Source organism: Rattus norvegicus, chromosome 10, assembly GCF_036323735.1.
Source record: "Rattus norvegicus strain BN/NHsdMcwi chromosome 10, GRCr8, whole genome shotgun sequence".
Lineage (NCBI taxonomy): Eukaryota > Metazoa > Chordata > Mammalia > Rodentia > Muridae > Rattus > Rattus norvegicus.
This window is the reverse complement of record NC_086028.1, coordinates 44,065,375-44,187,270: the sequence shown is the minus strand read 5'-3', so window position 1 is coordinate 44,187,270 and position 121,896 is coordinate 44,065,375. Positions and strand designations below refer to the sequence as shown.

General features: G+C 43.8%; 5 protein-coding genes, 1 long non-coding RNA gene and 1 pseudogene across 10 annotated transcripts; 1 reads left to right on the top strand and 6 right to left on the bottom strand.

Annotated features, from left to right (window-relative positions):
* Positions 1-7,938: 7,938 nt before the first annotated feature.
* Positions 7,939-31,240, top strand: Zfp39 (zinc finger protein 39). Its single transcript, NM_001107004.3, is given in 5 exon segments — positions 7,939-7,993; positions 9,262-9,426; positions 12,413-12,539; positions 25,997-26,089; positions 27,668-31,240. Coding segments are annotated over 5 exon segments (2,154 nt in total). The 5' UTR covers positions 7,939-7,990; the 3' UTR covers positions 29,434-31,240.
* LOC134480798 (uncharacterized) lies at positions 18,462-26,131 on the bottom strand. Of its 2 annotated transcripts, XR_010055625.1 has the most exons (3): positions 24,100-25,986; positions 20,476-23,684; positions 18,462-20,358 (listed from the first exon to the last, which is right to left on the bottom strand). It is a non-coding gene; the product is annotated as an uncharacterized LOC134480798 (long non-coding RNA). The 2 variants fall into 2 exon arrangements; XR_010055624.1 differs by having other exon boundaries at positions 18,462-23,684; positions 24,100-26,131.
* Positions 31,241-38,416: 7,176 nt separating the features above from the next.
* On the bottom strand, positions 38,417-65,884 carry LOC134480797 (zinc finger protein 717-like). 4 transcript variants are annotated; one of them, XM_063270103.1, is made up of 5 exons: positions 57,524-65,884; positions 55,781-55,996; positions 46,004-46,096; positions 44,838-44,905; positions 38,417-38,586 (listed from the first exon to the last, which is right to left on the bottom strand). In XM_063270103.1, the coding sequence occupies exons 1-5, from the start codon at positions 57,753-57,755 to the stop codon at positions 38,539-38,541; spliced, it is 657 nt and encodes a 218-aa protein (XP_063126173.1). In that variant the 5' UTR covers positions 57,756-65,884; the 3' UTR covers positions 38,417-38,538. The 4 variants fall into 4 exon arrangements, with proteins under 4 accessions (XP_063126173.1, XP_063126170.1, XP_063126171.1 ...); XM_063270100.1 differs by lacking the exon at positions 38,417-38,586 and having other exon boundaries at positions 40,547-44,905; positions 57,524-65,522; XM_063270101.1 differs by lacking the exons at positions 38,417-38,586; positions 57,524-65,884 and adding an exon at positions 49,577-49,703 and having other exon boundaries at positions 40,547-44,905; positions 55,781-55,997.
* Positions 65,885-66,139: 255 nt separating this feature from the next.
* Zfpl (Zinc finger protein like) lies at positions 66,140-82,388 on the bottom strand. The gene is made up of 5 exons (XM_006246531.4): positions 82,086-82,388; positions 80,643-80,699; positions 75,309-75,435; positions 71,908-72,000; positions 66,140-69,926 (listed from the first exon to the last, which is right to left on the bottom strand). Exons 1-5 carry the CDS (start codon positions 82,386-82,388, stop codon positions 68,278-68,280), a joined length of 2,229 nt encoding a protein of 742 aa, XP_006246593.3. The 3' UTR covers positions 66,140-68,277.
* Positions 82,389-91,334: 8,946 nt separating this feature from the next.
* Or9e1b (olfactory receptor family 9 subfamily E member 1B) lies at positions 91,335-92,261 on the bottom strand. The gene has a single exon (NM_001000022.1). The coding sequence runs from the start codon at positions 92,259-92,261 to the stop codon at positions 91,335-91,337; it is 927 nt and encodes a 308-aa protein (NP_001000022.1).
* Positions 92,262-96,479: 4,218 nt separating this feature from the next.
* Positions 96,480-96,994, bottom strand: Cfl2-ps1 (cofilin-2, pseudogene 1; annotated as a pseudogene).
* Positions 96,995-108,958: 11,964 nt separating this feature from the next.
* Positions 108,959-109,885, bottom strand: Or9e1 (olfactory receptor family 9 subfamily E member 1). The gene has a single exon (NM_001000769.1). The coding sequence runs from the start codon at positions 109,883-109,885 to the stop codon at positions 108,959-108,961; it is 927 nt and encodes a 308-aa protein (NP_001000769.1).
* Positions 109,886-121,896: the final 12,011 nt, after the last annotated feature.

Below are 121,896 nucleotides of genomic sequence, written 5' to 3'. Positions count from 1 at the left end.
GTGTTGCTGGCCTAGATTCTTAGGGGATGCTCACAGGAGTGGCTGAATCACACCTTCTGCTTTCAGTTTTGTGAGGAATCACCACAGGCATTTCCACAGTAGTTGTGCTAATTCACATTCTCACCAACTGCATCTAGCAGTGGGTCCCTTATTGATCTCCCTCACATTTGCGTTCTTGACAGTAGCCATTCTGTGCGGGGTGAGAGGAAATCCCAACATAGTTTGGATTTGTGTTTTTCTGAGGACTAAGGTTTTGTTTTGCTTTGTTTTGTTTTGTCACATATTTGTACTTCTTTTAAATATGGTTGGGCTTGAGTGTTAAAAGTCAAGTTCTTCATACATTGTGGATATTAATTCCCGGTTGACTCCATAGCTGGTGAGTGTTGTCTCTCATGCTGCACTGCTCACTCCGTTGGCTGTCTCTTGTGCTATTAGTAGCTGCTTAATACCATGCATCTGCCCGAGTCAGTGCTTACTATAAATTTCCTGGGCTCCACAGCTCCCTGCTCCCAAACCCCGTGGGAGAGAGAGCTCATTGTCCAGACATGTGGGCATTCCTGAGACTGCAGGGCAGGAGAGACTTCCAGTACTGCCCACCCTTGCCCACATCCCTGGCCCAAGAGGAAACTGTATAGGGCCTCTGGGAACAGGAAGATAGGGGCACTCAAGCTGCACTCTGCCCTGTGGTCTAGACTGCGCCTGGATGTGAAGGGACCGGGTCAAAGAGCTCCCTGCACCCAAATCCAGTGGGAGGGAGAGCTAGACCTTCAGAGGGGCAGACACACTTGGGAAACCAGAGGAGACTACTCTCTGCCCACATTTCTGACTCTAGAGGAAAATGCCTAGGGCCATCTGGGCCCCCTGTGCACAGGGACCCCAGAGAAGGAGGGGCAGGCCCTTCTGGTTACTGCCCTCAGGGAGAGCTGGAACCCAGCCCTGAGTAGCGACTTCTGGCCTGAGACCAGAGGTAAGACCAACTTTTCTGCTCCAAGTGACCTGCCTGGTGGACTCAGGACACATGCCCACAGGAACAGCTGAAAACCAGTAGACAGGAACGACTACAAACCTGAAAGCAGAACACTCTGTTCCCATAACTGGCTGAAAGAAAACAGGAAAACAGGTCTACAGCACTCCTGACACACAGGCCTATAGGACGGTCTAGCCACTGTCAGAAATAGCAGAACAAGGTAACACCAGAGACAACCTAATGGCGAGAGGCAAGCGCAGGAACCCAAGCATCAGAAACCAAGACTACATGGCATCATCGGAGCCCAATTCTCCCACCAAAGCAAACACTGAATATCCAAACACACCAGAAAAGCAAGATCTAGATTTAAAATCGCATTTGATCATGATGATGGAGGACTTCGAGAAAGACATAAAGAACTCCCTTAGAGAAATGCAGGAAAACACAAATAAACAAGTAGAAGTCTATAGAAAGGAAACAAAAAAATCCCTGAAAGAATCACAGGAAAACACAATCAAACAGGTAAAGGAATTAAAAATGGAAATAGAAGCAATAAAGAAAGCACAAAGGGAGACAACCCTGGATATAGAAAACCAAAGGAAGAGACAAGGAGCCGTAGATACAAGCATCACCAACAGAATACAAGAGATAGAAGAGAGAATCTCAGGAGCAGAAGATTCCATAGAAATCATCGACACAACTGTCAAAGATAATATAAAATGGGAAAAGCTACTGGTCCAAAACATACAGGAAATCTAGGACACAATGAGAAGATCAAACTTAAGGATAATAGGTATAGAAGAGAGTGAAGACTCCCAACTCAAAGGACCAGTAAATATCTTCAACAAAATCATAGCAGAAAACTTCCCTAACCTAAAGAAAGAAATGCCCATAAACATACAAGAAGCCTACAGAACTCCAAATAGATTGGACCAGAAAAGAAACTCCTCCCGTCACATAATAGTCAAAACACCAAATGCACAAAACAATTAAAAATATTAAAAGCAGTAAGAGAAAAAGGTCAAATAACATATAAAGGCAGACCTATCAAAATTACACCAGACTTCTCACCAGAGACTATGAAAGTCAGAAGATCCTGGACAGATGTCATACAGACCCTAAGAGAACACAAATGCCAGCCCAGGTTACTGTATCCAGCAAAACTCTCAATTAACATAGATGGAGAAACTAAGATATTCCATGACAAAACCAAATTTACACAATATCTTTCTAAAAATCGAGCCCTACAAAGGATAATAAATGGTAAAACCCAACACAAGGAGGCAAGCTACACCCTAGAAAAAGCAAGAAACTAATCATTTTGCAACAAAACAAAGAGAAGACAAGCACACAAACATAATCTCGAAGGTAACAAGAAGCAACAATCACTATTCCTTAATATCTCTCAACATCAATGGACTCAATTCCCCAATAAAAAGACACAGATTAACAAACTGGATACACAATGAGGACACAGCATTTTGTTGCCTACAGGAAACACACCTCAGAGACAAAGACAGACACTACCTCAGAGTGAAAGGCTGGAAAACAACTTTCCAAGCAAATGGTCTGAAGAAGCAAGCTGGAGTAGCCATTCTAATATCAAATAAAATTGATTTTCAACCAAAAGTCATCAAAAAAGATAAGGAAGGACACTTCATCAAAGGAAAAATCCACCAAGATGAACTCTCAATCCTAAATATCTATGCTCCAAATACAAGGGAACCTACATACATAAAAGAAACCTTACTAAAGCTCAAAACACACATTGCACCTCACACAATAATAGTAGGAGATTTCAATACTCCACTCTCATCACTGGACAGATCATGGAAACAGAAATTAAACAGAGACATAGACAGACTAAGAGAAGTCATGAGCCAAATGGACTTAACAGATATTTATAGAACATTCTATCCTAAAGCAAAAGGATTTACCTTCTTCTCAGCACCTCATAGTACTTTCTCCAAAATTGACCATATAATCAGTCATAACAGGCCTCAACAGATACAGAAAGATAGAAATAATCCCATGCGTGCTATCAGACCACCACGGGCTAAAACTGGTCTTCAATAACAATAAGGGAAGAATGCCCACATATCCGTGGAAATTGAACAATGCTCTACTCAATGATAACCTGGTCAAGGAAGAAATAAAGAAAGAAATTAAGGACTTCTTAGAATTTAATAAAAATGAAGGTACAACATACCCAAACTTATGGGACACAATGAAAGCTGTGCTAAGAGGAAAACTCATAGTGCTGAGTGCCTGCAGAAAGAAACAGGAAAGAGCATATATCAGCAGCTTGACAGCACACCTAAAAGCTCTAGAACAAAAAGAAGCAAATACACCCAGGAGGAGCAGAAGGCAGGAAATAATCAAACTCAGAGCTGAAATCAACCAAGTAGAAAAAAAAAAAAGAACTATACAAAGAATCAACAGAACCAAAAGTTGGTTCTTTGAGAAAATCAATAAGATAGATAAACCCTTAGCCAGACTAACCAGAGGACACAGAGAGTGTGTTCAAATTAACAAAATCAGAAATGAAAAGGGAGACATAACAACAGAATCAGAGGAAATTCAAAAAATCATCAGATCCTACTACAAAAGCGTATATTCAACAAAACTTGAAAATCTGGAGGAAATGGACAATTTCCTAGACAGATACCAGGTACCGAAGTTAAATCAGGAACAGATAAACCAGTTAAACAACCCCATAACTCCTAAAGAAATAGAAGCACACATTAAAGGTCTCCCAACCAAAAAGAGCCCAGGTCCAGACGGGTTTAGTGCAGAATTCTATCAGACCTTCATAGAAGACCTCATACCAATATTATCCAAACTATTCCACAAAATTGAAACAGATGGAGCACTACCGAATTCCTTCTATGAAGCCACAATTACTCTTATAACTAAACCACACAAAGACCCAACAAAGAAAGAGAACTTCAGACCAATTTCCCTTATGAATATCGATGCAAAAATACTCAATAAAATTCTTGCAAACCGAATCCAAGAGCACATCAAAACAATCATCCATCATGATCAAGTAGGCTTCATCCCAGGTATGTAGGGATTTTTTTTTCTATTCTTTTTTTTTTTTTTCGGAGCTGGGGACCGAACCCAGGGCCTTGCGCTTGCTAGGCAAGCGCTCTACCACTGAGCCAAATCCCCAACCCTGAGATGGTTTAATATATGGAAAACCGTCAACGTAATCCATTATATAAACAAACTGAAAGATAAAAACCACGTGATCATTTCATTAGATGCTGAGAAAGCATTTGACAAAATTCAACACCTCTTTATGATAAAAGTCCTGGAAAGAACAGGAATTCAAGTAAAATAGTAAAAGCCATATACAGCAAACCAGTAGCTAACATTAAACTAAATGGAGAGAAACTTGAAGCAATCCCACTAAAATCAGGGACTAGACAAGGCTGCCCACTCTCTCCCTATTTTTTCAATATAGTTCTCCAAGTCCTAGCCAGAGCAATCAGACAACAAAAGGAGATCAAAGGGAAACGGATTGGAAAGGAAGAAGTCAAAATATCACTATTTGCAGATGATATGATAGTATATTTAAGTGATCCCAAAAGTTCCACCAGGGAACTACTAAACCTGATAAACACCTTCAGCAAAGTGGCTGAGTATAAAATAAACTCAAATCAGTAGCCTTCCTCTACACAAAAGAGAAACAAGCCGAGAAAGAAATTAGGGAAACGACACCCTTCATAATAGTCCCAAATAATATAAAGTACCTTGGTGTGACTTTAACCAAGAAAGTGAAAGATCTGTACAATGAGAACTTCAAACCTCTGAAGAAAGAAATTGAAGAAGACCTCAGAAGATGGAAAGATCTCCCATGCTCATGGATTGGCAGGATTAATATAGTAAAAATGGCCATTTTACCAAAAGCGATCTACAGAGTCAATGCAATCCCTATCAAAATTGCAATCCAATTCTTCATAGAGTTAGACAGGGCAATTTGAAAATTCATCTAGAATAACAACCCAGGATAGCCAAAACTATCCTCAACAATAAAAGGACTTCTGGGGGAATCACTATCCCTGAACTCAAGAAGTATTACAGAGCAATAGTGATAAAAACTGTATGGTATTGGTACAGAGACAGGCAGATAGACCAGTGGAATAGAATTGAAGACCCAGAAATGAACTCACACACCTATGGGCACTTGATTTTTGACAAAGGAGCCAAAACCTTCCAAAGGAAAAAAGATAGCATTTTCAGCAAATGGTGCTGGTTCAACTGGAGGTCAGCATGTAGAAGAATGCAGATCGATCCATTCTTATCACCCTGTACAAAGCTTAAGTCCAAGTGGATCAAGGATTTCCACATCAAACCAGATACACTCAAACTAATAGAAGAAAAAGTGGGGAAGAATCTCGAACACATGGGCACTGGAAAACACCAATGGCTTATGCTCTAAGATCAAGAATCGACAAATGGGATCTCATAAAACTACAAAGTTTCTGTAAGGCAAAGGACACTGTTGTTAGGACAAAACAGCAACCAACAGGTTGGGAAAAGATCTTTACCAATCCTACAACTGATAGAGGGCTTATATCCAAAATATACAAAGAACTCAAGAAGTTAGACCGCAGGGAGACAAATAACCCTATTAAAAAATGGGATTCAGAGCTAAACAAACAATTCACAGCTGAGGAATGCCGAATGGCTGAGAAACACCTAAAGAAATGTTCAACATCTTTAGTCATAAGGGAAATGCAAATCAAAACAACCCTGAGATTCCACCTCACAACAGTCAGAGTGGCTAAGATCAAAAACTCTGGCGACAGCAGATGCTGGTGAGGATGTGGAAAAAGAGGAACACTCCTCCATTGTTGGTGGGATTGCAGACTGGTACAACCATTCTGGAAATCAATCTGGAGGTTCCTCAGAAAATTGGATATCACACTACCTGAGGATCCAGCTATACCTCTCTTGGGCATATACCCAAAAGATGCTCCAACAAATAATAAAGACACATGCTCCACTATGTTCATAGCAGCCTTATTTATAATAGCCAGAAACTGGAAAGAACCCAGATGCTCTTCAACAGAGGAATGGATACAGAAAATGTGTTACATCTACACAATGGAATACTTCTCAGCTATCAAAAACAATGACTTTATGAAATTCATACGCAAATGGATGGAACTGGAAAATATCATCCTGAGTGAGGTTACCAAATCACAGAAAAACACACATGGTATGCACTCATTGATAAGTGGATATTAGCCCAAATGCTCGAATTACCCAAGATGCACAGAACACATGAAACTCAAGGATGACCAAAATGCGAATGTTTCACTCCTTCTTTAAAAGGGGAACAAGAATACCCTTGGGGAGAGGGGGGAGGGAAAAAAAAGAAAAAAAAAGAATACCCTTGGGAGGGAATAGGGAGGCAAAATTTAGACCTGAGGCTGAAGGAACGCCCATTCAGAGCCTGCCCCACATATGGCCCATACATATACAGCCACCAAACTAGATAAGATGGATGAAGCAAAGAAGTACAGGCTGACAGGAACTGGATGTAGATCTCTCCTGAGAGACACAGGCAGAATATGGCAAATACAGAGGCGAATGCCAGCAGCAAACCACTGAACTGAGAATGGGATACCTGTTGAAGGAATCAGAAAAAGGACTGAAAGAGCTTGAAGGGGCTTGAGACCCTATATGAACAACAATGCCAACCAACCAGAGCTTCCAGGGACTACATGGACTGACCCTGGGCTCCAACTGCATAGGTAGCAATGAATAGCCTAGTAAGAGCACCAGTGGAAGGGGAAGCCCTTGGTCCTGCCAATGCTGGACCCCAAGTGAACGGGATTCTTGGGGATAGGTCAGTAATGGGGGGAGGATGGGGAGGGTAACACCCATATAGAAGGGGAGGTTCAGTGGTTACGGGGATGTTGGCCTGGAAACCGGGAAAGGGAATAACATTTGAAATGTAAATAAGAAATACCCAATTTAATAAAGATGGGGAAAAAATTCCTGGGCTCTAGGACTTTCCAGAAAGTCCTTAAAGTCAGCAGAGCCATGTATCTCCAAGATAGTATGGATTGCCAGTAACACAAAGGCACAGCTTTTACCTCAAAGGGGAAAAATAGTTTATTCTGGAGCCAAATATCAGTGGTCATGGGTCTAGAAATAGGGATTCAGGTTACTCCAAACTCTATATTCTGGTACTGTAATGGTTTTATAAAATTTTGGTAATAACAGAGCAACAATAATCAAATGATGAAACAAGGTTTTTCCAACCTCATTGAGCAGCACGAAGTCTTTCTGTAGCTAAGAGTGTCGGGGGATGTCTCTGCTGTGGGCTGAAGCTACACTAGTTCCTAATTGTTGTTGTAATTTATAAAAAATAAAAAAGGGTATCTTTCATCCCCACTAGATCTGTCACTGCATTGCCCCAAGATATCTGCTAGATGTCTTAGGTCTCAGTCAGCAAATCCTCTCATCCGCTTTGCTCCATCCCATATCATTTGTAAATAACATTCCTATATATAATTCATAAGTCATATGACATAATTCACATGATGAACAGGACTAAACCCTAACCTCGTCACCCACTTGGAGTGAGCTTTACCTTCAGACAGCTGCAGACAAGGGGAGCATTGTGGTCAACTCATGTAATCTTAGCGCTTTGGAGCCGAGGCAGTATTGCCATGAGTTCGAGGCCAGCGTGGGTTACACAGCAAGACCTTGTCTTGAAAAACAAACTACAAAACAAAAAACATATCGCAACAGCCACTATTTGGGGTAGTCTGCCTTATTTAAGTCATGGGTTGGTGCCATCTGCGGTCACTCCAGGCACGATGGGGCGGGGACTGAGGTGCGACCCAATCAGGCACGCACCCTGGGCACAGGGGCGGGCCTTCGCGGGTTCGCTAGTTCGCGGGTCTTTGTCTCACGCCATCTTTACATTTGATCCGTCAGCTGAGCCTGGCAGTCCGGGCGTCTCAGGCCTGTCAGCTGCCGGAGGCGGACTGGGGCGCCATGGTGAGTGCTGCCCGCAGGAACCCTCAGGGTTCCGGTTTCCTCCGCTTTGCCGCGTGCAGATGGTTTGACTCCGGGAGGCCTGTTCAGGGCTGAGCTCACAGCCTCTGTCGCCCTGGGTCTTGACTTGGCTGAGCCTTCTCACTCCCTGACTCTACCGGGACACTTGTCCTCAGCCGCACCCTTCTCTTGGTCCAGACTCATGTGCCACAGCTGCTGTGTCTGGTGTCCCACTGTCTATCAGTGACAGCCCTGGATGCTGGAGCAGCCTGAGGTGTGGCGCGAGCCTGGGATCGGACATCTCTTGGCCTCCCCATTATCAGCAAGGCTCTTACTGTGTTGGCTTGTGTGGAGAGTGTAGTGAGAGGGCACATGCAGCGTCTCTGTCTCTTCCACATTCTTCCACACTGAATTCAGGTCCTTTGCTGTAATTATGTATCTGCTCCCGATGTACCTGCACGATGGCTCTGTGTGCACCTCTCGCATCTTCATAACTTTGTGAAGTGTGTGTAATCGACCGTCAGCTCTATGGGGCTGACTGCTGCCTACATTAAGAAACACGCCTCTGGCTGTGCGAGGGTCTTTCCAGAGGTGACATTCCAATGGCTCTGGCCTCGTGAGTAGGTTAATCCCTTCATGAATTCACAGTATGATGTGCATTGCTGGTGGGGCAGAGTTGTAGGAAGTTAGTCACAGGTATGGTCATGGGTATCAAAAGAATCTGTGCCCATCTTTGCAATGGTTAGAAAAATTTCAACCTCCCCTTTAAAATCCTCATTCCCCCCAACTTTGTAACATCTCAAATAGAACTTAAAACAGCTAGTAGAACGAGTGAGAATTCCTGCATCTTTGACTTGTCTGTAACTATAATTTACATTACACACCACAGAACTTGTAAGTTTTAAGTGGGTACTATTGAAAGTGTCATGTGTAGGGAAGAAACTTAAGCTTTTATGAATACTATAAAAATACCACAGTGAAGCTTGTATCCGTACTTGGTGTGTTGCTGTGATATTGTCTAACAAGTTGGCAGTTACTTTGAGGCATTTCCCAGCATTTGCTTTTTATGATAATTTTAGCAGAAAGTTTGAATTGTGTACTCAGGGCACTGCATGTGCCAAGCACACAGGAAAGTAGCGTGAGTACTTTGCCGGAGACTGGGGGTCGCTCTGTTGGATTTTCCTTCAGTTCATGTGTTGCTGCATTGTGTCCAGCACACACATGGCTCTAAGTCACTCACATGGCATCTTCAACGTTGCATGCGTTTGTAGAGGAACTTGCAGCATAACAGGGCGGAGAACTCCACGAGTCAACGCCCCAGTCGACGTCCTGAAACTGGAAAGCAGAAGAGAAGCTACAAGAAGAAGCCAGTCACTTACAGTCACTGGAGATGGTCCCAGCGGAATGGAGCAAGACGACACAAGGCGCCAGCAAAGGTAAGTCAGAAGCTATAGGTCGTGTGCGTGCATGCTGTCTTCCTTATTCCCTTACCTCATCTAGAAACAGTGGCATGAAATTATACGTGTGCAACACACTCTCTATTCAAGCACAATTTAGTGTAATACACCACAGCAGTCAACAATTGAAATCCACAAGAGCGCCATCGAGATGGGTCTGTGGGCACAGTACTCAGCCCTGATGACCCAAGTTGGATCTCCAGGTCCCATATGGTGAAAGGAAAAGACCAGACCCCACAAGCTGTCCTTAGACCACCATATGTGCTCTGTGGCACCGGCGTGTGTGCATGCATCCAATGAAATACAATTTGAAAGGTCCACATGACCATTTTAGGAGATACAGAAAACTTAAGAAAATCCATCTTTTGTGATGGAGAGATACCACAGCGTGGGAACATACGGTTACATTGTACTTAGGGTGAATAATTCCAGCAATGGATACCAAAAGCAAAATGTTTAAGATATCCTTTAAAAAAGGATGTGAAGTCTTGATCGTTGAAAGCTAGACCATGTGGTTTGTTTTGGGGTTGTCAGATGTGGCCTCTTCAGCTCCTCCCTGCGCTCAGGGGGGCCTCTACTCTAGTAGGAGGAGGTAGGGATGGTGTTTATGTCCTTTACGACATTGCAGATTTGCTTAGGATGAGGCCTACACGCTCAAATGTGTGTTACTGTCTCCATTGCTATAGATAGAAGAAGGAAGTCCGCAGAGAGGGGCGTCCTGCAGTGGAGCAGCCGGTGAGAGTCCTCTCACCCTACCCTGCCCGTTGTCTTTATCTCAGGGACCCCCTATGCTGTACCAATGGGTATTTACAGAGAGGAATCTGGGGTCCAGGGATCTGAGGAAGGAGGCTAGGAATTCCATAGTGTGAGGGAAGGTGGTTGTGAGGAGTTGTATCTGATGTTGTCCTCTGGCTTCCATGCACATGCTGTTTGGTTAGCCGAGCTAAGCGGGAGATTATAACCTTTATTTGGATTGACTACAAGAAGGTATTTGATTTTTCATCAGAGTTAGGAATGACATATGCTGTGGACGAATTTACATGGCGCGGCTAACCACTAATTCCAAATGCCACCATACCTGAGGTAGGGCTCGAGGAAGGTAACTGTGGTTAAAAAGGCCCTTGTCCCTAATCTCACGGGACTAATGGCCTTTAAAAGAGGGAGGGAGAGCTCCCTCACTGCACTGTGAGGATGTCAAGGATTTATACGCTTGGAGGAGCCTCAGAAGGAACCGAATCAGCTGCTGTCTTGATGCTGCAGAACAGGAAATGTAGCATATGTAATGGAAGCCCAACCGAAGCAGGGAGGGACCGGGACTTGGGAAACAGAACAGGAACTAATCACACCCTTTTCTGCTTCTTCAGTTCTCCATAAAAACCCTGAAATCCCCTTTTCCATTGGACTACTGTTAACTTAGTTTATTGACCTCCAGAGAGTCAGTGTCTTCATGATATAAAGTTCTACTCCGAGATTATGATACTCTCTTTACTTGCTTTTTTTTTTAAAGAATGTCCGACACCTTTCATGAATATTTTCACATGTAGAGTTTAATGTTGTATAGTTTTAATTTATTGAATTTTCTATTTGAAATCCTTTACTGGAGATTCTCAGGTGTTTTTACTTCTAAATGATAAGGACATGAGAATCCTCATTTTCTTCTTGTCATTTAACTTGGTTAAGTGACATCTTATATGGGCTGGAGCTCAGAGATGTGGCTCTCTAGGATGATTCTGAGTTTTGGAGATAGGGCCTTGCTCTGGCTGGCCTCAAACTTGAATCCTCCTGCTTCTGCCTCTCAAGAACTGGGATTACAGCCTAGCAAACCTGGGCTGGGAAGACGGGCATCCTTATTCCTTCTTCCCCTCAGCTGCCTTCCTGCCTTTTAGAGACCTACATTTTTTTTTCTTTTCTTTTTTTTCGGAGCTAGGGACCGAACCCAGGGCCTTGCGCTTGCTAGGCAAGCTCTCTACCACTGAGCTAAATCCCCAACCCGAGACCTACATTTTTATCATGAGAAGAAATCTTTAAAAAACAATTGGCTCAGTGGTTAAGAGCACTGACTGCTCTTTCAGAGGACCTGAGTTCAAATCCCAGCACCCACATGACAGCTCATAACCATCTGTAACTCCAGTTCTAGGGTGTGGAAGGCCTTCTGGTCTCCAGAAACACTGCACACATATGATACACATACATACATGCAGGCAAAATAGCCATATGCATAAAATAAATAATGAAAATGCCTTTTCTGTGCCTTTGAGGATCACCCCTCACCTCCCACCAGTGGAACAGAGAAATACATCAATGTGCTTTTTAACATTGAATTTCTCCTTATTCCTAGAAAAAGTATCTAAGATTATATACAGTTCACTCTGTCCTTCACCGATACATGTCTTTAACATTATTTCAAGGATTTATGTATGACTAGATTACCAGGGCATTTATAGACAGGGCTTCTTTTCTTTCTCTTTCTTTTTTAATGTGTAAGTGTGTGTGTGTGTGTGTGTGTGTGTGTGTGTGCGCGCGCATGCATGTGTATGTCTCTGCATGTGTGTTTGTGTGTATTTCTGCCTGTATATGTTTGTAAGTATGTGTGCATGCGTGCTTGTGTATGTATGTGTGTGTGCATGTGTGTGTATGCACGTGTGCATGTATATGTCTGTGCATGTATGTTTGTGTATGTGTGTGTGCTTGCATGTGTGTTTGCATATGTGTTTCTGAAGATTGAACCTAGGGCCTTGTGCATGTTTCACTGCATTTAATTTTATCCATTTTTGCTAGGAATGGAAAAATCTGTAGGCGTAGTCTTTTGAGTTACTAAATAGAACAATATTTTAGTGTTCCCCCTCCCATGATAAAGATAGAAAGATGCAGCGTGTGGGAAGCACACTCACGAAGGGTCCACTCCCACACTCCCGTCTCCTGGTAGGCTCAAAAGCTTCAGTTGAGGAGAAATGTCTCATTACAGGGCTTGGTGTCATTTGAGGATGTGTCTGTGGACTTCACCTGGGATGAGTGGCAGGACCTGGATGACGCTCAGAGGAAGCTCTACAGGGACGTGATGCTGGAGACCTACAGAAGCCTGGAGTCCTTGGGTGAGTGAGAGACCCCAGCAGTATTAAAAACACTTCCTTTGTTAGTAAGAACAGTAATCACGTCTGGAGTTTGTTTAGACAGACAGACAGGCAGACAGACAGACACACACACAGTATGTACGTACGTATGTATGTATGCATGTATATGTGTGTGTATGTATGTATGTATATGTGTATGTATGTACATATGTACGTATGTATGATAAACCCACCTCCAGAAATTGGCAAGTCTATGCAGATTTGTATTGGGAACATTTAAGTTCTCTATTAGTCATCTTGGGGCACTGAATCATTTTAACCACAGTCATGCTTCTGTGCTATGTAAAACTGAGGTTATACAGGCTACCTGGCTGCACCCCTGCGTGTATTAACCAGCTTCTCTATCCCTCCCTCCCTCACACACCTAATAGGCTTTGTCACCAACTCTGCTTCTATTTCTGTGAGTGCCAGTTTGTTTTCCACATATAAACAAGGATGTGCAATGTGTGTCCCTTGTGCCTCACTTACTTGGCAAAAACATCCTTCAGTTCCAACCCAAGATAAGTATTGGGTTTGTTAGTGAGTAATATTCCCTTATGCATACATACATTTTTTTCAAAAAAGATTTATTCATGTATTTTATGTACATGGGTACTTTGTCTGCATGTATACCAGAAGACAGCACCAGACAGTTGTGGCTGCTGGGAACTGAACGCAGGTCCTTTGACTCAGTGAGTGCTCTTAACACTGAGCCATCCCTCCAGCCCATAAACCTTTTCTTTTAAAGACAAGATCTCATGTAGCCCAATATTACCTTGAACTCATGATCTTTCAAAATGCTGACTTCATTTTCTTTTAATATATTCAGTAATAGCTGTACCATAAAGCTGGTTCTATTTCTAGTTTTATTTTTTATTTATTTATTTATTTATTTATTTATTTATTTATTTATTTATATTTATTTATTTATTTAATGTATATGAGTACACTGTCTTCAGATACACCAGAAGAGGGCATCAGATCCCATTACAGATGGTTGTGAGCCACCATGTGGTTGCTGGGAATTGAACTCAGGACCTCTTGAGTTAGTGCTCTTAACCACTGAGCCACCTCTCCAGCCCCTATTTCTAGTTTTTAAAGGAAAGTGGATACGTTTTTTTCATAGTAGTGATTTTACACTCCCAGCAACGGTGAAGGATAACATGTCTTTCTCTGTGTCCTCATTAGTGTTTGCTGTTGATGGTTTTGGGGATATTCCAGCTGCAAGTCTAGTGGCACTTGGTTGTGGTTTTGATTTGCATTTTCCAATGTTTACAGGCACTGGCCATTTATTGGCGGGTCTCTCTGTTATTTATGTGCCTTTGGAAAAATACTCAAGTCATTTGCTCAACTTCTAATGAACTGATTTTTTTTTTCTGCTGTCAACTTCCTCTTATGGTCCAGGAACCTGCCCCTTGTATAGCTGCAGGCATTTTCGTTGGTTCTGTAGTTGACTTTCACTCCAGCCTTGGCTTTTTTTTAGAGAGGGTTTTGTTTATGAAACCCCAGTTGTCAGTTCTTGTAGATGACTGGGATTTGAGGTCATGTCATCTTTGTCCTGAGTCTGATGGTGCATTTCCAGCACCCTGGAAATTGAGGAGGAAGCATTACTTGTGCCTAGGACTTCCAGACCCATCTGGCAACATAGAGACACCAATCTCAAAAAGGGGGGGAAATCTTTGAATCAATATTCAGCTCCCCTGTGTTTTACCTCAGTAGTTTCAGTCTTGCATTTATGTCTTCGATATATTTTAATTAGATTTCTGAGTACGGTAGGATATAGGTCTAATACCTTTCTGTGTACAAGAGGGTCTGGAGTTTGCACCACTTATTTCCCACCTCTGGTGAAAACCAGACGACTGTAAGGAATGGACTTGTTTCTGTTGTCCCTTTGGCAGTTTGTCTACTTTTATGCCAGTTCTGCGCTGTCTTAGCTAGTTCCTGTGTGCTTTGACTGCCTGGGGGCTTTTGTGTTTCTCTATGGAGATTAGGACTGGCTTTTTCCTAGTTCTGTGAAAATGCTCTTGGTACTTAGATGAGGATTCCATGGCATTGGTAAGTCAGCGTGAGTAGTGTACGTGCGTGCGTGCGTGCGTGCTTGTGTGCATGTGTGTGGTGTGTATGTGTGTCTGTTTGTGTGTGTGTGCGTGCGTGCGTGTGTCTTGTGGGAGGACAGGCAGAAAAGGTTCTGTACTTCTTGAAGCCGGTGTTTTGATCAGCTTCTCCAACCTCCTCTTGGCCCTGGCATGTATCTTCGCATCCTTCCTGATGAACTTTTGTGTCCTTGGAGGCACTGCCGATCTGATGGGGCAGAAAACTCTACAGTCCCACAAAAAAGGTGGTGTGCTTCGTGAGACATTAGCACCACCAGCCATGACTCTGCTTGTTCATGTTCTTCCTCCCCTTGTGGCCTGAGATGAGGCCAACGGACACGGCATAGCCTGGAGCCATGGCTGCTGCTCTGCAGTGGCGGCTACAACCAGAAACTCTTCATTTCTGTCGTAATGGACTTTTATGCACTTTTTTTTGCTTGTTTTCTGTAAAATGTGAATAGTATGACTGTCTTTTCTTTTTAAAAAGGATTCATTAACTTTATGTGTTGAATGCTCCATGTGTATGTATGCATGCTCGCCAGAAGAGGGCAGCAGATTCCACTGTTGGTTGTGAGCCATGTGGTTGCTGGGAATTGAACTCAGGACCTCTGGAAGAGCAGTCAGTGCCCTTAACCACTGAGCCATCTCTTCAGCCTCCCAATTAATTTTTAAATTTGCATTTTACTTTCTTTCATACTCATAAGTCATTCAGCAATTTAATTTTCAACTTTATGTGTCTCATGGTGACCAAAGAGAACATTATGAATTCAGAGTTTTTGTTTGTTTATTTCTAAATCTGCAGAGCAGTAATGTGCACCCCATGAGCCGTGACATAGTGGTGCTCTCAGCAGTAGCTGACAGCCTGTCAGTGTCTCTTAGGCTTTTGTTCTACTGTGGGCTTTGATACCAGTGTTGCTCTGTAAATTTCCTGTCACAGTGAACTGCCCCTCGGTGGCGGTGGCTGCTGTAGTCCTCAGATACTATTGTACCACAGCCCACCTCGTCTGTGTGATCCAGTGACATGCGCTCTACAATCTCGGGGTTCAGCACGTGTGTGTCTCATTACACATTACATACTCTTTGCATTGGTCCCTCTTCCTCCTCTTCCTCCTCCTCTTCCTCTTCCTCCTCTCCCTCCTTTTTGACAGGTTTTGATTCTGTGCGAACGGGTTGATTTGGGTCCGATTTGCATGTTAGGGCCATCCCTTGGTGTTCAGTTCGCACGCATCTGCGTCTTTCCTAATAAATGTTTTTCTCCCCTGCAGCATGCCACTGAATCTGTTATTTTCATCTATTCAGTTTATATATTTACTGGGAAGTGCTTCTGTTTACATTTAAGAATGTTTTTGATAAATGAGGACACATTCCTGACATCTTTGGGTGGCTACATTCTGTATTCTTTTTTCCTCTGTGTTAATTTTTTGTTTAATAGTTTTCTGTATCGATACACTTTCTTCTTTTTTGTGTGTATCCTGCTGTATTGTTTAGTTTTATATGTTCATGTGTTTCAGTAATGGTAGTCATGATTCGTTCACTTACTGTGTGCCATCACTTAAACCTGTGTACTAGGTAAGGTTCTTTTTTTTTTTTTTTTTTGTTCTTTTTTTCGGAGCTGGGGGGCTGGGGACCGAACCCAGAGCCTTGTGCTTCCTAGGCAAGCGCTCTACCACTGAGCTAAATCCCCAACCCCCTAGGTAAGGTTCTTTAGAGCAGTGGTTCTCAACCTATGGGTCACAGCCACTCTGGGGGTCAGATGACTCTTTTACATGAGGTCACCAAAGACCACTGGAAAACACAGGTATTTGCATCATAATTCCTAAAAGTAGCAAAATTATAGTTATGAAGTAGCAACAAAAATAATTTTATGGTCAGGGATCACTACGACATGAATTACATTAAAGGGTTGAAATCCTGGAGACCCTGAGGACTCAGTACTTCTCAGTCCACAAGGCCAGACACCTCAGCTGTCTCAGTCTAGTGTTTAAGGCCTGAAAGAATCCTGGAGACTCGCTGGTCTTCCGTCCACTTTGGAGACTGATGAAGCTAGAGTCCGATATCAGGAAAGAATGTCACTGGCAGCAGAGATGAGCACACTCACCAGCAAGGAGAACAGGTAGGCAGCATCCTCCCTCCCCATTTACCCTGACAGAAGATGCTGTTCCCCGGGGAGCATCTTCTCCCCTCGGCCAATCCTTCCTGGGGGAACCCACAGAGAGCCCTTCAGAGACTTGTCCTTTATGGATTCCAGACCCTATTAAATTGGCAAGATTAATCACCACAGGCTGATCTCGTGTTGAAGAATTCCTTCAGTTTTTATTTTAGAAAGTCCAATTCTCAGGTTTTGCAGTTAACCTCTCTAGATAGTGTCCTCGGTTAGCAGTGGTTTTGGCTTTGAGTCATTCAGCCTCTTAAGCCCTCACCTGTTTGAGTTCTCGTGCACTCTGGGATTCTTCTGAAGCATGTTTTTGTCTTCTTATACATCAGAACCTTTTTGGGAAAATCTAGATATTCTTATATTTGGGATCTAGATATTCATTTATTTCTCTTTTTTGGGGGGGGGTTCTTTTTTTTTCTTTTTTTTCGGAGCTGGGGACTGAACCCAGGGCCTTGCGCTTCCTAGGCAAGTGCTCTACCACTGAGCTAAATCCCCAACCCCCATTTATTTCTCTTGAATTTGGATTTTATTTATCATTTACTTCACTGTATAATTTATTTATTTGGATTTTTAAAAAAATTGGAATATGTGTGTGGTGTATGTGCTTGTGTGCATGACTGTCTGCAAGTTCATACACATGTGCATGAATATTTGGAGGCCAGAGGAAAGGATGATGTTATGGGTACTCCCCTCCGCGCCTCCCTCCCCTTTCCCTCCCCCTCTCCCTCCTCTTTTCCCTCTCTCCCCCCCTCACCCTCTCCTTATTCCTTGTATCTTAGTTCCAAAAGCCACTTGAGGAAAACATTTGGCTTACAAGTCAGAGTTCATCAGTAGGGGAAGCCAAAGCAGGAACTGAAGCAGAGGCCATGGAGGGGTACTGCTTACTGGTTTGCTCCTCATGGCTTGTTCAGCCTGCTTTCTTTACAGCCCAGCACCACCTGCCCAAGTGGGGCACAGCCCACAGTGGGGTGGGCCTCTCACATCAATAACTAACCAAGTAAATTGTCCCCAAGCTTGCCTACAGGTCAGTTTGATGGAAACATTCTTTCAACTGAGGTTTCTGTTCCCAGATAACAAGCTTTTGCAAGATGACAAAAACAAAAACCCCAAGCTAACACCTTGAGACAAGGTCTCTCACTGAACCTGAAATTTCCTGTTTGGGCAGGCTGCTGGCTGGCAAACTCCTGGATCCCCTTGTCTCTGCCTCCCACTGTTTGTTTCTTTGAAATAGGATTTTCCTATGTAGTTCCAGTGCACTCAGAATTTGCTAGTAGTCCAGGCTGACCTTTGACTCCTGAGTTTCTTGTTTGAGCCACCTGAATGCTGAGAATGGCAGGTGTGGTCCACCATGTCTGGCTGAGTGTTCTGTTCTGGTTTGGTTTTTATGTCCAATCTATATTCTCTTTGGAACACCAGTCACACAGATGCTTAAATGTCTGGGAGGGGGCTGGAGAGATGGCTTAGCAGTTAAGAGCATTGGCTGCTTTGCCAGAAAACCTGGGTTCGAGTACACACATGGCAACTTATCAACCATCGGTAACTCTGGCCCCAGGGCCTCCAGCCGTCTCTCCTTGAATCTGAAAGACCCCCAGACTTGGGGAGACTCTTGCTCCAGTCACGGGTTGGGGTACCCCCAGGAAACACGAGAAGCCGGTCTTGATATAATCAGCAAGAGTCAGTTTTATTTAAGAGATCTCGGGCTGACACGTATCTCACACAGGAGATTGAGTCAAGCCCCGAGCCTCTCTAGGCAGGAGCTTATATAGGGAAAACCAGTAATTGGCTAGTACAAAGGGTGTACAGTTATTTTTTTTTTCTGCGAGGAATTGTATTAACAAAGCATTCTAGCATCTTGGCAATATGGGCAAGTTGTCTTATCTCGCTCAACTAAGGGATGACTCATATCAGGGAGTGAAGGAAAGGAAGGGAGGTAGCTCCAGGGGTAGCTCCAGATGGCCAGTGTCCTTGGAGCCCTATCTCAATTCTTTCAGGCATAGTCAGACTTTGTTCATGACTAACTTTTAGAAATTTTAACCCTTCATTCCCCTCTGCTCTTAGTTAAGTAGTCCTAATCCTAGGACTACATGATGAATCTAGCGTCTAGAGGCTCTTCACTCCGTATAGCCCGATACTGTTGTCTCAACATAAGGACTTGTATAGCACTAATCCGTTCCCTAATAAAAGCAAAAAGGCGGTTAATGATGCAGGGCCCAACAGTGAGCAAGAGGACGAGGATAATCAAGGGACCGGCTAAAGCTGACAACAGGGTGGTAAGCCATGGGGAACTATTGAACCAGCTTTGAAACCAGTTATCAGTGGTTTCTCGTTCTCGTCGTCTCTTGTCTAACCTTTCCCTAAGTTTAGCCATAGAATCTTTAATGGTCCCGGAGTGATCAAGGTAAAAACAACATTCTTCTCTCAAAGCAGCACATAGCCCTCTTTCTTTAAGGAATATCAGGTCTAATCTTCTCCTATTTTGAAGGACTACCTCTGAGAGGGAGGTTAGGTATTCTTGGAGGTCAGCTAAAAAGTCTTTAGGATTCTAATCTGAACACTATCTAAACCTATACACCAAGGTCATGACTATCTTAGAACTCTTAAACTTATGGTCCCTGAGGCACAGTCCTAAGAAGTGTTAGGAGTATTAACATATGTAATGTTACATCATTTGTAATAGAAATCAAGCCTATCTCTATATTTTTCTCGATGGAACCCAGGGCAAACATGAAATTCTTGTTTCTAAAGCACACTCCTCAAGTGAGCATTATAGCAACATCCCAGTCACGTCTCTGATGTATCCACTTATCTGATGTGCAAGTCTAGGGAGCTTTTTGAAGATCTGAGTGTCCCTCTAGGTCCCAGCTCTCAGCCCCAACGGCTAGTATGCGGCTGGTGAGGGCTGAGAATTGACGGCTGTCAGGGTGGTCAGCAGCACCAGGTACGGTCCTTTCCAGCGAGGCTCGAGTGTCTGGGCTCCGTGTCATTGTATGTACCTACAGTCTCCGACCTGGAACGGATGAGATGTCTCGGGGGTCCCCAGGGCATAGGCTGCTGCCAGCTGTGAGCAGATTTCTTTCTGTATCACCTGTAGGTCTTTTAGCCTGACACATAAATCATTATTACTATGACATGTTGGTTCAGTAACATCATCTAATACAGTCAGAGGATCTGAGGCCCCATATAAGATCTCAAAGGGGGTAAAGCTGAATCTGGAAGGGATATTTCTTGCTCTGAAGAGAGCGAGAGGGAAGGAGTGTCACCCAGTCTGCGCCAGTCTTCATGGTCAATTTAATTTGGTCAGGGTCTCTTTTAGAGTTTTATTTATTTACCTGTCCTGAACTTTGAGGTCTGTAAATATAATGTAATTTTCAATCAACCTCTAAATACTTGGCCACACCCTGGCTTACCTTGGCAACGAAAGTAGGGCCATTGTCTGACCAGATTACCTTGGGCATTCCAAATCGGGGGAAAGATTTCTTCCAGTATCTTCTTGATGATTGTAGAGGCCGTCTCTTAGTCCAATCCCAGTTCCCAGTGGCTGTCTCTTGTAGGCCTGTAACCAGGATAGGCTCCTGCATAGCCATTTTCTGAGCCACTTTATCTGCTTTGTTACTGTCCTATGCCACTGAATCTCTTCCTTCTGATATCCTGAGCAACGAATAGTACTCACAGTTGTTGGCTTCACCAGGGCATCCAAGAGATGGTAAAGGCATCTGCAGCGCTGATGTGCTGGGGGGTAGAAGTTCAGCCATCCCAGATGACATTGTGTTGTCCACCACGGCAGCACCCACTTATCTCTGACCTTCATGAAGAGAACTGTTCCCGTCTGTGGACAAGGTCCTCGGCTTTCAGCAGGGGTCAATCAGCCAGTCGCAGAGGTCTTTCCTCCACCCATGGGCTTCTGCCAGTGCTTGACACTTGTGCTGTGGTGGCTCCAGGTCAGGATTGGGCAGCAAGGTGACCAGATTGCCCCCAACAGGTGGAGAATCTAGTCCATGTCAACTGATCAGTGATCCCATCCTCTGGGACATTTCATTTAAAGGCAAAACATCAGCCACTCTACCACAGTTTAAGTCCTGGATTGGGTGATAATTGTCAGAGCCCAGCTGGCAGGAATGATGTATTCCAGGCAGAACGGCACTAAGCCATACACACACATCTCCCAGCATCAGGTACTGGTGCACTGAGACAGGTCTTAAGCTCCACATACGCAGTCTGTAGATATGCATACACATGGCCTCACCCAGCCATTTTAGCCCACGCAAGCCATTTTGGAGAGCAATTTTCTCATGAGCAAGGGATAGGGGCAGTCAGGGATGACCATGAACTAGTGGGTGGGTTACCCGGCCCACGCCAAGGTCCACTGTTCTTCGGGCAGTCCATAAGTATTGTTCGTTGCCAGTAGCCCCTTGCACTCAAGGTCTTTGGATATTGGCCCACTGGGGGGGGGGGCATAGGAGCACAGAGCATTGGGTCCCTGTATCCACACTTCCCTTCTATCTCTGTACATAGCCAGCACTCTAGGACCAAGAAGCTCTCCAGTGGCCCCTCTTGTTCTTTCTCGGGCAGTCCCTGACCCAGTGTCCTTTTTCTTCGTATTAGGCACACTGATCTTTAGCCAGGAATTCTCTTCTGTTGCCAGGTACTATCTTCCTAGGTTCCCTAACTACTGTGGCCAGTATATGTTCCTCTCTTGTCTCTTTTCTTCCCTAGCTTCCTGTTCTTTTTACCTTCTTTCCTCTTTCTCTTCCTCAGTCTCTCTATCTGTATCTTCTTCTACAGCTATTAGTTGCTGTCCACTTTTGTGCACTGACCCTGAACCATATATCAACCTTATTTTCTCTGCAACTTACAACAACTCTCTCAGTGACTTAGCTTAACCCTTTAAGTTTCTGTAACTTTTTCTTTATATCTTTTTCTTACTTTAGCCAAATTGGTGGGGCATTTTCTAGTCCCTCGGAGACCCACCCTTGGAGCCTGGCGGCAGACCTGGAGCACTCCCTACCTTCAGGGGTATTCAAGTCAACAGTCAGGAGTGAGGGTCTTCCATCCGTGTCTGGAACATTCTTTCTGGCCTCTAGCAGGATTCTGTCTTTCCTCGGTGGTCAAGAAGACCTGTAATAGTTACTAACAAGCATCTCAAATGGGATGGTGAGAAAACAAGAGAATCTTGAGAATAGAAGTCTACTGAAGAGGGCAAACAGCATTTAGTCACACAGCTAAACCAGGAGACTTTCTTGGACAAAAAGGCCGTTGTAGAAATAAGCACAAGCTTTGTTCCTGTGAAACAGAAAGGCAAGCAGAGAGGCAGCTGATCTGTTATCGACTATTTCTCTGGACTTAGATTTTACTTAAGAAGTACCTCCCGAAATTCAGTGCCAGCTCAGTGGCTCTGTCTCTCAATAAACCCAGCCTCTGAAGGACACTAGGCTTCTAGTAAGAACTAATAACAAAAGGATGGAGAGACATTAGAACCTGGGTGTTAGATGCCAGGTGGCTGACAAAAGAATTGTAACCAGTTCACCTGGGGCTATCAGGACTGTAGTAGTAGTCCTTTACCAAGCTGTCTCACTGGGTTAAAGGCCCATGGAAAAGAAAACATTAATCCTGACCTTGGCCACAGCCAAAACCTGAATTCTAAATTTTGACTGGCAAAACAAAGTTCTTCACAGCTTGTTGTAGATTCTTTGAAACTATTTTAGGGGCTTCTCTGCCCCCCAACCTGGGGCATTTTGACCACAGGGGCAGGAACTGGCTGCTGTGGGGATAGGATCAAAGCCACTCTCCATGTCAATGATGACTAACAGGGAAGGTTACTTAATGTTGGAGATCAACTCCTCTCTTGGAATAGGGCCAGCAGATAAGGCAGGCTCCCTTAAAGAACTTCTCTTAATGAATACTCTCCTTTTGTTAGCAAGTGTTGAAGGTCTGGCCACTGAAGGCAGCAACTGGAATTTTTTTTTTTCAGGGCCAAAATACAACCACTAACTCTACGCTATCTTTGTTGTCAAAGCGCCAACCCCAGCCAGCCTCCTTACCTTGAAACTCCTCTTGCGCTGACTTGGCCAGAGCTGCGCTGTTGCCCACGCACAGCCTGTAGCTTGCTAGTAGGCCTGCATGCTTGCCACCCTCAGCCCCTACATTTTCCTACTCTGTGTTGTCCCTTCCTTAGAAGCTGTGAATGTTTAAGCCACAGGGAGAATTTTTCTTCAGGATCTAAGGTAAAACTTTCAGGTTTTTGTTAATGCCTGCTTCAGACGGATCACTCGCTAACCTGGAGTCCTTCATACACAACGGTTAACAGCAGCTGGGCTGGACAATGGGAGTAAAGAGAGGGGCAGCTCTCCTTGGGGAGGAGGCTCAAGAGAGAAAGATAAAACTCCCCAGCAGAAAACAATTTCTCTCAAGCAAATTATTTTTAACTTTTAAGTTAAGCACCAAGAGGACCAAGTAAAACTCCTTGACAAACAAAGCAAACAGTTTCATGATTTCAAACACAGTTGTCAGTCCAAGTCCAAAAACGAAACAAAAGCCAAAAAGACACTGGACAATACCACAGAAAACAAACCAGACAAACAAGACCAAGACAAAGCATCCTATAACCAATTTCCACAGATGCCTGGTACCTTCAGTACCTGGCCCAAACTGCAGCTTAACCTTAGCTGCTTCTGGGATACCAAACACAGAAACAGAATACAGACAACAGACACTAACACATCTAAGCACACTTGTCCATGCCTATACTTAAATAGGCAGCCGAACACGACCTCCGAAGTCAAGTCACAGTCAGATCTCTTTGACTGTCACCTGCCGGGTCCTCCCGACAAAAGTCGGCTCATGGGACGTCTCCCAGAGCTGGGGCGTCCTCACTTCCGCTATCTAAAAAAAGAACAAAAAGAAAACAGCTATTTGAAGTAGAAACCCAGTACCTACTCACAGGCGTCTGTCCGGGGTGGGAAGCCCTTCCACCCAAGCACACTTAAATACGGGGTAGGAAGCCCATCTACCCAAGTGTACTCAAAAACAACGGGGTGGGAAGCCCATCCACCCGAGTGCACTCAAAAACAACGGAGTGGGAATCCCATCCACTCGAGTGCACTCAAAAACAACGGGGTGGGAAGCCCATCCACCCGAGTGCACTCAAAAACAATGCAGTGGGAAGCCTTCTTCTGCCCAGACAGTGCACCAAGACCTTAAACCGGTACTGAAAAACACAGACTACAGGACTTAATTCACACACACACTACTCTCACACTCACACAGCGGCCACTTTCCAGCACTCACACTAACGTACCTCCAAGAGGCATTCGGATCTCCGGGGGTTATGCTCCTATCCCGGACGAGCCCCCAATGAAAGACCCCCAGACTTGGGGAGACTCTCGCTCCAGTCACGGGTTGGGGTACCCCCAGGAAACACGAGAAGCCGGTCTTGATGTAATCAGCAAGAGGCAGTTTTATTTACGAGATCTCGGGCTGACACGTATCTCACACAGGAGATTGAGTCAAGCTCCGAGCCTCTCTAGGCAGGAGCTTATATAGGGAAAACCAGTAATTGGCTAGTACAAAGGGTGTACAGTTATTTTTTTTTTCTGCGAGGAATTGTATTAACAAAGCATTCTAGCATCTTGGCAATATGGGCAAGTTGTCTTATCTCGCTCAACTAAGGGATGACTCGTATCAGGGAGTGAAGGAAAGGAAGGGAGGTAGCTCCAGGGGTAGCTCCAGATGGCCAGTGTCCTTGGAGCCCTATCTCAATTCTTTCAGGCATAGTCAGACTTTGTTCATGACTAACTTTTAGAAATTTAAACCCTTCAAATCCACAGGCAGTGCATGCACGTGCTTCATAGACATACATGCTGGCAAAACATTCAGACAGATAAAGTAAAGATAAATTAATTCCTTCTTCCATTTTAAACTCTGACACACGCCTTTAATCCTATCACTCAGGAGGCAGAGGCAGGTGGATCTATGTGAGTTTGAGGCCAGCCTGGTCTACAGTGTGAGCTCCAGGACAGCCAGGGCTATGCTACATAGTGAGACCCTATGCCAAAAACAAAACAAAACAAAACAAATAAAAAACAAACAACAAAACAAAAACAAAAACCTAAAACAGTACAAAACATGGCATTATTCTAAATGTTATTTTTCTGCCTGATTAGTTCTGCTGTTGGGACACCCACCTTTTTGTTTTCCTTGAGTTTTTGTTGAGTCTTAGCTTTGAAATTCAGATTGCATGAACATTTAAAAAATGTATAGCGTGTATATTTGTATGTATGAGTGTATGTATGTGTGTATGTGTGTGTGTGTGTGTGTGTGTGTGTGTGTGTGTGTGTGTGTACACAGTCACATGCCATGACATACATCTAGGGGTCAGAGGGCTAGGGACAGAACTCAGCCGGCAAAGCCCTGTATCTGGTGCACTTACCTGCTGAGCCATCCAAAAGCTGGGTCACTTCAGTTTTCAGTCACCCCCGTCTCCTACGTATCTGAGGCTGGCTGGCTTGCTTTCTTTCTTTCTCCCTTTCTTTCTTTCTTTCTTTCTTTCTTTCTTTCTTTCTTTCTTTCTTTCTTTCTTTCTTTCTTTCCTTCTTTCTTTCTTTCTTTCTTTCTTTCTTTCTTTCTTTCTTTCTTCTTTCTTCTTTCTTTCTTTCTTTCTTTTGTTCTTTCTTTCTTTCTTTTTCTTTCTTTCCTTCCTTCCTTCCTTCTTCCTTCTTTCCTTTCTTCTGTCTTTCCATCTCTCTGTCTTTCTTTTTACTGAATTGTATTATGTCTCTAAGTTTTCTTAAAACCATTCTTAGATTTCTAATTCCTATTTATTTATTCTTAGTGCTGGGGATTAATTTAAGGCTTCATGTGTATTAGGCAAGCGCTCTGCAGCTGAGCTGTGATTCCCAACCCCCTTTTCATTTTAAGATAGGGTCTTATTAAATTGCTCAAACAGACTTTGACCTGGTCTCCCTTCTGCCTTCGCATCTGTGGCTGAGAGCACAGGCCTGTAAGAGTCCCAGCTCTGCTCTCTTCTTAAGCCATTTCACTTTCCTTACTAAAGGCAGGGCTCCAGCCCACAGGAATGTAAACTTCTCACAGGATGTTCCGACGTGTCCAGCTGTCACTCAGTTCCCAAGGGTGCAATCTTTCTGCAGCGAACCTGACTTAGCATTTGGTAGCCTTACACTATTTCCCATCAACAGGACACTGCGTGACCAAACCTGAGGTGATCTTTAAGTTGGAACAAGGAACTGGGCCATGGAGAGCAGAAGACATTCCAAAGCAGAGCCGACCAGGTCAGTGACTGTACCCTGGACACACGGACGAGGATGAGCAGACTCTCACAGACACTGGCCATGCCCAGCTCTTCTTCCTGAGGTGCCGCTCCTAGTCTTGGGAACAGCTGGTGTGGTAGCTCACATATTTCCTGTGTGCGCTCTCCAAGGAGAATGCTCACGTGACCTTTTACTCTCTTTTTTATTTTGTTGCGTATGTTTTCTTTAACTGTATAGAGCTTCATAGACAGCTTTGGTTATCTGGTTAGCTGCTGTCTCTACATTCTCAGTTGTCTGTGTTTTCTACTCGAAGCATTTTTGGCTGGGTTAGTTCTTTTATCACCTGGATTTGGTTCTCTCCTAAGCCTAGCACGTCTAAAATTAAACATGCAAATAACAATAAATAGATCTGCACACAGAGAGCTTACATTTTGTTGAAAGAAATTAAACACACATAATATTTGGTTATAAGAGTCACAAAGGATGCTTTATTATAAAATAAGAAATAGAAGTGTTCACTGTTTTATTCCAGGAAAAGTCTGAAGGTAAGAGAATTTTAAGGAGACTGTTATTTATTTAGTTAAATCTTGACACTTATTTTTTTCCAGTATTTGGTATATCTAATACATAGGTGGGCATAATATAGAGATTTGTCTTAGTCCTTATAGATATGGAAATTGGTAGCTTAATATAGATATCAGTGTCACAGATTTTCAGGCATTAACTGAAGGGTTGGTGAGGAAATCAGAGAAAGACACCCAGTATCAAGTCTCCTATCCCATGAGGTAGAATGTATGCGAGTGAGGAGTGCTCAGCATGGGAAGGGGGAAGCGAAGCTTGACAGGAAAGTGGAGTTTAAGTGGAGCTTAAGTGAAGTAAGGCTTTCCGGTTGAAAGGCTGAGGTTTCTGTGTCTGTGTAGAAGCTGTTGTCAGCAGTCTTTGAAAGTAATTTGAAGACAATAGACTTAAATAGAAGACCTCATTTATAATATAGAAGACAGCTTAATACAAAAATGGAAGGTTCCAGAAGCAGAGGGTTACAAAATAGAGCTGCATGGACCTTCATCTAAGTGAAGAATGACAGCACAGTGAATCCCAGAAACATCCGGAAAACCTTCCAACAATGGTAGGGCTTAGTATCCTGAATGAAGTCCACTAGTCCAGCAAGAGGGCAGACTGGAGCTTCCTGGCCCCATTGAGGTTCTTGGAAGCACAAAATAGATTTTGTTTAGGAATTTGGAGGGTTGGACTTTGCTGTTTTATATGGGAATAGGTCATTTGTGTCTGTAAACCAGCCCCCTCAATTTCTACTGTGGCTCTTTGTGGAGCAGTGAAAACTGAACACACAGATAGCAGCCCCTTCCTAAGTCCACACTTAGGTGAAAAAAGCCGTGCAAACCTCCATCCTCAGATGGCTAGCTGAGGAGTATCTGACCGTATGATTTTTACATTGAAAAGTCTACGTTGTGGACTACTGGGGACACATCTGCATATATCATATATCAACATTATTGTTAAATCACAATGGAATGAGAACAAGAAGGCAGTTCTTCATTTTTATGATGTAACATGAGCTTGGCTACTTCTATTTTCTTTTAGATGTCCGGAAAGTAAGGGAACTGAGTGAAACCAACCAGGACAATGAAGAGAGACACTTGTGGCACTTTGTAATTACCAACAGCAACACATCAACTCAGGAGAAAGTTAAATTAGGAAACATACTTAATGTGGGCTCAAACCGTGTTTCAAATCGGACTATAAAGAATGGAAACTCCTCAGGAATGAGGCCTGTGACACTTGGTGTATGGCAGAGCGCATCTCCCTCTAAAGAGCCCAGTGACTTGCCGACTGGAGAGGAACCTGACGGCTCTCTAACCAGCAAGCCCCCCATGCATGCAGAGCATCATGGGTTGTATAACAGAGCTCCAGGTACTGGACAGCATTTTCAATGTTGTAGGCAAGAAGCAACCTGCAGCACAAAGGCATTATGGACGAACAAGGGGTTTCACGTTGCCCATAGGTCTAGTAAGTTTTCCGAGTCCGAGAAAGCACCTGATGAGGTAGCCCTTAATGCCCAAGAGATGAGTTGGGTATGCAAAGAAACTTTTGAATGTAGTATTTGTAAGGAAACATTCTGTACAAAGTTTAAGCTCACCAAACATAAGAAAATACACAAAGGACAGAAATATTTCACGTGTAGGGATTGCGAGAAAACTTTCATTAATACATCATACCACAAAGACCAGAGGATACATGTGGGAGTCGGGTCCCATAGATATAAACAATGTGAGAATTGCTTTCATCAGAAAAACCAGCAAAGTGTGCACCAGAGTGTCCCCAAAGGATCCAAACTCTATGAAATGTATCAGTCTGAGCAAAGCTTCAGTGAGAAGCCAAATCTCAGATGCTGTCAGAAGACCCGTGCAGGTTATAAACCCTACAGATGTAACATGTGTGGGAAGTCATTTTACCGGAAGTCACACCTCAGCAGGCACCAGAGAATTCACACAGGTGAGAGACCCTATGGTTGCAAAGAATGTAAGAAAGCTTTCTTCCATAAGTCCTCCCTCACCATACATCAGAGGACTCACACAGGTGAGAAGCCCTATGAATGTAAAAAATGCAGGAAAACCTTCTACTGTAAGTCAGACCTGAATGTCCATCATAGAACTCACACAGGTGAGAAACCGTATGAGTGTGACGAGTGCAGGAAAACGTTCTACTCTAAGTCGCACCTCATTATACATAGGAAAATTCACACAGGCGACAAACCCTATGAATGTCAGGAATGTCAGAAAACCTTCAATCGTAAGTCAAACCTTACTGTACATCAGAAAACACACACTGGGGAGAAACCTTATGAATGCGATGTGTGTGGGAAAACTTTTCACCGTCAGTCACACCTCAGCATGCACCAGGGAATTCACAGCGGCGAGAAACCCTACAAATGTAAAGAGTGTGGGAAAGCCTTCTACCAGAAGTCGAGCCTCAGCAGGCATCAGAGAAACCACACAGGGGACAGACCATATGCCTGTGAAGAATGCAGGAAAACCTTCCTCCATAAGTCCTCCCTCACTGTCCACCAGAGAAGCCACACAGGCTATAAACCATACTCGTGTGAGGAGTGCAGGAAGACGTTTTACAGTAAGTCACATCTCACCGTTCATCAGAGAACCCACACAGGCGAGAAGCCCTATGAGTGCAAGCTGTGCAGGAAGGCTTTTCACCAGAAGTCATACCTGAGCAGGCATCAGATCACTCACGAACGTGAGAAACGATTTGAATGTCAGGAATGTAGGAAAAGGTTTTATCATAAGTCCTCCCTCACTGTACATCAGAGAATCCACCTGAGGGAGCACCTGTGAGTCTAACGTGGGAAGTTCCGTTAGCAGAAACCATCAGCAGGCATCAGAAAAGGCACATATACGGGGTTTCCTATAAATGTGACAGTGTGGACGATGTTTTTGCAAGAAGGGACTTCACAGGTGTTAAATTTATACAAAAAATTCTGTGTGGCACAAGTTGGCTGTCTTCTCTGGAACACAGTCTCTATTATGTGGTCTGTGTGACCATGTAACAGCCCTACACACACACACACACACACACACACACACACACACACACACACACACACACACACACACACGATCATTACTTTCATTTCAGCCAGTCCCACAGAAATACTTTTTAAGTTTTTCCTCCTCCCTAAGTTCTCATGAGCTCTGGACCTGAGATGTATGTGACCTGCAAGACAGCCTTGAGATCCATTGTCAGAAAGTCCCCGATTTAAGAGAAATAGAACTGACTGGAGATAGCTCATTTTTATCCCCAAATACTCCTTTTTTTTAAAATCCCCAATACTTTTTTTTTTTTTTTAGTTTGAGGAATACTTTCTCAAGCCATTGGGCAGATACTTTTATAAGAATGCACTAATTCACTTAATACAGTTGGAAGAACTTACATGCTCTTTAATATTTCAGAATTTGTACACAGGGGAAACTTGGGCAAATTGAGAATTCTTTATCAGAGATATTTCATTGAACAATTTGAATAAATCAAATAGAGTAAGTCAACACACGAAACTTTGAACAAAACTTCCGTGTCAGAAGTCTTTGTAATATTAATATTAACTTTCAAATGGAGGCACACACGTGTCAATAAATATGAGTGATATCATTGTCAGAGCACATTGTGTCTGGGAACATTTGTGGTTTGTAACCGGAGGTTGGAGTTGCTACTGGCATGAAGTAACAGGGGCCAGCCGTGCTGTTTAAACAGCCTGTACTACACAAAACATTCCCTCATTCATGTACAGATTTGGATACAGATATTAATGGAAAATTCCTTCGGTGGGACCTAGATTAATTATCAGAAATGTGTTCACTTTGTATACGTCTTGCTTTGTTAAACAGGGAGTGAGGCACAAGTGTAGCCCAGTGATAAAATGTATGTGTAACATTCACGAGACCCTGGGTTTCAGCCTCGATACATACATGCATAAACTAAAACCGAAAAATTTATACATCAAATACCGTTCTAGCACATGTTCATATTTTCTCAACTAGCGCACTCTCCCCACTTTGTGCAAGGGTGAATAAGTGTGTGTGGACATTGCTGTTTAACTGTCTCTTAAGTAAGCAAGACTTTCTGGTGTGCAAAGCTAATATAAAGCCTGCCAGTTGACCTAATAGAAATATTATCTGTGTAGAAATGAACAAATGAAGTCCCTGAATTGTTCGCAGCTGACGACACTTAAAGAGACACGAACAACAATTCTTTTTTTTTTTTCTTTTTCCTCTTTTTTTTTCCGGGGCTGGGGACCGAACCCAGGACCTTGCGCTTCCTAGGCAAGCGCTCTACCACTCAGCCAAATCCCCAGCCCCACGAACAACAATTCTAATGTCGGCTTCAGTGCTCTTAGTGAGCAACAATTCATTTTGCATTTATTTGTGCCGCCCCATTTCCTACACTCCGCTCTCCACATGAAACCAATGAACGGAAGTGGCTGCTCTCGTAGGTTTCTCCAGGAAATTTAATTTACCTAGCTCTCCTGGAACACCTCTGTGTCACCGACAGCACAGTTCTTTTGTCACTACACATTTTGCTCTAGCCCTCAAGATGTTTTTACCCTACACTCAACAGCCTTGAATAAAACACTTTTTGTCTAACATACAAAAGCGTTTTCTCTTATAAATCTGTAAGTCTTGGTATTTGAGACTTGTGTCTTAGGATCAGCGTGTTTGAGATGCTGACGGGAAACTGTCCCAGTTAGCTTCTCTGGTACTAAGCTGTGGTGAAACACTGACCAGGAACAACCTGGAGAGGTTTCATTTGGCTTACACTTCCGTGTTACGGGTTGTGACTGAGGTAGTCAGGGCAGGAATTGAAACAGAGACCATGAAGAAATGTTGCTCACTGGCTTGCTCCCCACGGCTGCTCAGCCTGTTAAGGCACGGTAGAGACTGGTGTTGTGAAGGATAGCTGCTGTATGTATGTATGTATGTATGTATGTATGTATGTATGTATGTATACAACATTCTGCCTGCAGGCCAGAAGAAGACATCAGATCCCATAAAGATAGTTGTGAGCCACCATGTGGGTGCTGGGAATTGAACTCAGGACCTTTGGAAGAGCAGCCAGTGCTCTTAACCGCTGAGCCATCTCTCCGGTCCCCTGTGTTTTGTTTGTTTCTTTTGTTCGTTTTTTGAGACGGTTCCTCTGTGTTGTCCTGGCTGTCCTGGGAGTCACTCTGTAAACCACGCTGGCCTTGAACTCAGAGATCCACCTGCTTCTGCCTTCCCAGTGCTGGAAATAAAGGCCCGTGTCACCACTGCCTGAGGACCAGAAGCACTCTTAGAGAGTGAACTCTTCATAATTAACTAAAGTCTTGCTCTGCTCACATTAACGTCAACAAGATGAGTACAGTTGATGTGGAGATAATGTCTTCCTTAGCACTACTTGGTCATATGTGACTAGTTGTCACATCTGTAGGGTTGACATTCTCTGTCTCTTTGGAACAGTTATCCAGTTGCAAATTCCAGGAAAGAAGTGAATGCATCATTGGCCCATCCTGTAACTCTGTCTCTAACATTTCCTCCTTCTTCCTTCAAGACCCGCTTTCCCAGGCATTGGCTCTGGTCCTCTAACTCAATTTTGAAATGACCAAAAAGCTGATCATGATTTCCTGTGGATTTACAGTAAACATCCCACGCCTAAACCCAGTTTATTGGAAGGATGCCCTTGCCCTACTGTAAAGAGGAGGAGACCTCACCTAGGTTGGGCCCACCTCCTATAACACATAGTAAAGAAACTCAGTCACACTCCCAGCATACTTTCCCGATGCATAGCTAACTTTTCTGACACAACTTTGCTCTCATAACTGAAGTTTGAAACCCTTTGTCCATTATACCATACAACAGGACCCAAGTGCCCCCTGCCCTCCCAAAAATGAAGTAAAATCATTTCCATATTTCTGGCATGGATAGGACTGCCTTTTATTTCTTTAACACTGTAACTAAATGATTTGCAGGAAGCAGTTCAAATTCAGCTAGTATTTAGAGATCTAAGGTAGGTTACACATAACCAACTTAGGAGTTATCTGTATTTTTTCATTTTCATGAAGAAACAGTGCTCAGATGTCCTCCTCTCAACCTCTACTCTTAATTTCTCATCAATCACAAAGTTATAAAATCCTTTCTCTGACAACAAATTATTTTATAGCATACCTGGAAAACGCCAACCTCCCCTGGCTCCCTCTAAATCATTTGACATCTTGAATATTTACTGAACTAAATTGGGAAGATGCTCAGAATGGAACTAAATTCAGAACTAACTCAGAAGGTCCTTCGGGTTCTGACGAGTTGTATCAATCTCTTTGGAACCCACTTGTCCACCATCGATTTGGAGTCCACACAAGTCTTCCCACTACAGATCTGAGCACTCGCTCAAGTGTTTCTGATAAGAAGCTGTTGTATGATGGCTGCTTCTACCTCAAGTCGGAGAGATGCCCTGTGAACCATGCCTGAGCAAACCCCAACCCTGCTGAAGCTGAAGGACTGAGCAAAGAGGCCTGCCAGAGTCGTCTAGACTACTGAACTGGTTTGAAAATCAGACACAACGGCAGCTTCCATGCCGTCAGTGGGCACAAACCAATACGACCCTTCACAGTTCTGAGACTAATCCATTTGCTAGAATGGCTACCAGTTCAGAAACAGCAAAACCAGCAGGCAGCCCTTAAGGTAGATTTGGGATCTGGTTTCAGACCTAGAGACCTTGGTAACCAGGCCAGAGCAGAGGCCTACCAATCCAGATGCAGCAAACCAGCTCTCCTCACAGTCTTTTCTCAACACAGGCGAATGAGATAAGTCATCCTCCTCTGACTCGTCAGTGAGGCTCCTCTTGGGGATGTACCAACATCTCCTAAACCCAGATAGGGCACGATGACAGACCGAAAAGAATTACATTACATTATGGTCCAACTTAGGGAACCAGTACGTTTATGGAGCTTGCTCACAGATTTCATGGCTGTGTTTCACTTCCATTTTGCTCTCTGCTTTGTGCTTGTGGCTGAGATGTCGTGATCTTTCAGCTTTCAGGCCAGCCCAAAACGATGGAATTCCTTTGGAATTGTAAGCTAAAGTAAACTCTACCAAGAACCCCTTCTGGTTATGGTATCTCTTCACCGTCACAGAAGAGTAACTAATGTCTAAGTTGATACAGGGGTTGGGGTGTGGCTGCAAAGAGAACCTGAACGTGTTGCCTTTTGGAAGAATGTGGAAACTCTGCATTAGAAAGGCTGTTGGATTCTGTAAGCAGAGCTTACTGGGCCATTCAAGCAGAAGCTTGGAAGACAGTAGTGCTGAGAACAATACAGAATATGGAGGCTGGAGAAATTTCAGAAGGGGACAGTATTAGAAACCTGGCCAGAGGCCATTCATGTGATATTTTAGCAAAGAATGTAGATGCCTTCTTAGAAGTCCTAAGGACTTGCTTGAGGGCAAATTAAGAAGTAATGGCGTAATTGCATCATGTTTCAACATCATGTTGAAATTGTGGCACCGCTGTTACTAATTTTTTTTTAAAAATTTATTTATTTATTTTATTTATAAGTACACAGTAGCTGTCTTCAGACACACCAGAAGAGGGCATCAGATCTTATTACAGATGGTTGTGAGCCACCATGTGGTTGCTGGGATTTGAACTCAGGACCTCTGGAAGAGCAGTCAGTGCTCTTAACTGCTGAGCCATCTCTCCAGCCTGTTACTGATATTTATGCAGTTTTTTAATGCAAAAAAACAAGTGTGACACACAAAGTGTATCATATACCATTTGGAAATAAAAAGAGCACAAAGAAGCTTAATGCTATAGCCAAGGTTTGTGCTAGAAGACTGGCTGTTGTTAAGGATATCAGCACCCTTAATGAGACCTGACCTGTATGGAATAAAGGGACGGGCTCCTCCAGGCTAAGATCCCGCCCAGTTAAGTTTCCAACGACCTAATGAGTTTAATGCTCTTGGAAAGGAACTGGATATGAAAGCTGATACTAATGTGGTTCAAGGGGTTTAGGGTCCACCCCGAGCTGACAGCAGAATTTGCCAGTATCATCACATGGTATGTTAGCTTTAGAGAGTGACGGGCTTAAGGATTCTTCCACTGTGGTTTCAGAGAGCTGCTGAGGCCTGACAGCGTGCGGCAGGGTAGTCCTTGAGTGGAGGTCCTGAGAGGGAAGGAGGCCCCGAGAGACCATGTGTAAAGCTATGGAAATGAATCCTGGGTTTTGGTGAAGAACCCAAGATGTAGGGGATGCCAGAGTCATGGGATTATCTAGCAAGGAGAGTGATATACAGGGAGTCGAACCAGCCCAAGAGAGAGACATCCACGCTGCAGGAAGCAAAACTGAAAAGGTAGAGCCACCGAAACGTTTGGAAATGGAAACTACCAGACACTGAACTACAAGGTTTGGAGTTTGCCTTGCTGGCTTTCAGTCTTCCTCTGGTCCAGTATTTCCTTGCTGTGGCCCCATCACTCTGTATGTAATTTGCTTTTTGATTTTAGAAGGAGTTACAGTTTTGAAAAGTGCAAGGAGGAAGTCTCTGAAGAGACTTCGAGACAGTGTTAAAACAGTCTATGGGTGGCTGAGTGGGACTTTTGGAGTTAGACTAAACACATTTCACATTATAATATGGCAGTGAGCCTATGGGGGCTGGGGAGTGGAATGTGAGAGTTTGAATAAGATGCCCTCCCCCCAATATGTTCAGGCATTTGAACACTTGGTTTCCAACTCATAGCACTGTTTGGGGAGGTTTAGGAGGTGTGTCCTTGCTGGGTGATGTCACTAGGGGCAGGCCTCATCCTACTTCCTGTTCACTCTCTGCTTAGTACTTGTTGAGATGTATCCCTCCTCTTCCTGCTCCCCCAGCCATGACACCCTGCTCTGATGGATGCTTCTCCCTTCGGAATTTTAAGTCAAAATAAATTCTTTCTTCTGTAAGTCCCTTTTGGCTGCAGTATCCTATTTTGTCATAGCTACACACATAACCAACACACATGCGATGTGATCTTTCACCAAGTCTTGGCTTCACTGATGGGATCAAACGACTGCCTAACAACCTCTGCTAACCCCCTTACCCCTCAGCAGTAGGACTGCAGGCATGCACCACGACTGTTGCTGGGATTTTTTTTTTACATCCCATGAAGGTCCACACAGTGAAAGCACTTCCCCGAATGAGTCACTTCTCCATCCCACCCCAGGAGTTTCCTGTGTCTGTGCTTCCTTACTCATGGACCTTAATACTGCAGACCATGGATACATTTTAATTTTGGAGAACAGGAAGACAGGAAAATGTTTGTTGATGTATTTTAATAATCTGGAGAATAGACTTTAATGCTTTACAGATTAAATCTGTTGCACATAAAAATCTGAATGACTTACTGTCTTAGTTACAGTTTTACTGGTGTGAACAGAGACCATGATCAAGGCAACTCTTTTTTTGCCCCCATTTTTATTAAATTGGGTATTTCTTATTTACATTTCAAATGTTATTCCCTTTCCTGGTTTCTTGTCCATCAGCCCCCAACCCCTCCCCCTTCCCTTCTATATGGGTGTTCCCCTCCCCACCCACCCCCATTACCGCCCCCACAACTCCCCTACTCTGGGTAGGACCAAGGGCTTTCCCTTCCATTGGTGCCCCAACAAGGCTATTCACTGCTACATATGCAGTTGGAGCCTAGGGTTAATCCATGTATAGTCTTACGGTAGTGGTTTAGTCCCTGGAGATCAAGGCAACTCTTATAGGACAACATTTAATTGGGGTTGCCTTACAGGTTCAGAGATTGAGTCCATTATCATCAAGGCAGGAGCATGGCAATGTTCAGGCAGGCAGGGTGCAGGCAGAGCTGAGAGCTCTAGCTTAAGAGTATTCATCTTAAGGCTGCTAGCAGAATACTGGCTCCCAGGCAGCTAGGACAAGGGTATCAGTCCACAGCCACAAGGCCACACCTGCTCCAACAGGGCCACACTTCCCAACAGAGCCCCTTGGCCAAGCATATACAAACCATCACATTCCACTCACTGGCATCCATAGGCTTGTTCAAACATGAGTCTAGGGGTTCCATACCTAAACATAGCATAATGAAAAATACATTCAGTCCAACTTCAAAAGCCCTATAGTCTATAGCAGTCTCAACAGTGTTAAAAGCCCAAAGTTCAAGGTCTCTTCTGAGATTCACCCAATCACTTCACTGTAGTCCCCAAGGCAAGACAGGAACCAGTTGGGCAAACTCCAATCTCTGCATCTCCGTGTCTGATGGCAAAGCAGTCTTCAGATCTTCAACTCCCTTTTCACCTTTGTTGACTGCAACAAAGTTCTTTCTCCTGAGCTGGTTCCACTCCCCGTTAGCAGCTTTCCCCAGCAGATAGCCCGTGGCTCTGGCAACTCAAACATCTTGGGGTCTCCAAGGCAGCTTCGATATTACGACTTCTTGTTCCAATGTCTGGAATCCACACATGATCTGGACTCCTCCAAAGGGCTTGGGTCACTTCTCTAGCTCTGTCCTCTGTAGCACTCTAGGCTCTGGCTCACTCCACTCCACTGCTGTTGCTGTTCTTGGTGGTCATCCCATGGTAATGGCATCTCCAATACTCTGGGGTTCCGATGCAACTAGGCTTCACCAGTAGCCTCTCAAAAGTTCTCTTCATGGTGCCAAGCCTCAACTCCTTTGCATGGCTCCTTCAATCCTGGGCCATCAACTACAACTAAGGCTGCACCTTTACCAATGGCCTTCCATGGCCTCTCACAGTGCCCAGCCTCAGTTGTTCTTCATGACCCTTTCATGCCTTCAAAACCAGTACCACCTGAGTGACTCCACATATTACAAAGTACAACCACAGCACAAGGTACAACCTTGGTTATTTCTGGAACACAGCTTCTTTGTGCTCTCAGAAAACACTTGCCAGAGGATTTCACCTCAGTGATGTTGGTCTCTTCTTAATTACCATTAATTTCTTAGCTCCAGGTAACCAGCATCAGTTGTCCCAGTCGTCCCTTTTATTCTAAAGCCAGAGCCACATGGCCGAAGCCGCTGTGTTCTGCTGCTTGCTGGGGCTGGAACATGGCCCCTCTTATTCTATTACCAGCTTTCTGTTTCCCAACTACCTCATTGCCAAAGATAGGCTGTCCTGGAACTTGGTCTGTAGATTGACCTTGAACTAAGAGATCTGCATGCTTCTGTCTTCTGGGATTAAAGGTGTATACCACCATGCTTTGATCTAGCTGGGTAGGATCTTGCCCCCAAAATCCCTTAATCTGTTATCTCCTAGAACATAGGATTCAGTTCCCCATTTCACTTCCTGGTGCCCCTTTAATACTTGAACCATATATTTTATATTTTTCCTTTCTAAGCTTGCTATACTTGTTCAAAATGTTCTTCATGGGAACAAAGTTTCTGTTGGGCTTTTTTGAGATTTCTTTTGTCAATTCAATTAATATAAATCTCTTTACCTTAGACTCAGGTAGACTCTTCAGACAAGAGCAAAAAGCAGCCACATTCTTCACACCAAAATACCACAGAAACAGTCTCTAGGACACATACTGAAATTCTTTTCCATTGAACCCTCTTGAGCCAGGTCTTCACCGTTCAAATCGATCTCAGCAACAAAGTTTTTCACATTCTTACTTGGACAGCCCATTAAGCCCTATTTAAAGCATTCCACTGCTTTCCAAATGCAAAGTCCCCAAATCCACATTCTTCCAGACAAAAGCATGGTCAGGCCTCTCATAGCAATACCCCTGCTACCAACCTGTCTCAGTTAGGGTTTTACTGCTATATGAACAGACACCATGACCAAGGTAACTCTTATGGGACAACATTTAATTGGGGCTGCCTTACAGGTTCAGAGGTTGAGTCCATTATCATCAAGGCAGGAGCACGGCAATGTTCCGGCAGGCGTGGTGCAGGCAGAGCTGAGAGTTCTACATCTTCATCTGAAGGCTGCTGGCAGAATACTGGCTCCCAGGCAGCTAGGACAAGGGTATTAAAGGCCACAGTCACAAGGCCACACCTACTCCAACAAGGCCAAACCTTCCAACAGTGCCATTCCCTGGGTCAAGCATACACAAACCACCACACTTATGACTCGCAAAGAGTAATGGAACTACAATAATGGTCTTTTAAATCTATTTCCTTCTTTGTCCAATTAACATACATGCATCGTTTGGTGCCATTATTAACCTGCTCCAAGTAATGAGCCAGGCCTGGTGGCACTTGCCTTTATTCCTAGTACTCATGGAGGCAGGCAGATCTCTATGAGTCCTATGCCAGTTTGGTCTACAAAGGGTGTTCCAAAGCATCCCAGGCAACAGAGTCTACATCTCAAAACAACAAAATAACCCTACTATAGCTAACAATGAAGGCTTCTGCAGCCACATTCTTCCCTGTGTTACTTCACATTCTGTATTGTATTCATTTATTATTCTTTGACTGTGTGTGCATATGAATGCTTGTATGGTTCCTGTGGAAGTCAAAGGATAGTCTGCGGGCAACTCCTTTTTTTCCCTTCCACTATGTGGGTCCTGGGGATTGAACTCAGGTCCTCAGGCTTGACCATAAGTGCCTCCATCTGCTAAGCCATGTCAACAGCAGACATTCTTGTTATCCCATTTTCAGTAGCTTCCTAGACTCATGCTCCAAGGAATTTTTCAAGCATCTGGAAAAATTCCCTTCAAATATTTTAAATTCTGAAATAAGATCTTTTTGTCCTTATAAGAAACTATTCTCTGGACAATTTATAATGTGACAACATTTTATATTTCCTATTGCACACAACTATTCTTTCTTTTAAATTTGTGCATGTATTTAAGACGTCTTCAGTTGTCATCTGGGAGTCAAAAGCAAGGTGTCACCAGGGATAATAGGGCTACTTCTAGGGAGGATGCAGAGGTGGGCTGACTTCTCTGTAATAACGTGGGTAGGGGAAAGCATTCAAGAGCATGTGTTTGGATAGACTGAATCCTGTACACCATATGTTGTCCTCAGACGTACAATCTTGAGTCAGCCTCCCAAATCCTGGGACTGTGCTCAGAAAGCTTGTTTTGGGCAAGTGCATGCCTGTGGCTTATTTACCAATAGAAACCTAATGCTTTCCACAAGTGTCCCAAGTCCTTCAAAAAAGCAGGTTCCTCACTGGCTATGTATTCCCCTCCATGGCAATACTCACACTGGCTGGAAAGCTTTTTAACATGACAAAGACAGAAACCGAACTTGAGGGACACAATTCTCAACCAGAAATCATGACTACAAGACCTATGTGCAGCTGACAAAAGACTTTCTCCATGTTTCCACCTGTCTTCTGGATTAGCCAAGGTGCTTTGGAATTCCGGCTCCACCCTGTCCCAGTATGCTAACAGACACTGCTAGGTCACATGCCTACCTTTAAGAAAAGTGGAAGTTTGATCTCATCTAATTATAATAAGTACAACTGAGAGAAATCTCATTGAAAAAGTATCCAGAAGAGAGACCAACACCAAATCTTTGGCAAAGCATAAGATGATGTTGTGTGGTTAAAGAACATTCTGTTGCAACCTCTACTAAATTATTGATGTGTACTTGTAAACTGTAACTCTCACTACTGTGTTGATGTTATACTGTCTACTAGTTCCAGGGAGTAATGACTGTATCTACCATAGGCATGCCATGTTGTTGGCTGAAGCAGGCTCTATGCTCTTATGCAAACAGTCTCTCTCTCTCTCTCTCTCTCCCTCTCTCTCTCTCCCTCTCTCTCTCTCACACACACACACACACACACACACACACACACACACACACACACACACTTTGGTTACACCGCATATACTCACAGCTAGGTTGGTGCCCAATTTGAAAGCATGAGAAAGAATAATGAAAAGGAACTTATTCCTAGACTATTTCTCCCAGAGGATAAAAATATCATTTCTTCACAAAAGTCTAAATCAAGTCACAAGATGGCTGTGAAAAATATCTTTATTCATGTTTTCCTACCTTAATATTTACTCTTTTAGAAATATTGGTTCACATTAAGAAATCACCATGTTAGAAAAGCACTAACATCTATAATTGGCAGATAGTTGGTTGCAAACGTCATATACAGTTAAATTTTAAAAGATTAAGAAAATACAAATAGGAGCCTTACAAGATGTAAACAGGCTAGGATAAAATTTAATGAGGAAAACCTTAATGAAAATCATTAAAGAACATTACAAAAAGTGCATTTCCGGCATGCCCCTGCATCCAGAGAACGTCTGCTAGTGTGATAAAATCGTATGTGCAAACCTTACCTGTAGCAGTCTGTTGTGCCTGGTGTGTAGCTGTACCCCCTGAATGAAAACATTCCGTCCTGGGGGAATGCCCATGAAGACTCAAAAATAAACCCCTAAGTCTCCCAAAGCCCCCCATATAAGATGCACAGCGCCCATCCCTTCCTAAGCCTATGAAACAGGAAAGGCTGCTGGGAAGGGGAGGCTCTCTGACAAGCTATATGCCTGCTGAGCTTCCTGTAAGCGTCCCACTTTTCCCAGGTCACCTCCACACCGAGGTGGGCTTTTCAGTGATGCAGCTGCTGCCATCACACTCCTGCAAGCTCAGTAAACTCACTGGACTCACCAGACGGGAGCGTGAGAGAATTGTTTCTTTGGTCTGTTGTTAGTGCCCCATCGGACTAAGTAGACACCTGTTCATGCCTCAGGACAAGGACAATCGTGTCCTCCAGGGACCTCAGCTGCAGTCCTGGTAGCCACTAGTGTTAGCTGCAGTTCTTAAACTTTGGTTGTGACAAACATCAATGTTCCTCATTCTATGGCGCATTCAACAATTGTTACTTTTTATATTTTTAAGTTGGGGTCTCATCGTGTAGCTCTGCTGGCCTAGAACTCTCTCTCTGAAGACCAGGCTGGACTCAAACTCAGATATCTGAGTGCCTCTGCCTTCTGGGTGTTGGAATTAAAGATACACCCCGCTACACCCCGCTCAGAAATAATCTTAGAACTCTTAACACTTTTTAGAGAGTGACAATGTCATTTTAATGAATAATTTCCCATATACGGATGTCAATGTTTTATGGATACACATATATTCCACACATGAAAAAAGCTTTACGATCTTTTTAATGTGATGCTGGTGCCAGGTAAGGCATTTAGAGTTTATTGAAATGTCATGGTTCTTTTTATCCACCAAATGGCTTGAAAACACATGAAAGGTTCTGTCTGAGATGCTTTTAAAATGAGTTACAATGAATTTGCTTTACGTTGCAAAAAGCTTGTGTAGAATGTTATATCACCATACAAACAGGAGATTTATAAACATACGAAGCCTTCACTCTCTCCAATAAGGCATGTCCTTAAATCAGTGCCGTTTGCTACATTTCTTATCAAAGGTAAACCTCCCTGCCTTTCAGGCCGTGAGGACAAATTCAGAGATAATGTATTGCACGCATTCGTGGTTGAGGCCAGAAAGAAAGGACTCATTACAAATGTTAAAACTCCGATAAAACTTAGGGCATGTTCTCCCCAAAGCACTACACACACATATAGGCTGCCAGGCCCCGGTAAAGGAAGAAAAGTGAATCTTAGCACAGGAGACTTGTGCATATAGGACCTCTCACAGTGACATTTTTCCATATCTGTAACACTCTAGATAGGCTTTCCCACATGTTAACAGCATCCCCTCTCTTATGGATTCTTCAATGTGGAGGTCACCTTCCTGTAAAAGGGTTGTCCATGTACATGACATTTAGGTACTTCCAGCCTGCGAGCCCTCCAGTGTTTGCACTGGGTAAGTCATGCGTGTGTATGTGTGTGCGTGTGCGTGTGTGTGTGTATATATCACTCTGGTTTCTCAGGGGTAGGGATTTCTGATGCACATTATGTCTGTTTGTTATACATACTTATGTGAGTGTATGATTACCTATTTGAGTTCTTGCACATGAAATATTTTCTACATTCTTTAAAATCTCAGGGCTTTTGTGAGTTTTGTTTTGATTGTCTTTTTGTTTTTTGGTTCAGTTTTTATATTCATGGGGTTCTGTGTTTGCGTGGTTCTCTAGTGGAGACAGATGTCTTCGCCTTACAGAATCAAGTTTTTGTACACACATTAAAGTGCTATGGCTTATCCTACCTGCCTTCTTTGGTATGCAGTAAAGGGTGCCTTTCAGCTGAAGCGTTCCTCACCTAATGACTGCTGAGATCTGACATCTAGGAAAAGGTTTCTCCACACACACACTGCACTCACCTCACACTTCTCAGCTGTGCGAGTGCCACACAGTGAGTTACCTGCTGTTGGGACTCCCCCACTCCCACCCACAGAGCTTTTCTACTTGAGGACCCCGCCACACATTTGCTGGAAATGTTTCCTCGTCCTTACTTTCCTAAGGCCTCTCAGCAGCGAGCCTTCTCTGGTGTGTACTAGGCTTGACATGTGGCAGGTGAATGCTCTGTAGACTACACTGACAAGACTCTGTGACACACAGGGAAAGGAGACAAATGCCTTGCTGCATTTGTTACATTCACAGGGCTTCTCCCCTATGGGGACTCTTCAGACTTCTGACTGAAGGGCTTCCACAGAGCTACACTCAGGGTTTCTGTCAGTACGGATTCTCCAGTCTTACTGAAGACCGACTGTTCCAGGGCTCAGTCAGAGGGGGTCTCTCGCCTGCAGAGCTTCTCCAATAGCTAACGCCTGACATCTGGCAGAAGCCTTCTGAACATGTCCCACACGGGTAGGTTTCTCGTGTTTTGAGTTCACTAATTAATGAGGAGATCTGACTTAGGACTGACGGAGTCTCTGCAATCTTTACATGCACGACGACCCACACCTCTCACCTCTCTGCGGTACCTGGAGAGGATGAACAGCTCACACTTTTTCTACATTCTCTGTTCACAGGGATTCTGACCTGGGCTTGCGCTAGGATGTCTGTGGAGGGTTGTCTTCTCACAGAAGGCTTCCCCAGAGCTCATGAGTGGGGTTTCTCACCCAAGTGAGTTTTTTGATGTATAGTGAGATAGGACTTGACGCTAAATGCTTTGCTGCAGTCTTTGCACTCAAAGGGTTTCTCACCCGTGTGAATTTTCTCATGCGTGGAGAGATTTGACTTCTGGTTGAAACGTTTCCCACAGACATTGCACTCATATGGTTTCTCGCCTGTGTGAATCCTCTGATGTACAATGAGCCCTGACTTTATACTGAACGTTTTCCTGCACTCTTTACATTCGTAGGGCTTCTCGCCTGTGTGGACTCTCTGGTGTATAGTTAGGTCACACCTTCTTTTAAAGGCGTTTCTGCATATGTTACACTCGTAGGGCTTTTCACCGGTGTGGGTTTTCTGATGTACACTGAGATTTGACTTTACGCTGAATAGTTTCTTACATTCTTTACACTCATAGGGCTTCTCCCCAGTGTGAGTTCTGTGGTGTAAGTAGAGATTTTGTGTGTGTTTAAAGGCTTTCCCACATACTTTACACTGGTAGGTTCTCCCACCTCTGTGACGTCGACGAGGCTGGTCGTTGGCTTTTACAGGTGATTCACGGGGCTTTTTACCTGGGTGTGGTCTCCGCTGTACACTCAAAGTGGAGTCTGGGCAAAATGTTTTCACACAATTACTCTCTTTACCTGAGAAGACACTCCGATCAGCCCTCAGTTTTGGCATCTGATGCACACATTTCTCGTCGCCATTACACCCCCGGGGTTTTCCCCAGGCACGCAGAGTGCGCTGAAGGCCTGCTTTTGCACGGGATGCTGGCTCACCGTTGGTACTCATGCCACGTTGGGTTTTTAGGTGTGGTTTTAGATGCTTAGTGTCAGAGAATGACTCCTTACACATGTTACAACCAAAAGTTTCTTCCCTTAGGCGAGTGCCCTCCCGGGCACTAAGAGCCAACTTATCAAAGGCATTTCTCGAGCTGTCTCCCAAAGGAAACACTGTACGTGTCCATACAGTGTTCACATCGAAGACTTCACCACGCTGAGCACGCTGGACGCGTTGTTGCCCACTTTCAACACTGAGATCCAGACTAAGGGGCACAGGAGGCCTGCACGGCACCTTAGCTGAATTAGGATGGTCAAGCTCCTTTGTAGCCTGCATCTCACCAGGGAGACACATGTTTTCCCATGTATCAAGCACCTCAGCTCTCCTTCTAGAAGAGTCCTTATTCTTAATAGCCAGGTGCAAAACATGGTTTGAACTCAGATTAAATATTTCCCCAAACCGGCCCCTCTCCTCAGCTGACGCGCTGCCGGTGATTACCAGGTGGCTCAGATGTCTCTTTCGATTGTCCCATCTGGTCTCCTTCAGGCTCTTCACAGGTTGCAGAGCTGAAATAAAAGTGGCCCCACGTGAACAATACAGAAGCCATTCTGACAGAGTCCTAATGCGAAAGTGAAGCAGAACCCCGCTAGTGATGTAACGTTACAAAATAGGGGCTGGACAGATGGCTCGGAGGCTAAGAGCTCGTCTTGCTCTTGCAGAGCTTCTATTGGGGTAAACTTTCATAGCAAATGCTGCACAAACCAGCTGACTTAAAGTAAGTTCTACAACGAAAAAGGTTGAAGGCTAATGGATATTACAATTTCCTCATCAAACAGGAGCCTTTCAACAGAGCCCTGTTCATTTGGCTTCCATGCTTGAGAACACCTGGACGTCTTGCCAAACCTTGGTCTACCCTATTCAAGAGTCTTTGCAGGTGTTCCTTGAATTTCATGGATTCTGGTATCTTGATTATGTTGGAATTCTGCAGGTGAGTGTCTGAAACCTATCTTTTCAATAATGACTTAGAAATACTGTTAACTTGGAACTGCTAATGAAACCCCAACCACTCTGAAGGTTAGAACTCCCATTGGCCTATGAATTATGTACCAAGTTTGTAAGTCTCAAAATTAATCTGAAATTAACTTTAAAACAATTTCTTCAAAACTCTTTGGCCTTAGAACCGCCCTATATTTTTCCATTCATTTGTCCGGCTAAGGAAACCTATTTTTGTGGTTATTAAGCTCTTTACACAAGGCAAATTTGTCAGATCACCACTATTGGTCCCACATAGCACACCAAAGTCTCTGAGGACTCAACTAAAAGTGACGAATGCATTAATGACCCCATGAGCAAGTGCTTGAAGTGAAGGATTACGTAAAAACCGAGGGGAAAAGGACGACGGGATTTAGAATAACTGCTTAAGGAAATGCCTAGGGAGAGTGAGCAGAATTTTCTGAGTCTGTGGGATACACAGCGAACACAGGAACACAGGAAAGGAGGGTCCATTTGCCCCTGAGAGCTTCCCTTGGCCATGACACAACGAGCATCTGGTTACGAAGTTGGTGTCAAGACTGGAGATGTCAGAACTGAATACGAAGAACTTCACCCACCCACCGTCTGATGAGAACTCAGGATGGGCCGTAGCCCAGGGTGCACTCACTGACCTTCGAGGCTCGGGTCTGCGGCACCGTCTTCCTTCCATGGTTCAGCTCCTTGCTCCAACTTCAGGATCAGCTCAGGTTTGGCATCACATTGATCTATTAATAGGAAATATTCTGTCTCAGTTACAAAATACTGAGTTTCAGACTCTCAGCAAAGAAAGGGCCAACATGATTACTACATGAGAACATGGTGTTTATAATCAATGCAGACATTAAAATAAAAGAAATACACAGAGGATAAAAGCATTATTCTGACTGGCCACCTGGATCAAGAAAAAAAAAAAGCAAGTGAAAAATTTAAAAATACATTGAATTAACAAAAATCTAAACTTCCTCAGCCGTAGGAGTTGGCAAGATCAGCAGAAGGGAAGCAGTGCGCTCTGAACCACCCTTCCTCCCAACGCCCCCCAAAAGAACCTTATACCAGGAAGCAGAAGAAAGTGAGAGCTAAGGAGTAAACAATGGATAACGATTTATTACAAACAAGATAGCAAGAGAGCAATAATAAGAGTTCTTTTTCTTTTACGCTGAAACTCTTTTGGTTTCTTGGATTCAGTTCCAGTCTCAGCTACTCTATTCTTGGTATTACCAGATCACCTTATGCCACTAAAACTAGGTAAGAAGAGATGACTGGAGAGAAGCCTTCTCTTGGAACAACACCAGGGACACAGCACAGAAGGGAATCTCTTAGCCAGCTCTCCAAGTGAGCAGACCTGGCGGCTTGGTATATAAGCAGGAAGCCATGTTGAGAATGAAGTAATGTCTGTGACAGTCAAAGCACCTGTCAGGCCACAAGGAAGTGCTCCCCTTCTGTTCCCTAGGAGAGCATGACTGCAGAGTCACCTAGAAGTCACTGAAGCCCATGAGAGCAAAAGTCAGAAGCTTTGCAACTGTGCTGGCAGGGACTGCACCATCAGGGGAGACAGCCAACAGCTGGAGTGTCCTCCAAGTGCCCTGGGAATGTTTAGAGCAGCTGGTAGTGCCTTAAGAGGAGTTAGAGCTGCTGTCAACTGGGGGTCCTTTTACTCAAGGCAACCAGGGCAGCAAGTCAGACTATGTAATTCATGGTCTTTGCTTTTTTTTTTTTTTTTTTTCTTTTTTCTTTTTTTCGGAGCTGGGGACCGAACCCAGGGCCTTTCGCTTGCTAGGCAAGCGCTCTACCACTGAGCTAAATCCCCAGCCCACGGTCTTTGCTTCTTATAGGACACACACACACACACACACACACACACACACACACACACACACACACACACACGATGTTGGAAGGAGGTTACCATTAACATAAGAGTCCTTAACAGAGATTTTTCCACCTTTGTAACACTTAACAACCTAATATCTGCCCAGTTTAACAAGGAAAGTCTGGTTCCCCACATCTGTGTCAACACTACAGAAAGGGACTGTTCAAAGTAATCAATTCCAGTGATATCTGGAATAGCTGCAAATTTTAATTAAAAGAATAAAGGGCTGGGTGTGGTGGTACATGCCTTTAATCCTAGCACATTGGAGGCAGAGGAAGGTGGATTTCTGGGTTTAAGACCAGCCTGTTCTACAGAGCAAATTCTAAGACAGCTGAACTACATAGAGAAACCCTGTCTTGAAAACAAAACCAAAAACTAACCAAACAACTAACCAACCAACCAAACAAAAAAGAACAGACAAGCAAAACCTAACTTCAAAATATACTTGGAAGAGACAGGTACCAAAGCACTTTGCACAGGAAGTGCAGCTTGCACAGGCAGAAAGAGAATGCAGAGATCACCACAGCATAACAGAGGGACCAACAGCAAATGCACGGGTTCCAGCCAGCCGAACCTCACAGGAGGCAAGAAGAACAAACGTTTAGAAGGAAGATGTCAACATCTGTGAAGCTAGGCGGAAACTGGGTAGCCTTGTGATGGAGAGAGGTGGTAGCCTGCCCCTTACCATCTATGGAGTGATGGAGAGAGGTGGTAAGCCGGCCCCTTACCATATATAGAAGCCAAGTAAAAATCCCAGGGTAGACTTTGAAATTATAAAAGCAACACTAGAAAACACAGGGGGAACACAAAAGGATATGCATGTAGGTAAAGGTCAACTTTTAAAGCCTGACACCAGAAGCACACTTAACACAAGCAAGCACTGAAACCAGGATTATATAATATAAAAATTTTGAACTTTAGTTCAGAAAAGCTAGCAGCTCAGAGAGTTATAAGGAAAGCACACAAAAGGAGGAAGTGTTTACAAATTCCGCCCTGATGATGGACTGCCTTCCAGTGTATATAATGTGCTGGCATCAAAGGGGACAAGCTGATGGATTCTGGGCAAACGACCACAACTGATACGTCTCCGAAGACACAAGGATGTGAACGTCCCTAACCATCGCAGAATTTCAAGTCTCTCATCGGGCTCTCACAGTACCATGACTACAATGACTATCGAACACACTTTAACATCACTGACGCTAGAGAAGACACCGAGAAGGAAAGGTCTGTTGTTGGAAATGCCATTAACAGGTACTGAAAAGCAGCATGGTGCTTCCTAAAGTCCTGGAAAGTGAACTGCACACAGCACAGCAGAAACCTTGGAACACATGGTGTCGGAATACAACCCTGGAGACCTCCAAGCGCTCTGGAGAGAACCCCGTGCAGTTACTGCAGCATCGCGAACAGAGGGCGTGACACCGATCTACCTTAGAGTCGTCTACCCTCAGAAGACCCGATAAGAAAATGTGCTAAACACGGAGAGGGTGAACTCGTCCAGTTATGGAAAAGGCCCCGAATTTTCTCCCAGAGGACCACTGAAAGGCACGCATTGAGTGAGGGAGATCAAAACAGAAGCAGCAAACACCACGTGGTCACAGTCGGTGGTTAGAAGCTGATGTTAGCTCGAAACATAAAGAAAGAACATCCAGCTCTGGGAGCCTAGGCACGGTGTGAGGGAAGGAGGGAGCATGGCTGACAGATGCAGGGGCTCGGCTGGATGGAAACACAAGTCCCACTGCCCCACAGCACACAAATCTAACTACACTTGACGACAACTACTTGAAAGTAAGAGGGAGAGTTTTAGGGGCTTGAGAGGTAGCTCAGTGGGTAAGAGCACTTGTTCTTCTTGCAAAGAACTTGGATCTGGTTCCCAGTACATACATGGCAGGCTACAACTGTCCTTAACTCCAGTTCCAGAGGATCTGACGCCATCTTCTGATCTCTTTGGGAACCAGGCACAGAACACACGCATACGATAAGGCAAAATACTCATGTACGTTAAATAAGTAAGTTCAAAGAGAGTAAGAGGGAAGGTTTTAAATGTTCCCAACAGATGGAAATGGCCTATCTAAGTTCATAGACTTCTAAGACACACATCATCATGTATATTGCACAAACATTGACACGACGACTTTCATTATAAATATGGAGTTACTAGGCGTCAGTGAAAGCTTGGAGGTAGAGTGCTTGCTTAGTATGCACAAGGTTCTGGGTTTGGGTGCTAGCACAGAGAGAAAACAAAACCAACAACCACCGCCCACTGATGGAAGGGGCTCCTGTATTCACCAAAAAGGGACAAGCTTCGAATAGCATGACTGGGACTGTCACTCACTCAAGGACAGCAGGCTGCTGTAGGTCTCCAGCATCACCTCCCTGTAGAGCTTCCTCTGAGCGTCATCCAGGTCCTGCCACTCGTCCCAGGTGAAGTCCACAGACACATCCTCAAATGACACCAAGCCCTGTAATGAGAAGACTTTCCTCAACCCAAGCCCTCAGCCTCAGGTCTGAGACAGGAATATGTGAGGCCCTCCCTTTCACAGGCTCTTCTTACATGAAATTCTCTATTCAGGAAGGACCCACCCCCCCAAAAAACACCAAACCAAAACCCCAAAACTACAAGATGCTCTGTATACTCCCTAGCTTGGTGACGAGGGACTCAGGTAGTAAATACACATTATTATTATTCCTTTGGTTTTCTATTTAAACACAGGCCTCAACTCCAAAACTGTTATTCACGATCTACTTCCAAATTCACGTTCATAGGTAGCCTTATACATCCTTCCTAAAACCGGAAGGGTTGCTAGTATCCGAAAGGAAATACGCGTCACGGTGTCCTATAATGGAGGGTAAGTTGGCCGAGTGTGCTGATGTACACCTTTAATCCACGCATGTGAGAGGCGGAGGTGGGGATCTCTGAGTCTGAGGCAAGCTTGGTCTATGTAGGGAGTAAACTGAAACCAGGTAGAATGACAATCGCTGCGGTGGGCAGGAGTTACGATGATCTTCGGCATGCTTGTTTCTGGCATCAAATGTGCAGATGCCTAAGGGGCAACTGGACAAACAGGAGCTTACAACAAGCTGCTAGTTACAGAGAACATAAAGAATGAGAAATTTCAGAAGCAGCTAACGTCATCAAACTGAGTTTAAACGGCTTTAAAGCAACTTAGGACACTAAAACAAAACAAACGAACGAACAAACAAAACAACAAAGGACGGAGAATATACTCGTATTCGGTGACTGAGGGAAAGATGCAGAGGTTGAAAACTGCACAAGATTTTAAAATATATTCTGGGGAAACAAGAAAGTTCAATATTAGATAATTTATTAGTATCCTTCAAGGTGAATTCAGGCATGGCAGCTCTTATCTGTGACCCTAGCACTTGGAAAGTGGAGGCAGGATGATTTCCAGTTCAAGATCATCCCAGGACACATGAGAGACTTTGTTTCAAAACGGAAACATGAACACAAATGAACACACACGAACGAACACACACACACACACACACATGATCCATGAGAGACTTTGTCTCAAACAGGAACATGAACACATGTACATACACACAGAACTTACATATAGATGTGTGTACAAATATATTTCAGAATAAGCATATATCTGTGGAAAAACTACATGGCCAATCCTTGAGCATAGGAATTCTTTCAATCTTACATGTTCTTACTCAGTGTCTTTAATATTGAGGATAGACTTTAGCCTCACAATTCAGTTATTACATTATTAGGACTATTGAATTTATATTATAAACATGACTGATTCCTTTTTCTGTACAACTGTTACTAGTTTATGGGACATCCTGTGAGTTTTTGGTGCTGGTTTTCTATTCTTGACGTTCTGTTCAAAGTGCTATCAGATGTGAGAATTTCCTGGTGGGGTGTTGAGGGTGACAGGTCTATGACCACACCTCCTGCAAACGAAGAGGATTCATTCCTGCCTTTTCTATCAGTATCCCTTGTATTTCTTTCTCTTGTCCTATTGCATGGGCAGAGACTTCAACCACTACCCAGTGTGAATAGCCTTGTCGTGTCAATGAGTTTAAAGGGAACGTTTCAGCATTTCCCATTTAGTACAACAGTGGCTGGGAGTTTGTCAAAAGCATAGGCATAGGAAGCATAGGCAGAATTGTTTGGAAAGGACTTTAAAAGCGCTGGAATCTGTTACAAGAGTTGACAAATCAGAGAGTATGGAATTAAAAATATTTTGCACAGCAAAGAGAAAATCAGTGAGCCTACAGAATGGGACAAAGTCATTGCCAGTGACGTATTTACCAGGAACAATGCCTACAGAACTCACCAACAGTAAGCAACGCAACTACTAAACGGGCAAGCCAAATGAGCAGATAGTCCTCGAACGACGATGTAGGTATGCCCAACAGGTCCACGAAAAAACGTTCTGTGTCACCAGCTCCCAAGAAAATGCAAACAGATGCTACAGTGGCATCGCAGTTTCACCCATTAAAGCAGTTACCAATTAAAAGTTAATTGTTGTTGAGGATTCCAGAAATTCTTATACATCACTTACACATCTAAATGAATGCAGCCACCGTAGAACCAATATGAAAGTTCCTCAAAATATAAATACCATATGATTCAGATATTCTACTCCTGGGAATGTTCTCAGAGGAGTCTGAGCCAGCCTCTTACAGGGACGCATGCCCCATCATCTGTGACTATTGTGGTGATATTCACTCTAGTCAAAAATGGAAGCAGCCGGAGCGTCCCACAACAGATGAAGAAAATATGATAGATATACACGATGGCATTTTATTCAGTCACCAAGAATGAAACATCTGTTAGGAAAACGGGCGGAACTGGAAGTAGTTAGTAAATTGAAATAAGCCAGAATCAGAAAGACAATCGTCACATTTTCTGTCATATGTGGAATCTGGACCTAGATACATACCACACATACATCTGTATGGGGACAGGAAAGTATACTGGGGACTGAGGGGGAGTGGAGGGAGACAGACGGGAGTGGGTAATGAACACAGGTGACACTAGAGAAGAGAGCCACTGGAGGGGGAAGGAGACCAGGAGGAGGTGGGGCTAGGGAGACCAGGAGGAGGTGGGGCTAGGGAGACAAAGGCGGTCACATGGTAAAACAAGAAGGAAATATAATGTCATGGGCACAGGGGTCACATACTCGTGACCACGTAACTCCAAAGCTGGGGCTGTTGCTTACCAAAACAGCACCACATCTTACATCCTAAGAAATGCAGAAAGCAGACTCCAGTCAAAGGATGGTTCTGCTCTACAGAAGGTACCACAAATCCCGAGGCTGGACCGGTGAGCATCGACGACACACGGTAAGTGGTAACTCCATACACGTATGGAGTGATATTAAATCCATATACAGAGTGGGTAAGCATTGAGGAGTTACAAGCTAGAATTATTTTTTTTTTGTAAGAAAAAAGGCCTTTAAAAGGTGTTTCTTATAAAATGGCTGGACTCAGCATCCGGGAAGCAAAGGATGACACACAGCCCTCGCTCTTCACAGTCACTGCCCTTTACAACCATGCACTCAAACACCACAAACTGAAATTCTCACTGAAAGTGGTTGTCTGGCCAGGGCAGAGGCAGACAACCTCTTCCTCTGTTGGGTAAGAATGATTTACACAGCATTTACAATGCATTGAGCACTGAAGAGAATTTAGAAATGTACGCAGTAAGGAGCTCTCTCTGGGAGCATGAATCTTTCCTCTCCTTTGGGCCTTGTGGATAGTTTCTTATGGTGGCAGGCACTTGTGGGGACAGGCTAGGACCAGGCACTACCAGCTCGAACTGATACTTGCTAAGAGGAGATGAAGAGCAGTCAAGGCTGGTCAATAACATCTATGTGATTGAACCTCAAGAAAGACTAAAAGAGTATTGGGTAGGAGAATCATTGCTTGCTAACTTGTTGTGGCCATTGTTGGGTACCGTTGTCTGACAAAGAGCTCAAAACACAGGCCACTGACAGGAGACAGCGGGAGTTTCTGCAAGCTGACACTTGGACCTCACTGATTACAGTGAAACCTTCCCTAGGCATAAATTCTAACCATGAGCACATTTCTGAATTCTCTAATTTTTTTCTAGGCACTATAACACCTGCAGATGAGTTGGGGAATCTCAAAACTTGTAGGTAATGACCAACACTTTTCTTGGGTGAAAGCTGAGCATTTTAAACCAGGAAGCAACAGTGGAGGCCTACGGCACGGCCATTAGTGGGCGAAAGGAAACAAACAACATGTTCACTCGCTCACAGTCGCTGCAGCCACCGAGGCTGCGACTCATTTGGTTCTGTGTCTTTGTTTTGTTTATTTAGCAACTTTTCCTGAAAATGTCTCAAAAGTGGTGTGAGGGAGATGGCTCCGTGGACATATGAACGGTCTGTCAAGCCAAGCCTGTCAGGTGGAAAAATTGACTCTCGCAAGCTGCTTTCTGATCTATACATATTCTCATTCTCTCTCTCTCTCTCTCTCTCTCTCTCTCTCTCTCTCTCTCTCTCTCTCTCTCTCTCCCTCTCTCTCCTGAACTTACCTCAGGTCAAAAGGAACAACACTGTCTAGGCTGAAGTCAGACCCACAGGCTCAACAGAACCTGAACTGTGGCTGTTGGAACAAGACTGCCCTTCTGCAGCTAAGACATCCAGGCCAGGAGACCTCGAGGTCACTTGGAAAGAAACCAAAGTGTCCCCAATCCCAGGGCTCCATGTACATCTTTACTCGGTCCAGGATTTACAGTGGTATGCCAACATTCCTGTTCCTTAGACACCTCGGGCCTCAATCTTCCAACCATGCTCCTTCCAGGCTGCCGGCCACGAACCCAAACCACTGTGTAGGTTGGTATGGGGACGAGTGTGTGGAATGCTCCTCATTTTTACCTGCTGATTCCCACACGCTGGCTTCTGCCTCTGAGGAAAATATCTGTCACTGTACTGACCCCAATTCCATGCACATACAGCTGTGTGGAGAGCTCTGCTCCTACCCTGTGGGGATAGCAATCTAGCCGGCTCTGCATCTTGTGTCTTTACCGGGCCAACACCCATATTCTATATCAGGGTAGAAGCTTCAGGAAGGTAGAGACCAGGGCAAAACCTGTGAATTCAAGAGTCTGGGCCCAAGCCATGCTTGCTGTCTGTTAGCAGTGTGGCTGACCAGCACTCAGGCATCACCACTGAGTGAGACCCTTCCAGGCTGGCGGGGATAGAGTTCCACTGTCGCTGGCTCAAGGATGAATATCAAACAAAGCCAGAAGGATTGCAGCTCATAACGTTAGACCTCAGGGAGCAAAGGACAGCGAGGGAAGAAGAAAGCCCAGAAAAAATAAATCCTTCTCGTGTAGGGTAAAAGCCATCTGGTTTGCTGTTATGAATACCAGGTACAGGGAAAGAATGGAGGATGAGATTTCATTTGACAAGGGGAGCTTGGGATGCTTTTGCATATCAACATGGGAGTCCAACTTATGCTCTGAAAGCCGGACAAAAGAGACAAGCGTCATGGAGATAGTTAAGGACATCAAACCACAGAGGCCTGAAGCACAAAAGTCTGAAGGGACAGAAAGCAGAACCCAAGGATGGTCATATGTTGAGTATTAGCGGGGTCATGACAGAAACTGAAAGGGCCCTTGAGGATAAAATGCATGCTTTGTAAGACCAGAGTCCTGACCCCCAGAACCCACATTAAAGCCAGGCAGGTATAGTGGCAGCCTATAACCCCAATACCTGGGAGGCAGAGACTAAGGATCCTCAGGGTAAGCCGGCAGGCTAGACCAGCCAGAACTGTGAGACCCTGCCACATACAGAAAGTAATCAAGGAGGACAGCTAGCATCCTATTAGGCTTCTACATGCACATTTGCCCACGTCTATAAATACTCTCTCTCTCACACACACACACACACACACACACACACACACACACACACGCGCGCGCGCGCGCGCGCGCGCGCGCACATACACACACTACACACACGGCACACGCACAGACACACACCACACACATGCACACACACAAACACACACCATACAGACACAGACACAGACACACACAGGCACACACACACGGACATGTACATGCACATGCACACAGAAGTACTTAGGAAAAAAAAAATGAAATGGCAAAATTTCCCCAGATAGTAGTTTCAAATGTGGAAGGAGTTTCAAGTAAGGCAGCTAGAGAATTGTGTTACCATTTAACTATAATTTAACATTCTGTGAAAACACACGTGTCTGAGTACCAGCGAATCGTGACAAGTGTGAACGCTGTGCTCACCGTGGGTTGGGAGTGAAGCACTGCATACCTCAACATGCATGCATGTGTTCATGAAGCCTGCTTAGGTGCCGCAGCCCACGAGAACCGGGCATATTCCCTTCCCGGGGTCAGTTCAAATGACTCTAAAGCCCACATGGTAGGTATATCAACATTATAACCTTACTATGCCTGTGTGTGTTTCTCTTCTGTTCATTTTCCATTCCGATTTCAGTGATCTCGCCAAGCTCTTAAACCGCAATGCAAAACAAAGCCAAGAGCAAAGACACTACTTACCATGACTGTGTCCATCCTCGCTCTCTAAGGCACACGGAGTGCCTTGCAATCGCAGCCGGCAGGGAAAGACGGGCAACAGAAGTGAACAGGCCCTTGCTGGGCCTTGTTGGTGGATTCCAGTATCTCTACATAGTTGCTGAGCCAAAAGCCAGAACACGACAAAGACGCCTCCGGTGAGGGAGCAGTGTCTTACAGGTGAGAGCCACCACCGCGGATCTAATGGGAAGAACGCAATTAATTAGAAATTAAACCTCCAGTTTACCCAGAGGTTAGTCAAAGTAGTTGCTGCTTGCTTAGTAACTGTTACCATGAAGACACACTGCGGTGTTTTAGGAATGGATTTTAATGAACAAGATGTTACTCATGAACAGTATGCAGCCACAGAAATTTCAGAGAACAGGAGTTCCTATTTTCCCGTCAGTGCAGGGGTACTGCACAGGACTCCACCCTCATCACTTGGTTCACATATGTAAGTTTCACGGACAAAATGCCTAGTGCAACCTAAGCCTTTGGCCCAGGGGTGTACCTGTAAGTGAATGTGACCCCTATTTATAGCAGTGCCTTGGAAGTACTGTTTAACGAGAGCCTGCCTGTGGTGTCCACAGACTGTGGAGCTCCCTCCCACAATGCCCCTCCTCTCTGCCTTTTCTTTTCTTTCTTTTCTTTTCTTTTTTTTTTTTTTTTTTTTTTTGGTTCTTTTTTTCGGAGCTGGGGACCGAACCCAGGGCCTTGTGCTTCCTAGGCAAGAGTTCTACCACTGAGCTAAATCCCCAACCCCCACGCTCTGCCTTTTCAAATGAGGTTTCCCATGCTAGCGGGCTATGTGCTACCAGTTCTGTGTCACCAGACCCTGGCCATACATCTAAATTTACTACAGGATCCAGGAATCACAGGAAGTTTGCATGTTGCCACAAGTAATGAAATCACATTGTGCAAAAAAGCACGCTCCATAGCTCGCCATTGTACTATGGTTTTAACTCTGGGCACAACATCATTGCCCATCTCCATCTCGGGGCAGAGCCTGACCAGAAATCCGTAACGATGAAGTAAAACAGTTCTACCCTAGCCGCAGTGGAGCTGTTACATCCTAAAGTAGGAGAGGAGGGGAGTTGAGGAGACCCTATCTGGGATTCCAACCATTACCGCCCATAGCTTGTGAGCTAGAATATGCATGCAGGAAATTAAAAGTTTACTGAATGTGGGGCTCCATGAGGTCACCGTCTATACTGGGATGGGACTTGGTGGTCTGGGGGATGGGGGGTGTCATCCATCCTCTCTGGTTCGCCAGGCTGGACCGTGGCGGAGTCCTTACTTTGGTAATTCCTAAGTGCCCACCTGAGGCGAACGGACATTTGTTCTTCCTGCAGTAAAAAGTCTGTGCTATTACCGAGCACTCTCCACAGAAGCCAAGACACATAAGAGCCTTCCAGATAAGGGAGAGAGGCCAGGAGATGCCCCAGCACAGGTTCACCCCACACGTCAGGCTGCTCTAGGATCTAGGACTGTCACTGCCAGACAACGGGACACTAGACACAGTAGTTGTGGTACCAGGGTCAGGACTAGGAGGAGACAAGATACGACTGAAGACAAGTCTCCTTGCTGCATCAAGGAGGATCGGCTCAGCCACATCGGGACCGAGGGCGACAGAGGCTGTGAACTCAGCCCCGCACAGAGCGCCCTGGATCGCACCATCTGCACACCGCACAGCGACCGCCCCTGCAGGCAGAAACCGGCTGTACTCACCAGAAGGCAGCTGTCTGACTACACATAGATGTCCCGACAGGCTGGCGTAGGGCTGAGAACACAATCCAACCCCCTCGGAAACCGGAAGCAAGATGGCGACGCCGGAAATAGACAGGAAGTTCCTGGGAGCCGTCCCGATCTGGATCTCAGAGCCAGTGAAACCGTCTTGGGGTCTTACGTGGTTTAGGGCATCCCAGTCACTAGGTAGTGACATCGTTGCAATGGAATACATCAAAGCTCTAAAGTGAATGCTTTGTGAAGTTAAACCCAGAAACAACTTCTGTATGCCAAAAGAAAAAAAAGTTTTTAGCTGGGTGGGCGTGTCGGCGCACACCTTTTAATCCCAGCACTGAGATGGAGTTCCAGGCAGAGACCCTGTTTCAAGGGGTGGGGCGGGGGGAGGAGAAAGAGAGGAGAGAAAGGGACGGGGGACGGGGGGTGTCGGAGAATAAAAGTAAGTAAGTAAGTAAATAAATAAATAATAAATTCTTGTATGGCTGGAGACATGGCTCAGTGATTAAGGGCACTATTCTTGTAGAACATCCAGGGTTTGATTTCCAGCACTTACATGGCAGCTCACAACCAGCATCCCCTTGGGACTCTATGGGCATTACACATATGTGCACGACCTACAGGCAGGCAAAACACTCACACATAAACACTCACTCATACCTACTTATTAGGTAGCTAGCTAGCTAGATGGGCGTTATCAGGTCTTTTGTGGATTTGCACACGCTAAGTTAAAGAAAACCAAGTACCACAACTACCCTTAGAATTGCAACCACCACATGAAAATAGCACAGACGCAATCGCCCCTCTTCAGAATCTAAAATTCCATGTGAAAGGAAGAAAAAATGGAGGGAATGGTCGCTTGCTGAGGTTCGTTAAGGGAAGGCTGTTTCCTATATCATAACTTTCTTCAAGTTTTCTCACCTTTTTTTTTTTTTAATTCAGAAGAAGAGGACCCGAGCCATACCTTTGGCTCTGGGTAGAAGTATAATATTTTAAACGGCCTCAAAGATTACAAAAGCAAAGACATAGGCTGGGTGATGGTTCACATCTTTAGTTCCAGAACCGAGGAGGTAGAGGCAAGCAGATCTGTGAGTTCCAGGCCAGCCGGGTCTACATTAAAAAAAAAAAATCAGGACAACCAAGTCTCAATAGTAAATAAATAAAACACCAAAGTCATACAATTACCCCATTCTTACAAGTTAATCCAAACGAGCTTTTCGACTTCCTTAATAGAAAACTCTTGTGGGGTTGCCCCAGAAACCTCAGTATGATCTTTTTAATGGGATCTCGCTCACTCTCACCCTCAGCAATTCTCCTCCTTATTCTGCAAGTTATCTCCACACAGTGCTTTATTTGATCTCACTAGAGGAGAACAATGCCTGGGGGAGCTGAGGGAGAACCAGAGTGACTGCCTAGGAATACGTTCTGGGTCAAAACCTGTCCTGACTGAATCCAGTTCCACAAATGCCCTGCCATGTGAGGGATGCTGTTCTAACTGTGGGCCTGGTGAGCATCATGATATTGGGACAGTGCAAGGAAACGTTCTGCCATTAGAAAAATGTAGGGTTGGGGGTGGAGTTATGTGCCATTGGTAAAGGCACACAGCTGACAGCAGAGACCCCAAATTCTGATTCTAGCACCCACACCAGGGAGCTCACCACCCCTGCAACTCACGTCCCAGTGGACCCAACACCCTCTTCTGGACTCTGTGGACACCTTCAGTCACACTTATACACCCCCCCCCCCAACACACACATAAGTTTTAAAAATTAAATGGGAGCTTACCACTTTACAAAACTGTGCTAACTACTGGCGAGTCTATAGGTTGCCCAAGGCTTAGGATTTGGAGACGACGATTACCATCCTTCTGATGACAGGGCAGGTAAGCAGCAAGAAAATACTAAATTCTTTCACTATTCTGAGAAACTGTCATGGGATTTTATTTTGAGACAAGATATGACATTGAAGTTTTCATTAACATGTAGCATGCAAACAAAATAACTGTGCTTTCCATCCATGAAAAGCTCAGTGAATTATTGCATACTGAACACATTTGTGTAATAGTGAAAAACAAAATAGCCTCTCTCATGCTCTCAGTAACTATGGCCTTACCTATTCTAAAAGGTATCCAAGACCTTTTGTTGTTCTTGTTTTTAAGACATATTTTATGTGCACGAGTGTTTTGCCTGTCTGTCTGTAATTGTACCATATGCAAGCCTGGTGCCAGAGGAGGTCAGAAGAAGGTGACAAATGCCCTAGAACTGTAGTAAAACACACTTATAGAAATAGTCACGTGGGTGCTGGGAACTGAACCCCAGTCCTCTTCAAAAGCAACAAGCGTTCTGAACCACTGAGCCACCCCTCCAGTCCCCATTGTTAATAGAAAACACTGTCAACAGGTAGATAGGAAATCCAGAGCTTCTCAAATCCTTGAACAGCGCTCTAACGTTTGGCTACTCACCTGGCCCAGTAATGAGGTTCTTAGGAGCTAACACTGTCAACCTCGTCTGTCTGAGACATTTCACACAGCCCAGAATGGTCTCAAACTCAGTATGTAACTGAAGATAACATTGAAGGTAACATCGAACTGGTCTTCCAGCTCCACAGGGCTAATAGACTTGTGCCATGTTCTGGGATTATAGGCATTTACTGCCACACTTGGCTTTACTTTGCTTTGTATAAAATGTATGTGTATTTTACACAGGCATGTATATTTCATTACAGAAAAGTATAAAAACAAAACTAAGCAATAGATTTCACAGCTTCAACAAGTTCTTACTAAGCATCTTTAAACTTTATTGCTCTAGTCCACTCCCTACCCTCTCTACCTATCCATGTTTGTTTTTAATTCCCCTGTTTGTTTAGTCAGATATGCATACACTGAATGCTAGGGTATGTGCATATGCACAGTGGTACCCAAAGAGGCTGGAGGAGTCTATTTGAGTCTTCCCCTGCCCTCAGAGCTGAAGTTATAGGTTGTCAGCAACTCAATGTGGGTACTGGGAATTGAACTCAGATCCTCGTTGGAAGAGCAGCAGTGCTCTCAACTGATGAGCCACCTCTCCAGCCTCAAACTTACTTTCTTTTTCTTTCCTTTAAATTCATGTGTATGTATGCCTGCTCGTCTCTATGCGCACCACTTGCGTCCAGTACCCGCAAAGGCATTAGATCCCTTAGAACTTGACTTACAGGCAATTTTGAGCCATTAAATACAGGTGCTGGGAACCAAACCCGAGTCCTCTGAAAGAGCACTTAGCCACTGAGCCATTTCTCTAGTCTCAAAGCTACAAATCTTTTTTTTTTTTTTTTGGTTTTGTTTTGTTTTGAGATTGAACTTCTCTATTATTTAGTTCTGTTTCCCCCGCAGACCTCTTGGGGAAGAGGACCAGGGACCAGGGGTAAAGGGAAGATTGACAGGTGCTGGACAGGCAAGATGGGAACCTTTTTTTTTTTTTTTTTTTTTTTTAAGATTTATTTAATATATATGAGTGCTCTGGCTCCTGCACGACAGAAGAGGGCAGCAGATTCCCTTGTAGATGATTGCGAGCCACTATGTGGTTGCTGGGAGTTGAACTCAGGAACTCTGGAAGAGCAGCAACTGCTCTTAACTGATTTTATCAGCCATTTCTCCAGTCCTATCTCCCCCTCTTTTTAAAAAGCAGCGTGTAGACCAGGATGATCTCAAGATCACTGTGTAACTGAGGTAACCTTGGACTACTAACCGTTCCGCCTCCACCTCCCAGTGCTGTGGCAGCCGATAGGCTAGTTCACCACACCCAGTTTATGAGTTGCGGGTGATGCAGCTCAGGGCTTCCCACGTTCCAGGTCAGCCCTCTACCCACTTATCCCCGTGTCTGGTGTTGGTCTGGAATTTTTACCCCCCACCCCAGCATTGAGAGTACTTGGGAGTCCAGGCACAGTGTTGGCTGGGAGGGAGTGGCCGATGGCACAAACCGCCGGCTTCCCTGGCTATCACTCAGGCTTCCAGAAATAGAGCGGAATGCGCACACATGTAGATACGGAGGTTTATTTTAAGACCTGACCTCCCACAGGATCCTGTGGGCTCTCAGCCCAAAATTAGCAGAACCTGCCAGCACTCTTGAAATAAAGAAAGTGCACGAAGCTTCAGAGGAACTTCAAAGACAGGGGCGGAGGATGAGGGGGGACTTCCCTCTGGACCCACAGTGGAGGGGGGGGGGGAGGGGAAGGCGAGGGAACGAGACTTGTCTCTTCTGGACCCAGCTTTTCTCTTCCTTTTTTCAGGTGATAAGTTGAGTTTGGCAACAAAAAGTAAAAGGATATCTGGGCACGAGTGGGGATTCCGTGAGAATCCCCCAGTGAGGGGCTGGGAGTGTGGATAGGGGTGGAACCCTACCTAGAATCCTCCAATGAGGGGTCCGGGCGCTAGGGTTGAGCCCGGCCTTCTCAGGGAGGCTAGGGGCATGGTCAGGGTTGGAGCCTCGCCTAGAATCCTTAGAGAGGGACTGGGGGCGTGTTTGGTGTTGAAGTACGGTCCTAGCTTCCAGGAGTGGTCAGCTTACACCCTTAGCTCTGGCAATGAAAGCACGAGGGAACTGGGAAATTCTCTCCAGTTATCACTGAAGTTGGCTTAGGAATCACGGTGATGGGACACTGTCTTGTAGGGAAAGATGAGCCTCACTCTGGACAAAGGTAGAAAGTGGTAACCATGACGCACGGAGGAGGGTCCTGTGTAGAAATTCCCTAGTGTTCTTATCGGACATCAAGTCCAATAAGAACACTAACAGGACTGGACCGCCGTCTGAAGGGCGTGAGGAAATAGGTCGGAGATAAAGAAGGGTCACACTTGGCACTCCATCATCGTCATCGCAGCAGCAGGCTAGGCGGCTGCTGTTCAAGGGTTGGGTCTTAGGCTGTAGTTTAGCGGAGAGTATTTGCTCGAGTTCATTTTCATAGCCGAGCAGGAAATAAAGAAAGGGAGTGCAAGGTCATTCTGGCCTACAGAAGAGTATCTCAACAACCATAACAAACCAAAGCAGAAGGGACATGGTGGGGGTGCACGCTTTTATCCCAGCACTCAGGAGGCAGAGCGGATCTCCGTGAGTTTAAGGCCAACTTTCAGGGCTACACAGAGAGCTCCTCTCAAAATAATAATAAAAGGTATAAAAGATAACAAAATCAAACCTAGAAGCCAACAATAGAGAAATCCAGGAAGAGTCAGTACAGACTTCTGGAAAGGATAACCTCGGCTCAGGCGCAGGCTATCCACCTGCCTCTGCCTCAAGAGCTCCGTGTAACATGTGCGTGTCACCAAGCCTGGTAAGTGCTGTTTCTTGACGTGCTTACATCACACCAACCACAGTCTTCTAACACACCATTTAGTTTTAGAACGAGGGCTCACTGAGTTGCCCAGGCTGGCCTGGAATTTACTTGGTAGCTCAGCCTGGCTTCTTACTCCTGATCCTTTCTTTTTGGGCTGGCAAGTGCTAGAATGAGGGGTGTGAAGCATCTCTCCTAGATTCACTCCCACATAATGCAGGAGGAGGAAAGCAGCCATCCAAAGCAGCTTGCCTCACCTAAAGGTCTTGCAGGGAGGGACCTTTGGTATGAGAAAGATTGGAATGGCCTGAGAAGGAAATCAATTTGGCTCCTAGCTCTCTGTAGAGTTCTGGGAAGGTCAGAGAGTAACTTTGTTTTGCACTCTTAATTGTGAGCCTCCGAGCTACAGGGTCCAATCTGACTGATGATTTAATAATCAATTAACTTATTTATAGCAGGGTCTTCTCATATAGCCCTGGTTAGCTTGAAACTTGCTCTCTAGCCCAGAGATCCCTGCCTCTGCCTACTGACTGGGACCAATGGTGTGGGTGACCACACTTGGCTATTTTTCGTTTACAAGGCTTTTAAGAAAAATGTGTATAAGTATTTTACTTGAATGTATGTTTATGCACCACATATTTAATTGATGCATGCCGAGGTCAGAAGAGGGCATTGGAACCCTGGGAATTCAGTTAGAGATGGTTGTGGGCCACCATGGGTAGAGTGCCAGGGCTGGAAATTGAATCCAGGTTCTCTAAAAGAGCACTAGTCTTAGCTACTGAGCCATCTCTCTAGCCCATTTTGTGTTTTTGTTTTTTTGTTTTTGTTGTTAGAAATGATTGCACTCTGTAGCTCAAGTGGGCTTTGAGTCACAATCCCTTGCCTTAGCTTCCCAAGAGCTTGGATTGTAGGTCATAGACTTTTGTCTATGTTTTGTTAGTGTGAAACTGCACAGAAAGTTGGAAAATGTCTTCAAAAAGAAGCTGGGCATGGTGGTGTGCACCTTTAATCCCAGCACTTGGGATTAAGGCAGGTGGACCTTGGTAAATTCGAGGTCAGATTGGTCGACAGACTGAGTTCCAGGACAGCCAAGGCTACCCTGTCTCAAAAAAACCCCAAATACAAAGGTAAATAAACAATAAGTAAGCAGATAAGACAGACATGTGAAAAGAGAAATAGAAAAATGAAAGAAAAGATTTAAAAAGGAAAAAAAAAGAAAAAACCGGAAAAACAGAAAAAGAAAAGGGATGAGAATGGAAGAAAAAAAAAAAAAAAAAAAAAAAAGCAAAGCAAAGCAAAGCAAAGCGAGCCTGCACAGTTGGGATTTGAACTTGCCCCGCCTGGTGTCTCTGATTTCCTCTGCAGGGTTTCCCTGTCCCTGCTTCCAGCTGGCGGCATCTGATGGGAACCTCTTAAGGCAGCCATTATGAGGCAGTATTGGAGTTTGCTCTGGTTGCCCAGGATTGGGATTCCACATATTCAATATCTGCTCAATGCTTCTATTTAAGAATTGCATTCTACCTAAGAAACAGTCTCAACTGTGCACTCTCTTCTCAATGTCTCCTCTAGTTCTACTCTTCTAAATACAGAACGCTAGTTCCGAGCTTGCCCCTTAGCATTTTCCTTTCTATACTAAGAAATGTTAAATACATATTTAGAGATGTTGTATTAGTGATGGTTTAAATATTCTGTAAGTACTTATTCTGTTTTCAATCTAAAATACCATTGTGAACTGTAATTCACTGTTCTCTGGAACAATAATTTATTTGACAATGTTGTTTCCCCTATGTGCCTCGCCGTTTCCCTTTTAAATCTGCACATACAATAGTATTTATGTGACTGTCCAGTAGGTCTACTACTGGGGAGGCTGGCAGGTGTGGTGGCAGAGGTGCTCAGTCAAACCGATGAGTCATAGGTACAAGTCTGTGAGTGTGTGCACATGTACACACACACACACACACACACACACACACACACACACACGTTGGGAGCGATGCCCTTGAAGCCCTCCATTGTTGATGTTATTATTATGATTAGAATTAAGTATGACTGGGTTCATGGAAAATCCCCAGCCAGCTGCAGAAGACTAATACAAATCTGGTGGTCAAAATTAATAATAATAATAATAATAATAATAATAATAATAATAATAATATATATATGTTAAGATACCCAATGTGATGACCTGTAACCTTTCTGAAAAACCAACATCCTGCTGACTAATAGATATGACAAACCTGTGACTTTTCTGACATCCTGTCAACATCAGCCTACTCTCTGACCACATGAATATTGTGCTCTTGGCCTGCATAAATGTTTCTTACTTCTCCCCTCTGTTACCCATGTTGTGGTATAAATTCAGCCTTGGGGAAAAATAAAATTGTCGCCTTGATCAGACTCTTGTCTTGGCGTCCTTCTTCGAGTCCCTTGTTCCCTATTCTCTTCCAGGTACCTCCCACATCCTTCACACACACACACACACACACACACACACACACACACACACACACACACACACAGTACGGGTTAGGAGTGACACCTTACATAGTTATCAAACTCAACGCTGCATTCCCTCCCAAGTGCTAGAATTTTGTGCAAGCATCACAGTTCCAAGAATTCCTATGTTGCTTTGTAACTTGGCGATGATTTCTTATGGCCCAAGAGAAACGCAATTCTGTAAGTGACTGCCCCATCCCCACAATCCCCCCTCCCCGCCAGATCTCATATCAGCTATTCCAGTGGCTCTACACAACACTATTGAAGTGGGTTTTGATAGTTTTGTCTACTGACCACTTATGGGATCTGCTAATAAAGGATTATTTGGAAGCTGAATCTCTGCCTCCACAGGTCAGTGTACAACTGAAGGCCTCCACTTGTCTTTCTAGTACATTCTAAGATAGGCCATGGGACTCTCAGCATTCTGTTGTAGCCTCCTATCAACCTGTAAGACACTTGTAAATTAATTCACTGTAATGCTTATAGGACCTAGCTTTCTTACAGTCCACATTACACGCAAGTATTTTATCTAATCTCAGCACATCATACTGAGACAGATCTATTTTTTTTAATGGCAATTAAATAAGTCTCAGGTACAGAGCATTTGGTGCAAATTCTCACACCTATGCTGATGCCGTTTCAAGGTGTGAGGAAGGGGAAATTTCCCCTGAGAGTAGAAGGGAATGAGCAGCACAGTTCACAACAGTCTAAAATCATCTCACAAGCTGGCTGTGAACAAAGGTCCTTTCGATGTGTGAGCTCTTCACCGTAAGACTTCCCCTGTCAGATGCAGAGGCCCACTCTGAGATGTCATGTTAGAGAAACGATATCTTTATTTACTTGAGCCAGCACACATCTAGATGTGCTAAGGAAGTATCTAACACAATGTGAGGCCAGGAGGAAGTAAACAGGCCGGGATGGCACCAAATGCAGGAAATACCGATGTACACTGCAACACGCAGAACTTGAAACCATGGAGATTCCCTTCTGCTGAGTTTCATCATGGAACATGATTGATATGACATGAACCATACATACATGAGTATATTATCCGACATACTGTGGACTGTTCCGCTATATCCCTGTATGTGCCATCGGCCTCTCCGGAACTCTTACACCACAAATGTCCCCAGAGACCAACGCCCACTGATAGGCAGTCCCACCTCTCCTGGAGTGCACATTTTGAAAAATGATGAGATTAAACATTTCTCTCCAAAATATTAATATACAGATTCCATACTGATAACTTCCTCAGATCAAGGATCTATTTTTTTTTGAAACCCAACTGGAAATTTTGTTGAAAGGTTTCACACACAAATGGAAGGGGCACTCCATTTTGTTTAATGGAGAATCCCCATTGGCAACACACTCAGGATTTATGAAAGTCTTTCAAGATTTATTCTTCCACACAAAGCATCGTGAGAATGCTGGGTGGTAACAAGGTTCTCTCTCCTGAGAATTTTCCAACAAGACAATCATCTATTTGTCCCAACCACCTTTTACAGTGAACTGATGGCTGTGGGTCTAAGTATTACAAACAGATGGTGCAGATCTCTCTTTTATACACCTCCGAGATGGCAGAAATGCAGGACCACAGCTTTGGACAAAATACATTCCTAACCCATAGTGACCTTCTATACACGGCTCCCAAATATGCTAGACGTTATCTGCACTCAGGCCAACTATGGATGGCGTCTAGGTAGAGTCTGTTGTGAGATTTGGGGAGAGTGGGATAGAAATGAATACATCACACACATTTGTATTCCACTAAGGAGGTTAGCACAGATCTAACAGAAATGGACTGCAAACACAGGCCGGAGTGCAGGGAAGGAAGCACATCTTAGTAGGCACATGGCACTCTGCCTCCTAGACTTCTGGCCTTTGTGGGAATTTGTGCTGCACAATTTGTTACTCAGAAACATTTCCCACATCGTTACCTGTTTTACAGTGTCTCCTCTGTGCTAATTCAAATGTATCCTGAGTGCGTATTTATGTGGCTCTTCCAGATACACAGTGATTTCACGAGTGAAGATAAGTTTCCCATACACATTATGTGTTTCTGACAGATGTTCAGGGAGGCCTGCCCATTGAAAAAGGCATTTCCGTGTAGACTACTCTCAGGGTTCCTCAGAAGTGCCAAGTTCTTAAATGTAGAGACTTGACACCCCTCCAAGGTTCTCTGCTTACATTATACTCACCGATGTGCATATGGCTACTCACCTATGTGACTTCTTTCATGTACAGCAACAGATGGCTTATGGATGAAATATTTCCTACTGTATTTACAGTCACAGGGTCTCTCACTTTTGAGTTTTCAGGTGGACGAGGAGGTTTGTCTCGAGTGTTTTCTGAACATAAACAACATTCATGGAGCTGTCCCCATGTGTCTTCTTTGGTATGACGCAAAGAATGACCTACGGTTGAAGGATTTTCTCCATTCACAGGGTTTCTTATAGGGTATGAACTGTCTAATGACTGCAGATATAGGACATGTGGAGAAAGGCTTTTCTACATACATTACACCCAACTGTGTATTTTTACATTAACCCCAACTGTGTGTTTTTACATCACCCCCAACTGTATAGTTTTATATCACACCCAACTGTTTGTTTGGATGAATGAGTTGTATCTTAGGGTTGAGATACGCTTTACATTTATATGCCCTTAGGGTTTCTCACGCGCTTGTGAGTTCTCTGATGTATCTTTGGCTGAGATATTTTTAGTTTTTAATCATAAAGGTCTGTCACCTGTACGAATTCTCTTGACGTGTGCACCAGCTTGACATCTGCCAGGCTTTCCCACACACACGGTACTGACGGTTTCTCACTACCGAAGCCCTGGCGGGCAGATGACTGGTGGTAGAGAGTTGTTGTGGGGTTTCCCACCCGGATGAGTTCTCTGATGGACACAGGTGTGAACTCGCTTCAAGGCTCATCCACGCACACACTTCACTGATAGTGTTTCTCACCAGAGTGAGTTCTCTGGTGTCTAGTGAGGTGGAATTTCAGACTAAATGACTTTCTACATTGTTTACACTCATAGGGTTTCTCACTGGTATGGACTTTCTTATGTGTGTAGAGGCTCGGACTCTGCTTGTAACTTTTGCCACATACAATACACTCGTAGGGTTTCTCGCTTGTGTGAGTTCTCTTATGTGCATGAAGGTGGGAATTTTGCTTAAAGGATTTTCCACATATGTCACACCCATAGGGCTTCTCGCCCGAGTGAGTTCTCTGGTGCACAGTGAGGTATGACTTGAGAATGAATGACTTCCTACACTCTTTACACTCATAGGGCTTCTCACCCGTGTGGATTCTTATGTGTGTGTAGAGACTCGTCCTCTGCTTGAAGCTTTTCCCACACGTATCACACGCAAAGGGTTTCTCACCTGTGTGAATCCTCTGATGTACGACAAGAAACGACTTCAGTCTGAAGGATTTCCCACATTCTTTACAGTCATATGGCTTCTCACCTGTGTGGGTCCTCTGGTGTGCGTGTAAGTGGGCTCGCTTGTAAAAGGCTTTTCCACACACATGACACACATAGCGTTTCTCCTGCGCGTGAGCTGGCGGGTGCCCCACGAGCTTCGATTGCTGGCAGTCTTCACACTCATAGGGTTTCTCAGCCGGGTGAGCTCCCGAGTGTGAGTAGACATGTGGTGTGGGATTAAAGGCTTTGCCACACGCACTACACTCATGCACTCTCTCGTATCTGTGAGGTGTCGTCAGCTCATGGAGGTTTGACTTACTGATTGGTTTTCCAGAGAAATCATGGGATTTCTCATCCTTGCGAGGGTTCTGCTGAACGCTGAAATTTAATTTTGAGCACACGGTCTTCCCACACACAATCCTTCCATCGCCTATGATTTTCTGCTGAATGCTTTTTGCTGATTTCTGACAGATGTACTTCCCAGCCTCATCACGTGTGTAGAGCTCTTCTCCCACACCCAAGCTCTGATATGTTGGGAGCTTTGATTGTATATTGAGTATTGGCCCACAGTTATTACCTCTATAACATTTTTCTTTGTGCATTTTAAAATGCTGTGTGAGATGGGAATTTTTACAGAATAACTTCCCACACACTTGGCATTCAAAAGCTGGCAGCTGTGCCCGAGTTCCCTCTTTGGCAGGAAGAGCTAACTTCTCTAACTGTTGGCTGTTGTCCCTCAACTTACTGGAGGGATTTCTCATAGGGAATGTTTTCTGTAACCACACTGGCTTCACATGGGAAGCTTCACTGGGCCTACAGTACTGAAAATGCTGTTGTTCAAATTCAGTATTGGGATGTAGACTAAGAGCCTCAGGAAGTCTGGGGAACCCCCTGGTTACATCAGGAAGATCAAGTCCCTCTCTAGCCTGCATCTTACTGGGCTTGCTAGGGAGAAGCATACTTTCCCATACATTAAGGACCCCAGGGCTCATTCCAGAAGATGTGCCGTTCTTTATGGCCAGATCTGAAATGCAGTACGAGCTATTCAAGGCTTTTCCTGCTGGAGCCCTCTTAGCTGATGCGCTGCTCTTGGCAATTACCAGGTTGCATCTGCGTATCTTTTGGCTGTCATGGCTGACCTCATTCCGGCCATTCACATTCTTCACATCTAGAAGGAGGAAATAAAGAAATGGAAGGCTTTCTGGTGAGTACCCACATACATCAAGTATAGTATTCTCGTCTGTTATCGAAGAAAGAATTTCTTGATAAAATGACACAGACACCTCCAGTGTTTCTCAAATACTAATGATCTTGCTCTATATACAGTAATATGGATTCTTAATATTAATCTAATCTGAATTAAATATAACACATATGAAAACTGCAAACATTTGGTTCTATAAGCTAAGGTGTACCCATAATACTGGAGATGTGATATTTCTGCATAGGTGGGACATTAATGGCTGACATTTTCCCATCCATGTGACTCATGAAATCATGCTTCTCCATGTCTTTATTGTGCTTTGGAATGTTACTAAACATTCTGTATTCGAATGATTTCCACAGAGAAAAGTAGACGGCTACTGACTTAGTTCAATCTCTAAGTACACATCCTAAGTACATGGGCTATGAGCCCAGAAACAAGCAATCCGTGGTTCAACTGACCTCCAAGTCTAAGGTCTCCTGGTTGCCACACCAAGCTCCAGGTTCACCCTGTCTTTGAGGTTTGCTAGGTGCTCCTCAGGTTCACAAATTCTATCTTCATATACACGACTTCATTTCCCTACATTCTTATCAGTCCCTCAGTGGGCTGCCTAGAGAACTAAGTTTGCAGCATTAGTTTCAAACTAGTAATATCAAAATTGGGTTCTTCATGAGATAATAAGCCCTCCTGAGAGTTCGTGTCCACCTACACATTGTATATTAGATTTAGAAATCAGCGATCCAAAATTAAATTAAATCAAAAGAAAGTGAAAATCTTAAGACTGCATGTTCTTGGGTTGGGGATTTAGCTCAGTGGTAGAGCTCTTGCCTAGGAAGCGCAAGGCCCTGGGTTCGGTCCCCAGCTCCGAAAAAAAGAAAAAGAAAAAAAAAAAAAAGAGACTGCATGTTCTTTAGACTCTAACTAGTTTTCCCCCCCCCTTCTTTCATTCAGGGAAGACTTTGGGGAAGGGGTGATGATCCCTTTAACACCAACATTTCTTCTTCTCAACACGCCAGAGCTCTTTGGCCTGTTGATTCACCACTGTTTCTTCCAGAGAATCAAACAAACGTGTGAGCGGGGAAATGCACAGAACAAGCTATAAAGACGAGGAAAGGACAAATAGGCACTTCACTCAGGCAGCCCCAACCGTAAGAAAGTGCAATCCTTCCCATGGGGATGGAAGAGACCAACGAACACGCTTAAGAACAACCACAGACGGAACAGAGTTTGTGTAGCCTGAGGTAACATACAGCCAAAATTAGACATGGGAATGAATTGACACGTGAAAGTCTGAACTGCATTTGCTAAGCCTAACATAGTATATGTCAAAACCAGCCAGAGCGGTATGATGGCCGATGGGGTGTCAACTTGACTATATCCTGAATCAACTAACACCCAAGCACCTGCACATATCCTTGAGGGATCAGATCATTAGAGGTGGGAAGGTTTACCCTGAATCTCAGCCAAACTTTCAGTGGCCGAAATCAAAGGCCATGCCCGTGTGCCCTTACTCTCACTGGCGAGTGCATCTGTCCTGTTACGTCACTGGTTTTAGACTCTACTTCTACTATGGAAGATGACAGCTTTCTAGGGTCCTCCAGGATTCCAGGACCAGATTGGTGCTGCTGAGACACTGGTTTCCTGACTGAATAACTACCAGATTCTTGGCCTTTCTGTTGAGATAGGCTTTGTTGGACTATCTGGACCACAACCTATAACCCACTCTAATAAATCCCATAGTGTGTGTGTGTGTGTGTGTGTGTGTGTGTGTGTATGTGTGTATGTCCTGTTCCTTTAGGCAATCCTAATATAAGTGGCATGCATTTACATGAAGGAGCCCTCACTGCAGACTGCATACACTGACTGTTGATGACTGAGCTTAACACAGCCACCATTGGATGAGCTTCCTCAATACGGTATCTTTGTTCAGGGTGCATTCACTGACCTGGGACGCTCTGGTTTGGAGAATTGTCTTCCTTCCACGGCCCAGCTTCTTTTTCCAACTTCAGGATCAACTCAGGTTTGGGATCACACTGATCTATTTAATAGGAAATACTGCATAAGTTTTGGCCAACTGCTAAGTCACGCACACTAAATGACGACGAGGCATTGGGTTAGAGAGATGGCTTGGAGGTTAGGACACTCGTTGCTCTTGCAGAAGACTCAGGTTTAATTCCCAGCACCTAAATGGAGGTTTCCAAGGGTTTCCAAGTTCAGCATGGGACCCAATGCCCTCTTGTGCCTCCAAAGGCACTGTGCTCATGTTCACAGACATGTACATGCAGGCAAAACATCCATATACGTAAAATTAACATATATATAATTATGGGCCTTGGCCAGTAAGAACATTTTATAGGAGCTTTAAGAGTATGCACAGATTTAACTCAAAGAGATCAATCCCGATGGTGTATTACAGTCAACTATGAAACATACAAAATACGACTAGAGAGATGGCTGGGCGGTCAAGAGCGGGTGCTTCTGTTGCAGAGGACCAGAGTGCAGTTCTAAACCCTAACATCAGGCCGCTCAGGAACACTGTAAACTCCAGCTCTAGAGAATCTGCCTTCCTCTTGCACCCTACGTAAGCACTCTGCTTGCACCCACAAACCACACACACACAGATACGCATGATTAAACATGATTTAAAAAAAACCCTACAAGACAAAGACAGAACTCTAGGACAATATGAGAGCCAGCACGTGGGACGCTCTAATAATTGTAGCACGGAAGTTTGAGGGAAAGCCTGTGGAGAGAGATCTCTTCTCTTTCGGTTTCTCAAGATAAGGTTTCTCTGTGTAGCCCTGGCTGTCCTTGAATGCAGAGATCCACCTGCCTCTGCCTTTGGAGTGGTGGAACTAAAGGTGTGAGCGCCTCCACACCTGGCTGAGAGATTATATCTTTAAAGAGTAAAATTTTGCAAATTAAAAAAAAAAAACTGGGAAGAAGGCAGATGAGTCAGCTCAGCATGTGAAGGCATTTGCCTCCAAGACTGAGGGCCTGAGAAATCCCCAGGAACCACACGAACCAACTCCTGCAAGAAGCGTGTGGCAAAACGATGGCCTTTTGCCACACACGTCTGATAAGATGCGATGAGGTAAGAGTAATAGAACAGAAGCACATACACCCCGCAGCACACATATAAACACAATAAAGTGCCACAGGCAAAACAGTACGTCACGCAGACGCACAGTAAACATCTCCAAATGTAGAAAGTACGTAGGCCAAGAACTAATGGGATGACGTATAGGAAGCACCAAGGAGTATCTCTAAGCACCGATCCCACAGCCAGAACAACGTTTAAAAAGAGAAATGCAAGCTTTCAAATGTGAACAAGTGAGAACTTCCATTGCTTCAGGTGACTTGATAAGCAATGGTTACGGCCCACATTAGATGTTCCACAGAACACCGTCATGGGAACACATGAGAGGCTAAAAACTCAAGTGCAGAGCAGACGCACGCAAAGGAATTTGAAGGTTAATTCCTGTCTATATCGGAAATCACAAAATGGCCAAGATTTATCGAAAAGGAATAGAGGCTACAGAGACAAAGAGCAACGACTAAACCCCAGAATAGCATTTCCCAAGAATGTGATCTGTGACTCAAAAGATACAGGCTGGCTGAACGGTTAACAGAAACGAGACCTAATGAGGCACTATTTAAGCAAAAGTCATTGTGCCAGTGAAGATACACCTAGATGGCTAGTGAAGGGACAGAAAATGACGGCTCACACACACAGACCTCACACTGAACAGCTAACCATACTTAAGTCAGACAAAGAAACTTTAAAACCAGTATTAAAAAGAACTCACAAGGGTCATTATAATAATATATGCATATTACATAGTCACATATTTAGTATATACTTTTATATTGCACACACACACACACACACACACACACACACACACATGCTGGAGGACACTATTACACAATGCAAACTCATGAGAAGTAAATTAACAGTGCAGCTAAACTTTACTTAGAGACCAAAGGTGCTTAAAAGACATTACAGAATCATTCTGCCCAATAGCCAAGGAACACTTGTTGCCCTCGTCAACAAAGCACTCTCCAGAACAGATCAAATATTAGGAAACAAAAGAAACCTCCATGTACGACAAAACAAAACAACAAACCAAAACATCCCCTGGGTGAACAAGACCACAAGGACGAAACTAGAAACCAACAGTAAGGGCTGGCTGGACATGGTGGCTCACTATAATCTGCACACTGGCGAGCGTGTGGCCAAAGGATGGTGAGCCTTTTGCCACACACGTCTGATAAGATGCGATGAGGTAAGAGTAATAGAACAGAAGCAGTAAGTTTAAAAAACAAACAAATAAACAAACAAACAAACCTCACCAAGCACAAAAGGCTGTAACAGGAAAAGGCTGTGTGTGTGTGTGCGTGCGTGTGTGTGTGTGTGTGTGTGTGTGTGTGTGTGTTCTGTTTTAATTATTTAGAGACAGAGTCTCTATGCAGCTTTGGCTGGCCTGGACTCATCATGTAGACCAGGCTGGCCTCCAACTCACAGAAATCTACCTGCCTATGCCTATCAAAGGTGTGTATAACCATGCCGTGTATATAGGAAGGGTTTTTTAAAAGACAAACACAAAACTTTAGCTTCCATTGTTCAGTGTGACCGTGTGATGCTCTCTCTGTCCTCTGCTGCTTCTCGCCGAGTGAGCAGCTCAGGCTACCCCACTGCAGTGAGGCAGAGGAAAGGAAAGCTGCTCACTGAGCCTAATGCTCTAAGACTCAGTAGGCAGAAGATCTTCGTCAAATGCAGAACTATGATGAACTGTTAAAAACACAAACGGGGACTGGATGTGGTGGCACACACCTTTAATCCCAGCCCTTGGGAGGAAGAGGCAGTTGGATTTCTGTGAGTTCAAGTCAACACAGTAAGTTCCAGGACAGCCCAGGGATATGGAGAGATCCCACCTCAATAGACAAACAAACACCAAATCGGGCTCCGGAGAAATGGCTCAGGAATCGAGAATATCTGCTTCTGTTTGCAGAGGACCTAGGTTCAATTGTCAGCAACATGATCGCTAACAATTGTCTGTAATTCCAGTTCCAGAGGATCCAATGTCCTCTTTCTGATCTCCTTGGACACTACATGCACATGGTGCACACACATATATGGAAGCAAAATAGCCATACATATAAAAATAAAAATAAAATAAATCTTAGGAAACTGTAAACCAACGTGAGACTGAGCTCAGTGTTGGGTGCTTACTCACGAGACCCAGTACGGTCACTAGCACAGAGAAACTATCCTTAGAAGTGGCTCCTGTATTTACCAAAATGAAACAAGCTTCTAATAGCATGACTGAGACTCTCACTCACTCAAGGACATCAGGCTGCTGTAGGTCTCCAGCATCACGTCCCTGTAGAGCTTCCTCTGAGCTTCATCCAGGTCCTGCCACTCGTCCCAGGTGAAGTCCACAGACACATCCTCAAATGACACCAAGCCCTGTAATGAGAAGACTTTCCTCAACCCAAGCCCTCAGCCTCGGGTCCGAGACAGAAATACAGGAGGCCGCTCTTCTTTGCAAGCATCATTTACATACGATGGACGTAAAAGTTTTCTTATCATGGAAGGAAAATCATCTGCAGAATGCCTTATAGACATAGTAAGTTAGTAATGATGAGATACAAAAGGCAGAGGACAACTGCAAGCAATGGATAATGTTTGGGTTCCCACGTAAATGCACCTGACTCCAACACCAAGGGGTCAGTGCTGTTCAGTCAATAAGCACCTACAATGCCCACCCAAAATTTAGAAGAACTGCTGGGTCCAACAGAAATAAGTATTAGTGGCATCCTAAGGCAATACATTAACAAGCAGAAGGAAGTAAAAGATGGTTAGCTCGACAGCTTGGCATTTTGAAAGTCTCCCCATGAAAGGAGAAAGAAGAGGCTCCTAAGGCGAAGTGAGGGGAGGAATCGCTCCGCGGTTTCCAGACTGGGAAATACACTACTGCTCTAAGAATACAGAACGGAAGCCATGCAATGTGTTAAAGTTCCACAGATCCCACCTCCGGAAGACTGAGGCCTGGGGGCCGAGAGTTAGAGGCCAGCCAGTGATATGCAGGCAGACAGAAGAGGTTCAAATAAGGAACTGGGAACTCATTCCAGAAGGAAAAGAAAAGACCAGAAAATAAAAAGAAGAGGGCTTTCATTAACTTCTTTGGTCTTTTGTTAAAATGTCAGTTTGGTTCCAAGCTGTGTACATAGGCACCTGTATAGGAACTGATGCTTTAACTCTGTGACGTGAGAGAAGGGGGTGCTTGTGAGAGAAGGGGGTGCCTGCGGGAAGGAAGCAACAGATCCTTTTCTCCTGTGGTTTTGCTAACCTGTAAACAACTGTTTTCCCATCACAATTTGCTCCCTAATTTCTTTTGGAACGCAGACCCAGGACAGAATGTATACTTCCATTCCCTCCCTCACTTCCCCTGAGTCACCGCTGGTTGACACTGCCTGAGGAGATATGTGATTGTGCCACCGCTGATTGCCTTTCTGAGCTGGTGCCTAGTGGCTGCTTTAGACAAAAGGCAGCATTTGAGAGCTGTGAATGGGAAAGCGGAAGAGGGCTGCTTATTCTCTGAGCATGATACGTAAGAAAAGCTTTAATTCATTATTGCCAAAGACCAAGCTTCCTGGGAAACAGAATGAGAAGTTCCCCTCAAAGAAGAGACACGAGCTTGGAGAATGATGGCCCAGGAGCTATCCAGGTACAGAATCAGAGCCTCATTTAGGGAAGTGTCTAATGTTCAGGGTTAAGGCCATTCACCCAACCTGCCCAAGACCCCAAGACTGAAAGAAGACCTCAAGGTTTGCCCTTTCAGCTTATTACCACTGTTATACTATGTACAGTCCAGGGTAGGCTGAAACTTGTAAGTGCCAGATATCTGAAGTGAGAGCAGTCATAGTGGATATTTAATGAATTCTTGCCATTATTTTGAGACACAAAGTAGTAAGCACAATGTGCTAAAAAGACAGTACCTTGGACGTGCTGTCATACATGTGGAAGAGGATTCTAGATTACAGTGGCCGCGGTACCTAAGGAGACATCTGCAGAAGTGGCGTGCCACCTCTGACTACCTTCTGCAGCTGCCACTTGGTTTTCTGTTTTTTCCTCACTGAGCAGCAAACTCCAAGAAGGCTGCTCCGTGAAGCTATTGTGGCCACAGATGGGATAGACGCCTTGCTTATGTAACCTCCCCAAAGCTGGAGCTGTTGCTTTACCAAAACAAAACCTACACGGCGGCTTCTGATACCCATGAAGCAGAAGACTGCATCAGCCAAAGGCTTGGACCTAAGGCTGGCCCAGGGGGCGCTGCCACAGATATCGACACATGCGCACTGAACTGAGTTTCTGGCTTCCACTGGCTGGATACAAATAAGAAGGAACTGTTCTGCTTCTCATTTTCGCTGAGGGGAGACCTTTCTAAAAGGAAGTCGAGTCAATAAACACACAACTATAATACGAGTCGAGAAACTGAATTCAGATGTATCAAAATTAGGTCCCAAGACAAAGAAACAGCTCTGTCACTTTTAAAAATGTTTACTTCCTAATTATATACCTTAGAAAAATCATTAAAAAAAATTAGCACCCAAAATATTTACTTGATACGTGTGACCATACACAAGACCATTCCTGGGAAGAGATTGACCACAGTTGTATCCTCAGCCATAAGCACGCTTGTTATAAAACAGAAATAATCTACATAACTACAGTCTTCATTTCTATAACTGGTTGTATATGGTGGTGTGTGGGTGGCGTATGTATGTATGTATATATGTATGTATGTATGTACGTACGTGTTAGTTCTCGTACTAACTGTATTTCCCCAGCCTTCAGCAAATGTCTCGGCAGACCTTGTTTCTTTACGAGGAGAGCTGGCGCTCACATTCATAACTTGAACTACCTGGAGTATTGTAGTCCTGCCTGACAGGGTTGGCTTGGCTACCATAGGGCATCCTTATACTAAGAGATGCCCTCAGGGACCTCCTGTACTCTAGATGAGCTCCTCCTCCTCTTATGGTTTGAATATGGAATGTTCCCTACAGGCTCACTCTTTTGAGCATGCGATCCAAAGTGTGTGGCGCTCCTTTGAAGGCTGTGGAAGATTTGGATGGCAGGGTCTGGCTGGTGGGAGTAGACGAGAAAGGGGGTGTCTTCGAAGGTTATACCTGCCCTGGCTCCCACTTTTCTCTCAGGTTCCAGGTCTGCCACGGTGTGAACAGTGGCTTCTCTTCACACTCTCACCTCCACTGACGGAACCACTCTAACCTGCCATCACTGCCATGACGGCCATGAAGGACTGACATCTCTGAAACAACGAGCCAAAATAAATCTTTCCTCCCCTACGTGGTTTCTTTCTGGGATTTGGTCACAGCAAGACAAAGGTCATTACAGCTTCTCCCTTACCCCCACTGAAGACTAGTCCATTCTCCTCTTGGTAATCTCGATGACTCTCAGTCAATTCAGCACGGTAGCTCCTTTCCATCTACTGTCTTGGAGTCACAAGGAGCAAAGGGCTCAGGGTAGAATCAGTCCCTCCAGCTGAGCAGACTCATGGTTGTGGCTCCTCCTTAGTACAAGTCGGCTAGGTCAGTGGAGCATGTGGATGGTCATGGGGAAGGAAAACGAACAACAGCCCTAGCAGCTGGGCGTGGTGTGCACGCATGTATGCCCAGCATCTGGGAAGCAGAGGCAGGCAGTTTGTGAGTTCAAGACCAGCATGGTTTACAGTGCAAGGTCCAGGCCAACCAAAGTTACATAGTGAGGCTATGCCTTTAAAAAGGCCATACTGCTAAATACTTGACCTATAAAGTCCTCTGATGAGGTTAATAGGAGATATAAATACCTTTATCTCTTTCTACCATCCAGAGAGCATGACAACACTCCCGTTCTCAAGAATGTTTAGTCTCGATTTTTGAGTCCAGTGTTCCTTCTAAGCTACGGGCTATGAACCTGAACCACGGTGTAGGTCGGGTCAGTAGAGGCAAGAGTGCATGGTACTCTTCTCGCCTCTGCCTGCTGATTCCTGCACTCTGGCTTCTGTCTATGGGAAACATTAGGCAATCTGTTGAACTTGTAGAGAATCCTGTCCTGACCATGTAGGGACTGTAATTTAGTTGGTTCTGTTTCCTGTGTTTAAAATTACGTCCGGACACTTTCGAGCAAGGAATAGATTTTGCATGATCTACAAACTCAAGGGAAGCAGTGATGTGGAATTCATAAGGAAGGCATGCACACTGTCCACATCTGTGCTTCTGTTTTCACTCATGCTCTGGGGACCTTTCTCATGACTCTTACGCAAATGGCGTCCCACTGCCTTTTGTTCTCTCATCTCAAGGCCTCCACCACACCTTCCTGTTAGCAGCGTGGTTCATCAGCACTCGGCATCACCACCGAGGAAACAGACCCTTCCCGTCTGGCACAGATGGACCCTTCCAATGTGAGTAAGGAAGTATCCACTTGTCTTTATGCAACCACGCTTCCCCATCCGTGGTATCAGTCGCTGCCACTGACACGAGAATGAATGACAGGCAAAGCTGGCAGGATGGCAGCTCATAATGTCAGACCTCAGTGAGCAGAAGAGAGGAGTCCAGGAAAAAAAAAAGAATCCCTCCTTTCAGTGTAATCATCAAGGACACAAGGTAGGTTGGTATTCATACCACATCCAGGGAAACACTGGAGGATGTGATTTCTGTTCTGACAAGGGGAGCTTGACTTTGCATATCAATGTAGGAGTCGAACTTAGGATCTGAAAGCTGAGAGAAGGGTCCACGCTACAGAGAAATGGTTACCAAGCTCCAAGCAAATGTGCCAGGCCTCAGAAGTGCTCTGAGGTGAAATGAGTGGGGGAACTGAGCAGAGCAAAAGCATAAGCTACGATAAGGAGACAAAGAACTCAGAAAAGTGCTGAGGAAAGCAGCAGTAACATCAGGGCAGAAACCAGGAGGAAGACTTCCCGGGTGAAGGTGGCTGGCAGAACTTTGCAACATGGCGGAAGACTTAAGGAAGGCAGCTGGAGGAAAAATGTTTTCATTCAACTGTGATGAGATTTTGAGAATCTGAATCAAGAGCCCAGTGAAGTAGGAAAAAAATGTAAACGGTAAAGACAAATTACTACTAAGACATGTTTAGACATTGTTATGATCTGCATATACACACAAGCAGAGAAAAATGCAGGGGGAGAAATGAAGGACGGGCAGGACACTGTCTTCATATATTCCGGGTCTCATCCGACCTAGGCGGGATCTCCCAGAAACTGTCTGGAACTATGCAACTTTAGCCAGCAAAGAAAACGCTGCTGTACCACTGAGTTCCAGCACTAGTGAAATGACACTGTGGAATGCTGTGTTTATCTCCAGGCTGGGGATGAAGCTCCAGCCATGTCATGCACGTCCATGAAGCCTAGTTAGGTGGCACAGGGCATGAGAAGTTGGCACCTTCTCTTGTAATCAACCCAAACCCCACATACCTTTGTGCTACCGTGTCAGGAGAAACAGAGACCAATCTGCAAGTGACTAAATCATTCTCCGAAATGTGGCTCTGTCAACATATCCAATGCATCCTCTGCATGAATCTATCCTACATTAACTTTATTCTTCCCTTCCGAAAGTCCTAAGATACAATGTAAACCAAGACATAACCGTGCAACTTACCTCAGACATATCCATTGTCTTAACGCCTTTAGACATGAGAGGACCATCAAACCATAACTGGAAGAGAAGGCCAACAGAGATTAACTCACTAGATGCCCCTTGCTTTTGGATTCCAGTGTGCAGTGATGGTTGTGGAGGGAGAAAGCTACAAGACAACAAAAATGTCTCCTTGTGTGGAAACAGTGTGCTACCCTTGAAAAGTGCCACAACATTGCTGAAGGAGCACCAAGCATTTTATTAAATGGTAGAGATTCATCAGTTATGCATGGGGTAGTGGAAATATTTGCTGCTTGATAACAAATTATGCAATGTTTTAAGGATGCACTTTAACGAACATTACTGAGTCACAGAAATTAAACTGTGGAAAAATACTCAAGCAACATTACTTAGCTTCCTGTCAGTGCAGTGCAGTTCAATACAAACACAGGACACGGTACTTGCTACACAGCTATGACTATTAGGACACTGAGTAACACTCAGAAAATCAGTTTGACATATTTACATTTTACAGAAAAATGTCTCGTCCAATCAAGACGGTTTTACATGGGCAAAACTGAACACCGAGTGTGCATTTACTGCAGTACTTTAGGAGAGATGCTTCAGAACGGCTGGTCTCCCAGCTGTCAGGCCTTTCTGTAGCTCCCTCCCATGAATCCCCTTGCTCTAGTCAGGGTAGCTACAATATACGTGACCTGGACAGTTTTTCAAATGAGTTTTCCTAGGGGATCTGACTGAGATGACAACTTTCAATCAGCTTCCTACGGTTTGCTTCTACACCGTTTTTTTTTAAAGAGTATTCAGGTTTTTCTGAACACTCGAGGTAAAACTACCATAGGCTCCAGGAAGCTACGGTTCTCGGTGTGGATCCAAAGGAGCTGAAACCACAGTAAGGCAGCTGTGCTCCTCCATGAGCTACTGCTGTGTCATAGCTTTTCCCCCCAGACACAACAGGTCTCCACTGCCACCGAGGTGTAGAGATGCTCTTGGTGATGAAGCAAGAACGCAGCGATGGCTATGTCTGCGTTAACTGTGGTCTAGCTAACACTCCAAAGTAAGTCAGAAGCCCCTCACCTGGTATGGTTCCAGTTACTGCTACCACACTTCCTCGCCACCCCCAACCCCTTCAACTGATCAAAGGATTGACTTCTCTAATGCCTTCCTTTTCGGTGAAGTCCTCACAATAAAACATTACAGTGACAGTGTGCAAAGTCCTTTTCAACTGCAGCGTGGGGACACACACTTGATCACCTGGTGTATGGAGAGGTAAGCTGAGGAGCCGCAGGAGACGGATGCAGGAATCAGGGCCCACAAGGGGTCCTTGGGCCAGGACCAGGCTGAGCTCAGACTCGCACAGGTTCCCAGCCTAGCATCATCTGCACACAGCCGAGGGGATGAGGGCCGACCCCAGCCTGCTCCTGCCGGTTCCCCAGAGGCTGCACTCACCTCGGTGCCGGACGTCAGCCTCCCGTTGCCTTTCACCGAAAAAGAGCAAAAGACCAAATAGCCAGGGTCTGACCCCGGTGGAAACCGGAAACAACCTGGATTGAGGAGCCCGAGACAAATCGGGAAAGAACAGCCCACCGCAGAGCGTGAGCCTGATTGGGCAGACCCAGATTCTCCTCCATGATTGGTTAGAATCTTTTGATTGACAGTAAAGGCGACCAATCGTTGGTAGAACAAAGCTGACTGGCGGGTTCTAATTACCACTTTATTCTGTAACTTCGACTTTATTTCATTCTGTGACATCACCAAGTAGGTTTCTTTATCTGGCTATTACATTTAGCATGAGGTCCTTCAGTTTAATCTGTGGTGTCCAAAGTGACAAGGTTTTCTATTTTCGATATGTATTTCATTGTGAATATTCACGTTTCCCCCCTACATCTATGGATGAATAATTTCCATACCTTGAATCCTATGGATAGTCCTGCAATAACTATTGTATGCAGAAATCAATAGCACATTGACCTGAAATCCTTTATTTATATGTTCAGAATAGGAAGTGTTGGTTGTTACAATGTTCAGAATAGGAAGTGTTGGTTGTTACAGTAGTTGCATTTTAATCTTTTTGAGGAACCGTCACATTTTCCACAACGGACATCTACCCATCCACGCTTCCTTTGTAAACATGTTGCTCATTTACACACTCTCAACAGCACTCGTCAACTTTTCGGACTGTTCTGATAAGCTCACTCGTACAAGTGGCATCTTATTGGGGTTTGGATTTGCATTTTCTTGGGATTTGCTGATGTTAAAGGTTTAGCATTTGCATACACCCTTCCCCCCACCAATTTGGCCAGTTTATGTTTTATACCATAAAGGTATATATTATATGAAACAATGCAGTGGGCATTACCATTCTGAGGAAAAGGTTTATATGGTCTTATGTCTATGGTATAAAACAAACAAACAAACAAACAAACAAACCTACCTCAACAATTTGCCTTTTAAGAGTAAAAGAATAGGAATTCAAGGCCCATACCTAAACATAGTAAAAGCAATGCACAGCAAACCAATAGCCAACATCAAACTAAATGGAGAGGAACTTCAAGCAATCCCACTAAAATCAGGGACCAGACAAGGCTGCCCACTCTCTCCCTACTTATTCAATATAGTTCTCGAAGTCCTAGCCAGAGCAATTGGATTACAAAAGGAGGCCAAAGGGATATGAATTGGAAAGGAAGAAGTCAAAATATCACTACTTGCAGATGATATGGTAGTGTACTTAAGTGACCCCAAAAGTTCCACCAGAGAACTAGTTAACTTGATAAACAACTTCATCAAAGTGGCTGCATATAAAATTAACTCAAAGAAATCAGTAGCTTTCCTCTACTCAAAGGATAAACAGGCTGAGGAAGAAACTAGGAAAACTACTACCTTTCAGCTCCGGATCCAAAATCTGCCCAGAGAGAGCTGGTCTTTCAGGAGTGCTCTCACTCCTAAGACCACAGGCTCACAGGCTCACAGGCTCACAGGCTCACAGGCTCACAGACCAACAGGAGGGACAAGCTCCAGTCAGAGACAGCAAGACCAAGTAACATCAGAGATAACCAGATGGTGAGAGGCAAGCTTGAGAACCTATGCAACAGAAACCAAGACTATCTGGCATCATCAGAACCCAGTTCTTCCACCACAGCAAGTTCTGCATACCTTAACTCACTGGAAACCAAGATTTGAATTTAAAATCATATCTCATGATGATGATGGAGGACTTTAAGAATGATATAAATAACTCCCTTGAAGAAATACAGTACAACACAGGTAAACAAGTAGAAGCCTTTAAAGAGGAAACACACAAAAAAAATGCCTTAAAGAGTTACAGGAAAACACAAACAAACAGGTGATGGAATTGAACAAAACCATCCAGGATCTAAAAATGAAAATAGAAACAATAAAAAAAAAATCACAAAGAGAGACAACCCTGGAGATAGGAAACCTAGGAAAGAGATCAGGAGTCATAGATGCAAGCATCACCAACAGAATACAAGACATAGAAGAGAGAATCTCAGGAGCAGAACATACCATAGAAAACATCGACACAATAGTTAAAGAAAATTAAAAAATGCAAAAAAGCCCTCCTAACCCAAAACATTGAGAAAATACAGGACACAATGAGAAGATCAAACCTAATGATTATATATCTATATCTATAACTATATCTATATCTCTATCTATATCTATATATATTACGCACACACTCACACACACACACACACACACACACACACACACACACACATGCACACACATATATAACCTAAAGGAAGAGATGACCATAAACATACAAGAAGCCTACAGAACTCCAAATAGATTGGGCCAGGAAAGAAATTCCTCCCGTCACATAATAGTCAAAACACCAAATGCACAAAAAAGAATATTAAAAGCAGTAAGAGGAAAAGGTCAAGTAAATATAAAGGCAGACCTATCAGAATTACACCAGACTTCTCACCAGAGACTATGAAAGCCAGAAGATGCTGGGTAGATGTCATACAGATGCAAAGAGAAAACAAATGCCAGCCCAGGCTACAATATCCAGCAAAACTCTCAATTAACATAGATGGAGAAACCAAGATATTCTATGACAAAACTAAATGTACACAATATCTTTCCACAAATCCAGTCCTACAAAGTATAATAGATGGAAAACTCCAACACAAGGAGGGAAACTACATCATAGAAAAAGCAAGAAAGTAATCTTCTTTCAACAAACCCAAAAGAAGAGAGCCACACAAACATAATTTCACCTCTAAGAACAAAAATAAGAGGAAACAAAAATCACTATTCCTTAATACCTCTCAACATCAATGGACTCAGTTCCCAATAAAAAGACATAGACTAATAGGTTGGATACGTAAAGAGGACCCAGCATTTTCTGGCATACAGGAGACACACCTCAGTGACAAAGACAGATACTACCTCAGAGTAAAAAACTGGAAAACAATTTTCCAAGCAAATGGTCCCAAGACACAAGGTGGAATAGTCATTCTAATATCAAATAAAATCAACTTTCAACCAAAAGTTATTAAAAAAGATAAGGAAGGACACTTTGCACACATGAAAGGAAAAATCCACCAAGATGAATTCTCAATCCTGAATATCTGTGGTATGCTCCAAATGCAAGGGCACCTACATCCATGAAAGAAACCTTACTATAGCTCAAAGCACAAACTGCACCTCAGACAATAATAGCGGGAGAATTCATCACCCCATTCTCATCAATGGACAGACCATGGAAACAGAAAATAAACCGAGACACAGAGAAACTAACAGAAGTTATGATCTAAATGGATTTAGCACCTATAGAACATGTCATTCTAAAACACAAGAGTATACGTTCTTCTCAGCACCTCATGGTACCTTCTCCAAAACTGATCATTTAATAAGTCACAAAACAGGCTCAACAGATAAAAGAAGATTGGAACAAGTCCATGCACCCTATCAGATCACCACAGATTAAAGCTGGTCTCCAATAAAAACAAAAATAACAGAAAGCCCACATACACATGGATGTTGAACAACACTCTACTCAATGATAATTGGACAAGGAAGAAATGAAGAATTTGAAAACTTTTTAGAATTTAATGAAAATGAAGGCACAACATGTCCAAACTTATGGGATGCAATGAAAGCAGTGCTAAGCAGAAAACTCATAGCTCTGAGTGCTTCCCAAAAGAAACTGGAGAGAGCGTACATTAGCAGCTTCACAGCATACTTAAAAGTCTAGAATGAAAAGAAGCAAATACACCCAAGAGGAGTAGACAGAAGGAAATAATCAAACTCAGAGCAGAAATCAACCAAGTAGAAACAAAAAGAACTATCCAAAGAGCCGACAAAACCAGGAGCTGGTTCTTTGAGAAAATCAACAAGATAGATAAACCCTTAGCCAGACTAACCAGAGGGCACAAAGAGAGTGTCCAAATTAACAAAATGAGAAATGGAATGGGAGACATAACAACAGGATCTGAGGAAATTCAAAAAATCATCAGATCCTACCACAAAAGCCCATATTCAACAAAACTCGAAAATCTGGAGGAAATGGACAATTTTCTAGACAGATACCAGGTACCAAAGTTAAATCAGGATCAGATAAACCATCTAAACAGTCCTATAACTCCTAAAGAAATAGAAGCATTTATTAAAAGTCTCTCAACCAAAAAGAGCCCAGGTCCAGATTGGTTTAGTGCAGAATTCTATCAGACCTTCATAGAAGACCTCATACCAATACTGCCCAAACTATTCCACAAAATAGAAACAGAAGGACCACTGCCAAATCCTTCTTTGAAGCCATAATTACACTCATACCTAAACCACACAAATACACAGCAAAGAAAGAGAACTTCAGACCAATTTCCCTTATGACTATTGATGCAAAAACACTCAATAAAATTCTCACAAACCGAATCCAAGAGCACATCAAAATGACCATCCTTCACAACCAAGCAAGCTTCATCCCAGGGATCCAGAGATGGATCAATATATAAAAATCCATCAATGTGATCCACAATATACACAAACTTGAAGATAAAAAACACATGAACATCTCATTAAATGCTGAGGAAGCATTTGACAAAATAATTCAACACCTCTTTGTGATAAAACTCTTGGAAAGATCAGGAATTCAAGGCCCATACCTAAACATAGTAAAAGCAATGTACAGCAAACCAATAGCCAACATCAAACTAAATGGAGAGGAACTTCAAGCAATCCCACTAAAATCAGGGACTAGACAAGGCTGCCCACTCTCTCCCTACTTATTCAATATAGTTCTCGAAGTCCTAGCCAGAGCAATTGGATTACAAAAGGAGGCCAAAGGGATATGAATTGGAAAGGAAGAAGTCAAAATATCACTACTTGCAGATGATATGGTAGTGTACTTAAGTGACCCCAAAAGTTCCACCAGAGAACTAGTTAACTTGATAAACAACTTCATCAAAGTGGCTGCATATAAAATTAACTCAAAGAAATCAGTAGCTTTCCTCTACTCAAAGGATAAACAGGCTGAGGAAGAAACTAGGAAAACTACTACCTTCACAATAGTCACAAATAATACAAAGCACCATGGTGTGACTCTAACCAAACAAGTGAAAGATCTGTATGACAAGAAATTCATGACTTTGTAGAAAGAAATTGAAGAAGATCTCAGAAGATGGGAAGATCTCCCCTGCTCATGGATTGGCAGGATTAATATTGTAAAAATGGCCATCTTACCAAAAGCAATCTACAGATTCAATGTAATCCCCATCAAAATTCCAATTCAATTCTTCATAGAGTTAGAAAGAGCAATTTGCAAATTCATTTGGAATAACAAAAAAAAAACCAGAATAGTGAAAACTATCCTTAACAATAAAAGAACTTCTGGGAGAAATCACCATTCTCCATCTCAAGCTGTGTTACAGAGCAATAGTGATAAAAACTGTATGGTATTGGTACAGAGACAGTCTGGTAGATCAGTGGAATAGAATTGAAGACTCAGAAATGAACCCACACACCTATGGTCACATGGTCTTCGATAAAGAAGGTAAAACCATCCAAGGAAAAAAGACAGCATTTTCAACAAATGGTTCTGGTTCAACTGGAGGTCAGCATGTAGAAGAATGCAAATCTATCCATTCTTATCTCCCTTTACAAAGCATCAAGGACCTCCACATAAAACCAGATACAATGAATGTAATAGCAGAGAAAGTGGGAAAAAAGCCTGAACACATGGGCACAGGAGAAAATTTCCTGAACAGAAGACCAATGGCTTATGCTCTAAGATCAAGAATTGACAAGTGGGATCTCAGAAAGTTCCAAAGCTTCTGTAAGGTGAAGAACATTAGGCCAAAATGACAACCAACAGATTGGGAACACATCTTTACCATTCCTATGTCTGATGGAGGACTAATATCCAATATATACAGCAAACTCAAGAAGTTAGTCTCCAGAGAATCAAATAACCCCATTAAAAATGGGGTACAGAACTGAACAAAGAATTCTCAGCTGAGGATTATCGAATGGCTGAGCAGTGCCTAAAGAAATGTTCAGCATCCTTAATCATAAGGGAAATGCAAATTAAAACCATCCTGAGATTCCACCTCACACCAGTCAGAATGGCTAAGATAAAAACCCAGGTGACAGCAGATGCTGGTGAGGATGTGGAGAAAGAGGAACACTTTTCCATTGTTGGTGGGGTTGCAAATTGGTACAACCATTCTGGAAATCAGTCTGGTGGTTCCTCAGATAATTGAACATAGTGTTATCTGAGGACCCAGCTATAACCTCCTGGGCATATACCCAGAAGATGCTCCAACATATAACAGGACACGTGCTCCACTATGTTCATAGAAGCCTTATTTATAATAGCCAGAAGCTGGAATGAAGTTAGATGTCCTTCAACAGAGGAATGGACGCAGAAAATGTGGTACATCTATATAATGGAGTACTTGCCCAGCTATTAAAAACAATAACGTCATGAAATTCATAGGCAAATGGATTTAATTAGAAAATGTTATCTTGAGTGAGGTAACCAAGTCACAAAATAACAGACATGGTATGCACTCAGTGATAATTGGTTATTAGGCCAAAAGCTTTGAATACCCAACATACAATTCATAGACCACATGAAGCTTAAGAAGGAGGACAACCAAAATGTCGATGCATCAGCACTTCTTAGAAGAGGGAACAAAATACTCATGGGAGGAAATACAGGGACAATGAGTGGAGCAGAGACTGAAGGAAAGGCTATCCAGAGACTGCCCCACCTGGGGATCCAAAACAGTCACTATTTCTGATTCCAGGAAGTGCTTGCTAACAGGAATCTGATATGGATGTCACCTGAGAGGCTCTGTCAGAGCCTAACTGATATAGATTAGTAAGCTTGCAGCTAAACATTGGATTGAGCATGGGGACCTCAATAGAGGAGTTAGAGAAAGGATTGAAAGAAGGGGTTTGCAACCCCATGGAAAGAACAATATCCACCAAGCAGACCCCCCAAGGCTTCTAGGAACTAAATTGCCAACCAAAGAGTACACATGGTGGGGCAATCCATGACTCCAGCTGCATGTGTAGCAGAGGATGGCATTGTCTGGCATCAATAGGAGGCTAAACCCTTGGTCCTGTGAAGGCTCCTTTCCTCAGTGTAGGGGAATGCCAGGGGCTTGCGGTGGGAGTGGGTGAGAAGGAAGAGGAGTATAGTCATAGAAGAAGGGAGAGGGGACACGGGAGAGGGGACACGGGAAAAGGGGTTAACATTTGAAATGTAAATACATAAACTATTCAATAACAATATTAAATATTGGGATTGGGGATTTAGCTCAGTGGTAGAGTGCTCGCCTAGCAAGTGCAAGGCCCTGGGTTTGGTCCCCAGCTTCGAAAAAAAGGAAAAAAGAAAAAAAAACAATATTAAATATTAAAAAGAAAGCACAAACAATATATTGTGTTCCTTCACATTCTACCTGTATATTTGATTCTGTCATATTGACTACATGGGAAAACATATTTTTTTCTGTATAATTTGATGATAATCCAAGAGAGGGAGATGTCCAAACGGTATGAATGTTTAAAATTGCAAATTATGGTTATATCTCTTATGAGAGGAAAGTTAATATTTATTTAATATAAATGTTATATTTTAGATGTTTGATTTGAGATGTCCAACACCGATGTTAGTATTAGGAAACAAAATTCAATACATACTCCAAGATACTGAGCTGGAGTGCCATTATTTTTAAAAAAATTAAGGATCAGGACCCAGACTTCTTACTAATCAGGGAACCCTTGCCAGTCCTCACAATAACCCCCACACTTGGGAAGTTGATGCAGAAAAAGAGTTCAAGTTGATTCTTGACTACGTTCTGAGTTTGAGGCTACTGGGCTACTCGAGGGCCTGTCTTATAATGAGAAACAAGAGCCCAGGGAGAGGGCTGAGAGCATCAGCTGCTCTCCCAAAGGAGATTGATTGATTTGCAGCTCTTAGTGCCTCACAACCACTGTAACTGCAGCTCCAGGACCTGATGCTCCACGGACCCGAGGCAGAAAATGGTGCATCGACACATACGGAGGCAAAACACACATATACATAAAATATACATAAGTTAAAGAGAATCAAACAGAGAACAGCAGAAAAACAACAATCCTGGCAATATTTGTGATGAGGCCACTTTTCCCATAAACTGATTTGAGAGAATTTTTAATTAGAAAGGAACTTAAGAATTTCACTGAAAACAGAGGGACAGACTCCAACTGTAAATACATACACATAAAGGCTAAGCCCTGAGTCAGGAGACAATGATCTGTGGGGAAAAACATCACATTGCAGAGCCTGTTGGGAGACAATGACATTGGCACTGAGAATGGTTGTTCCTGAGGCATGCAAAACCCATAAGGCACATCTGAGAATTGTGGTGATGAGGCTTAGCCCTGACATGGGGAACTCCCTCTTATGGACTGTGGAAGACATCCAGCGGAAATCCAACAGGAAAACAGTATTCACAGCAAAAGAGAGGCAGAGATACAGGATGTGATTAAGGAGAGCAAGTTTGTTCCCCACGGGTACTTCCCAGTCACTCCACACACACAGTGCTCCTGACAGTCCACACAGTGCTCCTGGCAGTTCTGCCATAGCTCCAGAGGCTGGGAAGAGGGACTCAAACAGCCCCAGCTGGCTGGCCATCTCCTTGTGTATAAGTCCGTGTTCTGCAAACAGAGATGAGGAGAGTGAACAACTGTGTAGGCCCCCCTGTCGTATAAGATTGGACAATTAGAAAGCAGGATCAGTTGAACAGCAACCAGCAAGCAGCTTCATCAGCTGAATACAGACAGATCAGAGGTCTCTGGTGGCAGACAATTGTTTTTTGTTTGCTGGTCTTTCTATCTCAAGAATCTACCTCGGTTAAATTTTTCACTTGATTTATATCATTCAGTTTAGATAGTTTTAAGAACACCTTGAGACACAGTGTTTATTTTTTAATGTTACTACTTTGTGGGTATCTATATGTAGGTAAGTGCACATGGGTCTGCATGCTCATGAGGGCCAGAAGAGGCTATAGCATCCGTTTGAGCTAAAAAGGCACTGCAGGGACTGTGGTGGCTTCTGACATGTTCTGGAACTGGTTTCATCAGCAATGTCAAGTGTCATCGGGGAGTAAAGGGGTGTGTGAGTGAAACACTTGGCTCTAACAACAACCATCAGAGCCACACATTGTAGTCTTCAAGGACTCAGTACTTTCTCCCACAATAAAGTTTCAGTAGAGCAAACTTCATATCTTTGTTCCTCAGACAATAGATAACTGGATTTAAAGATGGTGTGACTACGGAGTAGAAAATGGATGCCAGGCGACCAAGCAATGGGGAGTAGTGAGAGGCCGGCCTCAGGTACACAAAGCTTCCAGTTCCATAAAACAAGATGACCGTGGTCAGGTGAGAGGAGCAAGTAGAAAAGGCTTTCCACCTGCCATCCACTGAGGGGATGCGAAGAACTGTGGCCACAATGCCAATATAGGAGACCACTGTGAGGGCGAAGGAACTCATGATAATGCAGCTGATGACAGCAAAGCTCACCTCCTCAGTGACATGGTAATCAGTGCAGGAGAGTCTCATGATTGCAGGCATGTCACAGAAGAAGTGTTCAACAATATTGGGTCCACAGTAGGGGAGGGAGAAAGTGTTGAATGTATGATAGGCTGAGTAAATGGCCCCACTCACCCAGGCAGTGACCACTAATGCATAACAATATTTCTGGCTCATGATGGTTCCATAGAGCAGTGGTCTGAGGATGGCCAGGCACCGGTCATAAGCCATGGTTGTGAGCAGAAAGCATTCAGTTCCACAGAGTGTGATAAACATGTAAAGTTGTGCTACACACTCGAGATAGGAGATGACCCCTGAGCCTGTGAAGGATATAGCCACTGCCTTGGGGATGGTGGCTGAGGTGTAGCACATGTCCAGGAAAGACAAGTTCTTCAGGAAGAAGTACATGGGAGAGTGGAGCCTACTGTCTCTCCTCACAGCCATGATGATGGAGAAGTTCCCCAGGAGGCCAAATGTGTAAGTGATCAAGAAAAATGGGATGACCACCAATCTCAGCTGTGGAACATCAGAGAAGCCCCTGAGGATGAAGTGGGTCACTGTTGTGTGGTTGGACATGGCTGCTCAGATTGAGTTCAGATGCAGTGCCACACGGCTGAGGGAGGGGACAGGAATAACAGACAGGCTCAGCTCATGTGTGCATGTCCTTGTTGACTATGGAGGCCTGACTTTTATCAGACAGCTAAGACAATGGAGCAGTCTATCTAAAGGCATTATAGTGAATTAATTAAGAAGAGGGAGATTGGATGAGGGAGGAGTAGGAGGTGTGAAAGTGAATAGAGGGAGGTAGAGACAGGAAGGAGAAAGAAGAAGAAGAAGAGGAGAGAGAGAGAGAGAGAGGGATGGGGAGCAGGGTAGGGAAGAAGAGACATCAGTCGAAGTTGTCTTCTTGAAGTTTGCGTGACTTCAGAGTGAGAAGCAGTCCCATGTTTTCACTTTAAAATTTTTACATTCATGTGTGTATATATGTATGCAGTTTCGTCTCTCTCTGGGTGTGTGTATGTGTCAGTATCTATATATGTATATAAATACATTCTCTCAATCTCTATGTCTATGTCAATCTCTATCTACATCTTATGTTTCAAAATATAATGGAGTTAACGAGAGGAGAAGAGCTCAAATCATGGCACCAAGTATCTTTGTGCCTTTTGTTTAGAGTATTTCTGGGTGCTGGAAAGCTGCCTTAGCTCAAGCAGAGGAAAGACCCCACTGGAGTTGTCTATGATTGCCTTGTCTGAATTCTTCCTCATCATCTCACAGCTAGGCAGAGATTTTTGTCCTGTTTTATCTCACTCAGCTCTCACCTGGTGGAATGATGCTCACTTTCTCTGTCCAGAGGTCATCAAGTGGGGAGACGGACGGCAGAACTGTCTCTCAGGCTGTAACTCAGCTGCCCTGGCAAGGACTTGGAGGTATAGACGGATGAAGCTGCCTGATTCCCTTTGCATGTCTTAAACATTGTGAAACGATTCTCCTGCAAGTCCATCTTGTAGAGGAGTGAGCGTGCTTTGAGCTGTCTAGGGAGCTGGCTCTGGGAATATGTTTGGTTCCTTCCAGGTCCCATGGACTAACACTTCTCAGGGTCCCTATGGGTTACCTCAGAGACTTAAAACAGAAGGTTTCCTGAGGCCACGTGAAAAAAATAATTGGTACATTAAAACTATTGTTTGATTTTCAAAAACCTCAGGCTTGAGCCTGTGAGACAGACATTTATTTTAAGACATAAATATCTGTATACTATGCAGTTCACAAACGTGTAATCGAATGCCCTGAATTCATCATTTTCTTTGTCCAGGTTCTTAGGGTTCTTAGAAGGATCAACAAAGCCCAGTACATCCTTGTATATACTACTGTGACCTGTGTCCCCAAACATTTGGTCACCTAAAGTCTTGCCTTACCTCACAGATATGCACAGATGGCATGGTTTAAATGACAGGTTTGCTGGTGTATGCCATAAATGCTCACCTGAAGCCTGCTACTCATTCTTTTTTCACTTACAACAAAATCTCTCACACTTCACAATACATCTAGATTGGGGAGCAGAAAACCGAGCTCGGCTCTGATGGGGCTGGGAAGGGCGACTATCAATGTGAGGACAGCCTAGGGTATGCAGCAGGATCCTGTCTAAAGGTAGAGAAACAACATAAATAAGCCGCGCGCGCGCGCGCGCGCGTGTGTGTGTGTGTGTGTGTGTGTGTGTGTGTGTGAGAGAGAGAGAGAGAGAGAGGAGAGAGAGAGAGAGAGAGAGAGAGAGAGAATGTGTGTATGTGTGTGTTAATGCGTCTATATTATTGGTGCTTTCTCTGGAGTATCTATAAAGGCCACAGTGGAAACATAAACACAAAAGGAAACACGTGCAAGCCTGAAGTCTAAAGCTTTGTGAAGTTTTGCCGTGTGAAGCTCATGTAAACAAAGCTGTGACCAAGCAAAGCATGAACATCAGCTCAGGTGTCTTTCATCCTCCTCCCAATCCACAAACCTCCATGGAGGGCTGGATGGAGTCTTCCAAGCAGGCAGCCATAGTTACCCATCTGCTCTGATTGACTTCTGCAGTTTCTTTCTTTCTTTCCTTCCTTCTTTCTTTCTTTCTTTCTTTCTTTCTTTCTTTCTTTCTTTCTTTCTTCCTTTCTTTCTTCTTTTAATCTGCCACAATTTTTCTTGCAACATGGCCACTTTTATGAGGGCAGGGAGCTGGATCTCAAAACGATGTTCTGTTTACAGCTCTTTTATGCAGAAATTGCCATTATGATTGATATTCAAAATATCTGTAGTGTTTCATGACTCACACGGTAAACATAAAACTCCTATAATTATACAGGAGTGTACACTCACTGGGAATCCAAAGACATCAACACAGATATTCCTTTGAAAAAATATGCAGGTAAGAAGAATGAACACTGCGATACTAGGATAAATTGAGGACAGGCAATGAAACTTAATTGGCATTCTTTATAAGGGATTAAAGGCATTACAAAATAAAAGTGCTTTTTAACCAATAGTATTAAACCTGTGCTGCCACGTCATAATAGGCTAGCCAAGGCGGGTGAGGTGTGGGACTGCTCCAGTGCCACAGAGAACTGTGATCAAGTGTAGCTCAACTATTAATAACACTGAAACGTTTCCCATATGACCAGTGGAGAGTACTTTCAACGCATTCAATTAGCTCGCCCTCTGTAGTACTCTAAGCTATTCATGCTGACAATGACATCCGTTATAACGCTCACGCAAGGAAGGCATGGAACCAGTTGTTTTGGCTAAAATAGGATGGGAAGGCATTCCTTGGGGTCTACAAAAACAAACAAACAAACAAACAAACAAACAAAAAACCAACAACAACAAAAAACAACCATATGAAACAGTCTAATGGCGATCACTGACAGTCTTCTTTTTGGGAGGTGAGTTGCTGTGAACTTTACTGATGGTATTCAAGAGAGTAGGGAGGCTCCCTAGGCCCCTCCTGTTATTATGGGGGTCTGGGATGAAAATTGTGAGGGAGATGCTCAGTGTTGGGGTCCAAGTTGGGATGGGGATTCCTCAGCAACTGAGGGCCTCTCTCTTGCTCTCAGTATTCTTGCTGGGGCAGGTGGTCCAGGGTCTCTTACTCCTTTGAGGCCGTGTAGGCCATGAGGTCCACCACCCTGTTGCTGTAGCCATACTTATTGTCATACCAGGAAATGAGCTTTACAGAGTTGTCATTGAGAGCAGCACCAGCCTCAGCGGTTCCTCAAAGGTGGAAGAGTGGAGGTGATTGCTGTTGAAGTAGCAGGAGACAATCTGGTACTGTGTGGCCCAGGATGCCCTTTAGTGGGCCCTCAGATGCCTGCTTGATTTCACCTTCTTGATTTCATCATATTTGGCACGTTTCTCCAGACAGCAGGTCAGATCTACAAAGGATACATTGGGGGTAGGAATATGAAAGGCCATGACAATAAGATTCCTGTTTAGCTCTGGAATGACCTTGCCCGTAGCCTTGGCAGCACCAGTGGATGCTGAGATGATGTTCTAGGCTGCCCCACAGCCATCACGCCACAGCTTTCCAGAGGGGCCATCCACAGTCTTCTGAGTGGCAGTGATGGCATGGACTAGGGTCATGAACCCTTCCAGGATGTCAAAGTTGTCATGGATGACCTTGGTCAGGGGGTCTAAGCAGTTGGTGGTGCAGGATGCATTGCTGACAATCTTGAGGGAGTTGTCATATTTCTCATGGTTCACACACATCACAAACATGGGGGCATCGGCCGAAGGGGCAGTGATGATGGCCTTTGTGGCCCCACCCTTCAAGTGAGCCCCAGCCTACTCCATGGTGGTGAAGACGCCAGTAGACTCCATGATATACTCAACACCAGCATCATCCCATTTGCTGTTAGTGGGATCTCGCTCTTGGAAGATGGTGATGGGCTTCCTGTTGATGACGAGCTTCCCGTTCTCAGCCTTGACTGTGCCTTTGAATTTGCCGTGAGTAGACTCATACTGGAACATGTAGACCATGTAGTTGAGGTCAATGAAGCAGTCGTGGATGGCAACAATCTCCACTTTGCCATATGCAGAGAAGGCAGTCCTGGTAACCAGGCATCCAATATGGCCAAATCCGTTCACATTGACCTTCACTATCTTGTCTACGGGACGAGACTGGCACTGCCTGAGAAGATGAGACCATCTCTGAAACAGGGAGGAGCCAACAGGCTTCTTATATTCATTCATTCATTCATTCATTCATTCATTCATTCATTGTGTTGAATAGGACCAATGGGAAGGGAATAAACAAAAACCAATACAATTCCAGTGGACTAAGCTGCAGAAATAAATGTAAACCCCTCAAGATCAAATGGCACTTGGCTATTATTTTACAGTGGCTTTCCTTCCAGGGAAACTACAACACTGCCTCCCAGTTTCTCTCCCAGTGTCATGCAGTCCTTAATATCGTCCAAGCCATTTACTTGCCACTTATGTTTAATACCTATAAATTTTTTAATGGCATTTTTAGAGTTAGCATAAATCATCTTGCTTTTTAACCGTGCACTTTTAGGAGCCCAGAATATAAACACTAGGTCTTCTTTCTTAGATTCTTTTGTTTCGTATGTGGCATCGTACAAAGCATATCGGCAACCATTCAGAGGTAGCAATTTCACAAAAGATGTGTAGGGGTCCTCTACAGTATCACCGATGTCACCCACCAAGATCTGCTTTGCTTTCTCGTCTTTTGTCATTGCTTAGACAGAAGAGAACTGCTTTCTTTCTTTTTCAATCTCCTCCTATGTAGAAGATTTTACTTTCATATCATTAAGAACTTTGATGACTTCATCATTCACTGTAACTCCAGATGCCGTAGTGACCGCGGCTGAGGTTGTTGCGGCAGTGGTGGCTCTGGCTCTGGCTTGGTGGCACTGGGACGAGGAGGAGGGGCCGGTGGCGGGCGCTGAGGAGGCAGGGTATCTTGGGAGCTGCCGCCAGGCGGGCGGCGGGCTTTGCATTCGGTTTCTTTGACTGGCGTTTTCCATGTGAGAGTCATGCACGTTGTTGTCTACATTTCCAATATATCTATGTTTATATATTTCCAAGTATTTTCATTTTTGAGAAGAGCATATTCACAAATATTCAGACATATAAGGAATTCAATCTATAGTAAGAAAATAAAAACATTTAAGTATAGGCAAGTACCTGATATTTATCAAAACACATACACATGCCCAATAAAGGAAACACCCTCAAATCAACACTAGGGATAGATTTAACATTGTTTCTTTTCAAATTAAAATTTGGAATTATTTTCTCCCCTTCGGTCATTGAATTGATGCCCTTCTTCACTGTGTGGGTCATTTCTGGTTTGCTATAATCCGACTTGACCATGTTTGCTTAGCTGCCTGTGATGTGGCCTGTGATTGATCAGGTCTAGCCTCAAAACGTGGACTATTTCTATGTATTTTCTTTCTTTTCTGTACATGTTTACAATTTGGAGGCTTATATTTAACACTACAATTCATTTTTTTGGATGCAGATGAGTTTAAGTGTCTAATTTTATTTTTCTCCATTTGGATACCCTCTGACTCCAGCATTGTTTTGGAAGAGACCATTCCTATACCATGAAATTGTTTTAGTTACAGTGGTTTATAGCATGAGAAAATATGATATGACACTGTTGCAATGAAAACCACATAGAACTTTAAGGAAAGAGCCCAGGAATGATTGTATGCATTTTCACCGAACGGATTTCCAACACAGTCCCAAGATGCTTGGAGTGAGGATAGTTACCCAGCCTTGTTGTATGTCAACCAAAACATAACCAAACCTGTAAGTTGTCATGTCTGAATGGAGAGACATCTCACATTTCAGAGAAGTGTAGTGAGTAAGCAGGCTCCACACATGAGGAGAATAGCCAACACTGGATAAAGATGTCCACTCCCAGAGTTTTCATAAGACATGTCTAGGTCCTGCAACCATTTTCAGCTTACATGTAGGCAACATGTCTTGCCTAATTTTGAAAATTATTTTAAAAGTATTTAATTGCATGCCTATGCACACCATGTATGTGCATAAGCCTGTGGAGGTGAGAAGAGGCATTTGGCCTAGCAGATGGTTGTGGTCTGTCGTGTGGGAGCTGGGATCCTGTTCATTTTTATAAAGTGAAATAATTATGTATGTGATCAAAAGAGTAAGATAGGAGAAAAGGTAGATTTAGATTCAGTTCCAAATAAATAAAGTTAAACATTCATTCAGCTCTCACTCACAGGCGCTTGTTGGTCACCCCTTTATCAGCAACATCTTGAGATAAGGACATTGGAGGGAGCCCACCTGCTTCTAAACCCTGTCCTGTTTGAAGACAGTGCTTCTAGTTGGAGTGGGATGAATAAGAATGGCCTCCATAGACTCATATGTGTGACTGCTTGGCCATAGGGAGTGGCACTGTTGGGGCCTTACTGGAGTAGGTGTGGCCTTGTTGGAGGAAGTGCGTCACTGTGGAGGAGGGCTTTGAGGTCTCCTCTGCCCAAGCTAGGTCTCGTGTGGCAGTCTCCTTTTCCTGCCTGTGGATCAAATGTAGAATACACTCAGCTCCTTCTCAAGCACCGTGTCTGCCTGCGTGCCGCCATGATTTCCACCATGATGATAATGGGCTAAGCTTCTGAAAGCTGTAAGTGAAAGACCCCCAGATTTTGGGGAGACTCTCGCTCCAGTCACGGGTTGAGGTACCCCCAGGAAACACGAGAAGCCGGTCTTGATGTAATCAGCAAGAGGCAGTTTTATTTACGAGATCTCGGGCTGACACGTATCTCACACAGGAGATTGAGTCCAGCCCCGAGCCTCTCTAGGCAGGAGCTTATATAGGGAAAACCAGGGGTTTCGTGTGGATACACATAATTGGCTAATACAAAGGGTGCACAGTTACTTTTGGCACGGAGTTACATCAACAAAGCATACGTGTAATCTAGCATCTCAGCAATGTGGGCAGGGCAACTCATCTCACTGCAGCAGGGGGATGAACCATCCTCAGGGAGTGAAGGAAGGGGAGGGGGTGGCTCCAGATGGCCAGTGTCCTTGGGAGTTGATAGTCGGGCCAGTGAGCCCTATCTCAAATTCTCTCAGGCATGTCTGGACTTTGTTCATGACTAACTTTTAGAAATTTTAACCCTTCATTCCCCTCTACTCCTTGTGAATAGTCCTAATCTTAGGACTACGAGTCTAGCGTCTAGAGGCTCTTCACCCCGTATAGCCCGATACAGCCCGATACTGTTGTCTCAACATAAGGACATGTATAGCAGTAATCCGCTCCCTGACAAAAGCTAGAAGGCGATTAATGATGTAGGGCCCAAAAGTGAGCAAAAGGAGGAGGATAATCAAGGGACCAGCTAAGGCTGACAGCAGGGTGGTAAGCCATGGGGACCTATCGAACCAGCTCTGAAACCAGTTATCAGTGGTTTCTCGTTCTCGTCGTCTCTTGTCCAACCTCTCCCTAAGTTTAGCCATAGAATCTTTAATGGTCCCGGAGTGATCGAGGTAAAAACAACATTCTTCTCTCAAAGCAGCACATAGCCCTCTTTCTTTAAGGAATATCAGGTCTAATCTTCTCCTATTTTGAAGGACTACCTCTGAGAGGGAGGTTAGGTATTCTTGGAGGTCAGCTAAAAAGTCTTTAGGATTCCAATCTGAACACTATCTAAACCTATACACCAAGGTCATGACTATCTTAGAACTTTTAAACTTATGGTCCCTGAGGCACAGTCTCAAGAAGTGTTAGGAGTATTAACATATGTAATGTTACATCATTTGTAATAGAAATCAAGCCTATCTCTATATTTTTCTCGATGGAACCCAGGGCAAACATGAAATTCTTGTTTCTAAAGCACACTCCTCAAGTGAGCATTATAGCAACATCCCAGTCACGTCTCTGATGTATCCACTTATCTGATGTGCAAGTCTAGGGAGCTTTTTGAAGATCTGAGTGTCCCTCTAGGTCCCAGCTCTCAGCCCCAACGGCTAGTATGCGGCTGGTGAGGGCTGAGAATGGACGGCTGTCAGGGTGGTCAGCAGCACCAGGTACGGTCCTTTCCAGCGAGGCTCGAGTGTCTGGGCTCCGTGTCATTGTATGTACCTACAGTCTCTGACCTGGAACGGATGAGATGTCTCGGAGGTCCCTGGGGCATAGGCTGCTGCCAGCTGTGAGCAGATTTCTTTCTGTATCACCTGTAGGTCTTTTAGCCTGACACATAAATCATTATTACTATGACGTGTTGGTTCAGTAACATCATCTAATACAGTCAGAGGATCTGAGGCCCCATATAAGATCTCAAAGGGGGTAAAGCTGAATCTGGAAGGGATATTTCTTGCTCTGAAGAGAGCAAGAGGGAAGGAGTGTCACCCAGTCTGCGCCAGTCTCCATGGTCAATTTAATTTGGTCAGGGTCTCTTTTAGAGTTTTATTTATTTACTCTACCTGTCCTGAACTTTGAGGTCTGTAAATATAATGTAATTTTCAATCAACCTCTAAATACTTGGCCACACCCTGGCTTACCTTGGCAACGAAAGTAGGGCCATTGTCTGACCAGATTACCTTGGGCATTCCAAATCGGGGGAAAGATTTCTTCCAGTATCTTCTTGATGATTGTAGAGGCCGTCTCTTAGTCCAATCCCAGTTCCCAGTGGCTGTCTCTTGTAGGCAGTTGTTGGCTTCACCAGGGCATCCAAGAGATGGTAAAGGCATCTGCAGCACTGATGTGCTGGGGGGTAGAAGTTCAGCCATCCCAGATGACATTGTGTTGTCCACCACGGCAGCACCCACTTATCTCTGACCTTCATGAAGAGAACTGTTCCCGTCTGTGGACAAGGTCCTCGGCTTTCAGCAGGGGTCAATCAGCCAGTCGCAGAGGTCTTTCCTCCACCCATGGGCTTCTGCCAGTGCTTGACACTTGTGCTGTGGTGGCTCCAGGTCAGGATTGGGCAGCAAGGTGACCAGATTGCCCCCAACAGGTGGAGAATCTAGTCCATGGCAGCTGACCAGTGGTCCCATCTTTTGGGACACTCTATCAGCCACTCTATCACAGTTTAAGTCCTGGATTGGGTGATAATTGTCAGAGCCCGGCTGGCAGGAATGATGTGTTCCAGGCAGAACGGCACTAAGCCATACACACACATCTCCCAGCATCAGGTACTGGTGCACTGAGACAGGTCTTAAGCTCCACATACACAGTCTGTAGATATGCATACACATGGCCTCACCTAGCCATTTTAGCCCACACAAGCCATTTTGGAGAGCAATTTTCTAATGAGCAAGGGATAGGGGCAGTCAGGGATGACCATGAACTAGTGGGTGGGTTACCCGGCCCACGCCAAGGTCCACTGTTCTTCGGGCAGTCCATAAGTATTGTTCGTTGCCAGTAACCCCTTGCACTCAAGGTCTTTGGATATTGACCCACTGGGGGGTGGGGGCATAGGAGCACAGAGCATTGGGTCCCTGTATCCACACTTCCCTTCTATCTCTGTACATAGCCAGCACTCTAGGACCAAGAAGCTCTCCAGTGTCCCCTCTTGTTCTTTCTTGGGCAGTCCCTGACCCAGTGTCCTTTTTCTTCGTATTAGGCACACCGATCTTTAGCCAGGAATTCTCTTCTGTTGCCAGGTACTATCTTCCTAGGTTCCCTAACTACTGTGGCCAGTATATGTTCCTCTCTTGTCTCTTTCTCTTCCTCAGTCTCTCTGTCTGTATCTTCTTCTACAGCTATTAGTTGCTGTCTACTTTTGTGCACTGACCCTGAACCATATATCAACCTTATTTTCTCTGCAACTTACAACAACTCTCTCAGTGACTTAGCTTAACCCTTCAAGTTTCTGTAACTTTTTCTTTATATTTTTTTCTTACTTTAGCCAAATTGGTGGGGCATTTTCTAGCCCCTCTGAGACCCACCCTTGGAGCCTGGCGGCAGACCTGGCACTCCCTACCTTTAGGCGTTTTGAAGTCAACAGGCAGAATTGAGGGCCTTCCATCCGTGTCTGGCCTCTAGTAGGATTCTGTCTTTCCTCGGTGATAAAGAAGACCTGTAACAGTTACTAACAAGCATCTCAAATGGGATGGTGAGAAAACAAGGGAATCTTGAGAATAGAGGTCCACTGAAGAGGACAAATAGCATTTAGTCACACAGCTAAACCAGGAGGCCTTCTTGGGACAAAAAGGCCGTTGTAGAAATAAGCACAAGCTTTGTTCCTGTGAAACAGAAAGGCAAGCAGAGAGGCAGCTGATCTGTTATCGACTATCTCTCTGGACTTAGATTTTCCCTTAAGGAGTACCTTCCTTTAGTGCCAGCTCAGTGGCTTTATCGCTCAAGAGACCCATCCTCTAAATGGCACTAGGCTTCCAGTAACAATAACAAAAGGATGGAGAGACGTTAGAACCTGGGTGTTAGATACTAAGTGGCTGACAAAAGAATTGTAACCAGTTCACCTGGGGCTATCAGGACTGTAGTAGTAGTCCTTTACCAAGCTGTCTCACTGGGTTAAAGGCCCATGGAAAAGAAAACATTAATCCTGACCTTGGCCACAGCCAAAGACTGAATTCTAAATTTTGACTGGCAAAACAAAGTTCTTCACAGTTTGTTGCAGATTCTTTAAAACTATTTTAGGGGCTTCTCTGCCCCCCAACCTGGGGCATTTTGACCACAGGGGCAGGAACTGGCTGCTGTGGGGATAGGATCAAAGGCACTCTCCATGTCAATGATGACTAACAGGGAAGGTTACTTAATGTTGGAGATCAACTCCTCTCTTGGAATAGGGTCAGCAGATAAGGCAGGCTCCCTTAAAGAACTTCTCTTAATGAACACTCTCCTTTTGTGAGCAAGTGTTGAAGGTCTGGCCACTGAAGGCAGCAACTGGAATTTTTTTTTTTCAGGGCCAAAATACAACCACTAACTCTACGCTATCTTTGTTGTCAAAGTGCCAACCCCAGCCAGCCTCCTTACCTTGAAACTCCTCTTGCGCTGACTTGGCCAGAGCTGCGCTGTTGCCCACGCGCAGCCTGTAGCTTGCTAGTAGGCCTGCATGCTTGCCACCCTCAGCCCCTACATTTTCCTACTCTGTGCTGTCCCTTCCTTAGAAGCTGTGAATGTTTAAGCAACAGGGAGAATTTTTCTTCAGGATCTAAGGTAAAGTTTTCAGGTTCTTGTTAATGCCTGCTTCAGACGGATCACTCGCTAACCTGGAATCCTTCATACACAACGGTTAACAGCAGCTGGGCTGGACAATGGGAGTAAAGAAAGGGGCAGCTCTCCTTGGGGAGGAGGCTCAAGAGAGAAAGACAAAACTCCCCGGCAGAAAACAATTTCTCTCAAGCAAATTATTTTTAACTTTTAAGTTAAGCACCAAGAGGACCAAGTAAAACTCTATGACGAACAAAGCAAACAGTTTCATGATTTCAAACACAGTCAGTCCAAGATTTCAAACACAGTCGTCAGTCCAAATTCAAAAACGAAACAAAAGCCAAAAAGACACTCGACAATACCACAGAAAACAAACCAGACAAACAAGACCAAGACAAAGCATCCTATAACCAATTTCCACAGATGCCTGGTACCTTCAGTACCTGGCCCAAACTGCAGCTTAACCTTAGCTGCTTCTGGGATACCAAACACAGAAACAGAATACAGACAACAGACACTAACACATCTAAGCACACTTGTCCATGCCTATACTTAAATAGGCAGCCGAACACAACCTCCGAAGTCAAGTCACAGTCAGATCTCTTTGACTGTCACCTGCCGGGTCCTCCCGACAAAAGTCGGCTCGTGGGACGTCTCCCAGAGCTGGGGCGTCCTCACTTCCACTATCTAAAAAAAGAACAAAAAGAAAACAGCTATTCGAAGTAGAAACCCAGTACCTACTCACAGGCGTCTGTCCGGGGTGGGAAGCCCTTCCATCAAAGCACACTTAAATACGGGGTAGGAAGCCCATCTACCCAAGTGTACTTAAAAACGACGGGGTGGGAAGCCCATCCACCCGAGTGAACTCAAAAACAACGGGGTGGGAAGCCCATCCACCCGAGTGTACTCAAAAACAACGGGGTGGGAAGCCCATCCACCCGAGTGCGCTCAAAAACAACACAGAGTGGGAAGCCCATCCACTCGAGTGCACTCAAAAACAACACAGAGTGGGAAGCCCATCCACTCGAGTGCACTCAAAAACAACGGGGTGGGAAGCCCATCCACCCGAGTGCACTCAACAACAACAGAGTGGGAAGCCCATCCACTCGAGTGCACTCAAAAACAACAGAGTGGGGAATCTTCTTCTGCCCAGACAGTGCACCAAGACCTTAAACCGGTACTGAAAAACACAGACTACAGGACTTAATTCACACACACACTACTCTCACACTCACACAGCGGCCGCTTTCCAGCACTCACACTAACGTACCTCCAAGAGGCATTCGGATCTCCGGGGGTTACGCTCCTATCCCGGACGAGCCCCCAATGAAAGACCCCCAGATTTTGGGGAGACTCTCGCTCCAGTCACGGGTTGAGGTACCCCCAGGAAACACGAGAAGCCGGTCTTGATGTAATCAGCAAGAGGCAGTTTTATTTACGAGATCTCGGGCTGACACGTATCTCACACAGGAGATTGAGTCCAGCCCCGAGCCTCTCTAGGCAGGAGCTTATATAGGGAAAACCAGGGGTTTCGTGTGGATACACATAATTGGCTAATACAAAGGGTGCACAGTTACTTTTGGCACGGAGTTACATCAACAAAGCATACGTGTAATCTAGCATCTCAGCAATGTGGGCAGGGCAACTCATCTCACTGCAGCAGGGGGATGACCCATCCTCAGGGAGTGAAGGAAGGGGAGGGGGTGGCTCCAGATGGCCAGTGTCCTTGGGAGTTGATAGTCGGGCCAGTGAGCCCTATCTCAAATTCTCTCAGGCATGTCTGGACTTTGTTCATGACTAACTTTTAGAAATTTTAACCCTTCATAAGGAAGACTTGATTAAATGTATTCCTCTAAAAGAGTTGCCATAGTTATGGTGTCTCTTCATAGCAATAGAAATCATAACTAAAACACTGGAAAATGAAGATGTGGAACTGTAGAACTTTCTCTCAGAGTGACAGATGTTTCCACGTGGAACAGACTATTTCTACTGTTTGAGCCTTGGCGCGGGGCCAGGCACAGTCCTTGTGGGCTTCTCTGATGCCTTACAGGTTCTGAGTGCCATCCTTATTATCAGGGCACCGAGAGCCCTTGTGCGGCAAGGTTCAATGGGAAGGTGAGGAGCTATAGCCTGGGAAGGGTGGAAGGAGAGGTAGAGAAAGAAGGCTCAAAATACGTCTTTATTTCAGGGTCATGTCACATGGGTCTAGGAACTAAACAGCCTGCATGAATCCCAACCACCTTATCCATTCGTGAAATTGTGATACCACATGTGTCCTTGAATGGTGGGGGCCATTTCTCCAAGGGAAGAGCACAGTGAGTAGGCTAGTTAAAACAATGTTTTTTTGTGATTTATCTGAGGTAGAAAGTTTGTGTGTCTACCTTAGATACAGTTCTTTAAGTGTTGAGTAGCAAAGGTTAAGGTCAGACAATATTTGTTCTGGGGCAGTGAATTGATGAGCAAGGAGTCTAAATTAATGTGTTCATCCATACCACACAAACAAAAAAAAAGACAACAGGTGACATCAGAAATGAGCATAGGGACATCTGTAGCCTTCTTTTTTTTTCTGGAAAAGTAAGGCTGATAGTGTCTCAATATGTCACTGCTCTGTTTTTTTGTTTTGCACGCGCGCGGTGTATGTGTGTGTGTGGTGTGCACATATGAATGGATGCCTGTTAATTTCTGTGTGAGTGTGTATATCTGTGGATGGAGGCCTTTACTATCTCAGTCATCAATTTCTGAACTTTTAGTTTGTGTGTGTCTATATATTTATTTAAATGGATATATACATTATAGTTGCATCTTTGAAAAAATTAATCTATCAATATTTTAAGGCAGGATCTTGTTGTATAGCCATGGGTGGCCTAGAAATTGCTGTGTAGAACAAGCTAATCTCAAATTCATAGATGTTTACCTGTCCTTGCCAACAAAATGCTGGGATTAAGGCCATGAGGCAGTATGCACTGCTACTCTGTCTTTAACAGTCTATTTTGATTCTTTATACTTAAAATCATTATTGACAGAATTAGATTTAACTATCCCATTTAAACAGGTTTCAAAATAATTTTCTATTTCTCTTTCCATTTTCCACTTTCGCTCTTATTTTTTAGCACATCAGTTATACTTGTTTTAAAAGCTCCAGCATATGTTTCCAAGTTTTCAAAATGCTTCTTAAAAAAAAAACTGAGACCACTTTAAAACTGACACTGTAGCACCACTTTTCATGTAAAGCAGGCACATCAGAGAAAACCCACCCCACTTCCTCCAGCATTAGAGAAAACACCCACCAGGAAGTACTAATAATACATTGTGTGCCTTCACATCCTACCTGCATATTTGATTCTGTCATATTGACTACATGGGAAAACACATTTATTTCTGTATTATTTGATGATAATCTAAGAGAGGGAAATGTCCAAACAGTATGAATGTTTAAAAGTACAAATCGTGGTCACATCTTTTATGAGAAGAAACTTAATTTTCATTTATTTTAAATGTTATATTTTAGATGTTTGACTTGAGATTTATAGTGCCAAACACTATTTTCAGTTTTGAGAATCAAAATTTAATACCTACCCAAAGACACTTAGCTGGGGTGCCATGATTGTTAAAAATTAAGAGTCAGGAACTAGACTTCTTTTTTTTTATTGGGTATCTCTTTATTTACATTTCAAATGTTATTCCCTTTCCCGGTTTCCTTTCCATAAGGCCTCTATCCCTTCCTCCTCCCCTTCTTCTATTAGGGTGCTCCCCTCTCCATCTACCCCCTTACCTCCCCCCATCAACATTCCCTTACACTGGGGGTCCAACCTCAGCTGGACCAAGGGCTTCTCCTTCTATTGGTACCCAACAAAGCCATCCTCTGATACATAGCAGTTGGAGCCATGGGTCATTCCATGTATAGTCTTTAGGTAGTGGTTTAGTCCCTAGAAGCTCTGGTTGGTTGGCATTGTTGTTCCTATGGGGTTGCAAGCCCCTTCAGCTCTTTCAATCCTTTCTCTAATTACTCCAATAGGAGGACCCAGACATTTTACTAAACAGGAAACTCTTGTCACTCCTCCCAATAACCCCCACACTTGGGAAGTTGATGCAGAAAAAAGAGTTCAAGTTGATTCTTGACTACATTCTGAGTTTGAGGCTACTGGGCTACTCGAGGGCCTGTCTTATAATGAGAAACAAGAGCCCAGGGAGATGGGTGAGAGCATCAGCTGCTCTCCCAAAGGAGATTGATTGATTTGCAGCTCTTAGTGCCTCATAACCACTGTAACTGCAGCTCCAGGACCTGATGCTCCACGGACCCGAGGCAGAAAATGGTGCATCGACACAAATGGAGGCAAAACACACATACACATAAAATATACATAAGTTAAAGAGAATCAAACAGAGAACAGCAGAAAAACAACAATCCTGGCAATATTTGTGATGAGGCCACATTTCCCATAAACTGATTTGACTGAATTTTTAATTAGACAGGAACTTAAGAATTTCACTGAAAACAGAGGGACAGACTCCAACTATAAATACGTACACATAAAGGCAAAGCCCTGAGTCAGGAGACAAAGATCTGTGAGGGAAAAAATCACGTTGCAGAGCCAGTTGGGAGACAGTGACATTGGCAGTGAGAACGGTTGTTCCTGAGGCATGCAAAACCCATAAGGCACATCTGAGAATTGTGGCGATGAGGCTTAGCACTGACATGGGAAACTCCCTCTTATGGACTGTGGAAGACATCCAGCGGAAATCCAACAGGAAAACAGTATTTACAGCAAAAGAGAGGCAGAGATACAGGATGTGATTAAGGAGAGCAAGTTTGTTCCCCACGGGTACTTCCCAGTCACTCAACACACACAGTGCTCCTGACAGTTCACACAGTGCTCCTGACAGTCCACACAGTGCTCCTGGCAGTCCACACAGTGCTCCTGACAGTCCACACAGTGCTCCTGTCAGTCCACACAGTGCTCCTGACAGTTCACACAGTGCTCCTGTCAGTCCACACAGTGCTCCTGTCAGTCCACACAGTGCTCCTGGCAGTTCTGCCATAGCTCCAGAGGCTGGGAAGAGGGACTCAGACAGCCCCAGCTGGCTGGCCATCTCCTTGTGTATAAGTCTGTGTTCTGCAAGCAGAGATGAGAAGGAGAGTGAATGACTGTGTAGGCCCCCCTGTGGTATAAGACTGGATAATTAGAAAGCAGGGTCAGTTGAACACCAACCAGCAAGCAGCTTCATCAGCTGAATACAGACAGATCAGAGGTCTCTGGTGGCAGACAATTGTTTTTTGTTTGCTGGTCTCTCTATCTAAAGAATTTACCTAGGCATAAATTTTTCACTTGATGTAAGTCATTCAGTTTTGTGTCTTTTAGATAATCCTGAGACACATTGTATTTTGAATGTTACTATTTGTGTGGGTATCTACATGTAGGTCAATGCACATGGGTCTGGGTGCCCATGGAGGTCAGTAGAGGGTATTGAATGCTCTGGAGATAAAAGGTCACTGCTGGGACTGTGGTGGCTTCTGGCATGTTCTGGAACTGGTTTCATCAGAAATGTCAAGTGTCATAGGAAGGAAAAGGGGTGTGTGTGTGTGTGTGGTTGACTCTAACAGCAACCATCAGAGCCACACACTGTAGTCTTCAAGGACTCAGTACTTCCTCCCACAATAAAGTTTCTGTAGAGCAAACTTCATATCTTTGTTCCTTAGACAATAGACAACTGGATTCAAAGATGGTGTGACTACAGAGTAGAAAATGGATGCCAGGCGACCCAGGGTTGGGGAGTAGTGAGAGGCAGGCCTCAGGTACACAAAGCTTCCAGTTCCATAAAACAAGATGACCGTGGTCAGGTGAGAGGAGCAAGTAGAAAAGGCTTTCCACCTGCCATCCACTGAGGGGATGCGAAGTACTGTGGCCACAATGCCAATATAGGACACCACTGTGAGGGCGAAGGAGCTCATGATAATGCAGCTGATGACAGCAAAGCTCACCTCCTCAGTGACATGGTAATCAGTACAGGAGAGTCTCATGACTTGGGGGATGTCACAGAAGAAGTGTTCAACAATATTGGGTCCACAGTAGGGGAGGGAGAAGGTGTTGAACGTATGGAAGGCTGAGTAGATGGCCCCACTCACCCAGGCAGTGACCACCAATGCAAGACAATATTTCTGGCTCATAATGGTTCCATAGAGCAGTGGTCTGAGGATGGCCAGGTACCGGTCATAAGCCATGGTTGTGAGCAGAAAGCATTCAGTAGCACAGAGTGTGATAAATATGTAAAGTTGTGCTACACACTCGAGATAGGAGATGACCCCTGAGCCTGTGAAGGATATAGCCACTGCCTTGGGGATGGTGGCTGAGGTGTAGCACATGTCCAGGAAAGACAAATTCTTCAGGAAGAAGTACATGGGAGAGTGGAGCCTACTGTCTCTCCTCACAGCCATGATGATGGAGAAGTTCCCCAGGAGGCCAAATGTGTAAGTGAGCAAGAAAAATGGGATGACCACCAATCTCAGCTGTGGGACATCGGAGAAGCCCCTGAGGATGAAGTGTGTCACTGATGTGTGGTTGGACATGGCTGCTAGATTGTGTTCAGATGCAGTGCCACACAGCTGAGGGAGGGGACAGGAATAACAGACAGGAATAAGGGGACAGGCTCAGCACATGTGTGCAGGTCCTACTTGACTATGGTGGCCTGGCTTTCATTAGTAAACTAAGACAATGAATCAGCCCATCTCTGTGGCATTATGATGAAGTAGTTAAGAGGAAGGAGTTTGGATGAGGGAGGAGTAGGAGGTGTGAAAGTGAATAGAGGGAGGGAGGGAGAGGACAGTACAAGAAGGAGAAAGGTAAAGAGGAGAGAGGGATGGGGAGCAGGAAGGGGGAGCTAAGTTCTCTTGCTCTTAAGTTTTGCTTTGCTTAAGGTTAAGAAACAGTCTCCTGTATTCACTTTAACAATGTAAACAGACATATATATATATGTTGTTGAAACTCTGTCTGGGCGTATCTATATCTATCTATGTTTCTATCTATGTATCTATGTATGTATCATCTATCTATCTATCTATCTATCTATCTATCTATCTGTCTGTCTGTCTGTCTGTCTGTCTGTCTGTCTGTGTGTGTGTATGTATGTATGTATGTATGTATGTATGTATGTATGTATCTGTCTGTCTGTCTATCTATCTATCTATCTATCTATCTATCTATCTATCTATCTATCTATCTATCTATCTATCTGCATTCTCTCTATATCTATGTCTATCTCTATCTTGATCTTAGGTTTCAAAATATAACAGAGTTAATCCAGAGGAGAAGAGCTCAAATCAAGTATCACCATGTGTTTTTGTGCTTTTTGTTTAGGGTATTTCTGGGTGGTTGAGAGGGTCGAGTGGGCTGCCTGAGCTCAAGTGGAGTAGAGTTCTTTTCCTCCATGGGTGGGCCACTGGAGTCGTCCATGATGCCTTGTCTGAACTCTTCCTCATCACCTTGTCTCTGTGGTGCCCTGACTCCTGCTCTTCACACACAAAGGCCTGGTTCTCATGCTGTTGCCACCTCAGCCTTCCAAGGAAAGACAAACTGCTTTCTCCTTCATGCTTCCAGTCATCTCCACAGAGACTGAATGTCGACCCAGTCTAGTGAGACACTGTCCATACAGCGCAACATCAGCTACCCAGTGACCCAGTCCTCAGGAATCCATGTCTAACGTGAAATTTCTTTCCTCAGGGGAATCCTGTGAGGACCTGACAGTTTCCAAAAGTGCCTGTTGTGTTGTACCCGCTTAATAAATTTGTTTAATCTTTTCTCTGTCAATTGGTTTTTTGGCGACAAGTTTCCCCTATGGCAGCAGAGTCAGGTCCCAACCCTACTTGGTCTGTGAGATGCACAGGAGGCCGTGTCCTTCATCTGCTGCCCTGCACCACAGAACACAACTCATGATTCCTGCCAACTCTGGGGGCAAACCAGTGACATCTAGCAGTACTCTTGAGACGATGCCTTAAGATAAAGTCTTACTGAGTCAGTCATTAGTTAAGCTACAGTCTTACTGAGTCAGTCATTAGTTAAGTGCCTCTGAGTCCACTCTCTGGTCAAGAAGGCCTTAAACTTGCAATGCTCCTGCCTCTGCCTCAGAAGCAGCTACGCCGACAGCCTTGTACCCTCAGGTCATTGTCAGTATTCTGAGCTAGACAGAACACACTTGGACAACATTAGAAACAGGACTTCACAGCATTTGTTACTCCTATCTGCACTCAAGACTGCTAAGCATCAAGCATGTGTCCTGCCTTGTGCCCCGGTGATGGTATATACTAAGAGTGACTGGTGAAATTCTACTCAGAGAGGTTGTGATAGAAAAAAAATCCTCAGGTTTTTGTATAATTTTTCCCTCTCACTTGCAGACTTTCACGTCTCTTAAAAGAAATACAGGTTGTTTGATTCACATCTAACACTTAGGGAGAATTTTTTGTCCTGTTTTATCTCACTCAGCTCTCACCTGGTGGAATGACGCTCACTTTCTGTGTCCAGACGTCATCAAGTGAGGAGATGGACAGCAGGACCGTCTCTCAGGCAGTAAGTCAGCAGCTCTGGCATGGAATCGCTGAATGTATGGATGGATGAATCTGTTTGATTCCCTTTGCATGTCTTAAGTATTGAGAAATGATTCACCTGCCAGTACATCTGGGAAAGGAGAGAGCGTACTTTGATCTGTCTGGGGAGCTGGCTCTGGGAATATATTTGGTTCCTGTTAGGTCCCTTGGACTAACACTTTTCAGGGTCCCTATGGGTTATCTCAGAGAACTTAAAACAGACTGTTTGCTGAGGCCTCATGATAATAATAATTGGTACTTTAAAACTATTGTTTGATTTCCAAAATCTCAGGTTGAGTCTGTGAGACATTTATTTATTTACTTATTTATTTGATGTTTTCAAAGGCTTTACCTATTTACATTTTTTATTGGATATTTTTCATTTACATTTAAAATATTATCTCCTTTTCCCCACCAAACCACCCACACCTTCCTGACCACTTGCCCTGACATTCCCCTACATTCTTGGCAGGATCAACGGCTTCTCTTCCCTTTGGTGCCCAACAAGACCATCCTCTGCTACATAAGCAGTTGGAGCCATGGGTCTGTCCATGTGTACTCTTTGGATGGTGGCTTAGACCTGGGGAGCTCTCGTTGGTCGATGTTGTTCTTATGGGATTGCAAAACCCTTCAGCTACTTCAATCCTTTCTCAAATTCTTCAACGGGGACCCCATTCTCAGTTGAATGGTTGGCTGCGAGCATTCACCTCTGTATTAGTCTTGCTCTGGCAGAGCCTCTCAAGAGACAGCTATATCTGGTTCCTGTCAGCATACACTTCTTGGCATCAGCAATATTGTCTAGGTTTGGTTGCTGTATGAATATGGGCTAGATCCCCAAGTTGGGCAGGCTCTGAATGGCTATTTCTTCAGTCTCTGATCCGAACTTTGTCTCCATATCTCCTTCTGTGAATATTTTTGTTCCCCATTCTAAGAAGGACTTAAACATCCACACTTTGGTCATCCTTCTTCTTGAGCTTCATGTGGTCTGTGGATTGTATCTTGGGTAATCCAAGCTTTTGCGCTAATAGTCACTTATCAGTGAGTGCATACCATGTGTTTTTTTTTTTTTTTCTGATCGAGTTACCTCACCAGGATATTTTCTAGTTCCATCCATTTGCCTATGATTTTCATGAAGTCATTGTTTTTAATAGCTGAGTAGTACTCTATTGTGTAGATGTACCACATTTTCTGTATCCATCCCTTTGTTGAAGGACATCTGTGTTCTTTCCAGCTTCTGGCCATTATAAATAAGGTTATTCTAAACATAGTGGAGCACGTGTCCTTGTTATATGTTGGAACATCTTTTGGGTATATGCCAGGAGTGATATAGCTGGGTCCTCAGGTAGTACTATGTCCAGTTTTCTGAGGAACCTCCAGACTGATTTCCAGAGTGGTTGTACCAGGTCGAAATCCTACCCACAATAGAGGAATATTTCTCTTTTTCCACATCCACACCAGCAACTGTTGTCACCTGAATCTTTTATGTTAACCATTCTGCCTGGTGATAGGTAGAATCTCAGGGTTGTTTTGATTCGCATTTCCCTGATGATGAAGGATGTTGAACATTTCCTTAGGTACTTTTCTGCCATTTGATATTCCTCAGCTGTGAATTTTTTGATAAGCTCTGTGCCCCAATTTTTAATAGGATTATTTGATTCTCTGGAGTCTAACTTCTTGTGTTTTTTGTATATTTTGGATATTAGTCCTCTATCGGATGTAGCATTGGTAAAGATCTTTTCCAAATCTGTTGGTTGCTGTTTTGTCCTAATGACAGTGTCCTTTGCCTTATAGAAGCTTTGCAATTTCATGAGGTCCCATTTGTTAATTCTTGATCTTAGAGCATAAGACATTGTTGTTTTGTCCAGGAAATTTTCTCCAGTGCCCATGTGTTTGAGGCTCTTCACCACTTTTTCTTTTATTAGTTTGAGTGTATCTGGTTTTATGTGAAGGTTCTTGATCCACTTTGACTTGAGCTTTGTATAGGGTGATAAAAAAGGATCAATTTGCATTCTTCTACATGTTGACCTTCAGTTAAACCAGCGGCATTTGTTGAAAATGCTATCTTTTTCTACTGCATGGTTTTAGCTTCTTTGTCAAAGATCAAATGACCATAGATAGGTGTGTGGGGTCATTTCTGTATGTTCAATAATTTTACATTGATCTAACTGCCTGTCTCTGTACTAATACCATACAGGATTTTTTTTTTAACTCACTATTGGTCTGTAATAAAGCTTGAGGTCAGAGATGGTGATTTCCCCCAGAAGTTCTTTTATTGTTGAGAATAGTTTTTGATTTCCTGGGTTTTTGTTATTCCAAATGAATTTGCAAATTGCTCTTCCTAACTCTCTGAATAATTGAGTTGGAAGTTGATGGGGATTGCATTGAATCTGTAGATTGATTTTGGCAAGATGGCCATTTTTACAATATTAATCCTGCTAATCTGTGAACAGGTGAGATCTTTCCATCTTCTGAGAGCTTCAGTTTCTTTCATCAGAGACTTGAAGTTCTTGTCGTACAGATCTTTCACTTGCTTGATTAGAGTCACACTGAGGTATTTTTTGTTATTTCTGACTATTGTGTCCTTTCCCTAATTTCTGTCTCACCTGTTTATTCTTTGAGTAGAGGAAGGCAACTGATTTGTTTGAGTTAATTTTATATCCAGCCACTTTGCTGAAGTTGTTTATCAGGTTTAGGAATTCTCTGGTGGAACTTTTGGGGTCACTTACGTATACTATCAAATCATCTGCAAATAGTGATATTTTGACTTCTTCCTTTCCAATTTGTATCCCTTTGACCTCCTTTTGTTGTCTGATTGCTGTGACTAGGACTTCCAGTACTATACTGAATAAGTAGTGAGAGAGTTGGCAGTCTTTTCTAGTCCCTGATTTTAGAGAAATTGCTTCAAGTTTCTCTCCATTTATTTTGATGTTGGCTACTGGTTGCTGTATAGTGCTTTTACTATATTTAGGTATGGGCCTTGAATTCCTGATCTTTCCAAGACTTTTAACATGAAGAGGTGTTGAATTTTGTCAAATGCTTTCTCAGCATCTAATGAGATGATCATGTGCTTTTTTTTTTTTTTTAGTTTGTTTATATAGTGGATTACATTGATGGATTTTTGTATGTTGAACCATCCCTGCATTCCTGGGATGAAGATTACTTGATCATGATGGATGATTGTGTTGATGTATTCTTGGATTCAGTTTGTAAGAATTTTACTTAGTGTTTTTGCGTGGATATTCATAATAGGACTTGGACTGAAGTTTTCTTTCTTTGTTGAGTCTCTGTGGGGTTTAGGTATAAGCATAATTTTGCCTTCAGAGAAGGAATTGGGTAATGCTCCTTCTGTGTCTATTTTGTGGAATAGTTTGGACAGAATAGTTTTGGACCTTCTTTGAAGGTCTGATGGAATTCTCCACTAAACCCATTTGGTGTTGGGCTTTCTTAGTTGGTAGACTTTTAATGACTGTTTCTATTTATTTAGGAGTTATGGGGCTGTTTATCTGATCCTGATTTAAACTTAGTACCTGGTATCTGTCTAGAAAATTATCCATTTCATCCAGATTTTCCAGTTTTGTTGAATATAGGCTTTTTGTAGCAGGATCTGATGATTTTTTGAATTTCCTCAGATTCTATTGTTGTGTCTCCCTTTTCTTTTTTGATTTTGTTAATTTGGATACTGTCTCTGTGCTCTGTGGTTAGTCTTGCTAAGGTTTTATCTATCTTTTTGATTTTCTCAGCGAGCCAGCTCCTGGTTTTGTTGATTCTTTGTATAGTTCTTTTTGTTTCTACTTGGTTGATTTCAGCTCTGAGTTTTATAATTTTTTTTTCTGTCTACTCCTTTTGGGTGTATTTGCTTCATTTTTTTCTAGAGCTTTTAAGTGTGCTGTCAAATTGCTAGTGTATGTTCCCTCCAGTTTCTTTTTGGAGGCACTCATAGCTCTTGGTTTTCTGCTTAGCACTACTTTCATTGAATCCCATACGTTTGGGTATATTGTGCCTTCATTTTCATCAAATTCTAAAATGTTTTAAAATTCTTTATTTCTTCCTTGTGCAATTATTATGGAGTATGTTGTTCAACATCCATGTGTATGTGGGCTTTCTGTTGTTTCTGTTGTTATTGAAGACCAGACTTCGTCTGTGGTGATCTGATAGGATGCGTGAGATTATTTCAATCTTGTTTTATCTGTTGAGGCCTGTTTAGTGATAGATTCTATGGTTAGTTTTGGAGAAGGTACCATGAGGTGCTGAGAGGAAGGTATATTCTTTTGTTATAGGATGAAATGTTCTATAGATATCTGCTAAATCTACTTGGTTCATAACTTCTGTTGCTTTCTCTGTGTCTCTGTTTAGTTTCTGTTTCCATGATCTGTCCATTGATGAGAGTGGGGTGTTGAAGTCTCCTACTATTATTGTGTGAGGTTCAATGTGTGCTTTGAGCTTTAGTAAGGTTTCTTTTATAAATGTAAGTGCACTTGCATTTGGAGCATACATATTCAAGACTGAGATATTCAGATATTCAGAACTGAAAAATTCATTTTGATGGATTTTTCTTTTTATTGGTATGAAGTGTCCTTCCTTATCTTTTTTTTTCGATAACTTTTGGTTGAAAGTCAATTTTATTCGATATTAGAATGGCTACTTTACATTGTGTCTTGGGACCATTTGCTTGGAAAATTTCCAGCCTTTTACTCTGAGATAGTATCTGTCTTTGTCATTGAGGTGTGTTTCCTGTATGCAGGAAAATGCTAGGTCCTCTTTAAGTATCTAGTAAGTTTGTGTATGTCTTTTTATTGGGGAATTGAGTCCATTGATGCTAAGAGATATTAAGGAATATTGATTGATTTTTCCTGTTATTTTTTGTTGTTTGAGGTAGAATTATGTTTGCGTGGCTCTCTTCCTTTGGATTTGTTGCATTCAGATTAATTTCTTGCTTTTTCTATGGTGTAGTTTCCCTCCATGTGTTGGAGTTGTCTATTATCCTTTGTAAGGCTGGATTTGTGGAAACATATTATGTAAATTTGGTTTTGTAATGGACTATTTTGGTTTTTCCATCTATGTTAATCTAGAGTTTTGCTGGATACAGTAACCTGGGCTGGCATTTGTGTTCTCTTAGGGTCTGTATGACATCTGTAGAGGATCTTCTGGCATTCATAGTCTCTCATGAGAAGTCTGGTATAATTCTGGTAGGTCTCCCTTTATGTGGTACTTGACTTTTTCCTCTTACTGCTTTTAATATTCTTTCTTTGTTTTGTACATTTTGTGTCTTGACTATTATGTGATGGGACCAATTTCTTTTCTAGTCCAGTCTATTTGGGGTTCTTTAGATTTATTTATGTTCATGGGCATCTCTTTCTTTAGGTTAGGGACATTTTCTTTTATAATTTTGTTGATGATAAGTACTGGCCCTTTATATTGGGAATCTTTGCTCTCTTCCACATATATTATCCTTATATTTGATCTCTTCATTATGTCCAGAATTTTCTGGATGTTTGGGTTAAGAGTTTTTTGCATTTTACATTTTGTTTGATGCTTCTGCCAATGTTTTCTATGGTATTTTCTGCCCTTGAGATTCTCTCTTCTATCTCTTGTAGTATGTTAGTCATGCTTATATGACTCCTGATCTCTTTCCTAGGTTTACTATCTCTGGAGTTGTCTCTCATTGTGATTTCTTTATTGTCTCTATTTCCTTTATAGATTATGGATGGTTTTGTTCAATTCCTTTACCTGTTTCATTGTGCTTTCCTGTAATTCTTTAAGGGGTTTTTGTGTTTCTTCTTTAATGGCTTCTACTTGTTTACCTGTGTTGTCCTGTATTTCTTTTTTTTTTCTTTTTTCTCTTTTTTTTTTCAGAGCTGGGGATTGAACCCAGGGCCTTGCGCTTGCTAGGCCAGCGCTCTACCACTGAGCTAAATCCCCAACCCCGTCTTGTATTTCTTTATGGGAGTTATTTATGTCCTTCCTAAAGTCCTCCATCATTATCATGAGATGTGACTTTAAATCCAAATCTTGCTTTTCAGGTGTGTTCCAGTATTTGCTGTGGTGGGAGACTGGGTTCTGAGGATACCATGTAGTCCTGGTTTCTGTTGCTAAGGTTCCTGTGCTTTCCTCTTGCCATCTGGTTATCTCGGATGTTAGCTGGTCTTGCTGTCTCTGACAGTGGCTTGACCTTCCTGTAAGCCTGTGTTTCAGCACTCCTGAAGTCTGACTTTCTCCCAGCAGGAGCTGGGTACAGAGAGCTGTGTCACAGGGTCAGCTCTGGGTACAGGCAGAAACCAGAAGGATCCTGTCCTAGACTACTCCTGGGTTTCTGTGTAATGAGGGCTGCAGGCAGGTCCCTCAGAGCAGAAGTGGTGGTTTCAGGTGTGTCAGTGCCTCTGGCAATTGGCTTTCAGCTCTGGGTGCAGGCAGAGAATGGAACGATTCTGTCCTTGACTGCTCCTGGATTCTTGTGTCTAGAGCACCTCAGGTTGGTTCCACTTGGGCCAGGTATGAGAGCAGAAGTGGTGGTTTCTCCTGAGCTCTCAGAATTGTCTGCACTTCTAAGAGTCACACTCTCTCTACCCCCAGAATCTAAGTACAGAGAGCTGTTGGACCAGGTCAGCTCCAGGCACAGGCCAACATTTATTTTAAGACACAATTATCTCTATACTATGCAGACCACAAACATTAAATCAAGTGCCCTGAATTCCTCATTTTCTTTGTTCAGGTTCTTAGGGTACTTGAACCATTGACAAAGTCCAGTGTACCCCTTATGTGCTACTGTGACATGTAACAGCAAACATTTGCTCATCCAAAGCTTTGTCTTACCTTACAGATATGCATGGATGGCATGGTTTAAATGACAGGTTTGCTGGTGTATGCCCTAAATGGTCACCTGAAGCCTACAGCTCATTCTTTTTAACTTACAACAAAGTCTATCACACTTCACAATACATCTATATTTCTGAACAGAAAACAGAACCCAGAATTTATGAGCCTGGGAGAATTATAAATGTGTGGCTAGCCTGGGATCTGTAGCCAGGTCCCGTCTAAAGGCAAATAAATCAAAATAAATAAGTGGTGTGTGTGTGTGTGTGTGTGTGTGTGTGTGTGTGTGTGTGTGTGTGTGTATGTGTGTGTTTGTATATATGTGTATGGATGTGTGTGTATGTGTGTGTTTGTATGTATGTATGTATGTGTGTGTTGATGCCCCTATGTTACTGGTGCCTACTACTCTTTAGTATCTACACTGCTTCAGTTTGTTTCCCAAGTTTTCCCAAGGCCACTGTGCAAACATAAGCACAAAAGGAAATGTGCAAAACTGAAGTCTAAAGCTTTGTGAAGTTTTGCCATGTGAAGTTCATGTAAACAAAGCTGTGACCAAGCAAAGCATAAGCATCAGCTCAGGTGTCTTTCATCCTCCTCCCCATCCACAAACCTCCATGGAGGGCTGGATGGAGTCTTCCAAGCAGGCAGCCATAGTTACCCATCTGCTCTGATTGACTTTTTGACATGGCTTCTTTGACTGGCATTTTGCATGAGAGATTCATTCACAGTGTTTATGTTTCTCATATATATCTTTATGTATGTCCATTTTTTGAAGTGCATATTCATAAATATGCAGATACATAAGGAACTCAATCTATAGCAATGAGATAAAAAATTTATAAGTATGGCGTAAGTACCTGAACTGATATTTGTCAAAAGACATACACATGCCAAATAAATAAGGAAACACCCTTGAATCAGCGCTAGGGACAGACTTTAACAGTGTTTCTTTTCAAATTAAAACTTGCAAATATTTTCCCCCTTTTGATCATTGGCTTGATTCCCTCCTTCACTGTGTGGGGTATTCTTGTTTTGCTATAATCCTACTTCACCTTGTTTGCTTAGGTTTCTGTGATTTGGCCTGGATTGATCAGTCCTAGCCCCAAACCCCTGAGGTTTTCTGTATATTTTTGTCCAATATGTTTACGGTTTGGAGGCCTATAACACTACAATTCTTTCAGGATGATTTTTTGAATGCAGGTTAGGTCAAGTGTCCAATTTTATTTTCTCCATGTAAAAACCCTTTCCTTAGCATTCCTACCCCATCAATTGGTTTTAGTTATAGTGGTTTTATATCATGAGAAAATATGATATGGTACTTTTTTAACTAAAACCACACAGTACTTTAAAGAAAGAGCCCAGGCATGAAATGTAGGCATTTTCAGCCAACAGATTTCCAACACAGTCCCAAGATGCTTGGAATGACGATGATACCCAGGGTTTGCCATATGTCAATCAAACAAAACAAATCCTTTCAGTTTTCATGTCTGGATGGGGGGGGGAGATTTGTAACATTTCTGAGAAGTGTAGGGAGTAAATATGCCTCACGTCTGAAGAGAACAGCCAACACTGGATAAAGATGTTCAGGCCCAGTGTTTTCATAAGGCATGCAACCATGTTCATCTTACATGTAGGCAACATGTCTTGCCTAATTTTGAAAGTTGTTTAAAAATTATTTAATTGTATGTGTATGTACACCATGTATGAGCATAAGCCTGTGGAGGTGAGAAGATGCATCAGCCTTATTAGATGCTTGTGGTCTGCCATGTGGGAGCTGGGGACCTCTTCATTTTTATAAAGTGAAATAATTATATATGTGACCAAAAGAGTAAGATAGGAGAAAGGGTAGATTTAGTTTTAGTTCTACATGAATAAAGTTAAACATTCATTCAGACCTCACTCACAGGTGCTTTTTGGTCACAACCTCATCAGTGACATACCAAGATTAGGACATTGGAAGGAGCCTACCTTTTGCTGACCCCTGTACTGTTTGAAGACAGCATTTCTAGTTGGAGTGGGACCAACAAGAATGGCGTCCATAGACTCATGTGTGTGAATGCTTGGCCATCAGGAGTGGCATTATTGGGGCCTTATTGGAGTAGGTGTAGCCTTGTTGGAGGAAGTGTGTCACTGTGGAGGAGGGCTTTGAGGTCTCCTCTGCTCAAGCTAGGTCTCGTGTGGCAGTCTCCTTTTCCTGCCTGTGGATCAAATGTAGAGTACACTCAGCTCCTTCTCAAGCACCATGTCTGCCTGCGTGCCGCCATGCTTCTCACCACGATGATAATGGACTAAGGTTCTGAAAGCTGTAGGTGAGCCACAATTAAATGTATTCCTCTAAAAGAGTGGCCATGGTCATGGTGTCTCTTCATAGCAATAGAAACCCTAACTAAAACACTGGTGGGTGAAGATGTAGCTCTGCAGAACTTTCTCTCAGAGCGACAGATGTTTCCACGTGGAACAGACTATTTCTTGTGTTTGGGGCAAAACCAGACACAGTCGTTGTGGGCTTCTGCGATGCACTTCAGGTTCTGAGCACCATTCTTAGATTATCAGAGCACCTAGAGCCCTGTGTCACAAGGTTCAATGGGAAGATGAGGAGCTATACCCAAGCCTGGGAAGAGTAAGAGGGAAGGAAGAGAAAGAATACTCAAAATACATCTTTGTTTCTGTGTCGTGTCACATGGGTCTATGAACCAAACAACCCGCATGAATCCCAACCATCTTATCCATTCATGAAACTGTGATACAAAATGTATCCTTGAATGGTGGGGAATATTTCTCCAAGGGAAGAGCACAGTGAGTATGTTAGTGAAAACAATGTTTCTTGTGACTTATTTGAGGTAAATAGTTTGTGTCTACCTTAGATACAGTTCTTTAAGTGTTGAGTAGCAAAAGTTAAAGTCAGACAATGTTTGCTTCTGGGGCAGTGAATTAATAAGCAAGGAGTCTAAATTAATGTGCGCACCCATACCACACAGGAAGAAAAGGAAGGATAACAGGTGACATCAGAAACTAGCATGGGGACATTTATAGCCTTCTATGTTTTTTTTTTGAAAAGCAATGCTAATAGTGTCTCAATGTGTCACTGTTCTGCTTTTGTTTCCTGTGTGTGTGTGTGTTTGTGTGTTGTGTGCACATATGAGTGTATGCGTGTTTGCATCTGTGTGACTGTGTATCTGTGGATAGAGGCC

Coding starts and splice junctions, on each gene's coding strand:
- Zfpl (XM_006246531.4), bottom strand. CDS start 82,388: ATGTCACAGAATGAAATAAAGTCGAAGTTACAGAATAAAGTGGTAATT. Junction 75,436..80,642: donor AGACAATGGATATGTCTGAG/GTAAGTTGCACG, acceptor TTCTCATTACAG/GGCTTGGTGTCATTTGAGGA. Junction 72,001..75,308: donor CAGCAGCCTGATGTCCTTGA/GTGAGTGAGAGT, acceptor CCTATTAAATAG/ATCAGTGTGATCCCAAACCT.
- Or9e1 (NM_001000769.1), bottom strand. CDS start 109,885: ATGTCCAACCACACATCAGTGACACACTTCATCCTCAGGGGCTTCTCC.
- Or9e1b (NM_001000022.1), bottom strand. CDS start 92,261: ATGTCCAACCACACAACAGTGACCCACTTCATCCTCAGGGGCTTCTCT.
- LOC134480797 (XM_063270100.1), bottom strand. CDS start 57,755: ATGTATTCCATTGCAACGATGTCACTACCTAGTGACTGGGATGCCCTA. Junction 46,097..55,780: donor CGAGGATGGACACAGTCATG/GTAAGTAGTGTC, acceptor TCCTATTAATAG/ATCAATGTGATGCCAAACCT. Junction 44,906..46,003: donor CGCAGACCCGAGCCTCGAAG/GTCAGTGAGTGC, acceptor CTTTTATTTCAG/CTCTGCAACCTGTGAAGAGC.